The sequence below is a fragment of the Hetaerina americana genome, unplaced genomic scaffold (assembly GCF_022747635.1).
Source record: "Hetaerina americana unplaced genomic scaffold, ioHetAmer1.1.p SCAF_3, whole genome shotgun sequence".
NCBI classification, from domain to species: domain Eukaryota; kingdom Metazoa; phylum Arthropoda; class Insecta; order Odonata; family Calopterygidae; genus Hetaerina; species Hetaerina americana.
In genome coordinates this window covers 28,055,333-28,199,511 of record NW_027286874.1, presented here as the reverse complement: position 1 = coordinate 28,199,511, position 144,179 = coordinate 28,055,333, and the positions used below count along the sequence as shown (strand labels likewise).

The 144,179-nt window shown below is 36.8% G+C and overlaps 3 protein-coding genes across 3 annotated transcripts; 2 read left to right on the top strand and 1 right to left on the bottom strand.

Moving 5' to 3' along the window:
* Positions 1-48,365: 48,365 nt before the first annotated feature.
* Positions 48,366-72,222, bottom strand: Afg3l2 (AFG3 like matrix AAA peptidase subunit 2). Its single transcript, XM_071587472.1, has 14 exons — positions 72,077-72,222; positions 71,621-71,904; positions 71,395-71,547; positions 71,226-71,319; positions 70,973-71,138; positions 70,758-70,896; positions 68,884-69,002; positions 64,589-64,710; positions 62,882-63,035; positions 61,366-61,593; positions 58,931-59,157; positions 56,073-56,273; positions 52,812-53,006; positions 48,366-49,026 (listed from the first exon to the last, which is right to left on the bottom strand). Exons 1-14 carry the CDS (start codon positions 72,161-72,163, stop codon positions 48,769-48,771), a joined length of 2,427 nt encoding a protein of 808 aa, XP_071443573.1. The 5' UTR covers positions 72,164-72,222; the 3' UTR covers positions 48,366-48,768.
* A 52-nt stretch (positions 72,223-72,274) lies between these two features.
* Nulp1 (Nuclear localized protein 1) lies at positions 72,275-92,845 on the top strand. Its single transcript, XM_071587768.1, has 11 exons — positions 72,275-72,473; positions 72,614-72,772; positions 72,887-73,063; positions 73,441-73,643; positions 73,722-73,807; positions 73,885-74,015; positions 80,696-80,889; positions 81,762-82,232; positions 82,597-82,846; positions 86,243-86,421; positions 91,609-92,845. The coding sequence occupies exons 2-11, from the start codon at positions 72,629-72,631 to the stop codon at positions 91,817-91,819; spliced, it is 2,046 nt and encodes a 681-aa protein (XP_071443869.1). The 5' UTR covers positions 72,275-72,473; positions 72,614-72,628; the 3' UTR covers positions 91,820-92,845.
* A 6,276-nt stretch (positions 92,846-99,121) lies between these two features.
* On the top strand, positions 99,122-133,805 carry Jarid2 (Jumonji, AT rich interactive domain 2). The gene is made up of 22 exons (XM_071587638.1): positions 99,122-99,204; positions 99,284-99,459; positions 100,151-100,386; positions 100,479-100,653; positions 102,332-102,539; positions 103,181-103,473; positions 105,389-105,599; positions 106,753-106,907; positions 106,986-111,519; positions 111,600-112,004; positions 115,908-116,187; positions 119,301-119,453; positions 119,607-119,805; positions 120,067-120,206; positions 123,759-124,044; positions 126,151-126,265; positions 126,517-126,625; positions 126,765-126,947; positions 127,210-127,308; positions 127,395-127,589; positions 128,500-128,610; positions 132,924-133,805. Exons 1-22 carry the CDS (start codon positions 99,122-99,124, stop codon positions 133,017-133,019), a joined length of 8,442 nt encoding a protein of 2,813 aa, XP_071443739.1. The 3' UTR covers positions 133,020-133,805.
* Positions 133,806-144,179: the final 10,374 nt, after the last annotated feature.

Genomic DNA, 144,179 nt, shown 5'->3' with positions numbered 1-144,179 from the left:
GTTTGAGGGGTTGACGGGAAGGAGGCAAAAGAAGAGTGCCCCGTGACGTAAATGGTGTCCTTAAAATGAGTCCCATGTACATCAGTTTGTTGCCATACTTAAGGGACCGCATCTTGCGCGTGATCGTGGTAGGAATAATTTACGACCTTCCCCGTGTTCTTTTGTTTTAATTTGAGGTCTTCCGGAAAGGTTAAAAGGATTCTCGAACCAAATATTTTAATCCATATACGCTCCGGCGCGCCGCTCCTTTCTACACCTTTTGCATCTCATACTTCTCTGCGAACTCCCTCTTGCTTTTCCACTTTAACGGAGCGAATGGGAACCAAGTGGTGTCCAAATGTTAATTGTATTTAAACGGAGTATGATCACTTTGAAATGAGCCAAAACAATGAACATATAGTGTGACATACACAGTGTAGTGCAGCCTGTAATAAGATAATGACGATAAAGGATATCGCACTTATTTAGAATAGGTTACATACGAGCTCGTTTCTTTTTTACCAGTGCTATTTTTCTGTAATCAGGGTATGATTTCATCTGATATTAATTTAGAGTTTCATTAATCATTCATCAAATTAATTTTGAACCCTTCGAAATTTGCAAGAAAATTAGCTCATCGGAAATAAAAGCTCCAGGTACATTCGTTCCTCCAAGTTTATATTTAATTGTACTTGTGTACTTACATGCCATGATTGCAGATCGTACGCCAAATGACTACGGTAAGAATGATTTTACAGATGCAACTAATAGCTTCAATACATATTTGATTGTGATTATGTACAGAAAGTACTATAATTTTTTATTCTACACATTGTAGAGCATGAGTTTACTAATTGCTAACTTTCTTCAGTTTCAAATTATCATATTTCATATGGAGGCAGAGATACGGACAGAATGAACAATGTTTCTTGTGCACTTGGCACTGTATTATGTTCGTATAAAGATGGTTTCTCACTCTATCGTTAATGAGTTTCTTAAATGTATAAATATATAAAATATATAAATATATATTACACATATATTATGTATAAATATATATTTATAATATATATAGTTATATATTATATATATGTATATAAAAATCAGATGGAAAACTATGAATTTAAACGTTTGCTCTTTAAAAAAAGCGTGTAATTGAACAAAAGATTGCAGTTTTAGAACTCGGAGATATTCACTTACAGCACGAAGTTACGCAGGTTGAGCGGTTTTTGTGATGCAAAAACTCTTACCCCATTTCCCCAATAGTATGAAGTTTTTCGACCATATGTATGAACACAATGCATATTCTTCTTTGATTCATCTTATGCAGAACATTTAAATATTGTACGTTATTAACCCGATCTGCAGAGTATTATTTCCTATCAACAATTTTACTAAGAGCATTAAATTAATATATATTAAATAGAAAGAATAGTATAGCATAGTATACGTAGATAGTATATGCATTGCAATGCAACAGTTTCAAAGTTTAAAAATCATGCGCCTTTGATATTTATCATTTGGTTTAGAGAAAATCTTTAAATCTATCACCGTTGCCATTGAATGGTCTTTACCATATTTTACTACAATTTTTGCATTGATCAAAATAACTGAAATGGTCGTTTATTGCTTCCGTGTTCTTACTACTCTCTGAGGGAAAAAATCGAATGAAAATTTATGAAACAAATGTATTTGACAAAGAGCAGGAGCCAAAAATGTGTAATTCAATTTTGAAGAAAAACCTGAAATCGTACCATTTGGTTCGTACCCTTCCCACAGGCGTTCTTACTTCGGCTTCGTCCTTCAAAATAAAGCATAAAAGCTCCCGCCGAGGAACGGGGAAACTTTCAGAAACTTTAGCAGCCTTGATTGCGAACTGGATGACCGCCGCCGTTTCTACTACTTATAGAGGACGGAATAGGGCGTAATGGGCAGGAGGGGAAGGGAAACTCGACTGTGGAACTAACGTAGGAAGCTTCAGCTAAGGGAGAGAGAGGATATTGACCATCGTTCCTTCCCTCTTAGCCCCAACCTTTTCCTCTCTTTTCCCGCCCTAAACCTCCTCCGTTCCCCCGGCCACATCTATGAGACTCAAACACATACTGTCGCTGGCGATCTCAATGAAACTCAAGACTTTCACCTCAGCAAGGAGCCATCCACTGCCTCATAGCCTCTCAAGTGCTCTCGGCAGGTCTTTCCCTTATTGTCTTTCCCTCCCCTCCATCTTTCTCTCTTCACCTCTCATTGCCTTTCCCATGCTCCATAAGGGTTGGAGATGCACCTCCTCCTTGCCACTGGAACCCTTTTACTCTCTCCTCTCCCCCTCGTTATCCCCGCAGTAGATCTCCCCTTTACATCCCTTCACTTTATTGCGCCCTTACCTTTTAATATCGTTCCTTACAACAGATGATGGACACGCAGAGATGGACCTCTCTCCGCTTCCTTTTCATGGAATTGGTCATCTCACAAATAAATCGTGGCGCGTTCTTTTGTTTTATGATTTCTCTTTCCCCTCAGTCTAAACTAGATTGCTTGGTCATGAATTTTTTTACACCTTTCCAATAAGTAACTTGGCTAATAGCCGTCAACAAGGCTATACATCTCCTGGACGAGTATAAATGTGTGTGTGTGTGTATATATATATATATATATATATATATATATATATATATATATATATACACACACATACATATATACATGTATTTGTGTGTATATATGTAATTGTATATGCACGTTTGATACATTTGGTTTTCTGAGAAATGTCCTACCATACTCGATATAATTTTAAGCAAAAGGGACGTCACATGAAAAATCTCCAATGGTATGTTTCTTGTTGTTTTCACGGATCTTCGTACTCTCTGGAATGGAGTTGAATTCTTCAATGGGTAGTATGACTAATTCATTTTTTAGAACATAACCACCTGTATTTAATTTCTTCGGAAATTGAGAATGGACAATTAAAATTTACAATCCAAGTTCATAATTTATAATTCTCTTATTTGTTTTTTCTTTAACAATCAAACTTATTTTTTGTAAATTTTATATTACTGTTAATTTATTTATTATTTTTGTATTTTAATGTCGTTGTTTACTTTTTTCAATATGTTTATTTAGAGATGTATCGATTTATTCTTTGTGAATAAAATCAATACCATTACCTAAGTTACTAAGTTCATCTTAGTATACGTGGGATATCACAGACAGAGCCTTGCTATAAATGTAAACCATGTTGAAAATTAATTCATTCTCATTTAAATCAAAGTCGCTGTGATTCTGAAGTGGAGTAATTGAATTTGGAATATTTAAACCTAGTAAATAACTGCTAGGGGTGTTCCAGACGTTAAAATCTTCATTGAAACGCTCAAGCAGCAACAAACCACCTCTGCTGAAATTAAAATTAAATGCGTGAATCACGTACTCCAGAATTTCCTCATACAGGGAGCGGACGGATTCAAAAAAAATATATAAAAACGTTTGGTCACAGCGTGATTTGAGCGTTTTAAAGAGCACGCGATGCGTTTACTCTCTCGAAATTAAATTCTGCTGGCTACAAGTTGGAATACGTTATTAAGGAGCGGGGTAGAGCGATCAATTCCCGGATTTTTTTTCTCTCAAATGCACATTGGCCTTACGTCCTTCCAGGACCAGGATTCAAACAGCTGACTTTTGAATTTCTTAGCAGTGGAGAAACTTCCTCGTTTAAACTTCCCATCGTGGTGCAAGAACTTATCAAACGCAATTTTCTCTCTCGACTTCGGGGGAGAGTGCAGGGGTCGGGGAAAAGAGAGAGAGAGAGCGAGAGAGCAGCACTGCTTCGAACACCTCTCCCGGTCCGTGTCAACAAAGCAGCTCGGCAGCAGCATAGCAGCTCACCAAACCCAGCCCGACCGACGACTCCCTCGCCTTCCCCCTCCCAATCCCTCCCCTCCCGTGACTCCTGCATTCCCTACCCTCGTCCTTCCACTTCTCCTCCTTTTTCCTTCCCATCCTCCTCATTCCTCTCTCTCTCTCTCTTTCTTTCTCCTTGGGGCGCTCCGTACTGCAATTTACGTCGAAGCGTTCCAACGATGCGTCATCTATCTCTCCGGTTTTAATTGTATGACTTCTAATTGTGCGCGCACGAGGAGAGGAAAAATATAAGGTCACGAGAGTATGTTCTGCCATAGGTTACACGGTAAAGAACAATATGGCACACTTGCCTTGCCACTGCGTTCGCAAATCACGATGCTGGATGCGAGTATTTTCATTTTTTTTCCTTTAAATTCCGTAGATATGACTCGTTGTGATCCACGCGTTGATGAGATGCCGTAATCCCTTACTGCACAAAGGTTCTCCTCTGCTTGATCCACAATAGAGCATCCTACTAAAGCTTTGCAAGTATTAAACAAAGTCAGCACCCATCCTGGGTAGTGATACATAATTGGAAATAGTGTTAGAGCAAGTTTGAGTTTCATGTGACATTGCGTATGTTCGGTACGTAAAACTGAGGAAAATGTATACAATAATAATTTATTTGAAATACGTAGGATAGGATATTACACCCTGAGCATTTGTTATGTTATTTGTAGCAAGTTGTTTCTTTCCTTTTGCTCCACTTATGCGCATTTTTTTTCCAACTCTGTTCGTGCTTCTTTACATTAGCTTTATTTTGAGCATAGTCAGCCTTAAAATTATTTTCAATCCGAGGTGAGAGGAAAGCATTGAAGGGCACTTTCAAATATTTAACATTATATATTTTACACATATATTTCGTTTCTTTTGTCTCACATATGTTTGGGGTTTTTGAATCGGAGAGTACTTTATCATAAATTTTGAAAGGAACGGCCGTTGTTCAAACGGTAATTCAGATGGCTTCAATTTCCACGGCTCCTCCAAGGCTTCTGTGTGAACACAGTTAGTAAGTATACTTTTTTTTAAGTTTTATTTTAGAAAATATCCATTTAGTTAAAATTTTCACGTGTCAGTTTAATGGGCTTACTTTTTATTCCTTTTACGTTACTAAGTAATAATGAAATTACATAACTGCATAATTTAGGAAGCATATTCAGTATATACGTTCCAAGATTAGCAAACTTGGAGTTGGCTGAACTTGTGATTTAATTTTTGTCTTTTACGTACTCTTCATAAATGAATCTCCTTAAATATATCTCAAATTGACTTAGACATTTAGAAAGCATTGCCTAAATAATTGAGAATGCTTATCGTATGCGATGCCATGGCAAAATATCTATCACAATAATTTTATTGAGAATTTAAAATATTATCTTGGGCAGAAGGGTAAATTAGTGTTTATTGATCCTTTCTCGAGAACATTTACCTACGCTATTTTATATTTCTAGTATTGATAGAAAGGGTTGAATATCGCAAGGTCGAAATTCCTATGAGGTAATTATCCGACTTCTCACATTGATCAGTGAAAGAAAGGTTGGGCAGAAAAATAAATGTGAACATTAAAATCTTATAAGCTTCGGGAAAACAAATGGGAAATACACCATTGAAGCGAGGAAGGAAACGGTAGAAAAGATCTTTTGCGAGAGTTTTAGAGGGAGTCAGGTGATGTTGAAGTACGGGGGAGATGCTGCGTGGTTGAGAATTGTTCCCTGGGGCCAAACCGCCTCCAGGGGTAGCAAAGCGAAAAGAGTGTCAAGAGGAGTGGGGAGAGGGGTGCGAAAGGGAGGGGCTTACAGGGAGGGATGCGCCCTGAAGGGAATAGACGGAGGAAGGGGTTTTGAGATGCGGAGGGTGGCACGGGATGAGGGGCCTGGGTGAAGCGAGGGGAATCGGGCGAGGGAGCGGGGAAGTGCTCGTGTAGGAGTGTGGCTCCCTTTTCAAAAACGGGTCTTCCGCCGTCCTTCCGAGGCGAGCCAGGTGGCCGGGAGGAAGAGGGTGGTCTCAAGGTGGTGGCGGCGAGAAGAGGGAGGTTGGGGGAAAAGAGAGTCGGGGCTGGGCAGAGAAGGGTAGGGCCAGTCCCCCGCCGGCCGCCTGCCGTCTTTTGTCTTCCCAGCCCCCCCCCCAGGAGGCTCCTTTCCTTGGCGAATGCCACCCCACTCTTCGCCGCCACCGGAGAGTGAGCGGGGGTATCCGCATCCTTCTCCAGAGTGACGGCCTCGAAGATATGAGTTTTTTCCACGCGAAAATGGAAATACAAGCAAGGGATATGTTTTTCGATGCCTTTAGCCCTTTTGTGTGCTTACCACGTCCAGTTTCTAGAGAGGGCTCTCCTTAGACTTTATGCAGGAAAAAATTACGAAAACGTTCTAATAGAGTCTAGAGGAGAAAGGTGGGACTGTTGATTGTCTTATTCTGAATTAGTCATGATACGGAAAAAGAATTGCAGATTTTGGTGCTTTTAAATTATTTTTTTGGGGATGATATCAGGAAGATGTGAACGTTAAAGCGCATGTTAACGTTCGCCAACTTAACCACATAAAGAGATGAACTTATGGGTACTTCCACGCTAACATGCTACTCTTTGCTCTTTTTCAAGAGAATCATTAAAATTTGCCCAAGAATGTCTACTAGTCAAACTCTTTTCTCACAAATGCTATAAATTCGTGCAAGAAACCCTTGCCTCCATTTTTTTCTAAAACTCTTCAGTTAAATTCTATGGGGATGTTGCCTGCTCCAATTATCTTGCTAGAATTCATTTTTCTTTGCGTTTACTTACCGCGTATGTAATACTATTGCGCCGAAACCAACCTCAGCACCGCAACTGATTTAATCCTTTTTCTATAAACTTCTTCAATATATTCTTGCTTAAATACCATTTTGTGCCATTAAAAATTTTCTGATCCCTCTTCTAATTTGTTTTTTTGCCTTTTCTCTTTGAAACTCAATAGAGAGCGTTGATTTTTTTGTTGGAAATGAGATTCATTCACGTCTTAAAACTGCTTGCTTCGATGTTTTATTTACCTTATTAATTTCTCATTCGAATTTATCACTGAATACTCTGTATATTTAAGTTTTTTAATTTGGTATGCGTCACACTGTTCAAAAAATATATATAATTCTACTTGATTTTTTTGCCTCCCTTGGATTATTTTTCCCTCTTATAGGATGGTTAGTCAGTAAATAAGTCGCAAACGCCATCAAAGTTAACGCAGGAACTGTTTCGAACGTTTCAACGGGAACGCGAGGAACGTCCACCGTACAGTCCCGACTTAGCCCCCAGAGATTTTGATCTGTTCGAGTTACAAATAATCCCTTGGGTTGCCTACATTTTGTAAATGATGCCGTATTCCAAGAGGTTACTCATTGGCTTCGATAGTAAAAGACTTCTTTGCTACCGGCTCTCATAGACTTATAAACAGATGGAATGAGTGACTGAATGTACAGGGTGAATATGTAGAAAAGTGAAATAAATTTCAGGAAGTTACTTTGATTATTATTACCTCTATCCAGTTTTCCGAGTTATTTATTGCCTTGCCAACGTATTAATACACTGGATAAATATTTTAAGAAAACTAAAGATAAATTATGTGCTTAGGCATTACATATTTTTGCAACAAGAGCATTAAGCTGCTCGTGAATGATTGTCTGAAAATGAGAGGACGAAGTTTTATATATAAGTTATTTAAACCTGGAGGACACCTAAAAAATTGGCCTCTCCGCTTGCATAATAACTGGTTTTATTAATGCGCACTTGAAAACTATATATTATTCAAATTGCATCAAAAAGTGCGGGCACTGGGTACTAGATTTGATACTAAGCACTAGAGATAGACTTGAGCACTAGAGTAGGTACTGGACTCTTTCGAATCCAGCACTTACTCTAATATGCCGCTTCAATACGCCTCTTGCTATCTTTTAATATTGTATGGAAAGGAAACTCTGACCAAATTCTGAATTAGACGGACTTCAAAGTTAATTTCCCCTCGTCTACAGGTAGCTTAAAAATTTAATAATATCCATTTTTACTTTTTTATTTTATATCCTTCCTAAACTGATTAGAAAATTCTATGTTACTCATCTCCTTAAGGTCAACTGTCATATTAAATATTACTGGCATATTTGTGGTGCATTCTTCACGACTATTACTTCAGTTTGTCTAACTTGAACGCTAATCGACTTTTGCTGCACACGCAAGTGTCGCTGGGATATTTTGCTCTTTGAAGTGGTTTCGTTTCCAACTTTTGTCGCACGACTGAAATATGATTTAAACGTCTCAATATATTCACAAGCACCTTCCTTTTTAATCAACTCGTAAAAGAGTCATTTCACGGAGAGAAATACGAAGGTACGTTTGTCGACAAAACCGTAAAATCTTTTACGTCCCCTACCTTATGACACATTTCGAGAGAGTTAAAAAAAATCCTTGAGGGCATCATCTCCGGTATTTTTAAGCTAAAGCAAATTTCACGCTACCCCAATTTCCGCAGGAAAAAAATTCTCACAGGGAGTGAGTACGACCACCACTTCCTCCCCTCTCCTCTCCCAACACGTCCTCCCCGCAATTTAACGTCTTCAAAACGTCTCTTTCGTCACACGCGCGCGCATACAACACAGGCATTCCCTCCCACCTTATTCCCCTCGGGGGTCACAGCGCCCCTGATTTTTCTCGATTTCACCGCGCACATCGCCCATGTATTTTAGCTATGAGCTAATTTCCCCGGGATCTAGGCCACACATTTTACCTCCTCTTTAAAACGAGAGGGCATTTTCCACCTCCTCCTCCTCCTCGCTTTTCGCTCAAGTTCCACCTGTGGGAAGTCTCCTTCGAAATACTCTTGAGGGGGAGTGTGTGCTCTGTTGGCTGAGAAGAAGTGAGGGAGGGAGCCCAGAGGGACATTCGAGGAAGTGGCGATGGAGTGGGAGTTGGGTTGGACAAAACGGGGGAGGCATTGAGTGCAGGAGCGGCCTTGAACTATTCCACGTGCCTTCAAAATGGCGATTTTCTATTCCCACCGTCTCCGCTTCCTTTTTCTCTCATATTTTGGACCACTTCAAAATTTTCATATTCTTTGGCCCCATGCGTACCTCCGGTCTTATCAACCGTGTGTGTATGTATGTATGTATGTGTGTGTGTGTGTATATATATATATATATATATATATATATATATATATACATACATATATATATACACGTACATACATGCACATGTATACACACTTATATATATATATATATATATATATATATATATATATATATATATATACATACATATATATACATATATATATATATATGTGTGTGTGTGTGTGTGTGTGTGTTCACACACACTCATATAGCCGTCTCCTTCCCTTGCAATCGCTGGCAAATATTTCCGATGCTATTAAGACCAAATAGCTAGCTCACGGCCTGACCCCTCCAACTGAGTCAATTTTTCTCCACCTGAGGGAAAATTTGACTTGGATAAAGAGAGAAAGAAGGCCATGAGCCTTCCTTCTGCTTCCGTTTAGTGAAAAAAGACTACCGAATACCCGTTTTCCATCGTTTTCCCGGCTTCTTAGCCTCTTTTAAGTAACTAGATACCCCTCTTCTTCGAGATGGAACCGCTTGGCTGTCCACACCTTACCTTTATCGAAAGGGCTTTAAATCCTTCGCTCTCCTTTTCCTCCCTCGTGTGTCCCTTTTCCTTCCTTTGCCTCCGATATCGGCTCTTAACTCTTATGCCGTCCGATCTCTTAAACATCTTCCTTATAGGAAAATGAGGAAGGCTCAGTTTTTGTCTAGAACTCTAAATACCATTGACCCCCTACTCGTTTACGTTAACTGACTCCACCAACTGTAAAATTTGGCTCAAAAAATCTATTTTGATACCAGGTTCAAGGACAATCAGTCTCAAAATATCTTAAAAGAGCAAATGTTTCCTTGGATTTTACATGTATTCATATTAATTTAGATGTGATACATAAATAAGTTGCCTTAAATATAAATCTTTTGCATTTTCCACTTTTTATTTGTTATTTGCGACATATATAGATTCGTTTATTTGGAATGATAAGTAAAATATATTGATAATCCATTCTTGCCGAAAAATTGCGTTGGCTGTGATCATTAATATTTGGTTAAAATGACCTTACATTTTTGGCAGCAATAGTTAAAAACTAGCGAATACTGTAAATAATAAATTTATTTAAGAAAATAAAAGGGAAAATGTATTTCTAACGTATTATTCCAACTTGTAAAAATGTTTTTCAAGTTGAAATTTGCTATCGCATTACTTTTAAGTGATTTATAATACATTTTATATTGGATCGGAATGAATAGTTGTAACTGAATAAGTACAGTAGTTCATATTAAATGCAGGAAGTTGTAATAACCGTATTAAAGCAATAGACAATGTGAAGCCTGGATAGCCCAATTTGTGTTCGTCATCCCTGATTCTGTAAAGAAATATTTTTAATATTCCTCTTTTTTTACATTTATTGCATCAATCACATTTTTTACTCATAATATTCCTAACCGAACATTCATTAACAATAAATCCCTTGTCAATTAGAAACTAACGCATTTTTTGAAGCTTTTATAATTTTCTCCGATTAATGATCACGAAAGCCAAAGTTTTGAATTGATACTTCAACAAGTAGTTTGAAGTAACTTTTTGGAATTTAGATGAACTAAGTGTGGGTCGTTCAGTCATTATTTTCCATAGAATTTTTAATTAAATTGCGTTGCAATTAAAATCATTTATTTTTGGCCGTACATTGTCGAACCTATTCTACTGTGCCATCGTCAACTTACTCTGTTGTCAAACTCGTTGAATCTCCATGAAGAAATATTTCCTTCCTCCCTAACCTCCTATCTAACTCCTTCTTTTCCATTACTCCCTCTCTAATCTATCTCATCCAGTTCTGCTTTCCACGACTCCCACTCCACCCTCTCTCAAACACTTCTTCCCTCGGTTACTTCACGCTGGTACTTCCTCGCCTCCCCTCCTCCCACGTTTGACGTATATGGCTCGGCCAAACTGTTCACATCTCACCTCACATCCACAACCTTCACCCCGTCTCCTTCCGTCAAACGCGTCGTCATTCACTCCTGCCCAGCCCTTCTCCACCAAAGGCCTTTTCCTCCCCCTCCCGCCCATCGATTCCCCTCAACCTCGTTCCGTACTTCGCACACAACACCCTGTCGCGCTTTTCAACCCCACCGCTCACCCTTCCCCGCCACAACCAGCCCCCACCTGCCCTCCCCGACGAGACGCCCCACGCCCTCTCTCACTCTCCCACCCTCCACTCCGCCAATCCCCGCGGCCGCTTTCTCGCCACCTTCACCTTACCCCCCGAGACGACGTCTTCCTTGGCACTGACATGAGACGGTTTATGTTGGAGCCCGGTCAAGGGTCACTCTCAGCCAACGGAATGGGAGGGAGTTTCTATAAGGGGGTTCCGTGGATGAGAGGTGGGGGTACGGGAGAAACGATCAACGGGAATGAAGTTATATCTGCAGGAGGAAGGGATGGGCGGTTTGGGGCAAGACTTGAAGGCAATGGCGGAAGGAAGAAAGAGGGGAGGCAGGAGGGAAGCGAATTGGGTGAGGGAGGAGAGTTTTGTTGATAGGAACCCAGAATATGTGTGTGTATGTGTGTGTAAGCGTTTTATGTGGAAGCCTTGTGTCACGAGGGAGGGAAGGCGAGGGAGGGTGGAGTGGAATTGCCAAGTGTTGGGTGTGTCGGTGAGTGTTTGTGAGTGTTATTCGCGTCCGAGGGGACGGAGGAATGTGGAATGGAAAAAATACTATGCTCTTTGTCAAACTTCCTCTTCGTCGATTCCTGGTTAAATTGTGTTGGGACCAGCATAGAGACCTTAACTTGGCTTCTTCAAATCCTCTCCTGCATGTTGTTTAACCTTATTTTATTTTTTCTTGGCGTTTTCATATAATTTGTTTTTCTGAAGTTTCTTATTTTTGGTTATCTCTAAAATAAAAAGTTTGTCGCGATTTATGAGCAAATACGCGCATATCGTCTTTGTTTAAACAGGAATTGAAAATGTGTATAATAAGATTTTCAATAGAACATTGTAATTTTAATGCCAACAAATGGAAAAAGTACTGCTAATATAGGAAAGCAATGCATTTAATTAATTAAAATCCACCTGGTGCCCACTTGAGACTAGACGAAAGCTCCAGACCTCCAAGAGAAACCAATGAAAATGAAAATCGGGTGAAAGTTGATACTTGACTCTGATGGGCTTAAAACATATGTTTGGAAGGATTTACATAGTTTTTAGGTTTTATCTCATCCGTCAGTACCCATGTCGCTACTGACCCAAGACTGCCGAAAGAGAATTTTGAAAAACAGCTTTGGCTTTGAAAGTAGGAATAAGGAAACCCGACGAATTCGGTGCAGGAGCAGTTTTTTTATTTGGAAAGTGCCTCCGTAAAGACATGATTAAGGATTGTTAATACTTGTCCATTTAATGCATAACTAGATACCTCTGCAAACGTTGTTTTTTAATAAATAACAATAAATAATTTTTAACAATTAAAAATATTAAAATTTTTAGTTAAAAATAAATATCAATTAATTCTAAATTATCCTTTTCTTATAGAGAAATAACGGCCTAATCAGTATTTATGAGATTGTTTATTTTACTTTAGCATCATAAGAGACAATTCAATTTGGTTATCCCTACGTACAGGTATTTAGGGAGTTTTCTTCCTTGAGAAAAAACAATGTACTTGCATTTAAATTATACCATTTTTTAAATACATTATTTTTGGCAAGAGTCTATATTAATGTGATTGTTATTTTTCCTAATTAGTCCGTATTACGTATATAATTAAGGATTTATCATTTGAATGTAAAAATTTCTGGTATTGGTTAAACTTAGGACATATGTTGGCACAGAGGTTCTTTATTTTACGCAAACTAATTTATAAAAATACCTTTTTGCGGTATATACCTGTATGATAACCAAATACCAAAAATGTCCACCGAGTGATTGAAACGTGAATGAAATTTATTAGATTCATCCCATAATTGTAGCCTGATACAAATATTAACTATGATATCAACATTGACATAAATTTTAACCAATATCTCTAGTGCTAAAATATGGAAGTAAGACACTATAATAGCCATTTTATAGAGTTCTGGTATATTTTAGAAGTATATTTTGATTTTGGTTATTCCAAATTAGACTGGTACCGATAGTGCATAAAAACCAATGCAAGACAAAACAGATTATTTCAACCCTTATTACTTTTGGTTGAATCAAACAAATACGCAAGTTTTCCTCTTTTTTCTTACGTGAGAGAGTTCTCTTGGAGGGAGAATATGGATTCATACTTTCACAAGAAGTCTCATCTTTACCAAGATGTGATTCTGTGTGACGTCCATGGTGATATCACCATTTACGTACGTTCTTTATAATAAAGTTTGACCAGCAGAAGAATTTTCAAGAGCGTCTCATTCGCTAAAAATTAGTTATTATCCATTTTTAAAATTATCCATGTTCCTAATTCCATAAGACCAATCTGATCGATTTGGCTCAGCTCTGATATTTTTTTTAAAAAGATCTACATTTTTGGTGAATAATGTCTGGCTTCACCACAATAGCATGTTTAGGAAATCTATGAATAGAATATTTCTTACCACATTTTGGCACGAAATTTTCAATAAAATATGTTTATATATTTTTTATTCGCAGAATTAGTTGTGCAAATTTTTGTTTTTTGTTATACATTTAGCTTTATATGCAAGAGGTAACATTTTCATTGATTTAACTCCAATATTGCGTCAACTATCAGCCGTTTCAAATTATTCAATCAAGTCAGCCGCATTTACAAGTATGGCTATTAACTCCATCCGTCATAAATCGTCCGTTGAATTTCAGTCGATATTTCAGTCAGCAGAATACAAATATATGGTCTTACCTGATGTTCATTTTGGAAGTGACATAACAACCGACTGCTCTGAAATAATATGAGCGAATGATAATTAATTCTTTCTCTCCTCCATCGCACTGCTTTTAAAAAAACACTTCCTTAAGATTTATTACTTATGCACTTGGCACCCGCATGCGTGCTTGGAGTTGTGTTATACATCAAAAGCTGAACTGAAACTTTCACCGAAAATCGCTAGCGTTAGCATCATTGTCCCTGTACGAGAAGCCAACATCCTGCCCCATCATAAAGTAAATAAACTTTGTCTCCGTGTCCACGAACAACTATTTATTCGACTATCCAGTTTCAGCATAGCAAATCTATTAGGTGTCACAATATACTTTCTGTCCCAGTTTAATACATCCTGGTGTGTATGCAATATTGTGTACAGTTCTTTGTTGCGGGTCACTTATGTTAGGGATGAGCCGTGATATTTGCAAAAGCAAAAGCTATTTGTACATAGGTGAAACTTACTCGTAAAAACTAGATTAAGAGAAATAATCCTAATAACGGTATCAATTACTTCTCTACCCGCACCAGAAATCAAACCAATGACCTTTAAACAATTTGGAATGCTCTCTACCCACTGCCGGCGAATTCGTCCCGGTGCACGAAAATTCCTTGATTGAAGCTTTATATTGTGTTTATTCATCCACTACGAAACAACAATCCGACATTTTTTTACCAAAATACGGAAATGAAATTTCTTGGTGGCGCATTGCTAAATATGTAGGGAGTATTACATTATTCTAGAAAACATAATTCACACATCTTTTTTTCTGAAAAAAAAAGAAAATTGAAGAATCAAATCATCAGAAAATGATGATTATGTCTTTTTCTTCAAACCGTTATTCAGATCAAGTTATTCAGATAAGGTTAATATTGTTACGCTTCAACCGAATTTTCCCAATAAAATGTTTGAAGAAAAAGGTGTAACTCTTAAGCCAATAAATTATGAATGCAAGTGAATATGTGAAAAGGTAAAATAATTATCTATTTATTTTTATTGTGGTAAATTTTAAATGGATTTTCTAATTATAATCCTTTTGGAAACCTTCGGCCACCTTAAAATTATGTATTTTACTTGTAATCAAGTTTTCTAATTGTTACACAGCACCCAACCCAAATACAAGGAACGCACACCCATGGCATTGTTTCAGCAGGCTGGCGAGTTGCCCAGTCTCTTGTTACACGGGCAAACAGTTTTTGAAACCGAATAAATGTTCGTCTCTTTTGTCAATATCACTATTGGTCCTTCATTCATTCCTTCCATTCGACTTTAATGGTCCCACTGCAACAAAGGCCACTTTGTCAAATGATTGTACGTAACCCTCAAAGGATACTGCATTAGAAATGCATTTTAAACACGGAATCGTAAAAAAATGCAAAGTGCATGTCTCACAATATATAATTACCAAAATCGGAAACGTTTATTTGCATTAAGTACTAATATGCATGAAAATGAATAATTTTGAAAATAATTGTTTATATTAAATTCACGGCAAATATTAATTATTTCCACAAAAATACCTCAGAACTTATTTTATTTTGTGTATTTAGTCATTAGTTGCAATGTTGAGCTGTAAACAGTCGTAGATCCACAACACAGCATAGTGTCGGATCTTCTAACATGTGAATTCCAGAAGAGTACATAAAAATTCAGAAGGTTATGAGGAATGGATCGTAGTGATCGCTTATTTACTCTATTCAACATTTTCAATTGACCACATTGATAAAATAGAACTATGGTTTTCAGTTAAATGCAAAAAAAAATTACAGATGGCCGCTGCGTTCAGAACTGTTACATACAAGCAGATAAAAATCAAGTCTTTTTTTTAATAAAGTATTATGATCAAAATTTGCCAGTGTGTTAAATAGAGAGACACCACATATTAATAACGCTTTCCTATATATTTCGTTTAATTCAAATAACGAAGCATTACTGTTACAAAAATATTTTCTAATTTGCCGACATAAAACACTGAAACTACAGTTTTTAAAGCACCTCAGTCTGGATACTTCCCTTCGAGGATCACTCTTCCACTAAAAATAAATTGTACAGTTTTCCATCGCATTTTGTCCTCGTTATTTTCAACCATTTCTCCCAATTTTTCTTTATATTCGCTCGCCAACCGATTCGGAAAAGTCACGCACATCGTTCTTCGTGTCATTCATTTTCGGCAAATTTTACGGAACAAGAAAGAAAAAATAATAAAAGTAATTCAGAGAAAAATAATACCAAAAGGAGAATTCCTCGGGGTTCTATTCGGTATCATTTACCAGGAAGCCACGCCCTGGACAGAAGGAAAAACAACTAATATCAACTTCCTTCCCCCTCACAGCCCCTTCGCCTAAATTTCCCAGTCCTGCCTCCCCAAGGCACTCCACGAGAATCTAAATCTCCCTCCCCGCTGTCACTTTTGCTCCTCCTCCTCCTATTCCATATCAAATAACCCCCATGCCACTCCCCATCAACCCCCACTCTCCTTTCGCTCATCTCCCTCGCCGTCCACCACCATCTTTCCGGAAACGCACACCGCCTTGTCGAAAAAAAGTGTTCCCCATTCCTCCTCCCCATTTCCCACCCCTTCCTCGACCCGCTCACTCCAGTCCAAAGAAAATGATGGTTTAAACAACGCATTAATCTACGTTATCCCGCTCCACTCATCTTTCAAGCGAAACGGCAATGTTCAGCGGCATCAAGCCCGTGTTCAATCTCATTACGAAGCCTCGAGGGTTCAGAGGGCAAAAGGAGGAAAAGAGGGAAGAAAGGTGGGGGAGGATAGGGAAAAAGGAAATGCGAGGGTTAGTGCTGGGCGGGGGGGTGGTTTGAAGAAGGTCGAAGGGCGGGCGGTGGTTGTTTGGAGGAAGGAGATTTGGGTAGCGGGACGGACGAAGGGGAACGGCGAAGGTGGGATGGACCGAGAGAAGGAGGTTCGAAGGGAGAACGAAGATGTGGAGGTATGGGGGGAGGGGAAAGGGAAAGTGCAGAAGGTAAAGGAGGGAGATTAGGATAGACGCCGACGATGAGGAAGAGTTATTGCGCCGAGGAAGGGGTGGAGGTGGTTTCCAGGCCGTAGAGTGTAGGGAGCGTAGAGAGAGGGAGAAGAAAGTCGAGGTTCCTCCTCCACGAGTGGGAAGGGAAAGGTGGGAAGACGGGGGTGGGCAGGATTCGGTGCGAGGAAGTAAAAGAAGAGGTAGAAGAACCTCTGGAAGGGGAAGAAGGGTTCGGTTGGACGGAAGGCGGGAGGAACGAGGAGAGAGAGTAGGTGGGTGGCCGACGGGGAGGAAGGGAGGAGGCTAACCCAAGCGACTGAAGGATGCTGGTAAAGATCTCTTAGTTCTCGCTGGCGGAGACAAGGGGTGTAGTATGCTGAGGAGACAGTGCTGCTACCCGTTTGGTGTACGAGGCCATATACTCGCCCAGACAACCTCATTCTCCAAGACGACGGGCCCTAATGGCGTACACTCCGGATCCCTCCTTCTGCGTCCCGAAACCACGCGTCTCGTCCCGCCTCGGCCGCCCCCCTCAATTCCACTCCTTCATCCCCCGGTATCCCTTCTGCAAGGCCGCCTTTGTCTCTTCCCCCCCTCCCTCTGATTCTTTCTTCCTTCACCCTTCGCGAGATTACTCCCCGTCCTTCCTCCCTCCTCTTCTATCTTCACCTTCTCAACGTTTCACTCCCTTCTTTATTCCCTCATCTCGTTTCTCTTCTTACATCCCTTTGGTCTGCACCTCTAGTACCCATAATATGTTGTTTCTCCTTATTTTTTAATGCTCTTTTTATATTGTCCTTTTAGTTCACCTTTATCTTTCCATACCCTCTTCATCGGAACCAGACTACTCCTTTTCATTCCAGATTAACTTCTTTGTTCCCCGATTTCTTCTTCCGTGTTTTTCGTTACGATTTTAACTTGCTCTTAATCACTACTATTTCTATGCACGCACGAAAGGGAAAAGACCAAGCTCCTTCCCTGGTATATGCCAACATTTTTATTGATATTGACGTAAGCATATCATAATACAATGACTTGTTCTCTTCATCTGAATAGGCAAGCCCCTATAGCAATATTTCAGTTAGATTATTCATTCCAACCATAATTCATTTCATATCACAATCGTATTTCTTGAGAGGAAAATAACTTTGCATTTGGTGTCATACGAAATGAGTTGAACATATTTTGAATCATGGTAATTTTTCCGTAATCAATATTCTTTGTATGCCTTCTTTTAACCTTCCATTATATTTACCCTAGTCATCAACATCATTCAGTCAAAATCCTTTCAGGTTCTTGTCTTTCATTCTCTAATGTTTTCTTTCTATCTGATTGAATAGATACTAGCCATTACATATATTATATATATATATATATATATACACACTTGCATATATATTTAAATTATGATATAGATATATATATATATATATATATATATATATATATATATCTGTTTGTGTGAGTGTGTATATGTATGTATATATATGCGTATGTGTGTATATATATAGAAATATATATATATATACACACACGAGGGTCATCCGGAAAGTAGTACCCGTTCGTGCCGCATGAAGTGCTGACGACGCGAGTAGCCGCTGGACGAGGTCAGATAGCTTCAGTGGCTTGTCTGCCTTCTCTGAGCCAAGTTGCGTGACGCTAGCATTGCCTGTGTTGTTTCTGTGATTGTTTACAATGTTTAAAAAAATTGAGAACGCCGCCAGTTGTGAAGTGAGGGCAGTGATTAAATTCCTCAATGCAAGAAACGTTCGCCCATGTGATATTCATCGCCAATTAAAGGAGGTGTATGGAGACAATGTAATGGACGAGTCGTCTGTTCGGCGGTGGTGTCGCAACTTCAACATGGGGAGGGGGAACACACACGACGATGAGCGTTCGGAGAGACCGTCTGTCATTACAGACCAACTGGTGAGCTCAGTTGACGAATTCGTGAGGAACGATCGGCGCGTCACAATTGATGACATCTGTGAGCATTTTCCCAATGTTTCTCGAACAATTGTTCATGAAATTGTTAAACACCATCTGCATTATGCAAAAATTTGTGCAAGATGGGTCCCTCGCGTATCTCAATGAGCTGGCGGCGAAGGACTATGCAGCAGGAATACAGAAACTTGTCACACGTTATGACAAATGCCTTAATTTGCTTGGAGATTATGTTGAGAAGTAGTTTAAAGTATCCTCTTTCAAATAAAATTTTTTATGTTTGTTAATATTTACTTTTGTGTCTTTATTTCACGAACGGGTACTACTTTCCGGATGACCCTCGTATCTTCTTCGCCATTTTAGTGCTCGAGATAACTGCAATAGATGAGTTCTTTTCGCGGTATTAAGCTTCGCATGTGGGTACTGAAGATTCAAAAAAAATAACTTGGGAAAGGAATTCCCTGAGTTTTTGTGCGCGAAGACCGAGTTTTTTAAATTATTTTGTGCTACCTATCTGCCTCGCCGTTTTTGTACAAACTTTGGATAAACTTCTTGTGTTCGGGAGGATTTTGGATGGATTGCCTCTCGGCTAGAGAGATTACAAAAAGGGCATTTAATCCCGATACAGTCTTTCCAGATAACCCTATCGCTGCCAACATCCTTCCTATACCTCTCCCCTCGAGTGTGATGATGGAGCTTCAAACGGAAGTGGCGGGGTTGAGTTCAGAGTTTTTAGCCCAGTTAAGTTTCATCTCACTTTTAACTTGCTCGGAGCTCTAACTTCTACTTGCCCCCGTCCTATATTTTGTGGCTTAGTGGAATGGGGATTCTGGTGGAGGAATTAATTTTACTCTCCCAATTAGCAATTTGTACCGTTCCTAACTACCCACTCTCCTTTTATTTCTGCGTGTTAGCCTTAAGGATCATCTTGTAAGCGGCTGCACTACGTACAGGAAAGATAGTAGCGTTGGGTTTTATCCACATAGTAATTCTGTGCTTTAGAGACTAATAATTGGAATACCCGTATGATAAAATCACCGTTTATCTCTATCCATTGCGGACGGCTTGATTCTACTAGAAACTTTGACCAGGAATCTGATTAAAGACCCTAATCCATTTCGATTAATTCATGTTAACCGTGAAGTCAGTAACATGGAAGATGATTGAGATTTTATGTATACAAATCTCCAATTTTGTGCTGTGTCTTCTTTGGGAATGTCCTAAGACTGACAGTTACACTCACCAATGCTCTTCCTTACTTCTAGAATACTTCTAAATACACATTCTACTTCCGAAAATACCATCTACTTCTAAAATACACCTTCAATTTACTACAATGAAAAACAAATTTAAATAATTCGTTTGAATGACTTTTAGTGACTTTCTAATTTGAATTGTTTATTAATCTCCACAGAGATTGTAAATTCAATATTTTCTTAACGAATGAAGCATACTAGCTCTTGTTAATTATATAGACTGTCCAAAAAACAGAAAAACTTGCCATATTTTACACTAAATTATGAAATAAATTAATTAAATTTTCGTTTTGTAAAAAAATCAGGTAAAAATAGTATTTTCAGTAATTTCCTTTTAGTTTCTCAGCCATAATGCATTATTTAACACTTGTATCAAATTCTTGAAAATAGAAGTTATATCAGATCGCAACTCTCACGCCAGAGGCTTTTTAAACCTTTAATTTTTGCATTAGCCGACCGACACATTGTACTCCTCTCATACAAAGTGATCATAATTGAATTCATTAATATAAAATATATGCGGCGTAGCTTTGATGAGATTGGCCAGATTTTTTTATAGTTAGCTGTGTTCGCCAGATAAATCACACCCAATTGGTTCATCTGGATGTGACTATAGGCATAGGTAGGATCTGCCGCTGGAATCTTTTAAGGAGAAGATGGAAATTCCACCCAATAGGTAATCAAGCCACTTTCATTGTAATTTCAATTATCCTATTATATTTCCAAGTGCGTAGCGTTCTCTTTCGAGGTGAATCTATAATGCTGTACATTACCGTGAGGTAAGATTCGAGACAGCTCGATATGCCCATAAATATTATTTCTATCACACATACATGCCTCAAGAGTCAGTGAATAGGTGTAATTACGAGACTACATTCGCATCTTTGTAGAACACCAAGATGGAGAGTCATTTTGCCTTCATGCACTCCTATCTACTCTACGGTGCAAGATCCCACTATTAAGAGCTGCTGTTGGATCCCTCTTGATTTCCGACAAGTGTTGTTGCAAGGTCTACAATGAAAGAAAAACAGACAATTATGGGTGTCACATTATACTCTTGAAAACGTAGCAACGGTGTTAAAATGTGATGCAAATTTATAGTAATGCTCCTTCGTTTGCCAGAACTTGTTAATTTTTACTTTAGTTCCCCACATTGAGAGCCCCTTTCCCACCTAATAACTTTACCAGAGACTTTGGAAAATAGTGAAGGAGGAATTTTATCTCGATGGCGCACCTTTCTTTTATGGCTCACTCGACCATTACGCAGGGAACCGTAGGATCCCCGGGACTCAGCCAAAGGCGTCAACCGACCAAACCCCACGGCCTTAGATCACGGAGAAAGTGCGGGAGCGTGGAGGGAGTGGGGATGGATATGGGGGAAGAGAGAGAGAGGCAGATTAACGGTAGGAAGTAAAGAAAAACCGAACGACCCCTCCTCCATGCCGCTCAACTTCCTCCTTTCCCCCCCGGCCCCTCTCAAGCCGCCACTCGTCCACCCCCGCAGAGTCCTTTGAGGCGACGAAAGCGCTGCTGGAGCCATTCTCGCGAGCCGAGGCCGACCGAACCGGCCGTCCGGGGGATGAAGAGACAAGAGTGCGCCCAGAGGACCATACTTTTCCACTCACGTCATTCCACCAATTACCGCCAATTACGTAAGCGCCGGCGGTAAAATGACCGTTGCGGTAGATCCCTGCCTGCCGTGCCCTCTCCTGCCACCCACCCGCTCCAAAATCGTCCTCTTCCCCTGACCCTTCCCTTCTCGCCATTCCCACTGTCCACATCCCCACCGGACAGTAGAGCCGGCAGGGCCACTCGACGGCCGCCTCACTATCGGGCGGATCCCCATCGAGGTGGATAGGGGTGAAAGGATGAGAGCTGGCAAACTGTGGTCAAGAGGGGAGCCCAGAAGGGGATGTGCAGGTGACCGAATGAGGCGGAGGAACGGAAGTAACTTCCGGGGGAATGATAAAAGTGGACATTATTGGGATAAACTAAGATTTAATGCAAACGAAAGTTAATGGTGAACATCCACTCATGTTTAGATGCGAGAAAAGCTAAAACGCAGTCAATCAGCCCTCTAAATCGACTGAATTTAATGCTAAGCATCGTAAATCACCTACTTATATCGCGAAAAGAAAACATATGATTTGCAACAGTTATAATGTGATTTTAGTGCAAGAAAATTATGTACCATACCATGAGGGAACTACAGCCATACGTTTTTTGAATTCTGAAATCGAGGAACGGGTCCCATTCACATTATTATAAACATTTAAATATAAACCAAACAACTTTCTTATATTTTATATTCCAAGATCTCAAAACAAAACAGTGATTTCCTGACGGAATCTAAAAAATGAGACAATACGAATAAAAATTGACTACTTGAATTACCCTTCAACCGGATTAGGCGAAAGAAATTCGGGAAAGAGAGGACGTCAGAATCACAAGCATTGCTTTCATCTATGCTAGCATCTGGAGTGTTTGACTCGTAGATAAAGTGTGCCAGTACATAAGTTCTGTAGTCAAAGGATCTCATAGCATTAGAATAAGTGTCGTAAAGATAGTTTTGCGATATCATATAACCCATTCTTTCACGTCCCAAATCATATAATGCTGACAATATTCTTTTAATAAAACGACAAAAGGTGACAAAATAATGTTTATTGATGCCTAATCCGTTTTTTGTCAAATTTATTGGACTAGGATTAAATGAAAAAACCTTTCTATAGAGGTTTTCTATATTCTCAATATCTTCACCATTTGGAATTATTTGGATATTTTTGGAATGCCTACTAAAATTCCACTGAGATATTTTTCGAGTGCTGCAGCATTGAAATGGAATTGATGTATGTAAAACCTTCAAACCCGTGCCAAAAGCCGAGAGGAGCACATCAAGATGAATTTCCAATTTGCAGTGAATGTGGGGCAACGCGGAAAAAATATGAGAACATAAAAGACCAGGAAAAAATTAAAATAGCATTATATTAAGCATTGGCTGTCAATTTGATTTTTTCTTTTTCTAGCTTTTTTAACATCAGGGAAGGAAATCAAGTCGTCAACGAAAACAAAATTCAATTTACTTCAAATAAATCTTAAGTTCAAGCATGAATAGTACTGAATAATTCAAGCGCGACAAGAGAAGACATTTAAAGACTTTAGTGTGACTTAATTAGGACGTTATGGGAAAATTACGAAAGAGAAAAAATCGAAAACCCGCCATAAAGGAATGAGTTTCAAGAATGAAGAGCTAATTGGATGGCGCTCACCTTTTGTTCTTTTGGGTCAACGTTGAACGAGGCATTCATTCCTAAATTACTATTAACTTCTTCTCCATTATATTCGTTATTCATGGTGCAGTTAGAAGCAGAATATATACCAGTTTCAATTAATGAAGCAAGAGGCTGTTTCGGGACTCAAACTCAGTGTTTACCCGGGAGAGTTTACACTTCGGGATTTTTTCTGGGTCTTGATATTTAACACTCTTTTATTGTGTGTTCATGTTTTTGTTAACAGGGAAAGGAACCCTGACGAGCAACTACTCATCAGCGCCATTCCATGCAGCCTTGACAATAATTAACATATAATTACGATCCACACATTAACCGTGGAGTAAATTGCCTTCCAGGCATGTCTGAGAGCCTCAAAGAGTCACGCTGTAAAAAAAATGAGTACAGGCGTTGAGAAATAGTTGGCAAAGTACAGAAGATCAGAAAAAGTGGAGGCGAGGTTTAAAGTGTGTTTTGCAAGCGACGCACGAGAACAAGAGAAGATGGAGAGATTGGGCGGGAGTAGGAGTATGTTATTTTTGGGCGGATCGGTGTGGTAAGGGGAGAGAAAAGGCCAGGGTGCAGCCGGGTTGAGGGATTTGATGGGTGATGCTCCCCGTCAAATTGGCGTCAAGTGAGGGACGATAATGCGAGAGGGACTGTGAGGTGAAGGGCGCTGTTCGATGGGCGAAACGACGGCTCCTAAGGCCATTCTACGATGCATGGCCCCACCGAAGCAATTACTTAAGGTTCACGCCGGAGTAAAGTGAAAATTTGATAGCTGTTAGAAATTTCGAGCAAATCTAGCAAATCTCATTTTTACGCATAATATCCTTTACTCCTGGGTTTTGTTTTATCTGTATTCATTCACAATGCACCTAGGATAAATATCAGCTTCATATCGATCAGACTCAAATATGATAGTATTTAAGTAATCTCAAGTACATATAGCAGGGTTCATCCAGCCAGACAACTAGAGTTCATATTCATCTTCTTAGGGTGTATGTATATATATATATATATATATATATATATATATATATATGTGTGTGGTTGTGTGTGTGTGTGTATATGTGTGTGTATATATATATATATATATATATATATATATATATATATATATATATATATATATATATATATATTTATTTATTTATTTATTTATATATATATACCCTAATTTATCGAAAGCATATGAAATACTGCTGGCTTTGTAGAGTCGAGATCAATTAATTTATGATTAAAAATAAATATTTGTTAAAATATTTAGATTTATCGATTTTTCCATGATTCTTTACGTTAAAAACAGAATGTATAGCCATTTTATTAAAAAGAGTATTCAATAATTCGAAACATCTGCACAGGATGAGGCTATCATGCCAGCAAAACTGTTGCGTGGACCTAAATCTCTTGCTCTACCATGCCACATAGAAAAGCATATCCACCAATTATATCAATTGTTTATTTTCATGTCTTATCTCAATTCGGCAGATATTAGATACTTGATACATTAATATGGACTATAAAAGTTCACATTGGTTTTTACTTCGACGTCGTTGCTCTCCTAAGGCCCGTCATTCTCAATTATTATAATTTATTAAATTGGATATTAAATTAGATATTATCCGTCCCTTCAGAAGACATCCGAATATACATATTTGCGCAGGTGTATATTCAACGGGCTTAGTCCCTGAAGTTTCCTTCTTATCTATTCAGTGTGTTGGTAAAATCATTCCCCGGAATTTTATCTCCTTCTCTGTGTTCGAGTGATCGCTAAAAACACATGGAGACGAGGATTATTATCTCTTCGCCAAATTTAATTTTCCCTCCACTGCAATTTCATTACCGCACGACGTACCTTACACAATGTAACGCCACTGTTGAAACCAAATTTTCGAGAAGGAACTCCTTCCATCTCCACCTACCTCCAAACTTTTGATGGTACTTCACTAGGTGTCTTGTTTATATTTCTGACATTATATTTTCCGGAATCATCGAAAGAGTAAAAAAAAACAAATGAGAGCTATTTCCCTGTCCTAATGAAACTCGCGACTTATATGTATAACCTTTTCCATTAATTAAATTTGGTTCAATTTTATTTCGATGTGCCAATTAATGTTAGAATGGATTTTATAATATGTTGAGCAAATGTATTCTCTTCAAGAGCTCGGAGTGAGGACTTCGAGAGCCTTCTCCGATGAACTAAGGCTCTAAAATCTCAAACTTGAAAATCTTCCAGAAGTTTCGAGATTCACGAGAATTGGAAAAAAAGGAAGAAATTTGCTCGTGCATTGTTGAACTTTTAATTGATTCTCCTCCTAATGAATGATTTCATTAAGCAACGGTTCCTTTCGATAGACACTTGCACAAGTTTTCTGCCGATTGTAAAAATTATCAGAAATGCTTCGGTGATTGATACTGAAAAGTATCTTCAAAGATTTCGAGCCAAATTAAAGATCAATAGTGTTCAAGCAAAGTATTTAATATTAAATTAGGGAGTAACATGATTCTAAATCCGTAAGGAGTTCATTAGAAATGATTACTCCAACCTTAATATTCATATGGTTTAGTCAATACCAACATATTTTTTTAAACTCGGTATTGGTATCATGAAGTATATTGCTATTAGAAATTAATTAGAAAGACGGAAACTATTGGATAATTTCTTTGCAGGATAGGATTTTTAAAATATTATATGTAATTTGGAAGGTATCGTATTGTTACTTTCTTGCCTTTTACGCCTTATACACGAAATTAAATTCCAGTAATCTCTGTTCTTTAAGTGAAAATTATTATTTTATAATATCTAGCCTCACCGGAGAAAAAAATACACAACGTAAGGCGAATGAATACAGAAGTTTGCGTAATGGTCCCGCAGAGTTTTTTAGTCAATAAAATTAACTCGATATCTGCGAAAAATCTCTCGTTAATGTGTAACATTAGTCCCCCCCCCACCACCAGATTTTCATTCTCCCAAAATCCTCCACCTTAGCCAGTACCTGATTTCCATGGCTGCTTCTGAATTAGAAGAACATTCGAAAATTTAAATGGCTGTAGAACGATGGCGCTCCCTACGTGGATAAAATTCAAATCTTCCGTTCTCAATCTCAAATGGTGTCTTTTCCTTTTTTTCGACCCTCATAGTTCAAAGGAAAACGGATTAGCACTCGTAAGGGGAAAAAAATTGGCGAGCACACTCGTGGAAATTGCGACGCAATGTTTTTCTTCGTCGCATTCAAAGAGCACTGGCGCGAGCGAGAAATGAAGGCAATTGAAGGAAAATAAAACGGTGCGCGCGACCTCTCGCCATGAATAGAAGTTTGAACTGCCACTGCGATCTAATGCAGTTGAACAGCCGAGGAAATACTGAACGGTGGATGTGAGCATAATGTCCAAATACGAATGAAAGGAATAACATAACGTGAATGGCAGCGTGAAAATGGAGTCAGTTATGGCATTAGAATTCGTTGAATCCGAAGGAGCAGGGAGCTTAAGCTAAAGTTTGTGACGTACTAATGACCATGATGAGTATGGAACTCAAATTTTACTAACTGCTCCCCTAGGTTAGCTTAGCAGATGTGTTGGACCCGATTTTCAAGTTACGCTTCACGGTGCTTCGCGTGTATGATCTTGCTTGTCGAATGTTGATAAGGAACGGCGATCAATAGCAACCACAAACAACTGTTAGAAAGAAAACGAGTATTAAGATACCTAATGGCATGATTCTGGCTAAGCAACTAAATGAATATAAAGATAATGGGTTCTCTGCACATTTTCGGTTTGGATTTCAACTCAGTGTAATTCATGATACGGATAATAGATCTCTCGAGTGTACAAAATCATGAATGTACTTGCCTTACTGATGTAATCCGACATACTTCAGTCAAAGGGCTAACCGACCAAATTGGGCATGTATATTGGACGAAACCTGTATGATTACATTAAAGTATCAATACTTATAGTGAATTCAATTCGGCTATTGATGAACCTCAAATAAACTTTTTAAATCGAGGCTAAAAGAGAGTTAGTGTAACTTTTTCAGTCATATGGAGAGTATAAAAATCAACAAATCAGCTGAAAAATATTGTTAAATGATCTTTGTTTTCATATAAAAGATAAACGCTGTGAAAAATGTTCACATTTCTCTAAAATAATGACTTTTTAGGATGTTGCTGCTCTTTTCGCAAAATTTTCTTTTTTGATCGTTTCTGATTCGTTTCTGCATCTAAAATTACTGTATCACCGATTACCCCTTTCAATACAACCCATACTAATGCATATGATTGATGATGAGCGATGATATATCTGATATATGCAGTATCCTCGCTGAGCGAAGTATATTTTAGCTTATCTGATGGACGTCAAACATTTGAAACAATTTGAAAACTTTCACACAACTACCACTATCAATATGAATAACGTAATTATGTTAAGACTGGAGCTTTTTAAGCACTTAAATGATTGACCTATTTTTAATCCACTAAATTCGCGATGATAAAATAAAATGGCGTATTTCTAAACACTGGTGTCACCCTTCATAAGATTGTGTCACTGATTAAAATATTGTCCGTAGAAGTTTCCTGGAAATTAGTTCAGTTTTGAAAGATTAAAATACCAACTCATAGAATAAGGCTTCCATTGAAAAATAATTTCAAAAAGTGATAGAAATTAAATGAGCGATGCAGCAAGGCCATCCACGTGATTGAATTACGCATTACGAAAGAGGTGAAACGATTGAAACAGTGAGCTTGTAGAAGCAGCAAGCGAGAGAAGGTTGCCTATCTCTCGAGGAGTGCGGGAAATTCTAATCCCTCGGAAGGAGAAGATAGTTATTGAAGGAAAAGAGCAGAATGAGTTACGGCTTGAAAGGAGGAAGGAGATAGAGGGAAATGGTGCATTACACACACACGTCGAGGGTAGTATGTAGGTCTGCGGTGGGTGTGTGGAAAGGAGGTCAGTAGGAGGTGGCGGAGAGGATTTCGGGCGGTGGGAAGAGTTGGAGGTTGGGCCGGAGAGTTGAGGAGAGGGGAACATCGAGATGTGTTTCCGAAAGAGAACGTGAGTGTACATTGACGGGCTGGGGGTGCAGAGTGCGTGTGGTATGCGTGCAGCAACCCCCGTTCCTCTTGTACGGCCTTACCCTGCGCTCCCCTTTCCCGCTCTCTCGCTCTCTCACACACACACACGCACACACCTCCCCACTCACAAAACCGCTCTCCTTCTTATTCATCCTGTACCCTACAAGTCCCTCTACCACCTCTCAAAAAACTTCTCCCATCTCACGTAAATCTCCTGCCCCCTGCATTCCGCCCGTCTCCATTTTGGATTCGGCTGCACATAAAAAAAAATGCGTTCGACGTTTTCACTCTGACGTGCCAGATGGAATAAGAAGTGCTTCCCGAGTTCTCTTCCGACCCCATATTTGAAGGCTCTCTGAAATTTCTGCATCCGGATGAATGTGCAAGATTTCTTACATTTGATATTGACATATGGATTGCCTGGTGAGCGGTAATCCTTGCACCTGTTCGAACGATGTGGCTGGGGGGAGGAAAAAGGCGTTGGCACGCAGGAATTTTCGGCGCGGGTTCCTGAAAAGTTTATACTTCCGCTCGTTATTTACATATGCATGTGAATCCGCGGTATCACAATCGTCTCTTAAGAACTTGAATTCTGTAGGTTGAGTAAAATAATTCCGACTGGAAAATCGAAATAGTGTTGGAGTATTTCGCGATGTATTTGAACTTTTTTTGTGTGAAAAAATGCCAAGTTTATTTATTCATTGATCTGAACTTTTATTTACAAATGTATGAATTTTAACAGGCAAACTTATTGAAATGGTCTAATCAATTTAGATTTATACTCAGTGGGTTTTTTAATAAAAATTGATATTTAAGATTGGCTGTAATATATCTTCTTCATATGATTAAAATTCATCTCCATCATTCTTGAAAATGATTTCCCCAAAAAACCGTCCACGAAAAATGACTGATGTCAATATTTTTCATAAATCCACAAAAATAGGCAATCCCGTGGGAAAAATCATTCTGGTAAGTGCGTCATATAATTTGAAATCAGTAATATTTTTTTCTTAATCAAACAGATCTCCACGATAATATCGCTTCTATTCTTTGGAATTATTTACTCTTAGGCAAATCAAGTCAAAAAGTAAACTTCCTACTTTTGTAAGGACGCTGAGTTGTGCTCAAAGCTAAGTACGCCATGCAATCATGATAATTGAAATTCAGATCACATTATCAAACTTTCGAGAGCAGACATGGTTCAATTTCTTCACTTAAATTAAATTAAAGGCTTTATCCATTCATGAAGTTCAGCTCTACTCATTTCTTGACTCATCGGTTTTACAGCGTAATGGTCTCTTACGGGACTTTTAATTTGCTATCTCCGCGCAATTAAACCTCAAAGACACTTGTAAAAGTCCAACTCTGCCTGCTGTGATGAACAGTGAACATTCCAAAAAAAAAAACTAAAGAAAAATCTTATAGATGGCTCCAGATGTTATACAATGGCCTATATTCTTATTGAAAAAATATCCTTCTTTTATCATTTAGGAGAGTAAAATAGTGTTCAGAAACTAGCAATATTTCCTTCATTATTCAAAATCGTTTAAAAGGAGATGAATAATTATTTTCTCTCAAAAGTGGGAAGTCTAAAATCTACAGTAGTCTTATTTTTTATGATAGCGATATATTTTTCCTAATAAGGATTTTGCTAAGATTTTATTAACTACCAATGGCAAACTAACTAGTAATCGAAAAAAATAGTTCTCCATTCTAAAGTTGGTTAGTTGCTGATTATTGTTTAATATGATGTCCCAGTTCTTTTCTTCTAACAGACGTCTGATATTTGAAGTAATTCTATATTGCTTTTCAGTATAAAAATATGGGTATTTTTACTCCACGCACAAATAGGTATTAAAATAAAATGATACCAGTAAACCCATTTTCGCACCCACTCCAGCCGTTGAAAACTGAGCCTTATTTTAAGGAACAAAGTATGGTTCAACCATGCTATGCAATCTACAAATGAATGTAGGACGGCATAATTTTGTAATGACATCAGTCTCCCGTTATGACTTCAATGTCAATTACTATTTTACAATCTTCTCAATTTTGACGAGCGATTGGTGATCTAAGAAATAATTGCAAATCCTTTATTTGAATTTTATTCGATCATTAAGTTACCAGGCACAAAATAAGTGTGGATAGATATGCGAATGAAGTATCCGAATTTAAGTTATAAAAAACGTATTTCTCGAAAACTATGCAGCTGAAGGACAATTACAGAAAAGTACTCCGAAAATAGGGAAAATATAAGTAGAAGAGAACTCACTGGAATGGTTGATCGTGAAAACAGTGGGTTTCGAAGGAAGAAATAACGCGGTTTAGGATGCGAAGTGAATTTAGTGCGGCAAAGACTATCACTTTTTCAGAAGGCATCCTTTGGGTTTGTACGCGAGTACTATCTCGAAGTCCCAGAGGGGGTGCAGGTGGAAAAAACTGGATGGAACGTGAGATTAGTCGGAGAGGCTTCTTTCTTGAAAGTCAGCGGAAGGTGAATCTCGGTTGAAATGAGTACCGGTGCTGGAAGAGGAAAATAAAGATATGGATAGCGATGAACAACAAGGAGGAAGTTGAAAAATTGGTGCAGATTTAGGGGATATGGCGAATTTCTTTCATGCTGTAAACAAGGAAATTGTATATCTTCAAGAATGCCACCAAAGTACAATTTAGTAGTTTTAAACAAATGTTATTATGCTTGTAATGCTCCTCTTATCCAATATCACACATATTTTTAATAACCCTCGACAAAGCTTTAGTATGTGACCCCAAATAGACTGCTAGAATAATTATGAGGAAATGATGATATAAATTTCTAACTGGAATACAAGAGTTATTATAAATATATGGTGGTGGTGAATTCTCTAAAAATTGTTTATAACTAGTTTTGTGAGGATTCGGTATGGTTCGAAATAACATTTTCAAAATTTACTACAATATCTTGAAATTACTATGGAATTGACGAATATTAGTTCACGTAAAGGTTTTTACTTTTTGTATGATGTCGCAAATTTAACTGCAACTATTTGAAAAGAACAATTGGCTGTTAGATTTGATTGATTCGTTGAAAAGCATGACTGTAGACTATTTGGAAATTTAACTTAAAATGAATAAATATTATCGAGCAAGGTAAACATTTAGACCTAAATGCGTGGATCTATGAAGTTCATTTATGTTGCACATTTCCCCGATAATATATGTATTAGCTACCCCATTTGTTGTCAACTCATGTCAAATATATGTTCAAAAGCCCTATATGTCATATTTCCTTGTAATATCACAAAGCTCAATTCAAATATCTTATGAGACAAATTATTTCCGCGAGGTACTGGGCCCTACGGCTAGTAGATAACAATGTGAAAATAAAAAGCATATTATTTCAGCGTTATTCCCACTACACCAGGTGTTATCGCCACTGAACTTCGACGTGAACGTTATAGCATTATAATGTATCTGTTTCAAGTAAATAGAAAATAGAATCAATTTTGCTCACGCAAAGCACCACACGGGGTCGCTGCAAGCAAACCAAATAGCCTTGGTCACGACTGAACATTTATCATGTGGGGCCATTCCAAGACAGAAGTCTTTTTGAAACTGGTGAATTCACATTCAAAACGGCTTGAGGTAATCCGATGAGTTAGACCGCATCTGCAGAAGGCATTTGGTCGAGAATAATAAACAAAGCCCTTGATCTTTTACAGTCTAGATACAGTCTCTGATAATTAAACAGGATTTGGGCCAGAATGGTTATTAGAACGATGAAATGCACTATATTAAGAGTTCTCAGGCGCCCGATATCAAATGAGAAAGTAGAGCGTTTGGTTAAAACCACAAAATACAAGTAAAAGAGGATCAAGTCCGGGAAATGGGGTATTTATCTCGAAGGACACTTTCTAGCTCTGCGTAGCTGGACCAGAGTACTAACTTAATTTTCCTTCTGAAACTATTCAGTAGAGTTGCTCAATAGTTGGTGCATACAGATGTACCTAGGTAAACTTCACTCAAAACTTACTCAGCATTAGGAATACAGCTAAGAGGATACTCATAGGGACTCAGCAACTTCTAAATCTTTCGATCAGATGCGTGCTATGCGTTTTGGGCATCAACAAAAGTGATTTCCAACCACAGTGATTAAATGCTTGGCACAACTAAATATATATATAGATAACTTTGAGTCAATCATATAAGTTCAGGGTGCACTAAACAGGAGATTCACACTATCAGAGCGTAATTAGGATGTGTACGTAGAGGTCTTCATGGCCTGGGGTAGTGTGAAACGGAGCAGTGTGGAGGATAGTGCAGAGGCCTCTGGCACTGAAGGCAAAAGACTTTGCCTGGTATGTAAGAGAACTCATGAAATTTATGGAGAGTTGTCTCATTTGGCGACGCAGGGTAAGACCGTTCTGATTGAATAACTTAAGAAATTAAGTAAGTTTAGATAGAAAGCTTTTATGTTGATATCATATTCCGACTCGAGGGAGATAGGTTTGAAGTCGTTTACATTGTGTAATGAGCTGAGAAAATTGCATTTTCATTCCGCCATTAGAGCTGTTAATTTAGAGATTAATATTTCGAAATAGATATATAATAAATATTACTAGTATAAATTGGATCATCAACAGAATCCTTCCATTGTCAATATTCTGTAATTAATTTTATTTTCTCATCATAATAATAAAAGGAATTAGTAAGATAAGTCACATTTACGGGTTAAAATGTTTGATTTATTAAAATGAAATTGTTCTTATATTGTTTAGGAGAGACATAATATCCCACTCAATTGAAACAGCATTTATATTATATGAATCCAGACTTCATCGACTCCAACATTACTGCTCATACCTACGTACAACTGTTGTGACATCTCTATTAGTATCATATGTGAATATGCTAAATTTTATAATTAAATGAGAACAATGTTCCCGTTGGTCTCGTATATCCTGATATAACATTTTATATCCCTACCTAATAAATCTCTCAATTTAAAATGTTAATGAGGGACAGCTACTGCGAATGGTGCACTAAACAGGAGGTTCAGACTAGCGGAGCTTAATATGGGTGATAATTAGGAAGCATAGCATTCCCTTTCAAAATGAAAATTACATTCTTGTAAAACGAAACTTATTTGCATAAAACATTCAATAATGATATCACAGTTTTCTTTGATGTGACAAGAATTGTTACCATCCGTCGACAAATTTCAATATACGAATACACTGACTAACTAAATGTATACTGTTGATAAACGCCCAGAAAATGGTGTGAAGCCTCGATGCACTACTAAGTGTTGGCAATTAGTGACTTCTCGAAGAGTAATAAGACCGGCGTCGGTAAAAGGTGCACAGAGAATCGCTCCCCCCGGAAAACGACGCCCGGGTGAACTATCGACACCGAGGGAAGTCGGAAGGTACGCAATAAACCCCGCTGCCGGTAACGGGATTGAGCTGAATAATTAGCAATGGTACATTCAGATATCGCATGCACGAAATCTCAACTACGACCTCATTATATGCTGCGAGGTCATTCGGAAGGTTAAATTTTCCAACCTACAAGTAATAATAAATATATATACATACATATATATATATATATATATATATATATATATATGCTTTCATAGACGTAACACGGAAGTGCCGAATAGTACAATACACACTAACACACAATATAGAAACACAAAAAAAGAGAACACTCACACGTATTTTCTTGATATTTCGACGGAAACAATCCGTCTTCCTCTGAAGACATAGAAGTAATGACCAGTATATATATATATATATATATATATATATATATATATATATATATATATATATATATATAAACACATATATCGACCGGCAGCAAAAAGTATTCATAGAAATCTTTTAGAGGCATATCTTTAAATAACAATCAATACTTCTTCTCCGTAACGTTTTTTTTATCATTAACCATAAAGCCGGTTTGCCTTTGCTCTTCAACTCTTACTCTTTCTACTAATGTGGGCATTAGAGTAAGTACGAACTTAATTAGCTTCTCTGATGCTTAAAACCTATAAATATTAATGACATAATTAATTTTAAAGAGTAAAAGGCATCTGTTGATGAATATTTTGATGATGATGTCGTGGAAATACTTCTATTCTGATTGATAATAATGCACTGGAATCACCGAGATTTCATATCATTCCTCATGTACATTCCAACGTTATAGGCATGCAGAACACTACACCGAACGTTTTTTTTTCAATCTTCATTTGTTGAGGTGCCTTATATCTCTGTGTAAGAACTATGAGCAGGAAATTATTGTTAGTACCAGTTTAAAGAATAATTTCCAGAGACTTTCTCCTTAAATCCTCCCGTTCGCACTGCCTTCCATAATTGCCCTAAGCATGCTATCGTGCCACATAACGCCACTAAGTTAGTGGATAAGGCTGAAATTTTCTCGAGTGGGAGTCCAATTTCTCGAAACAGTTGTCGACTTAATTATAGTTCATAGTGAGTGACTTCAAGCTATCCACCATGAACGGGGCCAAACTTTAACCAACTATTGGTCCCGTCATTCAAGGACGTGCATTACAAATGAGATGAGAAGTGAGAGTAGATTATATCTTCCAATTGATCGTTCGACATGAATGGAATTTTCTCGCCAGATGTCGAGTGGTTTTGCCGAAACTTTTTCTCTCTAACAGAGGTGCTTCCTTCATCCAATGAGATCTACTTCGCGGTCAAAATATTGTCCTGGAAACGGAAACTCGTTTGTTGATAGGGAGAATAACTCATAGGGGACATGCCTGGCTGGCAGGGGGAAGCGATGGATCCCGTGGGTCCCGCACCCTGTAGCTGTGGTGAGTTCATCCGTGCAGGTTTTCAGTGTTTTCCGCATTTTCTCCCTTTTCGTGAAGCTTCTTCAGTCATTCGCCGCATTAATTTTATCTCATTGATTCTCTTTTATCACCAATTCCAGTTCCATCTCTTCCAACTCTTTTTACTTTGCAGCTGAACGCGTTCCGCATTTCTAGAGACACATGTTCCATTTCTTGATGAGTGAATTATTATTTTCAGATTTCAGTTTCGTCCCTCGAGGAGATTTTCCATCATACCTGTATTTTAGCTTTTCTTCAGCTTTCTAAATATATGCATTTTCGGGTAAGTTTTCTCATTTTTTCCATCGCTGATAATCCTGGTTTGCATGTCACAAAACTCTTTCACATTCCTAACCTTTAATCGATCAGTTTTATATCTCCTGTTCTTTTTCCTTTCTCCACAGACTGATTTTTCATATTCGAATTTTAATTATTCATTCTCTTCTAAATATATAAAAGAGTTACTTTTTTTCTCTAGGCTAACTTTCCTGGATGGTCTACAAAATGTACATAAATTGTGGCTCTTTCGACGAGAACACAAACTCTTGCAAAGTTATCATTTGTTTATTTAACAAACTTCTCAAGTAGACGTTGAAAATTATAAGCAAAACTGAAAATAGGCGCTTACCTTGCTCCTTTGTTTATTATTGCTTTTTCAATACTGAGTGCATGTTTACTTACCCACATGAATATTATATATGATGTGCGTCACAAAATTCTTTCATCACAATAAAATGAGCAGTATACCGTTCCGGTTGACATTATCAAGCGCCCTATCGAAATCCAGGGATGCGATAAGCATTTTTCAGTTTTTTCCATTATATCTTCTGTAAGAAGCTTTGGGAATAGTTCCTATTTGTCCTCACACCTCCTGATTCCGAATTCATCTAAATCAAAGAATTCTGCTTATTTGTTTTCTTCTGTAGAGTCGTATCAATATCATCCACGTCTCTGATAGTAAGGAAATATTTACATGTGTCTCCCCTTCATTTAAGGAACAAGTATTATAACCTTCTAAAAATCCATCTGTATTTTAGTCCTAGAGTATAAGACTGTGGGGCTTCATTTATACTTTTTCTTCAGTATTTCAATTCTTTTAATTATTTAATTCATGAGAGACTTGTGCACTTTCAAGCAGTGTCATGAATATAATTTCGCTTTTAATGTATGCATCGATGGTTTATTCCTCTTCAAATATATGTGTAGGAAGTTCTTTTTCTCTGTGGAGCTGAGCCGAATGCCCATTCCTCTTTGCGTTGTCTTTACCTTCCGTCACTATCACTCTTCTCATCCCATTAAGCAATCAATCTTTATTATATTCCTCGAAGTACTTTCTCACTATCCTATAATGTACTCCAACTCCGCCATTTTTCATAAATTCTTCGTCAATTCCTCTCTCATTTCTTGCTTTCAAGTTAATCCTATTATCCGTCACCGTAATTTTCCTTCAAAAATACGATGGAATTAATAGTGATATAAAGGTGATTGAATTGATAATGATAGAAAAGGTGTTACAATTGTCTGCTAAATTAACAATGGAGGGGGTGTTGCAGTCGTAATGGAATGTCAACATAATGTTGAAGGTTGTGATTGAGGGAAGAGGGAAGAGAAGAGAAAATTTTGCATGTTGAACAGAATGAAGGGTGGCAGTATTCGGGGGTGAAGAATGGTTTTACTGTAGCTTACTGTATCATAGTTTTTCGGTCTTTTTAGGCAAAGGCATAGTATTCAAGTAGTGATTTGTACCTGCATCTATCAAAGACCGCTCTTGACCGGAAAACTACTATTAATAATATTAAACTAACAATGGATAACGCAAAGTTCACTTGAAATTTGTTGTCTAGGGCGTAACTCTACGCAACATATTGAAATGAAAGAAGAAACTTTGTAATTCCACGCAAACTCGAGCTCAAACTTCCCCTGAAAGACGACCGAGTTCGTGTGGAATTACAAGGCTACTTCTTTCATTCTGAAGGCCATCAATTACAAACACCTATCATTCAATTTATATTTCCGGGGGAGAACTTGAGTGGCCCCTATGGACGATTTTAATTTCCATCTTTAGTATCTCGATAATAATAAGCAATCAAAAAGAATTGATATTGTTTAAGTAATTCCACGAAGCAGTGCGCGTGCGGTTGAGTGTCGTAAATCTCCGGAAATACATCAACTTTCTAAATTTCGGGCAATTAGGCACACGGGATCCGCATTTTTAACTTGGGCCAGCACAGACTGGAAATGAAGTAATTTAATTCACTCTTCTTTCCAGTTCACATTCACACCACCTCCCCTTCTCCCCTTCCCCGCCGTCCCTATCCACCCAACTCACCCCCACACTTCATTCCTCCCCACCCCCGCATCCAAGCAAATTTGCATATTCAGATGAAAAAGGTGCTTTTTGTTACTCGCATTCATCATTTCGAGAGGAGGAAGAGAACTTTCACCCGCTCCCATAAACAGCAGTGTGATCCGACCATGCTCCTCCATGAACACGGGTTTCAGCGTACGACTGATAAGTTCATCCCGCGAGAGGTCCAATTTAACCTGCCCTTGTTCCACGTAAATTAAAACCCCAGGAGAGTGAGGCTGTGTGTGAGAGAGGGAGAGAGAGAGGTGGAATTAGGGGAGTAGGAGGGTAGGACAAGAGGAAGGGATAGGGAGGGAGAAGAGTGAGGGAATGTGGGAGGGAGTAACAGGACTGTTGGGCTGACTTTTTCATTCGAATGCTGTGGAAGGAGGAGGAATAAGAGTGTTGTCGAAGTCAGGAAACAGTCCTCGAAACGAATACTGTTCCTATGAGACCAAGAATGGGTCGGGATGTGGAACAGCCCCTTTCGCCTCCTCCATACCTTTCTCTCAGACTACCAGGGATACCTCCGGTTCCCATCAAATACTCCAAACGTATTTACGGGCCGTGTTCCCACTTGTTCCCCTTGGTCGAGATGTAACATAGCCTTCGCTTAAAATTGGTGTATGTTTTCCACGTGAATTGTTACGTATGCTGGAATCGGAGGGCATATGAACTAAGGTGGAATAAATTTATGTGAATTAACCCCAAGTTTAACAAATTAGATAACTTCTCGTGCCGGTGGTATTTTGAAATAAAATGAAACTCTTCAAAACGTTGAGTATTCTCACCAAATTAATCTAAGCACAGAACTATTAACTTATTATTCATATGCGACGTTATGTAGGATTTTCAAAGTACTATAAGATCCAAGTGGTTCTGGTCACCTTTTGTTCAAATCTAAATTAATGATATCTTTAATTGACTGTCAACCACTTGAGATAACCTGTGAAAAACCAGCAGATGTTGCAATGAACGGCATAGTCAACCGGTAGAGTGAGAATATTAGTTCCGCTATGTTTTATTTTGAATGTAAACAAGTCGTTCCAGGTATAAATAACTGCTCAAGGTTGAAAAAAGACCTTGTCTTTAGGATGAGTAGAGTGTGCTTGTTAAGTTAGGGGCAGAGAAACTAAGGTTGGGACCTTAGGCTCTGACTGAATTACATTTTATCCATGCACTCCGACTCGTGAACATTTGTTAGCGCATAGTGCATTAATAGCACAACCAACGCTTGTAACCAATCCACAAAGGTCATCAATCACAGCATTTCTGATTATTATACTTGCGTCTCTTGAATTCCTAATGCCAGTGATTTATAACGCAAGCTATAATGTCGTCTTACGCAAGCTATAATGCAGACGTCCGAACCCGGAAAAGTATGGCTATCATGTCATATGATAGATTCGCAGATAAAATATCGCCATTGTACTATTACAGTATCTTCTTTTTGCCACATCACCGGCCGTTTTAATCTAAGGATTACGTGATAGTCTGCTAGCTCAAAGAGGGTTCTAACCCCGTTACATTCCAGCGTTTCGCGTAAGATCTGATGGTATGACTCCATAGAATGGTAAATGTGGCTTATCACAATGCCAGCGGGTATGTAAAGCGGGCACACGGGCGTCTGAAGGAAAAATCAAAGTCAAAGCAAAAATCATTCAGATAAAAAGATCTCGAGCAGTAAGGAAAGGAGTCTCCACTTATGCTCCTCAAGAATTCAAAACACTCAAACGCATACCATACAGTGCTGCTACAAGGGGCAAAGTAAAAATTTCAATGATACAAGTGGCCGCATAGATACATATCTTACGTTTGTGTACTCGTAAATCACACTTTTTAACGTCTTCCTCTTCCGAAGAATTTCAATGGGTTTTTACTAACCAAGCATATCCGATAGGAAAATCTAATGTAAACGCTATATTGCCCACTAAGTTGACCTTTCTCTTTCTAATCATTTGCAAGTCAAGTCTGATTCTCAGGGCTATCTCAGCAATATTACGGTGAAGGACAGCTATTCGGGTGAAAAATAATGTCATAAGCAGCTCTTGTCAAACTCTTTTACGTTGACGAATATGATGACGATTTAGCGACCACAACCGCACATGAATTCCAAATACCTTTTAAGATCGACTTAATATGCAAATAAAATCAAGGAGGAAAGATTGAAAAAATGGAAAATATATCATTAGGAATTAATTGCAGAAGATATTCAGAAACTTATCTTAGCAGCGACGTCAAGGATTAGTGAATAGGGAGGATTCAAAGAATGCCGATGGCCATGATTTCAGCTCTCACCTAGAATTATTGAAAGGCACAAAAAGAAACGACGTTCAACGTCCTATTCTAGTGACGGAGTATTTTATTTGAAGTTTCCCCTCCATTGATCAAATTTAGACACCAAAATTCAGTTGTAGGACTTTGAGAAAACTAGACCTAATGATCAATGTAACTCTGCCCCAAAGAATTCTTCGCGCTGAAGGTAAAGGCTGGAAACCCAGTTATAGCCTGTAACAAGAAATGCCAAAGGAAAATATTTCAAGGACTGCGATCAGGATCATGAGCGAATGTCCGTATTTTTTGGCGTGGGTTTTAAAAATTGTATCAAATGTGAATAAAAAAATAGATACTGACCACCTGAGTGCTGTTTGAATTAAATTAAAACGCATTTTCTGTGGAGTACGAGAACCAAATACCCAACCAAATCTTATTTAACAGATACTAGAATCTGTAGACGTGTGAACAAATAGTGATGGACTGGAATTTTGGCAGGGACGGTTGATAGTGTGAGGGAAAAGTGAGAGGAAGGAATATAAATGAAGAGATGAAATAGTAAAGAGTGAAAGACAATAATTATAGGGAGTTTTTCTGTAGAAATAAATAGCAAATAATGCAAAAAAGTGTTCATTTGACCGTGTTACGTTCTGTACTAAAGAACAATGAATGACTTTCCAATTTCCCAAAAAAGACATTATAAGCCTATGGAGCACCAAATGGCTTTAAAATGGATTTGTTGGACAATTGTATTGCCATCCGTTAAATGAAATATCTCTTCAGGCCTTGTTTGCAATGCATTAATGGGCACATTTATTTCTGGTACTTCAAGGACAGATTGCTCACATATAATGTTAGGTAAGACATTAAATGTCAGAGATTTTGGATCATAAAAAATTTCCGGCTACAATAATATATTTTATGCCATTACATGAAAAAATATCAAATTCAAAACACACTTAAAAAATTATGGCACTTATTATGAATTACAGCTGAAATATTGAGAATTCCCCAATGTCCAGGATGGACCCCACAATTTGAGAGTAGATGAGAATATAAAAGATTATCATTGCCCTTTCAAGAAATTTCCTAAATATAGGCGCAGTAACAATGGATAAAAGTTTTGTTTTAAATTTTATTTTGAACAGACTTTGCATCAATAATTTTTTCAATCATATAAATTATTATGACTTCGAATTAGCATTTGAATTAGAAGAATTGAAGTCTATATGCATTGAATGATTCTTCTGGAAAATTTTGCCGGACTGTCACCTTTCTCCCTTCCATTTTTGGATTTACAAGGATAGTCTATCTTAATAATAATTGTTTCCCCTATGCGGTAATTCTTTGTTTGATAAACGTTTTTCATAGGCCATTTAAGAAAACGTTTTTCATGTAAATGTCAAACTTAATATAATGTCAACCGGTGAAAAATCATTTCATTCACAAAAATAGTAAAGCATTAAAAATCTCTTTGCACAGCACATGTTTGCTGGCATTTCACTTTCCAACAATTTAGTTTAACTCAATTCTATATGACAAAATTTTCTAAGGTTCCCCTGTGCGCACAAGAGTAGTCTACCATATTTTAATTTGATATTTTGTAAGAGTCAACTTGGAATCCCAGAGAGTTATGTGGTCCACTCCAAACCAGAAGGCCGTAGGTCAAAGTTTATCCATGACTCATAAAACCTTGAGTGAAACTAAAGCATATTAGCACCCCCATTTTCCAAAAAACAGTAACTAGTACGATAAGAAATTGACTTACCTACCCTGAGAGTGACTTTCACTCGGTATATTGCTTGATACTTGGTGAGTGCTGATATCAGCTATCCAATCAACATGCATACTAAAGAATGTGCTTAGTATTATATTCAGAAAAAGTATATATAACCTGGTATAATTACTTGCATAGAAAATTATTATAATTAGTAGTAGTCGACTGACTTGGGAGAGGTTTTTGATGAACCCTGGGACTACATTCCACGGTATTCCTAAGCCCTAACTAAAAGTACATGAAATATCCTTAATCCCCATATTACATGCAACAACAATTACTCATTCTTTAGCCTTGCATACTCCCTACCTCCCTTAATCCCATCTAAAAGGCCCATTCTTTTTCTCCCTCAACTCCAATTTCCCAGCATTCTCCCCTCTACAGGTACTAGTGCATTCCATTACCTGTCAGTATCTCTTGCATCCACTCCTTTCATCCCTGGATTTCTCCCAATAACCTTCTCTCTTCCCGTAGTATGCCTAGAATTTCATCATTCTTTTTTCTTTCTATTCATTTCATTTTTTCCACTCTTCTCGACATCCACATTTCAAAGGCCTCCAATCTACACAGCCTTTTGTCCCAATGGTCAAGTTTTTGAATCATATAAAACTATGCTCCACATTAAAGTTTTATGGTCACTTTTCTTACATTTCTTAAGGTGGCTGACATCAGCTCGTCTCCTTGCAAATTGTTCTTACTAATGCATTTCATATTTCTATGTCCTTACTACAAGGCCCACCTTTCTCTAAAAATTTCCTAAATACATGAAATTGTCTACCTGCTCTAGCTTATGCAATACAACTTTTTCATAGCATAGCCTCCCTATTTCTTGAGAAACTCGTTAAATTTATTTTATTATCATTCATACCCATTCCATACCTTCAAACTGATTTTGCGATGCGGTAAGTAATGATTGTAGCTTTTAGGTGGCTGACTAATGCTTGATATTTCACAAATCTGATTTGAAGAGTTCCCCACCTACTTTCACTTCGGCCTTCCCAAACACCTCTTGGATATTTCTTTTGCAAGTACATTGAAAATAACAGGAGATAATAGGCATCCATATCTTGCTTGCCTGCCTAGCACTGCTCATCCTGACTCTCCATTCCGTATCCTCTCCTGTGCAGTCTGACAAGACTGTTTCTGGTGAAACATTCACAGGATTTGGATATGTCATCCATCTCTCCAGTATATTACTATATTTTGCAAAATATTAAACAATTTTGCCCACCTTACTCTGTTGAATGTCTTCTGAAAACCCACTATTCATACTAATAAACTGTTGTTATAAAATATGTTCCTGTGTACTAGTGACCTTATTATCCCAATTGAATCATTACATGTACCCTAACTCTTTTTTTAAATTCAATCATCTTCTTGTAAGTACTCATTGGCTCTCTTATCCATCCTTTTGTTGGTGTACTTACCTTTTCCTCAAAAACTTATGCTTTTCCCATTATTGGGATATTATCAATACTGGTCGAATGTCTTTTGGCCAAATCTCTCTCTCATAATTGCTTTGAGTCCATAAAAACCCTTCCAAAATTTCCTAAATTTTTGAGTAGTGTTAAAGGATATCATCTATTTCCACAGCCTTCTTTGATTTCATTTCCTTTCACATCTCACAGAGATAATATATTTTTTAAATATGTATATTAACCATAATTTCATCCTTTTTCAAAAAGATTCCTCAACAATATTAAATTGCAGTACTTAATAAACAAAACTTTACACATGATGATGGTTAAAGTCTCATATTGAAAAAAATACAAAAATCAGAGAACAAATATCAAGGTACATCGTGACATATAAAAATAATTGCAATAAAATGGTAAAACCAAGCCACCTCATATAATGATGGCCAATGTCAAAAAATCACTGAACATTTGCTCATAAAAGAACTCTATTTATGTAATTTACAAATAGAAGCCATAAGATGCTAATTCAAAGGATGTAGGAATTCAAGCGTTGAACTGCCAAACATTTGGCACAATTTTTTTTTTAAGGTAATCTACCGGTTAAGGTAGGTTTTTGGATGGACACAACTACCAAACAAATATTTTATTACTCCTAACAAAACACAAAATCCATCATCCTACTCTATATCAGGTCCCTCTTCATCTCTGAGTACTTTCTTCCTCCCTTCATCCCGTCCAACATCCCTATCCTGTTCCTTCCCTTTCCTCTTTTGCCCAACATTCTACCCTCTATCTCAGTCTTCAACATCCCACTGTCGGTCAACACCCCCTTCATCCACTTTTCCTGCCTCCATAGGATTGCTCCCAACAAACCCCTCTCTTCGCCCACCATACCAAGTACCTCCTCATTTGTTTTCTTCTCTGTCCATTTCACCTTCTCCATTCTTCTCCACACCCACATTTCAAAAGCCTCCAATCTACGTCTATTCTCCTGCTTCAATGATCACGTTTCCGCACCGTACATAGCTACGCTCCATATCAAAGTTTTTACGAGTCTTTTCTTAACATCCTTACTCAAAGTCCCCGTCATCAACTCCCTCCTCCTTGTGAAAGCCTCTTTGTCTAGGGCAATTCTTCGCCTTACGTCCCTACTACTTTGACCATGTTGGTCCAAAACACTACCGAGATACGTAAACTGTTCAACCTGCTCTAGTTTTTGCCCTCCTATTTTAATGTTAAGCTTGGCCTTTTTCTTCCTAGAAAATCGCATAACCTTTGTTTTATTAATATTGATTCTCATCCCATACCTGTCGCACTGAATTTACAATTCACTCAGCAATGCTTGCAGCCCCTTGGCTGACTGACAAACTAAAGCTTGGTCATCAGCAAACCTAACTGATTTTACAAATTCCCCGCCCACTTTCATTCCTACCTCCAGTTCTTCCATGCCTCTTTAATCATTTCCTATGTATACAGGTTGAACATCAACGGTGATAATGGGCAACCCTGCCTTACACCCCTTCCTAACACTGCCCATCCTGACTCCCCATTTCCCACCCGCACCTGAGCAGTCTGAGACATGTACAGATTGCGGATTAGCCTCCTTTCTCTCCAATCTATTCCTATTTTCTGCAGAATACTCATTAGTTTTTCCCAATTCACTCTATCAAATGCTTTTTCGAAATCTACGAAACAGGCAAATACCTCCTGGTTGTGTTCTATATTCCTCTCGATTAATAATCTCATTACTGCAATGGCATCACGCGTACCTCTCCCCTTCCTAAACCCAAACTGATCATCCCCTAAGTAATCATTTGCCCTACTCTCTATCCTTTTGTTTATGATCCTGAGAACAACTTTAGCTGCGTGGGATATCAAACTAATTGTCCTATAGTCCTCACATGACATGGCCTTTACCTTTTTCGGAATAGGAACTAAAACTGATCTCACAAAGTCTTCCGGCCAGATTCCCTCCTCATAAATACTACGGATCAGCCCATATAGCCTCTTCCTCCCACATTTTCCTAAGCATTTTAAAAGTTCCACGGGAATGTTATCTACCCCCACGGCCTTATTTAGTTTCATCTCCCTTAATGCCCTTTCTATCTCATTGTCAAGTATGCCTGGGCCTAAGCTGTCTTCCTCTACGTCATTTTCTTTTTCAATGTCTAACTTTGTTGGTCTCAGTTCTTTACTATACAGTTCTTCTATATACTCCTTCCACCTCTCTTGGATCTTTCCTGCGTCAACTATTACCTTACCCGCCTTATCTCTAACTGTTAGCATATCTCTTCCTTTCTTACTTCCCTATAAAGATTTAACTTTGCTGTACAGCGCACCGATTTCACCCTTCTTCTGCAGACTTTCCATATCCTCGCACTGCGTCTTCCACCATGCTTCTTTTGCTTTATTTGTTGCCCGCCTCAATTTATTGTTTAATTCTTTGTACTTCATTTTGCCTAATTCTGTATTTATATTCTTCCATTTTCGCGGCTCATCCATCTTTGTAATCATCTCATCCGTGATCCAAGGTGTCCTAGTCCTTTTAGCATTAACGGTTCCAATAGTGTCTTTTGCGGCTTTCGATAACCCTTTCTTGATCATTTCCCATTTTTCTTCGATAGTACTAAGCCCTTTACCATCCTCCATGATTTTCTCTACCGCCTGTTTGTATTCCTTCCTTTTCAACCCATTTAATGCTTCTACATTCCATTTTCTAACTCGCCGCCCCTGCCTTATCTTTTTGAAACGTATGCTACATTTCATAACAACTAAATTGTGGTCTGAGTCCGCATCCGCTCCCGGGAAGCTGTGGTAATTTATCACACTGTTCCTAAACCTGTGTCTAACCAGGATATAATCTAGCTGATATCTTCCTGAGTCACCTGGCATTTTCCATGTATACCTGCGTCTTTTGTGGTGTCTAAACCAAGTGTTGGTGATGATTAACCCGTCTCCTGCAGAACTCAACTGCTTTCTCCCTGCAGTCATTCCTCGTGCCTAAACTGTAGTCCCCAACCTCATCACCATCTCTTCCTTCACCTACCGTTGCATTCCAATCCCCCATCACTATCAAATGTTTCCCTACGGGAACACACGCGATTATGTCCTCTAACTGATCGTATACCTTATCGACCTCTTCTTCTTTATGGTTGCTCAGTGGCATGTATAGTATACCTGAATAATAACCAAGTTCGTCGGTTCTGCTTTTATCTCTACTAGTAATAACCTATCCGTTACCTGCTCTATGTTGACTACGCTTCTTCCTACCCCTTCATTTTATACCATGGTAACCCCTCGTTGGCTCTCATCCCCGCCGCTGTATATTATTCTGTACTTATCACTCCAGTAATCCCCGCTATCCTTCCATCCCACCTCGCATAGACCTAAAATATCTATTTTTCCTCTTTCCATCTCTCGCTTGATATTCTCCAGTTTACCTGTCCTCGTCCTTGTCCTAACATTCCACGTTCCTATTCTAACTAATTTGGTCTTCTTCTCATGCGTCTTCTGTCCTGCTGCTGCTGGTTTCCCTCCGCAAGGGTTTCATGGGATGACGACCGCGGAAGCCTTGCCTCCCCCGCTGCCGGGCACGACACACGGCCGATTGGGCCGAGCCCCGTGGTTGCCAGGACTCAAAATATCTCTATTGTCCATCATATTTTTCTTGGGAATGATAATTGAGGTGGTTTCCCATTGCCTTCCTCAATAGTGTTTTTAATGTGACACCATCACTTACTGGCCGCCCCACTGGGGTCAGACGCCATTGCAGCCGCCTCACTGAGGAACAGACGCTGCGTGGACTACCTTTCGTCAGGCTCCTAACCTTCGACCTATCTGGCATGGGTGACCCTACCAGGAGCAATTTTTATTACTCCCGCCAGCACAGCTCTAGGGGTCATCGGAACGCACAAGCCCTTCCACCACGTCAAGGTTGTAGTCCGGGGAGGGATTAGGCACAATATTGATTAAAAATTCAGACAGAACCTGGAGTATAGGAATTGTTGTAAATAAAAGTGATATCTTAATAAAGGAAGTTTATTACTTGATTTCAAAATTGTTTATGAATGCTTATAATTTAATAATCAAATGAAAAAAAAAGAAATTTATTATTAATTACCTGAATTGAAAATGGAATAATTAAGTCGATTTAGATTTTCAGAATGAAATATTTATTTTAAATATTTTTGGGCTGTCTTTTCTTAGTCTTTTTCTTAGACTGTTTAAGTACTACATTTTTTTAATACCTTTTTTTAACTCTTTGATGGGCTCAGTAAATTTTTTACAAATTGGGATAAATGCTTAAGCCTGACCTGCAATTTCTCATTCATAAATGATTCCAACATTTTAATATTACACTTCCGATATACCACAGAAATAAGCCCAAATGTTGTTTTGGTAGGTAAAAATAGAAATCAACTAATACCATGCCAAATGGCTTGTGGAATTTGAATTTAGGGTAGGGATATCATTTCATTATTATGAGGTGTCCCAGCAAGATCTAGTATTCCAAATATTGCACAGCCTGAGTAATGCTAAGGGTGACCAGATTCAATTGAGTTTGAATTCAGGTCCTCTAGACAGTCTCTGAACACTGTCACTATGCTACCATGCCCATTTTTATTCATCCTTTGCTTCTATCCCTTGTTCACAGAAATTATATTGGAGGCCTAAGCAGTTATAAATTAAAATCCAAGAAGCACATATTTATTGTGTCCATTAAAAGAATATAATTTCCAAACCATTTACAGGTAATTCTAGGAAAATACTAATTCACTCAACTCAAACAAAACATTTTCTTAATGTCTCACAGATACCTGACAAGGGGCATTTCCAAGGATAGGTGCTTCTTGATGGTATGTTTTTGCTTTAATACAATTGAAACTTAATATTATTCATGAACACAACATTACTTTTAATATGTTGTCCCCAAGCGTAAAATTAAGTATTAAAGGGAGGGTATGTCGCTGTTTCTACACTCAGTTTCAAAGTTTATATGATTTTTAACATTCATTATAGAAAAAAGTTTATAAAATTATATTTCTTGAAATATTAACATGGCAATTCCCTTACAGGTTTTCTGGACATGCTATTTTTCCAAGGAATATTCCTCAATGAATACTAGTAGTGCAAAATAGCAGGATAAAACAAGTGAGCATTTAAAATATTGATTTATAACAAAACTTTTGCAACTTAATTCTGATGTACAAATTAAAATTATTCAAATGTATAAAAAATACATCTACCAACCCATTGATAGCCTATCAATTTAATCAAAGGCAGAAATAAGTACGATCCACTTTCAGTTAAAATTTCATAACACACTATACAATAATTTGTCTCAAATACAACCACAACGTTTTTTATTGACTTATTATCTGAAGTCAGGCACTACTTCACAGTAAATTTAGTAATTCCATCACTTCCTTTCCTGTAAACATTAGGAAAAATTCAGTCTCTTTCCATTTTTGTAAATGCTTTAAATAAGTTTTCAGGATAATTTCCATCTTTACATCTAAAAAAGCTTGCAAACACAGTCATTTCAGCTTCAAATATATCAAAATAAGATGCTAAAACTTTGCAATGATTTCAGAAACAATGAAAAAATTTTCAACTGTAAAAAGTGTATAGCCAACATTTCAGAATAAAGTAAATTCATGCCTGAGTCAATAAAATTGATGTCTTGTGATAAATAAATCTAGCTTCAACAAACGCAGCACTGTACACTTTTAACAGTCTCATATTTCTCTCAAACAGGTGATTTTGGTGTATCACTCTTATCTGCAGTTTCTGGCTTCTTCTCTTCACCACCGAGTTCTTCATTGGCTTTTTTACGATCAACATTCCAGTCTTTTAGGCCTTCAGGTAAGGTAGTATCCTCCTCAAAAGAGCCAGTTCCTTCCACAAATTCTTCATAGGTTGCCTTCTCTGGAAATGGCCTCTTTCCCAAGAGTTCAATCATATCATCCCGGCTCAAAATTTCTTGTTTAAGAAGACGTTCAGCCACCTATTTAATTCAGTTCAGCATGTTCATAAAATTTATAAAATCAATAAGTTATACAATCAATTTCATAACTTGAATTTATAAATTGCCCTTAAGAATCAATCAAATGCTTCTGCAGCATTAGGCAAGAAATTCATCATGCATTCACTTGCAGTAACTGTGAAGTACCATCACATATTTTAAAGTTTAAGACAGTGCAAGCATGAAGTGTAAATATATCTGAGCCTAATTCAATGGCTCAAATATATACAAAAAATAAGAGAATGAGTGAAAGCCCATCCTATAGTTCAAAATGAAAATGAATCATTAATTATTAAAGGAAAAAGAAATAACATAATGAAATCTCTTTAAAAAATCTTACAGTCGAACAATATATTAAAGCAGCCCATGAAAAATTATAAAACCTTAAAATCTTTTAAGTAACCAGTTAGACATTCAGAATTGGAGTCTGCATACACTACATTGTACTTATTATGAATGAACACAAAAAGGAAGTGGAAGGATTTTATTCAGATTTCATAAGCCACATTTACTTCCAATCAATTCAATATTTCATGAGTAAAAAGAATATCACAACATTTTTGTATAAAATGGAGTATTACTCAAAGAAATATCACTAAAAGCAGTTTATTAACTACTGATCCCCAATTACTGACTGGGATAAAGAACATAGAACCTCCGAAAAATATTGGTCAGAACATGCGATGCAGCAAAGTCTTCTATGTTGATATAATTAAATCTTACTATTTGACATTGAAACTCTTCGCTGGGTCACTGAAGTCTATGTCTAAGCATTTATTTGTCATAAACTTAAGTTTGTTTGCTATATTGATTTTATAATTCCTAGAATGCCCTTAAATTTACTTTCATTCCCACTGTTATATGCGAATATGCTTTTACACAGCATTGTTCAATGCATACAGGTATGCACACACATTCACACAAATACAAACAAACTTTGCAGCAAGTGTTCTCTATTCGCAACACATAACATTAATTTTTCATAGAATATGCTAAATTGTATGATTTCAATAGTTTTCATCATTAAGTTCCTGAAATTTGAATTAATTCAAAAGCTTTGTGTGCAATTTAACTTCTTTGGTAATTTAAATTTGAAATTTGTTTTAACAACAAGGGTGAGTTCAAACTATCAATGATGACATTATTTTTTTGCATATAGATGATATATGTAAATAGCAAAAATAATATATCTATGAAAAAATCCTGTTGGCACACTCCTAATCCAGATGAGCAGACACCCTTACGCTAAAAATTCAGCATAAGTAATCCTTTTTCCACGTACTTAGACAAGTGTTTACTTGAGGTCATGGGGTTGTAAAATGGCCCTAAAAGTTCTCAGCTGGCCCACTTCTAAACACTTAACTAATCATTCTTATCTCCTAATACTTTCAGGCATTTGAAACTTCTCTCCATTTTCCTCCAATCTCATCTTTCATGCTCTTGCTTGTTAATCCATTAGTGAATAACAGGCTGCAATCACAACTCAGCAAAAAAAACTTTTACCTGAACCCAGAGCAATCTAGAGGAAACTCAAGAAACTTTAACATCTTAGTCCTCTCATTCATAATTAAACCTGAGCCATGATTGCAGCCCATACTGTCATCAGCTTCTGATCATGACGCCAAACAATCCCCATCAAATTCAGTAGAATCACCCCCCAGTTTCTCATAGATGGTTACTTTGTTTACCATAAATTCATTTGTCTTGCATGCATTTCATTAATTTACTAACTCTTAAATACAAAGTACAAGGGTAGTTTGAAAGGTTCTCGGAATCACCACCTGATGTGAGTGCTAGCCCAATGAGTTTCCGCATAGGCAATCCTTTATGAGTAAATACATAATGCATCAGGGCTCTGGTAATAAATGTGGTACGTTTGCCTCTGTTTTTGTTCCTGGGTATTGATTTGTGAAGATAGAAAAAATTGAGATTCAAGCAGTGTTTAAATACTTCATAAAGAAAAGTATGAAAGCAAAGGAAATACATAATGACTTTCAGAACATTCTGGGGAACTCAGCTCCTTCATATTCAAATGCTGTCAAGTGGACAAACGAGTTTAAGTTTGGTCAGGACAGCTTAGATGATCCGCATAGTGGTCGGCCAAAATGTGCCACTACCTAAGAAATCATTTCAGAAGTGCATAAAATGGTCATGGAGGATCACTGAATCACAAATGCATTAGAATTGAAATTTAAAACAATATTTGACCCATTTTAGTAGCAACCAACGAGCTTTTCTGTGCCGGTTTGTGGTCACAGATGGAACTTGGGTTCAGAATTATACCCCAGAGACAAAACAGCAGTCAAAGCAGTGGAAACATGTTGGTTCACCACGACCCAAGAAAGCAAAGGCAATATGGTCAGCTGGAAAGGTGATGGCTTCAGTTTTCTAGGATGAATAAGGGATTCTGCCGAGAGATTTATCTTCCCACAGCTCAAACAATGACTGGATAATACTACGCTAACCTCCTGGATCAATTACAGCAAAAGATAAACAAAAAAGGCCAGGTTTGGCAAGGAAGAAAGTTATCTTTAATCAAGACAATGCATGTCCACACAAGTGTCATTGCAATGGCAAAAATAAGTGAACTAAGATACAAATTGTCGCCAAAATCACCTTAAATTCTTGGATTGGCTTCATCATATTTCCATCTCTTCCCCAAGCTCAAAATTTTCCTTGATGGACGGAGATTCTCTTCAAACAAAGAACTAACAGCAGAAGCAGACAAGTATTTTGCAGGCCCGAAGGAATCTAATTTTTGAGATGTGATCAAAATATTGGAACATCGCTGGACCAAGTGCATTAGTGTACAGGGGGACTACATTGAAAATTAAAAAGTTTTACTGAGGTAAGTTTATTTCTATTCCATTCTGAGAACTTTACAAATTACCCTTGTACCAATTTTACAGCAATCACCTTACCCTTGTCCTACAGGATTAATTTTAAACAACCTATGCTGCTCGTGGTGGTTTCAGCTATCCTGTTTGACAGAGTAATAAAAGTAGGATCTTCAAGGTTACAAACCTATGAAGTACCTGTGTTACATGGAGAAATCCCTATTGATGGGTATGGCACTCTACTATTCAGATTTGGGACATTTTCACCAACAGTCCACTTGCAAAACCAATGGCTACTAACACTCCAGACATGCTTTTAAACCAAACCAAACTCCAGCTACCATCCCTTCAGAAGGAACTACCTTGATAGCAAGTACATCAATGCCCATGATCCACCATTAGGAGGTATGTGTAGTGTGCTGACATACCTATATGCAACATTTAATCCATAAGAATAAATGAATAAAGATTATTGTTTTCATTATTTAATAGAATTCAAGAATGCATATACAAAAATGGCATTAAAGAAGAGTTAATATTATATATCCAGAAAGGAATTAGTTTTTCATTAATTTCTTATTAAAATATTTGGGGAAAGATTTTAGTAATTAGTATTGCCAGAGTAGGTTGATATTTTACATTTTGGATTGATCACGTTGGTATACCACTTAGCTACCTTAAATTCAACCAGTTTCTCTTGAGATATTTTTGAGAATGCAAAAGGTATTTTTGGCATGCTTTTAAATAAAAGTAGTCCACCTAGGAGCTACTATAACATAATATGCCACCCTAGGAGCTATAAATGTAAATGAAGAGGATTAACAAAATCAAGACCATGCGAATAACTAAAAAATCTTGAAATAACTCACAAATCTACTACATAACAAGGAAACCAAAAGTTTGAGATAATATAAAAAGGGGTCATGTCACCTTTTCAACATCTGACTTGTGCTTGGTTAAGAGGTCCTTGGTATGGACATGGGCTCTTTGGATGAGATTTCGAACTTCTGTATCAATTAATTGTGCAGTCTCTTCAGAATAAGGTTTTTCCAAAACCATTTCACCAGGTTGAGGCATGTCAAAACTAACATTACCAACTTTTGGATTCATGCCATAGTGAACCACCTGAAATATCAAAAAGTTAAGCATAGCATATGTGAAATAATTGTTTGTGGTCACAGCATCAACAAACATGAATTTTTAAAAACACAAACATATGTAAACAGGGGTTTCACTAAATAACTTTGCAGTTTCCACATAAAATTATTGCAAATGCAAAGTTATTTAGTGAAACCCCTGTTCGCAATGGATTTCCACAAAGTCTCGGCCTCAACCATCAATCACAAACATATGTAACATCTATGCCATTATCATCTTAGCTATTGCTATGGCTTCTCTTGCCAGATAGGTCTTGATTGAACTGCCAGACAAAGTCTACCTCACAACAATGGGGCTCTTATGTGTAGACACACCATCTATCTAGGGGAGTGAAGCTTAAGTACAAATCCTGGCCCACCAGATTAGGGGGAGGAAATGGGGCTAGCAACTTTATCCTGTAAAAATATTCTCTCCACAAAACCTATACATGTGCCTTGAGGGATGAGGATGGATTCTCAATATATAGACCAGGAAAACTAACAAGGACTATAAGTTAATAAAAATCAGTATTGGAATGTGAGAACAATAGCAAGACCAGGCAAAATGATGCCAACCAAAATGAAATGTTGAAATGTGGTCTCAATATTATAGCCATCCAAGAAGCAAGATGGATATGATATGGTAAAATCAATAACGAGGATTTCACAGCAATGTATGGTGGCCCTAGCCATAGAACTGGGTTACAAGGAACCACATTCATGATCAATTCAAAGATAAGGAATAGTTAAAATTTTGAGCCTCTAGGTGTTTGACTATGTAAAATAACTTTGAAAGGAAAATTCCATAACAATAGCATTTAATCATCTTTTCTTTCTATGCTACACTATATTAAGTTTTTAAGAAGATACCCAAATACCATTCCATTATAATCCATGGAGATTTCAACACAAAATTTACTTTTCAAAATGACTTCAAGCATACTTGAAGTAAATGTTAAATAAAGTAGCTCATAAAAGTAATGAGCATAATAAACAACCACGTAATTTAGATATTACCAAATATTAAAGAATAGACCAAAATTTTAAAGTCTAAATTGATCATCATCATTGGTCGTTCAATCCTTCGATTGGTTGACTGCAGCCCTCCATCCTACCCAATCTAATGCACACCAATCCATCTGGTTCTTCTTTTCTCTATAGCGTTCCACAAGGTCTGTTCTTTGTCTATTCTTCTGTAATCTTCTTCATTTCTTATTCTTCCATCCATTTGATCTTAAGCATCCTCCTCCAGCACCAGATTTCAAAGGCTTCCAGTCTTTTCTGGTCAAATTTTCCGATGGTTCATGCTTTTCATCCATTGAGTGCCATGCTCCACACGAATGTTTTCATGTATTCTTTCCTCATCTGTAGTTCTATCTTCTTTAAACACAGCAGTTGCCTTTTCATTGTGAATGCTCTCATCCTGATTCCGTTTAATCCGATGTCTTGTACTTTTCTAATTGCTTCCTCAAGGTACATGTTGAACAATGGAGGTGAGAGGTTGCATCCTTGTCTAACTCTGTCAATTTTAGCCTCTACATGGCTTCCATCTCTCATTTGCATTGTGGCTACTTGCTTCTTATATAGCTGATAGATTATTATTCTGTCCCTATAATCTATTCCAAGTTTTTCCAGCAGCCCAAACATCTTGTTTCATTCCACATTGTCGGAGGCTTTCTCCAAGTCCATGAATGCCTCATACAATTGCTTGTTCAGGTGTATTGTTTTCACTATCATGATTTTCAGACACAGTATGACTTCCCTAGTTCCCCTGTTCTTCCTAAAGCCATGATGGTTTTCTGATAGGTTATCTTCAATTTTGCTTTCCATCCTTTGACTTATTATTCGTGTAAGTATTTTTGATGCATGTGATACAAGACTCAAGTTTCGGTGTTCCTCACATTTCTCTGTCCACATCTTCTTTGGTATTGAGGTCATCACACTCCTTTAAAGTCTTCAGGAAGTCTTCCATCTTGGTAGCTATCTTTGATTATTCCACATAGATTGTCCTTGGCTATGTTTCCGAGTGCCTTGATGATGTCTCCGTCGATTTTATCTTCTCCAGGAGCTTTAGTTTTCTTAAGATCTTTAACTGCTCTATTAAATTCGCTCCTCAGTATGTATGGGCCCTAGTTTTCATCATCTGCTTCACTCTCGTCCTTCATCAGGTTTTCCTCTAGCAGGACCTTGGTAGAGTTCTTCTATGTATTGCTTCCATCTATTGCCAATATCCTCACTTTCTCCCTTTACATCCCTGATCCTGTTGCTTTTTATTTCCTTTTCTCCAAAATGTTTCGTAGATTTCCTCGCAGTGGCCTTCCATCCAATTCTCCCTAGCCTTTTTGCATTCTCGGTCGACTTGGTTATTAAGATTCTTGTAGAGCCTTTCCTCATTATCTTTCCTGGCATTCTTGTATTTTCTTCTTTCTTCTGTTAATTCCCTTATCTCTGTCAGAATCCATGGTTTCTTCATGTCAGCTCCCTTTCTCACCAGTTGTTCTTCTGCAACTTCTGCGATTGCCCTCTTCAGTTCATCCTATCTCTCTTCAGTGCTCCTTTCTCCTTCATCACCTAGTTTGCTGTCAATGGCCATGGCAAATCTTTCTCTATTGTCTTTTTATACCAGCAATTTTGACTCCCACCTTGGCTCTTGATTGGTCTTCTTAATTTTCCTGTAGTGAAGTTGGCTCTGAATGATTACTAGGTTGTGATCACTATTTATGTCTGCACCAGGGTAGCTCTTGCACTGCTTCACTTGGTTCTTGTACCTCCTTCTTATTAGTATGTAGTCTATTATTCAAAGAGGGTGTGAGCTACTACCATATTCTTTTCATAGCAGAACTGAACAAGTCAATCTCCTTTGGCATTCCATTTTCCCAGCTGGAAATTTCTGACGCTTCATCCTTCTTTCCCTCTATTTTGACTGCATTCCAGTCTGACGTTATGACATGATTTTCTTTCTCCAGCTTTCAGCTCACCCCTAAGAGATCGGTCTGGCCATAGCCACAACTCCTAAATTGATCGCTTCTCTAAAATTTCACACAAAAAGACTTACCTGAGCGTATGCACTCTGAGTGACTTTCTTCAGATCATCCTGGGCACCAGTTGTGATTCGGCCAAAGAATATCTCTTCTGATACTCTTCCACCCAAAGTCATACACATGCGATCAAACAGCTGCTCTGTAGTATACAAATACTGTTCCTTCGGCAAATACTGAGCATATCCCAACCCCTTTCCTCTCGGAATGATTGATACCTGAAATGATAGATAAAAGATCTTTATGCACTATCTAAAAGATCTAAATGTGGAATAATTTGGACATTAGACTAGAATCTTCATGTCAATCAGTAACACCGAACTAGTCAACCCTTCAGTCATGAAGAAAAAAGGTGACTTTTGAAGAGAAAAGTAGACTTTTGGAAAAGTACAGAATGCACCACATACACCTGACAAGAATATTTGGAAGGAATCCAAGTGATATTGACAGACTAGACCACAACAATAAAATCAAAAAATAGGCTAAATATATTGTTATATACTTCTCCACCTTCTTGGCACAACTTGCAATCACACCAAAAAAGCAGGTAAACTCAAAAATATTGATAGGATAAGATAATTGCATTCTACCATCTTTGATCAAAATTATAGTGAAAAAAAGGTGTTGAAACACTCCTAGCTATGTGCCCTAGTGGTGCCTAACATGATATGATGCACTTCTGCACAATCCCACCATACTTATGACAATTTGAAAATATCCAGGTAATAAAAGAAATGATATGGCAAAAAACTGTCAATCCATATCACATGATGAGGTATTCTCATAGCATGAAAAGAATGAGAATAGTTTCCAAAATAATTATCATCCAAACAAGAATAATCAGAGAAGTTTACTCTAAATTATACTCCAAGGAAAGTTAACCTTTACTGGACAAAAGTGAACCTGGTAAAGAATCAGTCCCACTGGCCGCATGGGAACTTTAGTTCCTACTTCAATCGAGTTACCTCGCACTCCTCCTATGATGATGTTTGGAATGCATAATGAGGTCAGGACTATTTGTCTCTAAACATATGCCCCTTTTGACATGCTGGGCCAAACATTCCTTATCCGAAGAGTATCTAACAACAAACCTTGATCTAGGATTCCCCAAGCTCTGAACACCTTCTCTGCAGAGTTAAGATTTTTTTTAGTTTCCCTCCTACCTTGCTGGTGAGCTGTTCACTCAGACTGTTCCGAAGGTTATAAGCATTTCTTAGACCGTCCTGATTCTTTGGCTGGTTTATGATTCACTGTTTAATTTATTTCGGTACATTTACTTCTGTTTTGTAGTTTGAAATTCTTCTTCAAATACCAATCGTCACCTAGATAAAATTTCTTTCTGTATATATTTTTGTATTTATTTGATGCTTTTTATTCAGTGGAAAACCACTCTCACAATAAAATTACTAGCGAGTGAAATTACTGAGGAACTTTATGCTGACAGCGATTCCGATGCACATATTACAGACAACAATAATAGCTTTGAGGCAGAGACAGAGGCATTGAATAATACAGTAGATATGGCTGTTTAACTAGAGAAAGACAGGCAAAATGCAACAAAAGACAAAACAGCTATGCCACTGTGAAAATTTTAACGAGGAGAGTAGAATGAAGAGGGCACAAGCTTATCATGGATAATTATTTTTCCCTCCCAAAACTCATTGATGATCTCAGGAAAATATAAATAAATTGCTGTGGGACAGTTAAAGCGAACCTAAAGGAACGCCGAGAGAATTCAAGGATAAGAAACTGAAAATGAAATGCAGAAGTGAAAGTGAGATGCAGAAGAGATGAAACAGCAATTATTTGGAGAGATAAAAGAAATGCCATGTGTTGACAAATATTCAAGTGCCACCTGAAGAGGGAAGCTTTTCTGACAGCCAAGGAAAAGCTTTGAAACCTGCAGTTATAAAAGACTTTAACAAACATATGGGTTATGTAGATAAATCAGAGAGAATGGATAATAGTTACTCCATTAGCAGAAGAACCTGGAACTGGACGAAAAAGTTATTCTTCCGCCTCCTTGATCTAACTATTCTGAATTCATGGATTGCCTTTGTTTCTGTTGGGAGCAAGAAGAATCATTCAGATTTTCGTTTGACTCTAGTAAGATGGAGCCGCTAGGGAAGAGAATCACCCAACTTCTTCCCCATGAGGTTGGCCTGCTGCTGTGTCAGCAAACATCATTTGCCTTGATGCAAGAGATAATGAGCATTGAATTGAGAAAGGGAAGAAAGCCAGATGCCACTTATGTTTGCTTCAAGGCAAGAAAAGCTGCATGGTTTTTTTATGCTCAAAGTGTAACATCAGCCTCTATGATGACAAATGTTTCATGAAATATCATACTAAAACTCATTTAAAATAAAAAAAGAAGTTAGAGACCATTTTGAAGAGTGTAAAAAAAATATTATATTCAAAACATGAAATGTTTATTTTTTGCAACTTAGCATAATTTTCATGTTTTATAACATCAGTAAAAATCTATTTTCTTTATAATAGTTTTATGTTTTCATTAACAGCTCAAAAAATAGACAAGATACAGGTATGTAGGTTACCTGTAGATGTAAAAAAGTAAATGCCTGTAAAGCTAAATTTAAATACTCAAAAATGCTACGGCCACGAGATCCCACAAAGGTAATTTAATTGCCATCTTTTAAAGGTTAATCATTAATTGCCAAAAAAGGGCACTTTTCCACTAGCTAACAAATGTGCTATCGACCAGGTTTTGATGTGCAGCATCATCTTCTGGTAATGGACTTCAGTAGCATCAACCAGCAGAAAAGTACTATTATTTGGTCACTAATGTGTTACAATTCACAAAATTATGCCTGAAACTACACAAAAGGTAATTATTATGGCAACATTCAAAATTCACCTTAAGCAGAGGGTCAGCAAACCTAAGAAACCATCCAGCCACTGCATGACCAGCTTCATGATATGCAACTGTCCTCTTTTCTTCAGGTCCTAATACATTGGTTTTCTTTTCCATGCCAGCTACAACTCGTTCTATGGCTTGCTCAAAATTTTTCATATTTATAGAGTCATTGAGATCTCGAGCTGCTATTAATGCAGCTTCATTGCACACATTTGCAATATCAGCCCCTTCCAAGAAATATAAACAGATTAGGGAAATAAACTGAAAAAAGCCAAATGGTATGAAATTAAGTTACTGTCCAGATAAATAGCATATTTTAAGCTACAAATTAAAATGCTGCATAGCTGACTAATTGCTTTTTTAGCCCTTTGTTGTAATGCTATACTAAAAATATTTCTAGAATGCCACTTATCTCAATCATTTCTTGTAAGTAAGTTTTAAAATAAAAGCATGAAATCACAGAAAACATAATCAATTAATGGTCCATAATCAATTCAGACACATGGACGAAAAAATAGATTTCCCCCTCCATTATTTAAGAGGTAATTAATAAATCTAGGTAGTTTCGAGACTCAAGGAATATTTCTTGAAAAGTATGAGTTAACAATTAGCACTATTTTTGCACAGATGCAAACATTTTAAAATAAGGTTAAATGTAAAATAATGTTATTTTAAGAAATGTCACTAAACAAAGATCATTTTACTATCTAAGACTAAAATGATTCATGAAAACTATTCAACTGATATACTTTTTTCATACATGCATTTATATCACAATCTCTCCTCGCATAAAGTGATATATGAACCCCAATGCATACAGAAGAAGGTGAATATTAAGATGATAATCATTCAGATGATACCCTGGTAACACTGAGCATTTAGCGAACTCTTATGGTAGCAGGTGAAGATAATAGGGTACAAATTTAATCATGAAAATGTATCAGAGAGAAAATTATTCTACAACTGAGAAATTCAAAACATCAATATGATGGGAAGATGATTATCAACTGTCTGTTCAAACAATATTGCATGTAGAAGCAAGAAAACAGAAAAGAGGAACCAGAAAAATGAAGTGATTGGGAGTAAAGGTGATAAGAGATAATGACTATTAGAAGTATGAAAACAATACCCATCATGTTAATGGGTGTTCGTTTCTTCAAGGTAAAATGCTTTCATTTTGCCTTCCTAATTTCTGGGGTGTAGTAGTCCAAAAGGCTATGAACCAGAGGATCAATTCAAGGTCAGCGTTCGATTCCGAGTAATGCCCTTGAGAATCCTTAGTCTTAGGCTAGTTCTGTGATTTTTGAGGAAACAGATCTTCTTGGGAAACTATAGTCATCACAGTTAAAAGTATTTACCTGCCTACCCTACATGCATGTATTCCACATCATATTCTGCTTAGTAGTAGGTGATCCATCCCTCACCTATCAAATCAATTTTGAGGTTGACTGTGGTTTTTCCTGATTTCAAAGAAAATTTAATATTTTCACAAAATGGGACCCCAGAAAAAATGGCCAAAGTGAAAGAAAAACTCTAAGAGAGTAGGCTCATAAATATTAGACTTGAGGGTGAATTTAAAGGGTTCACCAGCTAAAGTGATGTTTTTGGCTCTTCTAGTGTTGAAATTGTCAAAGAATTTCTCAAAACAGGGTAATCCTAAATTAAAATTGGAGGACATAAACTACAGCAGGTAGACGAAAGAGGAGGGAGTTGATGACAGTGCTTTGAGTAAGATTGTAAAGAAAAGATTAGTGAAAATTTTGATAGGGAGTTAAGTTTGGTATGTCTCAGAAACTTGACCATTGAGAATAAGTGAAGATTGGATGCTTTTGAGATGTGAGTGCACTGAAGGATGGAAAAAATAAAATGGACAGAAAGTAAAATTTAAAAATTCTATGCATGGCCCAAGAAGAGAGAGGGTTGTTGAAAGGATCTCAATGGACACAAGAATGAATACAGAGAATTCTGACTGGCAATAGAATATTGCAGACTGTGAGGGGAGGGGATAATGTTAGGCAAGTGAGGTAGGACAGAGGTAGAATAGGTATGTTGTACAGAACAAAAGGAGGCAGAAAGTACGTGGCATTGACAGGTTAATTGTAATGTAGAGTATCATGCTGTGTTATGTTAGATGAGATGTAAAAGTATAGCAATAGTTAGTCTGCGCATTCATCCAAAACCTATCTTAGCCAGTGAACTAATTAATAATATCAATAGTGTTGAAATATGAATAGAATAATACAACAACACAATTCTTATTGAAATTAAAAACCATATTATAATTTTTTTAGGAAGAATTTTTTCAACATACTAGTTATCTTTGCTCAACTTTATTCTAATAATGTACACATTATTATGTGCTGCACTTGTCTTGCTTTATTCACAAAACTTAAAAGTTCATAAATACAACATATATCAAATAAAAGAAAACATACCAGTAAAACCAGGTGTTAATGCAGCCATTTTTCTAGACAAAGTGTTTTTGTCTAAAGCTGTTTTCAATGGTTGTAGATGCACTTTAAAAATTGATGCTCTCCCTTTAATATCAGGAGCAGGAACATATATTTGCCTATCAAACCTTCCAGGTCTTAGTAAAGCATGGTCCAAAATGTCTACTCTGTTGGTAGCAGCCAGAACAACTACATTAGTTGTGGTGTTAAAGCCTATAATTGGATGATATATATGAAAATAAAATTATTTCTTATAGTGATTGTAGCAAAAAACTAAAATGTCCAAATAAACCAGTGTGGAAGATAAAATTAAAAATACAAATATAGAATTTTTTATTCAAAAAACTTAAAAATTACACTATTTTCATTTATTAGAATAGTGCTCACATGGCATATGATTTTATGAATTTAAGCCTGGATATGTCTTATATGGATATGACATTATGAATTAATTGAAACATTAGTTACATTAACCCTTCAGTAGACAAAGGCCAAAGTTGTGATCCAGGGTGTTTCTTTTATATGCAATTTTACATGCAAAGACTTAAGATGAGCATCCTTTTCAGGAGTCATGCATTACATCATTCTTGACCACATTCCTCAACAGTGGGTGAAATGTTGTGACCAAATCAGAATTAAATACAGCAAAAAGAGGTATGGGGCTTGCTTACCAGACCATAGCTCTGGACTAAGCACTTAATGAAGGGTTAAATTTTAAAATAGAATAAATTATTCCAATAACATTAGATATTCTCTGGGATTATATGACTATTAAGTTAATACCAGATTGCAAGAAATGCTTCACTTCATCACAATTTCTCAAAACAATGCAAATTTTTACACATATTGATCAGCTTGCTAAAAATTCAAATGTTAGATTTTTGGTACAAGATTATGTATCAAACTGAATTCACCATGAATATCCAACATATATGAACCAAAAATTGCTTTTATAAAAATTGCCAATTATGAAAATTAACAAATTATCTTTATGAGAGTTTTTAATTGTAGGAATAATTGTTTTCTATAATGGAAATTAGTTGATTCTTCATGCCAATCACTTGCACTGACAACAGAAATGATGAGCAATGCTTTAGCTACCAAAACACAGAAAAATAACTATACCTAAGTTCCTGAAAACCTTTGCATATCATTTTTCAAAAATAATACATATTTACAGAGCAATCGCAAGCAGAAGTCAGGGTATAATTGAGGCTCACTACTGGAACAACAGATCACCCATCAACATAAAGTTAAAACACAAGAGTTTTTTGAACCTTTGAAAATTTAGACCAGGGTATCCCCGAACATTACTTGAGTTTTCCATGCAAGAGTTCTGAAGTTATTAATGTCTCCATTATTCATTTATTACCATAAAAGACCCGATAAAAGGATGAATACATTGTTATTCTTTTATGATTTATGCTATGAGAAGTTCCTACTATGATTTAGTGAGCTGGCTTACATTGTTTTACAGAAGATATGCCCATGCATCACTTACCATCCATTTCAACTAAGAGTTGATTCAATGTATTCTCTTGCTCCGAATGCCCACCAAAGCTGCGGCCCCCTCTTTTTCTACCAACAGCATCAATTTCATCAATGAACAATATACAAGGAGCATGCTTTCTTGCCATTGCAAACATGTCTCGAACCTAAAATATATTAATAAATTTGTTTCACAAATTTTTAATTCAGTCAACTGAAATGCAGATCAATATCAAGGGCAATTAGCACAGACATATTTTTCCAGAGAATCATTTCAAGATAATACACAATCAATGGAATCACTTATAATCACTCTACCAATATACGTGAGTAAAACTACACAAATTACTGAACCAACAGTGATCCAATCGAAATTAAAGAAATGATGAAAAAGCTGCCAATAGCATACTCTGGTCTTCTGCAGTCACTAATAAAAATGTAAACATTCTGGTTTATGATCAATTCATAAAATATTTAGTAGGTGCTGCTTCAAATTATTGACTTGTTAGCTAATCAAAATTAACCATGGATTGCTCATTACAGCAACAGTTTATTTAATCACATGTTTCTCTACGCATGAACATTCTCTGCATAAGTTCAATGTGCACACAACTGTTACCATTATGGAGAATTTAATACTTTTTATTTTGCTTCAAACAATATTTTCTAATAATTCCCTTACTAACAAACTGATCCGGTACCCCCCAACATATATTTAGCATAAAACAACAGGGTGTCCACAGTTTATCTTCAACCTGATTGACCAACATGATAAAATGTGACATAAATGAACTCTTGTGGCAATATGGAGGGATATGTTTCAAATTTGGTTTTATTAACTGCTGGTCATGAAAAACCTTTATCCTGAAAATCAGACAACCATTTCTTATTGAGACAATTGAAGTTTTTCCCCTATGCTTGCATTTTGACCAGAGCTGGTATTTTGTATTAATGATATTTGAGTAAGTAAGATGGTATTTGGTAATAATGGCTTCCCAGGAGGTTATGAAGAATGTTGTAGTTTTCAGGATGCAGCTTAACGGTCAACCTGCTTAACTGTATCACGGAGATCTTTGGTTAAGTTTTTCATGACCAGTGGTGACTAAACATAACAGTTAAAATTTTACAGTTGTAGTAGAGTTTAGAGTAAAATATCAACCAATAAACTATTGGCCATAGCCTAAGGAAGGAACTGTAAGGTGCTCTGACAACTGGAGTGATACCACAACATAATCTCAATGAAGAAAAAGCTATCATAGAGCAAAAAAATAATATACTAGACACAATTCAGTACCACATTCTGAACAGTATCTAGAAAGTGATTCCCACCAGATCAGCATATATGTGAGTTAGGTGGTTCATTTTAGGGTATGTGTGTTATTATATTGTACCCAAGAAAGAATAAATATCACCCAAGATAGGACAAATACCACTGAAAAATACATTCATTTATCACAGCGAGAATTGAAGCCTGCACCTTCAGTCCCAGGAAGTAGTATAATAACTACTACAGAAATCCATGGCCAATGTCCAAAAACAAAAATTAACCCTTTAAAATAACAAATCCATGGACAGGAAGCAGTTAAATTAACATATATAATGAAAGTATGCACATGGAGTTATTTTATTTTAAGACTAATACATTTCTAAGGCAACATTCATAATGGCAGCTAAATTTGTAGCAAATGCAGAAGTTTCAAAATGGACCTTTTTCACTTACCCTGGAAGGACCAACACCCACAAACATTTCAAGAAACTCAGACCCTGAGACTGTGATGAAAGGCACATTTGCTTCGCCGGCAGTTGCTTTAGCAAGAAGGGTTTTACCAGTGCCAGGTGGCCCTGTAATATTAATGCAGTCATATTTAATTTTATTTGATAGTTTCTCCCCCTTCAATAGTATGTGAAAACCCAGCCACTGAGTAGTTAAGAATACTTTTGATTTCCAAATAACTAGTGGAAAATTAATTTTAGACTACAAGGAAACAAAATTTCTACACTGGTGTGACGTTCCTTAATGTACTTTTTTGTTTACAGCCAAGTCTTTCCCATCCTGATTTAAATTTATGTTACAGTTACTATATCACCACATCTGGGGCATTTCTAGAGCTTAGTATTGTGACATTCTGGAAAAACTTCACAAAAACTGAATGGTTGGGGACCAAAATCATCAGCAGGGAATGCTATATGGCACTCCTATGGTAGGTGGAACACTGCAAAGGTTTTTAATATTCCACGCCTCAAATTTCTCACTCAAAAATGTAGAGTTAATGCTTCAAATAACCAATGATGGGTGGCATAGGTCATACAAGATTGGCCCCTTAAGAGATGGGCATGGCTTAGCTACATGGACTATTGGTACTTGGAATGTACGAGGTGCTCATAGAAAGGATCAGGAGTTGGTGAATGAAATGGTTGTGGGACAAATGGTTGCTGTACGTACATGTGTTAAACAAATTTCTAGGGGTGCTGTTGAAGTTGATAGGAAAGGTTTGGCATTTTGATCAGGAATTTATAATGCCCCTGGTGTTTAGGGAGTAGACTTTTTTCTGAATGATATTGCTAAAATTTGGCTTATCATACATTATAATGAACTGTAGCATCCATCACCAGGGCCAGAAGTATCGGCCTCAACTAGCTCTCAAATTTGTATGTATTAGTGAATGGGGAGAGTGTAAGCATGCAGGGCAAGTTCAGGAGAAAATTAAAGCCAATTTTGAATGAGTGTGACTGTGAAGAAAAAATTGAAGAATGTGAGACATGAATGGTTGGGTTTTTCAAAGAGGGAATACTTCTGAAGAACTAATCAAACCATTTGATGACCCCCCAAATGAAGAATAATTGTTAAAATTCATTGAAAGTGCACATGGAAAAAAATCATTACTTATTTCATATACCTGGTTTGAGTATAAATCTAATCATTTTTATACATGGTAGAGAGATGACCTCAGAAATATTATTGATTTTGTTTGATATGACGGCAGACTGAAATCATTAGTTTAAAAGATGAGAGTAAAGAGGGGTTCTGTAAGTGGAAGAGGCATCATGTCTTCGGTAGTTTGAAAAGCAGATCTGGGAGGAATGTGGGTAACAAAAAAGCTAAAAATTCAAAAACAACTGAAAGCAAAAGACTAAAAGCTGCAGACCAAAAACATATGAACTCATTCTTGAGGTTAGGCTGGATGCCAATCAGGAAGATTGGAAAATATACATCAAGAACAGAAGTGGGGCTAGTGTTTGAGATAGTATCTATCTGACTATCTGTTGCAAAATCTTAGAGCACATAATTGTCAGTTCAATAATGAGACACCTTGACAATATTAACTTTTTAAGTGACAATCAACATGGATTCAGGTAAACCCGCTCCTGCGAAACCCAATTAGGATTATTTACACATGATTTACTTTTATCTGGTGAGAGAGGTAGGCATGTGGATGCCATCTTCTTAGATTTTCAAAAGGCATTTGATAAGGTCCCACATGGTAAACTCATTCATAAATTAAAGGTCGCCGGTATAAACAAGGGCGCCATAAGTTGGGTTAAAGATTTTCTTTCAGAGCGGGAACAGAGGGTAGTCCTTGATGGCGCTAGTTCCGACAGCGTTCGAGTCACGTCGGGGTACCTCAGGGAAGTGTGATCGGGCCGTTGCTTTTCTTGATTTTTGTTAACGATTTGAACCGCGAAGTGAAAAGTAAAATTAGGATGTTCGCGGATGACACGGTGATCTATCGGGAGATATCTGGGGATGAGGATCGTTTTATTCTAGCGCAGGATTTAGATTGCATTACTAAATGGTGTTCTAACTGGGGATTGACTCTAAATTATAATAAATGTTCAGTGGTTAATTTCTTTAAAAGATCAACGGGATTTCCTTACAAATTAGCTGGAGGTGACCTAGCAGTAGTTGATACGGTAAAATACCTAGGTGTCACATTCACAAAAGACAACTTGGGGGACTCACATACGTAAAGTCTGCGGTCAAGCATATAAAAAGGTCTCATCCCGGAGATTGAGAAGGTTCAATGCCGGGCAGCCCGTTTTGTAAAAAATTCCTACGATAAAACGCAAAGCGTCACCGAAATGCTCATGGATTTGGGGTGGGAATCATTGGCTGAGAGACGATTCAATGCAAGATTGAAATTATTAAATAAATTTAGATCCGCATGTTTCACCACCGAGGTCTCGCAAATTATTCGTACTACTACATACATTGGTCGCTTGGATATAAAATTCGGGAAATAAGATGCCAGAACTAGCCGACTCAAGGACTCCTTCTTCCCACGGACAATACGGGATAGCAACTGCAGGGTTATAGATAGCAAAAATTCCACTTGCCACCCTCAGCGTCTAAAAAATAATTAGTTCTACTTAAATGCATGCTCTTCCACTAACCGTATGTGTTTTGTTATAATAACCCATTCTTTCCAAATGACCTCATTCGTGTTCTGTTCATCTCTTTTTAAGTTTCCCTTTCAATCCCTCGTCCCTCTCCGCGGGGGGAAATTCCTGCTACCTGCAACGTTGGGTCGCATTCCCTGCCTTTTACAGACTCTTTGGGGGTAGAGTGTTTCGTGGTGCATTTTCATGTGGTAGTGATGTTTCAATTTCTTGGTTGTTGTGTCCTAGCTTCCGTGTTGTAGGATGGCTTTCGTTCTGCATCATGGGGTGCAGTTTTTTAGTTGTTTTGCGGTATATGTGTTTGCATGAGTATTGGATGAAGGGATTTTTGCATGAGTGTGTGCGCTGCTGTGGGTGTAATTTTCGGTGTTGTTTTTTGCATGTGGTATTTTTCCTTTTTACGGTTGGTGACCTAACACCCCCCACCACACGCCCTTGCGGCGGTTTGCGGGGTATTATGTAGATGTAGATGTAGTATAAATGAATTTTGAATGTTTTGAAAGTTTATTTGGAAACTTTGTGAGTGCAAAGGTGAAAGGTGATGAATGGCAGAAGGAAAAAGTGAAGTACTCTTTCCGAAAGGCACCAAGGGGTCCGCAGCTTAACGTCCCATCCGACGGATGGCGTACTCACTCAAAGTGCCCTCCACAAAGCACCTCAAGCAGGGATCGAGATACCTCTGAAAAATATTCAACACCGCCCGGATTTGAACCCGGGCCCTCTGGGTGGAGGAAAAAGTTAAATATTCTACGAGTGCAAAATATGAACCATAAGAGGATTATAGCAGCGACACATAGAAGCCAGGAAGATAGCCGATGATGCTGACAGAGTAAAAATGAATTTATTTCATATAAAAATAAAGAAAAGCAAAAGAATAGCAGATGCAGAAAAAATACATAACAATTTGAAAGATAATTACAAGGGAAATGAGTAAATCCAGGAGAGGATTAATGAATGAATGTAATAAAAAATAAAAGTGTTGATATTAATGGGATGAGTGCAGAGTTAGAACTCATGGAGGATTTGGCACATTTTTTCAACAGCAATGTAGAGCATTAACATCAGTTAAATGCCTTAGATGGTGAAAATTACTGCAGGGAAGATGACTTGTGCAAAAATGAGGTTGCAACAGATGTGAGAATTTTGAAGAAAGGAAAAGCTGTTGGCATAAATGGTATATTTAGTGAAATAATTAAGTATGGGGAAAATGCACTTATTACTTGTCTGTTTAAATTGTTTGCAAAGTTTAATTGCACCAAAAGACTGACAAAATGAAAAAGTTGTACCATTACACAAGGGGAAGAGAGGTAAGATGGAATGTAAGAATTATAGAGCTACTAAGAATCATATAATTCTCGATAGCTTCATGGATGTTGATGATAATAGGAAAAGTTTCCATACAGTGTTAAATGAAAGAGTAAAGAATTGAGATAATATTTGATAAAAAACCTGGAGAGCATTATGCTATTCAATACCTAGTAGACCATGCACTGATCTACTATTTATACTTTAGCAATTGTTTCATGGACACAAAAACAATTTTCTATGATTTGGTAACTAGGAGAAAATATACAACAGGTAAAACAACGAACTACAATATAGACAGTATAAACTCACCAGTTAACATGGCTCCTTTAGGTATTTTTGCACCTAAGTCAATGTACTGCTGAGGGTTTTTCAGAAAATTCACAAATTCCATAATTTCTACCTTGGCTTCTTCACAACCAGCAACATCCCTGAAAATTATTTTCTTTTAATTTAACAAAATGTTTTATGCGTAATGTCAAGCAGAAAAGAGAAGTTGGTTAAAGGAATACAACTCTTCAATTTTCTACGTTCAGGTAGTGGTTGACAGCAAAGTTCTGAAGAAAGGTGGTAACTGAAGTTCAGAAGTTTTGCCATTTAACACATAGGCAAGATGATGGACTACAATTTATCATTAGAAAAGGAAGCATAGAGACAGAAGAAAAAACAAACACAAGGAAATTCACCAATAATAAAAAGAAATATAAAAATTTAGAGAGAAAAAAGTACAGCAGACGGATATGTTATCCTGAAAGGAAGTATTATCTGAAGATGTAAAGAAATTTAATCAGGAAAAACGTACTGGAAGATATCATCATGAAAAAGACAGTTTTAATACAAAAATTGAAAGATGAAGAAATTTGGCAGGAATTCAGATTTTACATAACAGGCATCAGTTCTGTATAGTATCATGGCATAGGATTTTTTAGTCAACAGATTCATTAATTTTGGCTGTTGAAAATGAAAAATTCAGCCAACATTTTTGCAAGTAAGGAATAATTTTATTGAGTCAGGAAAATAATTTACAAAACTTTCCCATCTATTTTCCCAATTAATAATGCCAAATAAATGTGATTTCACCAGTCTACAATAAATAGTCAATTCTAAATACATGCATATGATATCAAACCCATGAAATAATCAAAAACATAATCACAATTGTTTTGGAATCACACATGTCCACATTCTAAACTTCATGTCTTTGCAATTCTCAAGAGACCACAATATAGCTGTAAAATAATACCAATGGCAACTGATCTACTTTGAATCTACAACCCATTTCCTATGCTGGAAAATTTCAGATATGGAATATCTTTGGGGATTTGGGAGGTAAAAAAAAGCATACAATCACAGTAATCAACAAAGAGGTTAGTTTAATCGGGGAGAGCTGAGCTCACCTCGTACTAAGCCCTATTGCAAGGGAAATTCACACATCAGGGTAGGAGGTCTAGTTCCTTTCTGTATTCTGCCTAAGGTTTACTAGGAAGACCTGGTACCTACCCAAAAGAGCAGTTTGGGTGAATCTGAGGGTGCCCAGAGGTATCACCTGGAATCCTACCAGGTTCCTCCAGTCAGTAGCCCAGTATTCTAACCACTGAACTACCTGTGTATATTCCTGACCAGGCATAAAGCAACAGTGAAATGTTTTTTTATTTTTTTTAAATATGTACTTGTCCATGGAGGCCCTTCCAAGGAGTAAATAAGCATTTTCCATTTAACTCCAACAGCATCATTCCTTAAACCTCCACTTTCACTCAATCCAAAAAATCCCCATTTTTACCTTTCTGAAACTCCATTTTAACAGCTGCCCACACTTTCACAACAAGTGCCAATATTTAAATTCCATTATTTGTCCAACATAGGCGCTAGAGTACACACAAATTCTGAACTTAAAAATAATGTTCATGAGAACTGGGAAAAATTTACACTCATTGGAATAGCAAAAAAATGGAGACTGTGGAAAGCGCGGCACCAATTTTTTTTCAGAAAATATATCTCAAATATCACCACATAAGGTTATGGTTTGTCTTGAATCAAATTTGAATTTGAGGATATGAAAGATCCTACAGAATAATTTGTTTGGATCTACTGTCATCAATATTTAATCCATAAAGTTTTGTGTGAGCAATTAAAACTCAGCCTAGGTGGATGTACCTGATAAGAAAAAAGAATTTTGATGTACTTACTTGAACCTTACACCAATTTCATTTGAATTAATAAGCTTGGCAGTCGATTCCATTACTCCACCAAAAATTCCTCCCCCTTTCCTTCCCCCACGTGCTCCCATCATTTCTGCTGACCTTCTCATCATATAGATTAAAAAACCTAAAAGATAAAACCATTACAAATTAAAATGACGTTCAGTACTGCGCATATATTCAAGTGACCATTCAACAGATACCTATAATCAGCAAAGTTGGGAGAATGCCAGTGATATTTGAGGCTTCAATTTCATTTTTATAAATAACTGGAATGAAATTAGCTGGTTCTAAGTTCATTTCGATTTGTGCATTTTCCAAGTTCCTTTCAAAGGAATCCACACTACCAATGTTAAACCACAGCACACTCTGAAATAAAATAAAATTTAAAATACTGACATTGCGCTGCCAATTCTCATTTACCAAGATATTGCATTTGCGATCACAAATACTTACTGATCCATTGACACTGTTTCCAGGGAGTAATCGAACTTTCACCCATTTTTTATTTATGACCTCTAGCTTTTCGACAATTTGTTTGGAGAGGTAGCTAAATAACGAAAATTACATTAAACAAATTCGGGGGAAAATCAAGCCTCATTCAGAATTAGTAACAATTACTCACTTGGTAACAAATTCCTTCCATGCGATTTCTTTATATCCTTTTTCGTAATATGCTATGGTACCCAAGAGTGCCACAGTGCCGACCACTCCAATTATAAGCCATTTGTCGCGTTCACTGTCGCCAAAACCTTTGGCCCCACCAGCACCTGGCCCTCTTCAACAAATATAAAAGTTACATTAATTCTAGATTGTTTTCCCCAGTAAAATGTATGCTTAGCAATACTTACCTTGGTCCACCAAACATTCCAAAGGACCACTGCTCGGGAGGTTTCTGCTGCATCCTTGGAGGTGGAGCAGCTGTCTCTCCCTTTGATGGACTAGGTTCCTCTTTTGGTGCTTTCTTCCCATTTTTACTGGCTTCAGAGTTTTGCCCTGTCTTTTTGCCGCCGGGTTTAAAGAACTTTTCAAAGCCTTTGGGAGGTTTCTCGCAAAACAGCCTCCAATTTTGTATTACTAATTCTAAGCATGGAGCACCTGCAGAATGTTTCAGGAGTGCGAGCTTTCTACTTAGCTACAAAAAATGAAATTAAATACATAAGAAGCTAAATCAGTACCGAAATATACCCATATTTACCGACTAATGCAACTTATTTCTCTGTTGCGTTATGGTACCACAAAGGAAAATTCCCCTCGTTTATATAATCATCTTCGTATTTAAAGAAAATAGCCTAGAGCATAATTACAATGTTATTGTCAATGTTTCCTCTCTTCACGCCATTCCATAAGAGTCTCTCTAACGTCCGTGCAGTGGATAATAAACGATGGGCCATTCCGACTAAATAATGAACATACAATTTTCTTCTGCGAACCAACCAAAACACTGATTCGGCTTTCGATGCTCTTCTGTCAGCAAACTATAGAGGTCACTAGCATTGCTATCACTTCTCGTGTGTCACCTGGGGACCCGTGGTTCATGTGAAAACATTACAATTTGATTGCATTTTTCTATCTTGTTGCATAGAAATGTGAACGAGAATTAATTGTAATTAATAAGGGCCAAAATAAGAATTCCTCTTTCCCAAGGGATTTCTTTGTTTTTAAAATGTGCCACATTCATAAGTGACAACACTGCAGTCAGAGGTAGCCGACACCAACCTTCTATGATTTGTATCATTCACTCAGTTATTATTTGGTGGCAGTTGTCGAAATGAAAGGAGAAAACTTATTTTGTACTTTATAATATAATTGTGAATACTCACTGAAATTTCACGTCTTTATAGTCGATTTACAAAACAATGTCATCGCGAGTGCTTCGTAAACTTCAGGGTGACCAAGACCTTGGGAGAGTGCTCGGGGTTGATGGAAACAGTGATGTTGAAACTGATGTGACTGGTTCCTCGGAGAGGAAAAAGTCCCTGAATGTCAATCGGTATGACTTGGTAAGTTAGTTATGATTATTCATTCTTAAATCAAATGTGACCTCTCAAGTTTTTCAGCATGCAGCATTTTGTTATTCCTTTTATGTGCATTTACGTAAAATCAAACGTATACAGCTGAATCAACAGTCTCTGTCGGAATCAGAAGTTAAAGAGGACGATGACCACGAAACGGAATCGAAAGATACTAAAGATGGAATAGGTGATAGAGACTCTTCGAGAAGAAAAAAGAAGAAGAAGAAAAAAAAATCTGCCAAGTCTTTAAGTTGTCGCAGAAGTAGTGAAGATATCGAGGTAATTACTTTCAAATTTCTTGTAAATACAGCAACCAAAACTATGCCAAAAATTATAAGCTTCGGCCAAACATCCATCCTTCCGATCCCAGAAGTATGTTTATTATTAATTTGAACATTACCTTTATTAGCATTACCATATGTGAACAATTAATGCCCGTGTCTGCTCTCTGGATGTCCTAGTAATAAGTATTTTTAATTGGACTATTGAACTACTTGCAAATTCGTTGTTGTTGTAGCCATGTAGACTGCTCGAAACGTAAAATTATCATAGCCGATCAATTTTTTATTTACATGCAATATTGATTTGCTGTGATCATTTTACGTTTAGAGCTCGACATGGCTGAAAGTAAGATATTAAAAGCGATTTCTTTTCAGTGCGATGAAGTTGAACGTTCAGTTAGGGAAGTCAATAAAATTCTGGGAGAAACACCTTCATCGAACAACTACTCAAGTACCGATGGAAAACCTGCCAGCAGCAAAAAGTTTTCTGGCATATTGAGTGTTGAACATAGAAATTTAAACCCAAATATTGAGATGAAAAGAATATTTGGATCTAAAGTAATTCAGACTGAGCAGAGGTGAGCCAAGAACCATCTTGTGTTTTATTTTGATTGACCTTTTGTTGTATAATGTAATCACTTTCATATAATTTTCAGCAAAAGGAGGGGTCGTGGGCGAGGAACTCTAAAATCAACATGGCTTGTCACTCCAAAAGAGAATTGGCCTCAAATTGGAAAGTCAGGTTAGACCTCACATGGTCTTTGGTTAAGTTTCACTTTAACAAAAAGCTGTTTCAATATAAAATATTACTGCCCACAGGTTTGTCCATGAGTCTTGTTGAGACGAAAAATGGCATTCAATACTTCAAATATGAGCACAACTTCTCCTACCAACAAATTCAAATGAAATTCCTTGAAGCTGTGGAGAGTCTCAACCCAGACAACATTGTGGTTAGTATTAAAATCTTAGCTGTAAACAATTTTTTGAAGTTATTTTATAGATTTACATAATTATCAACTAAGTTATATGTCACAGCAATTGGTTTAAGGCAGTCAAAATACATAGTGATACTGGTACAAGCAAACATCTCTTAATTTTTTTAGGTTTCCAAATTATCAAATATTCCCTTTTCAGCATTTAACTTCCTTGTCCAAATTCAGTTTTATGTTTTACCAAGAACTCCTACCAATAAACTCAATGTGGGATAAGGGCTTATGTGTTCTAATCGCCCCCCAAACTTTTACATGCAAGAGCATATAGCTGGTTCTATGTAAATAATAGGGATTGATTTATAGCAGTGGGAAGAAGAATTCACATGGAATAAATTTAGTACTAAAGAGGAAGGAGGATGGTGGCATAGTGCAGATGTGTAGAAATATATACCTGATAAGAGGGCATCTATCTAAATTACTTGTGGGTAATCCAAATGTACATCAATACAGTACATTTTTTTCAGTGAGTGATAATGGTACCTTGCATTGTGCATTAGGTATGTAATCCATCACACACTGATTTCTCAATAAATGTTATCTATCATGTGTGATCTTTACCTCATGATATACTAAGCCTCTTTGCTGTCCCGTCCATGCAAGAGATGATGAATATACGCCCATGTGTTGGCTATGGCAGCATGGGCTATACATTTGACTACTGGCCAGAGGTTGGAATCTACTTTCGTTCCTTAAAAATTATGAAGCCATTCATTAAGGAGAGCTGTCTTTCCCCTGTGGAACTCTTCAGGTTTATGCTTCTATTGTTAATTATTATTATATAAATAAATAAAGCTTCCAATACTTCATTTGGCTTTATCTCTTAATTAATGAGCATTAATTACATTAATGAGCTGTGTCAGCTGAAAAACTTACCAGTGCTAATTCAGATGCTGCTGAAAACTATATAGATGAATTTATCATTCTAATTTCAAATGACAATCATACTGTAAAAGAGATATACAATGCAGAGGCAATTGGATTATTTTTGTGTTGTCTTCCACTTGCTACTGCTGATGTTTTTCTGTATATATTTGTTTCTGATTTCAAATTTTAGGTAAGTTTTAATATGGAATAAACACCATTTCCGTTAGTTATGTTAGCATCAAGTGCAACATCTTATTGATATTAAAATGTTTACAATGTGTTCCAATCTGTGATTAAAGCATTTGCTCCTGCTGTGTGGTCATTAGCAATTTTATATACTGGATTACTTTCCCTCATCCTCTTCTTGAATCTTCCCCTCTCCTTCTTCGATCTCTTGTTCGGTCCCAAGGTTGTCAGATTTATGAGGTCCTATCTACTATAGTTAGACATATATTTATGAATAACCTCATCAGTTCTCACAGCTTTCCTTGGGTGGTTGTCATTGTAGATCATACTTTTTTAACTGTTGAATGTTATTTTAAAGGGCTATGGAAGGAGGGTATAGAAGTGGAATTTATGAGTATTATTGGGAATGAAAGAACGTTCTTTCTAAGTCTGAATTTTAAACTGTTAAAGTTAACTGATGAAGTTAACTTGTTCTGTGGCAAAACAACATCCTGGAAAATATAATGTTGGGAAAATACTGGGGAAAAAGGAAGATGAAGGCCAAGAAAGAAGTTTCTGGATGACATACGAGAAAAAAAAGTAATATGAGAGTCACAGCATGTAAAAATTTGAAAATAACAGCAATGGAAAGAACTATATGGCTGCAATGACAAGGTTCTACCTTTAGAAGATGATGATCATATCAGAAGAAGAGTGCCTAGGTGGTTAGTCGACCATTTGGCTAGCTTTATCCAATATTTCATGTGAACTGAGCTATGTATTAAAAAAATAATAAGAGGCGCTTCAGGCATGATATGCTGGAATATCATGATTAATTAAAAATTGGCAATATTATTTACACAAAACATTGTGGAAATAATATTTTGTGGAAAATTGCCAATTTTTAATTATTCATGAGCTATGTGTTCTTGCAAACTGAGGGGGGTCTTTGATATTTTAATATGCCATATAAGTTTTATATGACCCCGGGAACCTCATTTAGTAATTCTGGATTTCTGAAGTGTGGATATCAGAAAATAAGAAGTAAATGGGATATGAATCAATTGCACATTTTGTCAGAAATTGGAGCAAGAGAGAGATACATGTGGAATGTCGTGAAATTACAAATAGTTCTGAATTTTGTCATAAAGATGAGAACTTTATCAATCTTGTATTCTAGAGAAATAATATGTTCTCGATACAATTTAGCCTTACTGCCATCATTTTTTTATTTTATTTTTAAATTATGAAATAATTTTCTGCATCAGGCCCATTCTCTTTCCTCAAGTTTAATTCATTTGGCCCGTATACCATAACCAGCTCCATATTTTGTCATTGCAGAACTTGCACTCTGAGTAATAGTCCTGTCATTGCCACCATAATTCCTAGGTTACCATGAGAGTATGTCTCATAATTTTAATAGTAATTTCTCATTTTCTTAACCTTATATTTTACCCAAAAATTTGTATGAATTGTCTTGAGATCATTTTCATTACTTTGTATGTAAAGAGTGAAATATTGATTTATTCATTGATTTTTTTCTTTTTCTGAAAGCATGTTCACATTAAATGGTTATCAGTTATTTGCCATGTATCAATTTTATTGCTATTGATAATATGGAGGATTTGTATCAAAGTTTTGGGTTCAATGAAAAGGCAGTTTGTATCAAATCTGATCAACCTGCATGTTGCCAAATGGTACCTTGACATATGACATCATAGCCAATTGCATCATGCACAGAGCATTGCTGCCAACTCTGAAGTACCAATTCATAGTTTTCTTCTGTGATTTCCCATCTTCTACTAGTCTTGGGAAGTATTCATCACAACCACAAATCAATGCATTCAACTTTGGAGGGACTGCAATCATTGTGATTTAAATAATTATGGTATAATGTTCTTAATTACACTCATTATTTATTTACAGGTCTGAATGCCCAATTAGGAGTTTAAATAGTGATAATGCTGGGAGTTAAATAGTGAAATATAAAAAAGATTTTGGTTATCTTAGGCATAATATGTCACAATAAGGCAAATGGTAATAACAAACTAAATAACAGATCAAGAAGTACATTGTAGTAGGAAACAGAAAATTCAAAAGGAATAGAATGTATTTCAATAATTAAAACAATCCGCTATACTAATAGAAGATACAGAATGTTTTTCATTTGTACCTCATAAGCAAGTTTGAGAAATTCAATTGTTATGATAATGTTTGAAAAAAATTATGTGAACTTCCTCAATAGAATTGGCATGCTCTTTATACGAGGGTCATCCGGAAAGTAGTACCCGTTCGTGAAATAAAGACACAAAAGTAAATATTAACAAACATAAAAAATTTTATTTGAAAGAGGATACTTTAAACTACTTCTCAACATAATCTCCAAGCAAATTAAGGCGTTTGTCATAACGTGTGACAAGTTTCTGTATTCCTGCTGCATAGTCCTTCACCGCCAGCTCATTGAGATACGCGAGGGACCCATCTTGCACAAATTTTTGCATAATGCAGATGGTGTTTAACAATTTCATGAACAATTGTTCGAGAAACATTGGGAAAATGCTCACAGATGTCATCAATTGTGACGCGCCGATCGTTCCTCACGAATTCGTCAACTGAGCTCACCAGTTGGTCTGTAATGACAGACGGTCTCCCCGAACGCTCATCGTCGTGTGTGTTCCCCCTCCCCATGTTGAAGTTGCGACACCACCGCCGAACAGACGACTCGTCCATTACATTGTCTCCATACACCTCCTTTAATTGGCGATGAATATCACATGGGCGAACGTTTCTTGCATTGAGGAATTTAATCACTGCCCTCACTTCACAACTGGCGGCGTTCTCAATTTTTTTAAACATTGTAAACAATCACAGAAACAACACAGGCAATGCTAGCGTCACGCAACTTGGCTCAGAGAAGGCAGACAAGCCACTGAAGCTATCTGACCTCGTCCAGCGGCTACTCGCGTCGTCAGCACTTCATGCGGCACGAACGGGTACTACTTTCCGGATGACCCTCTTAAATATGTGAACAAAAACAGCAATCATATTCCATTATTGGTGTAAGTAAGACTCGGTAATTTAGTTTTAGGCATTCCATGTTCTTTAAGTCCCTACTAACCCCCAAATGAATCCTAATGTTTTCTATGTCTTGGAAAGCATCATGCCTACACCATGAGAACACCTCTACAGCAATTCCTATGAAAATATAACTTATTGTCATAAAGTATGCTAAGGTCCATTTTTAGTTCACTCTTGCTTTGGTAGATCTTTTAGGAGATAGTTAAAATGTAATCGGATTTTTGAGGGCTCAATAAAAGGTAACTCAAAAGTATTTCTCAGTATTCAAAGTGAATAATTTAGTGTGATTTCAGATTAGCTATGTATTTATAGGGGATTGCAAGCTATGACAATCAACAGTGGACTTCAATAGATACAAACAGTGTAAGATCATCGGCATAAAATAAATATCTCAGAGGAGATATCACTTGGCTGATGTCGTTAAAATAAACATTAAACAATAAAGGACCTGAATGAAAGCCCTTCCCTGGTATTCCTGAGTGAATGTGGAATAACATGGAATTGGCATAGTGAACCTTAAAATAAATTTTGTGATTTATTAAGTAACTCTCTAAACCATAATGAGATTCCCATGTAGAGGAAAGGAGACGGGATTCTCTTTGAGGAAATGAGATAATTTGTAAAGCAGCAAACCTTAAATAATTTAGCTAGTCAAAATTGTAAGACCACCAAACATAAAATGATAATGGCTTTCAAGCATTCCTTTACGTCAGAGTGTCTCTTGGCGACAAAAGTTTCTCTGGCTGTGATTTTGGTGTCTTCAGATCAGATGGGCAATGTGTTGATTTTTGCCATTTACGTAGGATAATAGAAGCTCTAGGTTAGCTCTGATTGGGAGTATATCACATCTAGTGTTCGTGTGGAAGATTGTAGAGCGCATTGGAAGATCAACCAAATGTAGGATATGAAAACATGCACACACCATGGAGAAGTAACAGTACTGTCTTTATGCGAGGAGACACCCTGACGTGGAAGAATATCCAAAAGTTGTTACCATTATGGATAAACAACACAGAAACCTCAGATTTGATAAATGATCATTTTTATTATCATCATTATCACCATGTTTATAGATTGGGGTAGTAGTAGTTTTTAGGGGAGGCGACTGACCGCTGAGGTCATTTGCGCCATAGGGGATGGACAGGAAAGAATGAAGGGTGGAGAGAAACCCGGCATCGGCATTAGCCTACTCTTTACAAAAGGCGCCAGGGGGTCCGTAGTTAAACGTCCCATCCAACGGACGGCGTACTCCCTCAAAGTGCCCTCCACAAAGCACCTTAAGTAGGAATCGAGATACCTCTGAAAAATATTCAACACCGCCGGGATTTGAACCCGCGCCGTCTGGGTGGGAAGCCAGTACGTTAGCCCCCACACTATCTCGATCCCCTTATAGATTGGGGTAGCAAGTAATAGTTCAAAATAATGTAGAAGCACACCAGTCATGCAAAGGATTCACCATCAAACTTAACTAGCTCAATTGCCAATTCATCATGACCACAGTATTTATTTACCTCAACATGCTTTAGTTAAATGATATCATCAACTCTTGGTGAAATAGTTGAAATTGAAAGAAAATTGTCATTTTTATATAGAGATTTAACTAACCCATTCTGGGTAGAAACAGGAAAAATGTGATGCAAAAAAAATATTCAGAATATTGGTATCAATATCACTAGTGATGCTATCAAGACACATGCAGACAAGTAGACTGCTTTGCTAAGTTCACAGTAAACTAAAAGGTTTTAAGAGTATCTCATTGATGATATGAATTAAGCTCTATTTGGTCTTTTTCTCACTTCATCATTTAGAAGATATTGCTTGTGGTGAAATTGCCTCGAGACACTATTTGAGTGTACATACTAAAAGGAAAGACTTGTACTTTTCCTCAGATTTTATTATATGGTACTACGCGTTTCACCGACTTGCAGCATCATCAGGTACCTGATGATGCCACAAGTCGGTGAAACGCGTTGTATCATAAAATAAAATCTGTGGAAAAGTACAAGTCTTTCTTTTTAGCATGGATATTATCTACTTCCACAAAGTAAAGCCTGAAACAATAGAATACTATTTTAGTGCCTGAAAAATTTCAATTCTGTTCTGTTGAGGTGAAATGAGGGAATATCAAGTAATTTTTTTCAAGTATAGCCAATATTTTAATGATTGATCCAGTATAGAATCTTCAAAACTATGTAGATCTATGAAGTTAAATAATCACAGTTGAGCCGTAAATCTTTATAGCATTTAAGCATCCGAAGAGGATATTGCTGAGTAAATGTTGCAATTCACATTTAAGGAAGTTAACCTACAGTGGCATATTCATGTTGCAATGGTGTTACAAACCCAACAGTTAATGTTTCCGATTGTTTAAAATGAGTACCTGTTATGTGCACCCAATCCTATGAAGTGTATGTGGTGTTATAAGTTGCTTTATCAATAAATTTCATGAGTTCCTTTTGATGAATTTAGTCTTTTGCATCTCTTATAATTGATTTACTTATGTTAATCATAATACCTCTTCATTATTTTAGGCAATTATCAATATGCATCCATATCATGTTGATGCCCTCATCCAGTTATCTGATCTGAGCAGAATGAGTGAAGATTTACAGATGGCTGTAGACCTGATAGCCCGAGCATTGTATTGCCTTGAATGTGCATTTCATCCTCTTTTCAACATCGCCCAAGGGAACTGTCAGCTAGATTATAGGAGGCAGGAAAATAGGTAATGAAATATCAATTCTTGTTGTTACATGTAAATGTAGCCATCTTGTGTTAGTCGTGTAACTACCCAACTCAAATTGTTCTAAGTAACATTGGGAATTTACCTTTTTTTTTATCCCAAAAATAGATGAATGCCAATGTGTTTTATTCTCTTGTAATTCAATTGTTCAACTTGCAATTAATTTAGTTTTCCTAAATTACAGTTTTATGGCTTTTTGTTCCTATTCGATTGCATCAAAATAATTCAAGTAAGAATTTCAGATGGTGTGTTGTCTTATGAAGAATCCTCAATGCACACCAATTTGATTTGGTTAATTGTAATATTTTTTCTTAAATCACATTTAATCAACTATATATATTTTGGCCAGGGTGTGGTGGTCCATGGGAAGAATACTAGGCTACTGACCTTAAGGGCCAGAGTTTGATTCCAGGTGATGTTTCTGGGCGACCCCAACTTCAAATTCATTTAAGCTGTATGGTTTATTGGGTGCTCTATCACTCTCCATCCTGATTCTCCCACCAACCCACTTCTGTATTCCAGAATATACACCTCCATCAGATTATCCACTATCCTTTTTCCCCAGGTATCTTTTGTTTTTTAAGGTTTCAATATCAATTCAATTGATCGTTTTTTATGCTAATCATATTGTTGCAAACTGAGGTTCAGATATCCATTATCATATTCCAGAAGTATTTTTCATTATCTTGAATTTTTAATCATTAAGGCTGCAGGCATCACATATTTAATTTTCTGTGGTGCATATCTGGGAGCTTCTATAGTGCGAGTTTCTGTGTTTGGGTTTTCTGGATGTGGATGTAAATTCATGCATCTGCCATATTAAAATGTAATAATCTCAATTTTTTCTTTAATAGGGCTCTCTTCATAGCTTTATTCAAGCATATGACATTCGTTGGCCAAAGAGCTTGTTATCGTACATCATTAGAATTCTGCAAACTTCTATTATCTCTTGATCCTGTTGGTGATCCTGTTGCTGCTGTGTTAATAGTGGATTTTTATGCATTGAGGTGTCATGAATACGAGTGGTTTATACGTTTGTTTGAGGAATGGGAAAATCAAGGCCGCAACTTGTTGCAGTTACCCAACTTTGCATTTTCCGTGGCTGTAGCTCATTTTTATCTAGCAACCCATGAAGCTGAATCAAAGTCAAATACTGATGGAAGCAAAGCATCTCCAAAGTGGGATATTCTAGTAGCAGATCAGTTCCTTCAAAATGCTTTGATTATGTTCCCGGGGGTATTGCTTCCTCTTCTTGACAAGTGCTCAATACAGCCCGAAGAACGTGTGACTAATTTCCCATTTTTTGGTGTGAAAGCGCAAATGAGGTAAATATTATTTTGTGTTATTTTTCATGAGATAACTGATAATTGCTTAATTAAAAACAATGAATGAATGTCAGTTGATTGTACAAAGAATATATTTTACTTACTTGTACCAAGAGGCAATACTGCAACTTAATTTAGAAATATACTTCATGATAATTTATTTAAAAATTCAACCTGGGAAGGTGTATTTGATTTGTATGCATTTATTTGCTGGGTATTTTCAGGTGAAATTACCCAAAAGCTAAAACCAATGCATGAAATAATTTTTTTTTCTCTGCTAAGTATATAAATTATAGTATATTCATTCATGCTTTGGGGAATATCATTTTACTTGTTTTATAACAATGAACTGTATTTTTTTCAGCCAACCGCCTGCATTGCTCCAACTAATACAACTCTACATTGCCAGAAATTATCATATATGGAAAGAGCCTGCTCTTTTGCCATGGTTAGAAAAAAATGTGAACAAAGTTATTGACAGAGTAATTTCTGGAGACCCATTAGTAAAGGAATCTGAGATTAAGAGAATGAAAAGATATGTGGTTTCTCCGAATAATATTTTGAGGCACATAATACTATCTGACTTAAAGGATGTGTCGGCAACCATTAATGGGGTAAAAATGTTTCCTTCTTTATTAACATCATGCATGTTTAAGCTAATTTTCATTATAGTATATAAACTTTTTGGCTTTTCGCCTTCCCTAAAAAATATGGGGTTTTAAATTGTTGTTATCACCATTGTACTGGCTTCTCATTAAAAATGTGTTTTTCATAATGGTGCTGTTTAAATTAGGTAATCAGTGGAAAGGAGCTTCCTACGACCTCTATTTAGACTGATTATATGAAATGTAATTTCCTTAAGCTGAAAAAGTTTTTTGACATCACTGTAAAAGTGAAAAAATTTTTAAGGAAATATTATTTAATATAGTCGTCTAGGTAATCAGTGATCAGCTGCCACATAATACTTGCTGTTATCATTAATATAGATGGTGAATAGTGAACTAAACTCCATAGCTTGCTGGCAGGTGGCTCCAGTTTTAGTGGGAACAGTTGATCATAATTCTTCAATTTAGTTAGGTATCTGAGCTCAAGTTATACTTTGCTACTTAAAAATTTTTCTCAATATATTTTCCTTTGACTTCAAATCTGTCTGATGCATATTGTTATATTATTATTGTTAGAATATATATTGCCGGCCCTGGTGGCAGCGAAGTATCATACTCACCTGCCAGCCTAGAGGTCACGGGTCCGATTCCCACCTGGGTACATTTTCCTTCACCTAGGGCTTTGTTATATGTTATTGTCTTCGATGTAATATCGAATGGTTGGGTGGAAGAGGGGACCATAAGTCTCAATCTCGCCCAATTAAGTTGATAAATAAAAAAATTTAAGGTAGGTTGGATGGACACATGCTATACAGCAGTACAATGAAACATTTCTTTACTTCTCCCAGCAAAACACAATCTAACATCCAAAGCAACGACAAACATTTCTTCAATTCTTATACTTCCTTCCTCCTGTCATAACATTCACCATGTCTTTCCAATTCCTGCCCCTGCCTTTTTGCCTAACATGCTACCCTCTACCATAGTCTTTAACATCCTATCTCCATTTAAAATTATCTGCATCCATCTTTCCTACCTACTTTGGATTTCTCTCAATCCACTTTTCTCCCCCACAATACATAGCACTTCCACATTTGTTTCCCTTTCAGTCGATTTCATCTTTTCCATCCTTCTCCCCACCCATTCCTCCCAAAAAATCCTCCCAATATATGCATACCTTCTTGCTTCAACGACTCTTGTTTCCCCACCGTACAAAACAGTGCTCTAGATCAAAGTTTTGATGAGCCTTATTTTAACATCCTTACTCAATAACCCTGTCAGCATTTCCCTACTAGTGAAAGCTTCTTTACTTTATGCAATTCTTCGTCTTATGCCCCTGCTACTTTAACCATTTTGGACTAAAACACTTCTAGATAAGCAAAGTCATAAATTGCCCTAGTTTATTAACTATTTTAATATCTAACTTAGCAGTCCTTTCTCTTGAAAAACTGCATAACCTTTGTTTGTTTACAGATTATTTAATATGAAAGTTATTTCATTGACATATTTCTAAGAGCTATCATATCTAATGAAGGTTTGATGTACTAAATGAATAAAATATATGAAAGGTAAAGAAAATAGGCAAGCAACAAACCAAGTAAGAGTAAGTAAGTGGAAGGAAACACAAAAGGTGGCATTAAAAATTAGCAAAGGGGCTTTAATCAATTGTTCTTTGGCATACTGAAGTGGGTCTCCACAGTGTGGAGAAATTTCTTAAATAAGAACCTCTTATTTTAAAGTATTCATAACTTCTACAATTGTTAAGTTCAACATGAAGTTTGTTGTCCAATTTTACAAGAATTTTCTTGGGGTCCAGCTCATAATGAGTAGCTCTTAAATTTAGTATAGTGTATATCCTGTTTACTTTAATGTGATGATCATAATTGTTTTACCCTGGTTTACCATTGGACTTGGTATTGAGGGAGCTCTACTGTCACCTATCAAACCAGCCTGTGGGTTGATTATTGTTATCTGGTATCCCCTCTGCCTCCAACCCTGTCTCTTGTTGAGTAGATTGACGATAGGGCTCTCAGTTTATCAAAATATACATGCTATTTCACCATGCCTCAGTACAGTATTATTCAGTTTACTGGTGTCTAAGTTGAAAAGTTTCCACTTTCAAATTAAATGAATTTATTGAAAAGTCAGTGTCATATGGTGTAGGTAACCTGAAAGCATATGTTTTCCTAACTTAATATGAGTTCAATCTTTGATAAATGCTCTTCTCTTTGAAAGTATGCCATATGCATAGAATGCTCACAAAATGTATAGCACAAGCATTATGTTGGCAAATGGTGCCTTGCTTTGAATTTTATTCTCTTTGTTTGTTTAGCCATCAATAAAATAACCATAATGGAGTATGAAATGCCAACATTTTTCATTTGAATTGTGGATTTACAGGGATTTTAATTATCCAGGATTATTATTTCCTATCATTCAGGATGGTCAAGAGTGTGCATTGTATGAGTATCTCATTGTGCTACAAATTTAAATGTAAGTTATTCATGGCTAGTCATTGCTTTAAAGAGTTCAGGTTTTATTAAATTTATTGGAGACAAGTCGTACAAAATATTTCTCCCACTTATGTTGTAGGTTTATCGGTGGCTTTTGATGTAAAAAAATTTAATGTTAAAGGTAGTGGAGGCATATTATAATGCCTATCAGTACAATTTTGGACTTTGGTGGGATGCATCATCTGTAAAACTTGTTAATTTATTTATTGAAGTAGAAAAAACTGAAATAAATGTTTTTTTGTATATTTAGTATTATAAAACAGCTAGCTATACACCTCAAGAAAATATGAAACTACTATTCATCTATTTAGTTGACTTCGCATGGCAACATTACGATAAAAATGTAGAAAATTAATTGTTTTTTATAAAATATATTATGAGAAAGTTATCATACATTAAAAATGTATCTATACATTTTGTACAATAATATTTTAGTTTTGAAACTTAAATGCATCTTAAAGGTTGTATTTAAAACATTGGGATATTTAACTTCTCATTGGCTGTATATTCATCATCTACTAAGCAGATATGAAAGGTGATCAATTTTTTAATATCCATTACAACTGTCAATGGGTCAATAAATATCCATTCACCAAAACTCAGAAATGGGGACCAAAGCTGTGAACCAAACTGGCACTGGAAATGAAAAATGTGGAGCACCCATCAGTATTCTGTTCTGAATTCTTTGACTTTCATACAATTATTTAAATTTGGATTACCAGCCAATGTCAACCCCCACTAGAAGATATAACTTTAGATTATCTTTTATCATAGTCCATAGCCTCACCCACTTGTTTAATGTGGTCCAGAAAATAGAAATGTTTATAATTTAATGAAATATGGGAATAATCTCAACATCAACCCTTAAATATATCGCCTTTTATAATTCCAGGATATTCAGGGACCGCTGCTTAGTTTTGACCCTCTTCCTCCTCATGATTCAATTAATTTGTATACAAGACCTCAGAGGACTAGAGCACATGAAAATTCTAACGCATTCTCAATGTTTTTTAGATCTATATTACCCAATTTCAACATAAATGAACCTGTAAGAGAAAATGCTCACCAAGAGTAAGTACTCCTTTGAATATATTTTTAGAAATAACTATTTATAAGTCTTAATTCAAGTTAATGTAGTATTTATGAACTAGTTACTAGGGGAGGTGTTAATGCTGTATTGCTCTCAAATATTAGGTCAGATAATTTTTGAGTAATTAATATGATCTTCAGCTTGTTCAACTCGACCACATCATCCCAGAATCTTCTCAATTTATTTTATACTGCATAAAGCATTCTTCGGAGTAAATGAAAATAATGAAATGTCTAATTCCTATGTACATATAAACTTCCGAGTGAAAAAGCTTCAAAGTTAAAATATAATTGAACCGTTTGTATGTGTGTCATGTTTCACATGACATAGTGCTCCATACTGACCACTAGCCAAATTATACCTTAGAGTGTGCGAGGGTAGTCTGAACAGTTTCCAACCTAACAGATAAACATGACATTTGTTCTTCAAATTGATTTTTCAATGTAGTCTCCTGTTAAGTAGATACACTTCTTCCAGCAATTCTGTAACTTTTTAGCCCAAATAGTTGTTGACGTCAGTCTCTGCAAAATAGGCATTTATGTATGTGATAAACTCCTTGCCTGATGACAATCTCTGTCCTCACAGTAAAATTTTAAGGCTAGGAAGCAATTGCTGGAGGTGAGTGAATACATTGATTGATCAACCATTTCAAAGTGCAATTCATGAATTTTAGTCATGGCAGCTGTCGAAGTGTAAACAGGTGCATTGTCTTGATAGAAAACTTCAAATGAAGTCAGTTTTTGCTATTTCTGCCTTCGGCTTATAAAGTAATGATACATAATACTCGCCTCTTAAAGTTTTACCTTTTTGAAGATAATTGATGAACACAAATCTGTGACTATCCCAAAAAAATAAGTCACCATCACCTTCCTGGCTGAGGGAACTATCTTTGCCTTTCTCGGATGAGGTTCACCCTTTGCAACCTACCGTTTTGACTGTTCTTTCATCTTAGGAGTGTAGTGGTGGATCCCAGTTTCATTTGCAGTTATGAACCGATGCAGAAAGTCTGACTCTTCTCTTAAACTGCTCCAACTGGGCCTTGGAAATGGTCATTCAACTGTGGTTTTGATCCAAAGTGAGCAAACGTAGCACACAACGCATGGATAGTTTACGCTTGTCCAATTCTTCAGTCTGTACATACAAGGTCTGTTCAAAAAGTATTAAGACTTTTGTATTTTTTCAAAAATTATTTATTTATTCATGAATATCTGTTTTGTCCCCATCAAAGTTATCCCCATTAGATATTATACACTTGTGCCAACATATTCTATTGTTTCAGGCTTCACTTCGTGGAAGTAATTAATATCCATTATTAAAATAGAAAGAAAGACTCATACGTTTCCACAGATTTTATTATACGGTACAACGCGTTTCACCGACTTGCGGCATCATCAGGTACAAATTTGCAAAACAGACAGAGCAAGCATATATACCCTCAGGACAGAGTGGGGGCGGGGAGGGTTGGAAGGATTTGAGGGGGGTGGGGGCTTGCAGGTGCGTTGATGGATTGTTTTGACCATTTCCAGGCTAATTTCTCGGAGAGGAGTGGGGAGGGGTATGGGAATAATTGCTCATTACAAAGTGTCGTGTTGGGGTTCACCAAGTGCCTTCTAATCTCTAATTGCTCGAGAGCGTCCATTTTTAATCCTTTTGGGAGTGTGTGTAATATCTCTGGGACAAAGTCACTGCTGTGGTTGAATTCTAGTAAATGCTTGGCGAAGAGAGAGTTGTTATTCTGATTTTTGTGACACCTAGCGTGTTCCTTGACTCGTAACTTGATATTCCTGCCGGTCTGACCGACATAAACGCTGTTGCAATCCTCACATTTCAGTTTATAAATGCCTGATTTGAGAAGGCTATCCTGGGTGTCTTTTCGATTGGCTAGAAGTTTGGAGAGGGTTATGGGTGGGTAGAAGGCTGCTTTGAGTGAGGTGGGTAGGCAATTGGAAATCCTATATGAAAGATCTCCCAGAAACGGGATCGAGCACCACTTAAAATCTTTAGATACTGCGGGCTGAGATACGAAAATGCTTTTTATGGCCATTGCTTTTTGTTTTTTCCGTAGTAATGTGTCAACTAGTTTGGGGTTGAAACCATTGTTGGTAGCTATATTAGTGATATTCAAGAGTTCAATGTTGAAGTTTTTGGGGGAAAGGGGGATGTGTAGGAGGCGGTGGATCATGGAGTGGAGGGCTGCGTGTTTGTGAGAAAAGTGGTGTGCGGAATCATTAGAAATTATATGGTCTGTATATGTGGGTTTCCTATAAATTGCAAATTCGTGTCTATTATCCCTAATTGTGATTGTCAAGTCGGGGAAGTTGATGGTGCCGTTGACGTCTTTTTCCATGGAGAAGGAGATATTCCAACTTGTGCCAACGTTTTTTTCAAATCCTCGAAGCACTTCAAAAAATCATTTTTGTGATCTTGTTCAGCTCCTCCTTCAATGCAGTCTTTATCTCGTCAATCATAGCGTAGCGTTTTCCTTTCATGGGCCTCTTCATTTTCAGGAGCAAGAAAAAGTCACTGGGGGGCAGATCTGGGGAATACGGTGGCTGCGGCATCATTAGTGTGTTGTTTTTGGCCAAAAATTTGCGCACATGTAACGATGTGTGAGCAGGGGCGTTGTCATGGTGCAGAAGTCAATTTATGTTCTTCAACAAATCCGGGAGTTTGTGGCAGATCGATTCGTGCAAATTGTGCATAAATTGCATGTAATATTCCTTATTTACCGTTCTACCCTGTGGCAAGAACTCATGATGCTCCACACCCCTCCAATATAAGAAAACTGCAAGCAAAACTTACATGTTTGATTGAACTTGGCGTGCATTTTTTGATCTTGGTCCATGCTCCAGCTTCCATTGGGATGATTGAGCTTTAGTTTCCATGTCATAACCATAAACCCATGATTTGTCCCCAGTTATGACCCTCTGGAGCCAATTTGGATCGTCGTGGACAGAGTCATTAGCAATGTTAATGCGCTGCTGTTATTGGTCGAAATTGAGCAATTTTCGTATGAAATTTGCAGTGACCCGGGTCATGCCCAAATCATTGTTAAAAATCAAATGGCACGAGCCAATCTATATGTTTAGGTCCTCAGCAACTTCTCTAATAGTTATTTATCCAATACTATTTTTTTCACTTCATCAATTTTTTCCTCTGCTGTTGACGTGCTCGGGCATCCGGCATACTCTTCGATGTTCACATCTTCTAGGCCCTATGAGAACATTTTGTACCACTGATAAATGTTGCTTCAGTCCAAGATATCTTCTCCATATGCCACAGTCAGCATTCGGAATGCGTCCGCGCTCTTAATTTCGTTTTTCACACAAAATTTGATATAGATTCTTTGATCCATTTTTGGAACAGGCAAAATTTGAAGACATGTCCAAGCAAAACAGCTGTCAACAATTAACTGAAGATTCAAAATCGCCAAACTTTTTGGCATAAGTGAGAGGCATAAGTACCAACATAACATCACTAATAAATCAAATAAACGTAACCCGCAAAAATTAAAAATTTGCGATACTTGTTGAACAGACCTCATATATGACAAATACATTCTTTCAAAATGCCCATAGCTTCTGCTATCTGTCTAACCTTAATTAAACGGTCATCCAGTGCTATTTGATGAACTTTTTCAATGTGATCATTGTTTGTCACAGTTTTTAGCTTTCCCAAGTGCTCATCATCAGCCCAGCTGGTACGGCCACATTTACATTCAGCTGCCCAAAATTTCACAGTCGTAAATGTTGCTGCAGAGTTCCCGTACATGGTGTCCAACTCATCTTTGATTCACATAGGCATATTACCTTTCAAAGACAAATATTTAATGCTGGACATTCATTTTTTGATATTTTCATAAAAGCCCTCATGACTTACCCAAATGATTTTCAAACAAAAACTGAGTGTCCTAAATGACAGAACTGTTGGTATCTTTTAATGCATTTCCAAACATTCCACATGTTGTTGAAGGGTGCTGCAATCTTCATGTTAAGCTCAGAAACGTTTAGCCATTAATACATTGAAGAAATTGTTACATATGTACCCTTCATACCTTTTTAGGGTAGGTAAAGTCATAAGAAACCCTCATTTAAGTTATTTTGGGTAATTCAGGGAACTTATTTCCTTCTACTAATTTATTCTATGCCGCCCTGTTCTAGTGTGCTTCTTTTGCCTTGTCATAATCATACATGCTCTTTTGTTCTTAGGACTTTCAATATTTATTTTGATAATCTCTTCAACCACATGTAATTATGATTTTCGTGGTGTGCCCTTCTTTGTGTGTCAGTATACTGTAGTAACCTCCTATTGATCAAGAATGAGCAATTATATATTCAATTTCCAAATAATCCCTTCAGAAGAAGAGATACTCGTTTGTTTATATTGGTAAAGTGGGCAGGGTATTCCTGGTTTTTACCTGTGGCATGCAGGAGAAAATGTGCTGCAACTTACCAGTAGTGTGTTCAGACCACTGACTAAGAATTTTGCATCTAGCACAAGTATTACAAATGCTGCTACCCTTACATACCCTATGTATATACATAATGTAATCAAGTCAGAACTCTCATAAAGAAACGGCATATCATAATGATTATGAATAATAAGTTTATCAGTTAGCAAATTCCACTTAGTTGTTGTATTAAAGATTTTCCATTAAGGTAACATTAAATTGGAGTTAAATTGTACTTGCCTATATGACTGTATTCTTACATAACTAAATACTACATATATTAAGTATGGATGGTATGTATTTGGCAGTGGCCTGAGGAAAGTGTTTTAACCTGATAATTTTTGTACCGTTTTTAGTTACCGCATTTGCCTGTGTATACTATTCTCAGGCATGTAAGACTTAATATTTTTTAGGCTAAGAGCATATTTATACATATTTCTTGTTATTTAATTCACATGTGCTTCCATTAAATTAAACCTCTGGCTTTTCCCCTGTCATACAGCCTAGCTGTATCTTGCAGGGTAGAAAAACTATGCAGAAAAAAATCTGAGAAAAAGCCACCCGTTGGGACAACTAGAATAAAAATTGCATTTTTGTAGGCTTCTTCCCCGTGTGCATATAATTGGAATTGATTAGATTATCTTCAAAATATATTATAGAATATGTGCTTAACAACAATCCTTGCATATTCCAATTTTCTTCCATTTCCAACAATCAGTGAGGGACCTGATGCTGCTGAAGGTGGAGGTAATGCTGAGAACAGCTTGACATCCTCTGTAGACCTCCATCGCAGTGTAACATCATTGTTGGATGCTATGCGTGATCTTCTCAGTAATATTCACTTCCCAGATGTCCCTCATGATGGAGATGTTGATGATGATGACAATGATGACAGTGAAGAAGATAACAATCCATATCACTTGCCATAGACTGAGCTCATCTTTTTGAAGTGACCAAAATAATTCTTATTGCAGAATTTTGTGTGAAGAGATCTCAGGTTTACAGTGAAATTTACTGCATGGAAAACATTATTGTTTTACAAGGACTTGCAAGAATTGAGTTCTCATATAGGCACTTGGAGTGCCAAATGTTTATATGTAGTGATGTAATAATTAATTGATGTAACTGAAGCTCAAAGAGACCTTTTTACTTAAAAGATCAATGGTAGTCCTATAGGGTTTCTGTGTTTCTTAAAGTTTCTTTTACTTTATCTAATTAAAAATTAACATCTAGAAAGATTTGCTTCTGGCTATCTTTTTTTAGATTTGCCAGCATTTTCCTTTAATCTCATGAACTCATGTATGTGATTGCCTTTATATTTACATCAAATCAGATTCTCATCTCTAAGTATTGGCTGTGTCATTTAAGGTAGGCTTTTCTTGTCTCTTGTATGTTTCCTGATGATCATAAATAGGGAGTTGGTTCTTCATTCACTACTGGAACTCAAAGAATGTACACAGCATATATTTATTGATTTGAGGATTTATGTATAGATTTAAGAGATGAAAGGTGGTATTGTGTATTGCTGGTATTTCAGCCATGATGTGATAAAACAAAAGGCAGGGTAACCAAAAAGCCATATGTTGCGTAAAACATCAGTTCCCCAAATATCCTTTGCACAAAAGCAAGGATGTGCATTCCTTGTGCACAAAACTTTAAAAGCTATGCTTCATGGTTTCATGAAAGAAACATTGATTGTGTATGTGTTTCATGAATATTTGAAAAAAACAGCGTACTTAAAACGTCAATAAGAAATCTTATAATACCTCTCAGTAGTTGTTTTAAGTTGTTGCTACTGATTGTATTATTAATTAATTAAAAGTGTATTGACTGAAAGGTTAGATTTAAATTTTGGAATGGGTAGGGAAAAGTCAGAATTACTTGTAGCATCATTTTTTTCTGATAATTAATAATTAAATTTGACTTTGTCATGTATATAAAGCAAATGAAATAAATTGGTGTGAAATGCTTAAGCTTTCATTTTCAAATAAAACACAAACATTAATAATAACATGATGTACAATATTGAACAAACCAGGTTAGTTTTGTAAAGGATAATGAATATAGAATTCAGTATCCTTCAAATGTCATGTATTGAAAATATTGGCTTCTAATGAAGCTAACTTGTAAATGGATTCAGTTTAGAAAGTTATAAATTCAATACGTATTGGAGGGACTTCATAATTTTTACATAAAATACTTTTTGAATAATTTTCTAGAAGAAAAAATGTACTACATAATTTTTATTTGATATTCAAGTCTTCATAAGATAAAATGCATGTATGGATGCATAATTTCATTTCATGTGGTGTGTGGGTGGGCAAAAGGTTTATGCACAGTCTCTCATACAAAATTATGCTCAAGGAAAGTTAATATGGCCTAAGAGGGAATGACACTGTTACTAATTACATATAAAGTCAAGTGAGTAATAATGGCATCGTTAATATGCATTGAATTGAATTCTTTTCCATGCTCTCTCAAAAGTTGCCTGGCTACACTTGTGCTTTTGCCTTAACAACTACATTTCTTAGGCATACAATAGTATATTCCATATTGGAAATAAATTTTCACAACCTCATCAATTCAATGTATAGTCATGAATAGCTGCAGTTATGTTACGTTAAGCTTGCCAATGGTAATTTTGACATTACAAAGTTAAAGTGAAATTTAAAGGCACTTCAGTCTTGAAAGTTGTAACTGGAAAGTAGTGAATGGTAAATCAGAGTTAGTGAAGGAAAAAGAATGGCGAATTACCCAACCTTGGAAAGCGTACATGGCTTGGTATTGATCATGTGGTATCTTTGAACTAACCTCTTCAATCTGAACAACCTACCCCAATTTCCAAGTATTTTGAATGTGCAGAAGCCTAATTCACAAAGTTTTTTATTGCACATTACCATTAGTTTGTGCAGCAGTTATTTAAGTAGTAGGTTTGAGTATGTACAGTACCAGTTTAGCAGTAACGATTCAAAAAATGGATTTTTTCTTATCAAAACAAAACCCATCTCATCATACTAAGTGCTATGCTGTAATTTACTATCAATATTCACTCAAGAGGACAAGCGAGCATGCTGCTCACCATTACAATGCACCTGATCCAAGTCATTTGTTGAATCAACTTAAATGAAAAAATGCTAAAAGAACCTTGAATGTTGACCAAATGGAAATATTATTACTTTGAAGGCTTTTCAATGATAGTGTAATGGGTGGAGGAGAGGATTAACTGGAAATTATGATTCATGGGGCTCAATAGCTAGGTGGAGATTTGTTCTATGGTCGGCACTTGCAGGACCAGCTGCATGCTGGTGGCACTTTCACTGTTTCCAAGTGGCAGGGTCACCAGAGTGGGGATGTGGTGTGGTGGAATGTAATGGTAGGTATTAAAGGACAGGCAAGAGAAAAAGAGACTATCTTCACTGGGCAAAGTGTGATTACTGAATGACTGCATAACATCATGGGGAAGTAAGGTAAAAGGTAGAAGTCTGTGAGGGGATTAAGGGAGGAAGAGGGTTAACTTCATAATCATATGTTTCTTAATTATTAAAACATTATTTTGAATCAGATGAATTAATTTCCATCTGCAAATCAAATATCTCTCTTCCCCTGCATAGCCCTTCTCATTTTTTATCTTTTCTCTCTGTTTTACTTTTCATTCTTTTCTATACCCATTTTTACTCAGTCCTTGGCACCAACATATGGGCCTGTTTGTAATAGCTTCTTCATATATTGAAGTTCTTCTTTTATTGCATTTAATACTTTGTCCATTTTTGTCTAAAACCCTTTACAAGTAAATGAAATATTCTACCTGCCCCAATATATGCTCTCCAACTTTAATGTTAATTTATTGAAATGTAATGAAATAATTGACTTTGTAATTCCACACACTTTATTTAAAAACACACGACCCAGGTTTCGACGTTGAACGTCATCATCAGGTGGTCCTCATAGAAGCACGCTGGCTATATATACCTTCTGATCATAGGAGGGGGGGGTTGGTCAGAGAGGGAGGTCGGAGGGGTAAAAAGGTTACAATGTAGCTGGGAAGAAAAGAGAATTACATTTTTGATTTAGAAGAGTGGTAGGTCTAGGAGTGGGGAGTGGGAGGGATACAAAATTTCGTTGGCAAGATCATCTTTCCAACGGACACATTTCAAAATTTCTAACTGCTCCAAAGCATCGAGCCTTTGACCTTTTTCTTCAAAATGAATAATTTTTGTCACAAAGTCACTTTTGTGATCACTTTCGATGAGGTGTTTTGCAAAGAGGGATGTTATGTTCTTATTTTTTACACATGTTTGGTGTTCTTTAATCCTTTCTTTAAATTTCCGTCCTGTTTGTCCAATATACTTTGTGCTACAATCCGAGCACTTTAACTCATACACTCCACTCCTCTCGTTTTCGGGGACTTTGTCTTTAGTGTGAGAGATCACACTAAAGACAAAGATCACCTTTTTACCCCTCCGACCTCCCTCTCTGACCAACCCCCCCCTCCTATGATCAGAAGGTATATATAGCCAGCGTGCTTCTATGAGGACCACCTGATGATGACGTTCAACGTCGAAACCTGGGTCGTGTGTTTTTAAATAAAGTGTGTGGAATTACAAAGTCAATTATTTCATTACATTTCAATATGTTATGCAAATTCCACAAAGTTACGCCTGAGACAACAAATTTTAATGTTAATATTTGACTTCTTATCATAGTGTATGTACCAAATATCCCGGTATATGCTATGGTATCATATACATATATTATGTTGATTGATATTTCTAAAATAGTAATATAACGGAAAATATCAGTATAAATTAAGTGTATGTATCCATTAATTTTTTCATTACCTTCAATGGTACACCAGTTTACAATTAAACAACCCTAAGAAACTGTGGGAGATGCCACAGCAGTAACTTTAAGTGGAATCTGCTAAGATGTATTTCAATGCAACAATTTCAGAGAGTAAAAATCATTTGCCTTGACTGGGATCCTGTAAGGCCAATTCAAGATGTGAAAATACTTTCTCCAAGTTTGCTGATTTGAGTTACGTCTTGAGTATGGAAACTATACTCTTTGGTAGTTCTGTTCTTGGAAAACCAAGATATTCATTACCACCTCAATATTTTCAAAATTCCCTTTTATTGGAGTTCATATGCTCAAGGTTTATATTAGATTTTCAGCCTAAAATTATTGGAATCCATTTATCGAGGAGATCTATGTTGGGTGGTGTGAGTTATTTATGATAGTCTTAACCATTGGCCTGAGGTCCCAAAAATAGAATTGTTGTAGGCTCAGACCATGAATGCCAAGAAGTATTTTGCAGTTATCAAGCAAATACGTAGTCTCATTCAGTCCACGAAATAATGAGGAAAATATTTTTTTAGTTTCCTTGCATTAATGTTGATGGTAATAGGTTTCTCTGGTAAATCATGCTTTTTTCAGTATTCCTTGTCCTACGTTTCCATGATTTTTTCACTGCCAATGTTTTCGAACTTATATTTCATATTCATTTACTATAATAGTTATAGTTTTTGATAAAAATGTTGAAGTTTTTCAAAATAGAAAACCCATAGTTTTCCAAAAAAAAGTACAGAATGTAGGACTGAGATGGATAGAAATATTGCTCCATGTTAGGAGAGAATTTCTGACAGAACATTCTTTGAAAAATGTACAGTAATTTTCACAGGTGCATGGAGTTGATTGATTCTATTTGATCAGACTCTTATGTAATACCCAAGTTACGTGGCTGATGGTCAATATGTTGCATGTGGTTTCTCTAATACTCAAGGTGCAATTGCCAGATTCACATAAAATGTGTGCAGAACCTATTCTTCTGATCATTCTGACACCCGCAGCTTTGCCCAAACCATGTGATTTTTAGGATACCAGATCTTAGGAAACCATAGGTGACATCCCCACCAATGTGTGTATTTCAAATGGCATTCAGCTTAATTATGTCAACCCTAAAGAAAATACCTGCACAATATTACAACATTCTTTACCCTTTTTTGTGTTTTCAAACTCCCCCTTCCATCCCTTGTTCCTCTTCATAGGTTTGATGCCTCACATGATCTGCTGCCAACAGTGGGGTGCCAATTCTCTACCTATGACATTAGGGGTGGGGCTATTAGTTGCATGGCCATGGATTAATATGATTTTCTCATTCTTGCTTTCCAGTTTTGCATGACCTGTCTTGGTGATGGTGGTCTATCACATAAGTGGTCTTGGTTCATTTTTATTGCCTCCTTTTTAGTATACCGAAGAACTTTTTTGGTGGTTGAAAATAACACTTGTTCGGAACTAAGTTTTCCATGAGTGTGTTTTTGGGTTTCCACATCTTTTTCTTCCATCACAAGTTTTTTAGTGAATGTTTATCCCTTTTCCTAACCCTTTAAACACCCATCTTAACCCCTGCCCCTCCCACTTGATGCTTGTACTCCCTGCCAGACACCTTTCTGGTGTATTTCAAGGGATTTTTGTAGATGAAGATTGACTACACGACTTGTGTAGTCCCACCATAAAAAAACAGCAGCAGCTGGAGTATGACTACACAGGCTGTGTTGACACTTCTTCTTGGGAGCTCAAATTTCATCTATCAATTCAACTTTTGGGTTGATTAATGTGGTTTTACACTTAAACTATTTTTTAAATATTAATAGTGTTTCTAAGTACTGTTTTATTGTTGCTTGAACCTAAGAGTTCCCTTTTCGTCGGTTTACCTATCATTTGCCGAGCCAGTGTGTGGAGCATATAATGCTAAATAGTTTGGAAGAAATTCCCATTAATACTTTGAAATAAGAAATTCTACCACTCAAGAATTTAATGGACATGGCTTTTTTTTCCCTTCCGCAGTCCACTCTCCAGTCCCTTAAACATTCTGACATTACTCTTTTCTAATGCTACTGTTAATTTAAAGCTTAACCAGTTTCTATTTCCCTATTTTCCTCCTTACATTTTTACTCTCCTGCCTTATATGTTTCATAATTTAGGTTTCTCATTCTATTGCCACCTTGAAGTTGCTGGCGTAGTCCGAGTTAGTAATAAAAAGTATAAGCTCCGGACAAATATAAAAAATGTGCTTATATTTATCATGTATATTTTTGGCCAAAAACATACAAGGCCGTAATTTGTATGAACAGCAATGATAAGTGAAAGTGTTATATTGTGATATAGTTATTTATTGAAAAGTTTTTTGCATGTCTGAAGGAAAATATATGTTATTAAAGTATCTCTGAAATATCATTGAAATGAGATTAACACAACAAATTTAATCATTTAGACTTTTCCAATGCAGATTGTATACGAAAATCCAGCATCAGAAAGGTAAGTTCGAAAGGCCGCGTTGGTTGGTTCATAACCACAACGCTACCTGTTGGATATTGGCACAACTTAATTACAAAACAATAACAAAGTCGGGCTGCAAAATGGGTATTTAATTGTGATGGTAATCTTGGTCGGTAAGTTATCGTATGCATTTATTTTAAATGTACGAACACCTTCATCTCACATTGTTTTTTAACCCATAAATGTGCTCGAGATGTGTGAGACATTAATATCATTTTAGTCGAATTTCATGGCGTGTCTTAAGTCATAAACGCTACCCGGACGCGAGAATGGCATGAAACTTGCTAGAAAAGTGAAAATTATTTCTATATTAGCTTTCTACAGGTTTTTACACCTTATTTAACCGAAAATGGAACCTAAATCCTCTATTTTTTATTCTAATAGCTTTAATTGTTCCTTTGAGTAAATGATGCCCGTGTGTTTCTCATCTTGGGACATTACGTGATGTTGCAGTGGTATGGCGTTATTTTCATTTTTTCTACGTCTCTTTTCTTTATATTAATAACCATTAAATGACGGTCTATGAACTTTATTTTATAGTTTATGTCTGATTGTATAAGCTTCGTGCTCTTTGGAAGAAAATAATGAAAAACAAATTCGCTCAACTATTTAAGTTTTTTAATTGAATGAAGTTATTGATATAATTTTGTGCGTTTAGCGAGAATAATTTAGTTTTGGTGGTCAATGGGTCAGTAATTGATGTATGAATGATCTAAATGTTTAAAATGGAACTAGCGCGTTCTTGTTGAAAACAAATTGAATTAACTAGTAATAAAAAGCATAAAAGAAGGAAAATTATTGAAAGGATAACTCAAGAAAAACTGTGCGATTGCAAGCAATGTTTTCAATTATTCCAGATGCTGTGATGCTCTCAGTATCGGTGCATGTGAGGAAACATGGTCATTAACCGAAGTGATGCGAAGAAAAGAAAGAAGGAAGGAGAAATGCTCCAAAACTCTCTGCCAGAGAGCCCTAAAAGGTTTTTAATTGGAAGTGCTATAATTTCTGCTTGCTAAGCGTTAAGTGCGAATTTCTTATTCATTCTGATTGTATTACAGAACTAAAGTTCATGCTCAGAGAAAATTTGCTCAGGGGTCTAGTCTCAGCAGCCCAACTATGACACCGGTAAAGGATAAAGATAAGTCAAAGAGCAATGGATCAGTCTCTTCATCTGAACTCATTCCATCCAAGAGACCAAAAACGGAAGATTTCTTGACCTTTCTGTGTCTGAGAGGTATTACAAATGTATCATGTGATTACACGAGTAAAAATCATGAGTCAAGTGAGGTTACCATCAATTAATCTTTTGTTTTTATATTAATATTACTATTTATTGGTACCAAATTCTTGTTGAGAACTTGATGTATTTTTATTTTCGTTTTTGATTATTTTTTCGATCATAATTTATTCATTGTTTTGTCACTTTCTAAACTATCGAATAACTGTTGGAAATTTTTAGGTGTATTTCCATGTGTGAGTGAGTGTGTGTGTATATATATTTATTCACACACAACAATCACTCTTCAGAAATTACTTATTGGCTAGATAACATGCCATATTTATTTCAATTGAAAGGACTTTGAATCAAATAATTTGGTAAAAAGTAGTGCCAACCTTTTTACTTTGGCCATTACTTTGTTGTGTATTGCTTTCTGTCTTGACAAAGGAAAGCCTAATATGTAATTGTATTATCTATTTGGCCTTTGACAGGCATTTATGTGGTTTTCTTTCTCCACAAACTAAAATAGTTTGAAAATAATTTACTCCAATTTCTCAAACCTCACTGTCTTTCTTCATCACTGCCTTTGGTAGTGATGAAAAGGGTGGCATGCATCTATTTTTTTATTTAGATTTAAAGAATGTATGCTTTTATTGTGTCTTTTTTTTAAAAAACCGTGAATAACAATCTACATTTATCTCTTTAGGAACACCCATTCTACCTCCAAGGCTAGATTTCTTTAACCTTGCCTCTGTTCCTGATGGCCAAGATGATGAGCAGATGCAGCAGGTGCCAGAAGTTAGTAAAGAATCAGTACGAAATAAGACTGCCCCCATACACTCAAATAGTAGACCCTCAAGCAATCCAATGCCCCCTCCCAAAAGTAGTCCGAAGTTAAGTGTGAAGGCTACGGAGAAAAAGACTGATTCCTGTGATTTATCTGTTAGTATACTTACAATTTCAAAGGCTGCAGTGATGTGTTGGTGTAGTTTTCATCATTGTCTTATTATGGCCTTTTTTCTCTAATCCATCAGACTAGTGGAGTAAACAGGAGAAATGAGAGAAATGAATCTAAAGATTCCACCTTGAGGAGTGGAAATAGCATCAACAAGAGGTCAACAACTGCCGTCCAAGCTCTGAAGAGGAAGTATCAAGAGCAACGTCTGGCAAAACAGCGTGGGAATACATTAAGTAAACTCGTTCAAATAGGTTTGTTTATTCAGATCCTCTGATTAGTAGTTCTAGTTAATCAAGAATTGTTTTAATTGTCCTTAGTTTTCATTGGCACTATTTATTTGTTGTTCTTGTTAGGTAACGTACGAGGGGGGACCTAAAAATAACAGGAATGTTGTTATAGATTCTTAAGTTCTCGATATATTTACATCAAATTGTGTTCACCTTCAAAGTATTCCCCATTGACCACAATGCACTTCTCCAAATGATGCTTTCATTGTTCAAAACATTTCTTAAATTCATTTATTGGGATGTCCTTTAGGCCTTTTAGCAATTTTTGTTTTACCTCCTCCACAGTGTCAAAACGCTTTCCTTTCATGTCCCTTTTGAGTCTGGGGAACGAAAAGAAGTCACAGGGAGCTAAATCCGGTGGGTAGGGGGGGTGGAAAATCGATGTGATGTTGTTTTCTGTCAAAAACTGCATCATGGAGAGGGCGGTATGAGCCAGTACGTTGTCATGATGGAAGAACCAGTTGCCTGTGTGCCAAAGATCTGCTCTTTTCTTACGGATACTCTCCCTCAATCTCTTCAAAACCTCCAGGTAAAATTTCTGGTTGACAGTTTGACGCGGGGGAATGAACTCCGAGTGCACAATTCCTCTACAATGAAAGAAACAAATGAGCATTGTCTTGATTTTTTATATCACTTAGCGAGCTTTTTTTGGACAAGGAGAGCCAGCTGTCTTCCATTGGCTTGATTGCTGTTTCGTTTCAGGATCGTATCCATAGCACCATGATTCATCTCCGGTAATCACCTTGGGAATATCAGGGTCCTCTTCGAGCTGATTTTGAAGCTCAAAACATGCCTGAACTCGATGCTCCCTTTACTTGTAAGTGAGGAGGGGAGGGACAAATATGGCTGCAACCCTTTTCATTTGCAAATCATCAGATAGAATCCTCTGAATTGAACTCCATGACACTCCAGACATCTCACAGAGTTGATCAATGGTTCTGCAACGGTCTTCACAGATGAGGGCATTGATTTTGTCAACGTTTTCATCAGTTCTTGATGTTGAAGGGTGGCCTGAACGGGGTTGGTCTTCAATTGACATTTCACCATTTTTAAAACATGTAAACCACTCGAAGACTCTGGTTTTGCTTAGGGCAGCTTCCCTGTAAGCAGTCTTGAGCATTACAATAGTTTCCACCGTAGATATCATTGGATTCCACAGAGTAACATAGCATGCATTTTCAAAGCTAAATTGTTTGTATTGAAATTATCAGTTGTAGATAGTATCTGTCTGCACATGATACTCTTAAGCAAAAGGTAAGCGTGGTGGAAGGCTGTATGGCATCAGTGGCAGCCAGCTTAACATGCCACATGGCAGTAGACCTCCAGAATGCTTTTAAAAATCATTTGTCAGCAAAACTAATTTTTCACATATAAGATTTAAAGAAACTGGAAAATAGTTTTGGGTTCAAATTGGGAACTATTAAATTTTCTTTAAAAAACTCCTAAATAGTGCCTGTGGAAGATTTTGTTGGGGAAAAAGCTAAGCATAAAATAATTCTCTAATGATGTTATCATAGTCTTTCCAATAAATTGTTTGTCTTGTTTGTTATGCTTTGTTTTTTGTTTATGGAAGCTGTTACCAAAAGTCCTTTAAGAGTTACTTAAATAATTTCAATTGTTACACCATATTAATTTTTTGCAGTTAAGGAGAAAAGTATGATGCGTACGAGATCATCAACAGTATCAGAATCCATCCACGTAACGACTCAACGAAGTCAACCAATTGTCAAACTGGAGAAGCTGTCAAAGAGTAAAATATTAAAAAAGGTTTCAGAAAAGCGTGTTATTTCACCAAAGAAAGAGCAGGCCCCTAAGAAAGTGATATCCAGGAATCCAAACTCGCATAAGAGGTACTTAAATACATTTGGCTATGGTTCCATCAACCCTTCCAAGTATCAGTATACTGACCAACTTATCTCCCAGTCACTGCTGTGTGAAAAATGCTTGATCTGGTTGCTTAATGTATTTATGTTTACTATGTACTATTTTATAATGAAATGATAAGTAATCACTTCAGAATCCTGAATTTATGAATATACATAAGAAAATTTTAAGGCTTCAATAATTATTCTAGGCATTATTAAGTAAGTATTATAAGCCTGCAATCCAGGTGATGGTTCATATCTCTTTTATTTTATTTATTTTTATTTTAAAACATTATTCGCATACAGCAGGAGGGCCAATTTATGGTGGAAAATATAAGAAACATGAAAGAGGACAAAATACAATAACAGCATAACAATAAACAACGACTTTTGTTATTGAATAGTTTGAAACAGTTGCATTTTATTAAGCAATAGATATTGAATAAATATAAGCAATTTGTGAGCATTTTGAAGTATCCAATGATCACTAATTTTATGTGCCAATAAAAGATTTCAGATGAGAATGAAGATATTTATGAATAAGAATTTTTTACATTTGGAACCTTCTGAAAGGGTTAAAAGAGTTTTGCATTACAATTAATTAATTAGAATGGTTAATTTTTCAGGATAACCAGGAGCATTGTGCTTCCAAAAGAGAACCTGCCAAAATCTTCCAATTCCACAAATTTGGCTTTGAAAAGTTCACCTAAAGTAGATCCTAACACTCCAAAAAGAGGTAGCCTAAGGAGCCATGGAAGTTTGCCCTTGCTTGAAGAGGAAAGTCTCAGTAGCAGGCGAAGGAGTTTATCACGGACAGTTCAGGTTGAAAAACAGCCAATTAAACCTCTGAAGGAATCAAATAAATCTGTCACAGTGAACATTCACGATAAAAAGACTCATACCTCAAAATCTTCAAAAGGTATGTATATTAGTATGAGTATTGAAAACTTTTTGACGTTTATTTCAGCCAAAACGTTGTGATGGGAATGAAATAATACAAGCATTTTATGCTTATTGGCAAAGAGTTATATAGTGAGTATAGTGCCTGGCTACTGTTTTGAGGGGCCAGGTTCAATTCCTGGGAAACCACAGACAGCCCATGGACATTGGCAGGAAATTTCCTATCTACCTTGATGCGTTAATTTCTTATGATATTGGCCATAGAATGAGATGAGCTCTATCTCTCTAATCAAACCTACCTTCAGGTTGATTACTAGTTTTTTTCATGCATATTCATTTGAGCTTTGTTATTGTAACACTCAAAAAAACCAAAAAAGTTTGGACTTTGAAATGGCAGGTTTAAAATATATGAGTGAGTTTCTTGTGATTCTGATTTTGGTTATTGAAATATGTTAGTGTTTTATCTTCTCATTAACACTTCCAATGTTGAACCGCAACTTTGATTATTCTATGATGGCTTACTGCTATTTCTTGGGATTTTATATACTTTGTGGATCAAGAAACATGTTTTGGGCCATCACTATTCAAAATTCAAAATATTTCTTTTTTATAATTAATTAAATTAATTATTTATATGGCTTTATATTTGTCAATTGGCATCTTTATTCAGTCATTTTCCAAACTTGTTGTATGTGTTATCCATCCACCCCCCGTAATTATTCATTTAATAGTTTTTATGTATTTTTTATCTATTTTCAATTAATTTTTGCTTTTTTAAAAGTGAAAATGATTTTTTCTATTTCCGTTTTAAAATATTTCTGTAAAATGGTGTTCCACTTAAATGGCAAAATACACCTTCTTGCTTCAATTATAGCCTTCATCCCAAGTTTGAGTTTTTGTTTTTCAGATTACTTTCTGTAATCACAGTAGCAATTTTCCATATTTCTGGTGGTGGTTGAGTTGATTTTTTTCAAATAACTGAGTTCTTCCGCGAATGTAGTTTTTTAATTTGCCCAAATTTCAATTGTTTTATTCTGCAATTTTTTTACCATTAATATAAATTATACATTCCAAATTTCTTGCTTGTCTCATGAAATATCATTATGGACAATCAGAAAGCAGCACATATTATTGTTATTTCTCAAAAGGTTAATGACACTGCTTTCTCGGGAGGTTAATAATTGAGAGTTATTCCCTTAATGAGGATGGCTGAACAACTCTTCTAATCTTCTGTAGTTTTAAGGATTCTAAAAATAAAAACATTTTTTAGCAAACAAAATTACTAACAACTTTATGATTTAATTTTATGCCCCTTAAAAATATAGATACATATGTGCTGTTTTAATAAGTTCTGAACTTCCCATTAATAGTCTTATAGTCCTGGGACTAGAAAATTGTAAATTAATTTTATGCTATAAATGCTTATTTGAATTCCTAACTTAATATTTGAATGTTTTTCAGTAGGTACATTGCTTATTAAATAAGAACTTACTTCATCATTGATCCTAGCTCAGCACTGCCCTCAGTTATTAGATGGAGAAGTCTTATGAAAACTAGCATCAATCGTCCCACGACCCACTTTTCTCAGGCCATATTACATAATCTGGTGTCTCTCAGGATGTTTGCCTTAATAAATTCCTCTAGGGTCTTCCATTTTCCTGGTAGCTTATGACATAATATTTGATATTGTACATAATATCTGCGTTAATTACAGTTGTGTAGAGATTAATTTTAGTACCATAAATAGTGTTGCTTTTTTATATCTAAGATAAAATAAGTGTTAAAGCATAATGGAAAAGATGAAAGCCTTGGTGTGGTTACTAAGCTAAACTGGGATGTCCTAACCATAGGGTGACAATGTTATAGTTTTGAAGATTGTGCATCACAGTAAGGCAACATGTAATTCAATTATATATTTTTTCTTTTCGATTTAGATCCTGGGAAAGAGTTTGTAAGCTCTTTGTCTGACTTTTCCTCTGATGATGACCAACCTCTGGTTAGGAAGACAACTAAAATTTCCATTCAAAATGTGAGGAGGACAAAACTAGTGAAAAAAGCTCTAAAAAGAATGGTAATGAAGAATAAAAAGCCCACTCGAATGATAACTCGTTCTCAGCAGCATCGATCTGTAATCATTACTAGTCGGTAAGTTAAAAAAAACATCTCTTAAGTAGTATAGATTTGCAAAAAGTATGGTATTTAATTACTTTGCTCCCATCACCACAATTAAATGATATATTTTACATGATCTTCACTGAAGTTTATCTAATGGTAAGTGGTGAAAGCATCATGCAACGAAATGGCAAATAGTTTTACGTAATTAAAATCTTATAGTTGTTGTTTCCACATACTGTGTGTGAGAAAAGCCTACCTTAATGAATTAGCTCCAGATTTTTTCATAATTATGCATTAGTCATCAACTCAGCAAACATTTTGATTACTGAATAACTAATTGCACTATAGGAGTTATCATATGAACTTCAAATGTTTACAATAATTTTTATGTACTGGAATTTTCTTCACATTGCCCAGATGCTTCACATTGGACACATTTTCTATGTGTGATTTGGCAGTGAAGTAAAATAATATTGTTCCGAAACTTTTAAATCGCATCTACCAAAAATGCATTCAATAAAAACTTATATCCATGTGTATAATGGAAGTATATTGGGATATGATAAGAAGTTTTAAATGATGATTATCCCAAGATGCTGAACTGAATCAAGCTCTTCAAAGTCATTCCCAGTCATGGGTTACGGTCATAATGTACCTTTTAAGAATGCTTAGATGGATAATTCATGTTCCCCGTTCAAACCGGCAACTATGTATTTTATGTTAGTAAATGCAGCAGATTTCAATAGTGCAGAATCAGGATTGAACCTTCATCCATCTGTTACATAGTAGATATTTTACATATCATTGTATTACATTGTATAATACATGTGCCTATTAAATATCAGATGTCCATAATAAATGTCCCATCTGATGACTCCTTGGCACCATTCATTAAAAGTAGGCTAATGCAAACACATTTCTTGATCATCCTAGCCTATGTAATTACTTACCTAATGGTGCAAATGACCTCAGCTGTCCATTGCCCCCCCTAATAACTTCTCTTGATTAAAGCACGAGGCAGATGACTAAATATTTGATTATTTAGATCTATACTATTGCAGATTTTGACACTAAGGAAATGGAAACCATCAATTTTAATCAACTTTCATTGCCATTGTCCTTAATTTTAACTGTTAAAAAACTGGATATAATATTTCTCAGAATCATGATATTCTGTCAACAGAATATCTCACAGACCTACCCGAAAGACAAAGGAAGCTGCTGCAGTATTTATGGAGCTTATTGGGAAAAAGTGGACTTCTCCCGAAGAAGATAATGGAGAAGATGACTTAGTAGCTCTTGTAAATTTCCCTGATGTTCGGAAGTCAAATAAGTTTGGTATGTATTCTTCATGTGGTAACAAATAAGTATATTTCTATTTCCTGTTATATCTTATTTGAAAAATTTTTTATCCAGGTAAAAATGAAAATGAGAATAAGATAAAAAATCCAGGTGAATCTTCAAAAAAAGAAATTTCTTCACCTAAAGAAAAAAATAAGCCTCTGCCAAAGAATGAAGTTTCCGCTAGAAGAATTGCAGATAATGTGAAAGAAGGTATTAAAGAAGAGAAAGGAAAAAGAAATGTTAAAGATAAAGCTGAATCTGGTAAATCAAATGCAGGAAAGGAAAAGAAATCAATAATGTCTCACAAAGAAAGAATTATTCGAGAAAAAATGCGAAGGAATGCTGGCAAAGTTATATGCAACAAGACTGCACATTCAAAATATATTACTAGTGGAATTACTGGAAAGAGGATGCTTTTAAAAGCAAAGGCACAAATTAGTCAAGTTCAAACAAGAAATAGGTCTTTAAGGCACGACTCCTCAGATGATATCCCCAAGAAGCACTCTACTTTGGGAAAAGTGGTAATAGCAGATGACTCTGAAAATAAATTAAAATCCAATCGTATGACTCGTCAAAGCATTAAGGGATCAGAAGAAGCTAAAGTTAGCACTTCACCCAAGGTTAGTGTTGAGGGTAAAGATGAATTGAAAATCAAATCATCTGATGGTGTCAACCCCTCTGTACATTCATTCAGGCCCTTACGAAAGTCAGTTTCTAGAACTGATGCTGTTCAACAATCGCTGAGCTCAAGTCAATCTGAAGATAAGTTCAGTGATTCTGATGAGGAGCCACTGGGTCGTAAGGTAATAAAGCATTTAAGGCAGTCTGGAGGAGTAGGTAAATCCTTGACAGAGAGCAGAGAAGTGGTGGAAAAGGCGAAGGTGGTTGAGGGAAAGGCAGATGAAAAATCAAAAGAGTTCGTTAAAAAGGTTGATGAAAAATTGAAAGATCCACTTAAAAAGAAAGATGAAAAGTTTAAAGACATGAACAGGAAGGTTACTGAGAAACCTAAAGATAGCAAAAAAGTTATTGATAAACCCAAAGACATTGTGAAAAAGAGTGATGAGAAAATTGTTGATAGCAGCAGAGTGGGTGATGACAGAAACAAGGAAGCTAATGGGAAGGGTGAAGGCAAAGGTAAAGACCTTGTTAAAAAGGCAAATGAAAAGAGTATAGAAATGCTGAAGAAGAATACTGAAAAGAAAAAGAGCTTAGGTAAAAAATTGGAGGAATCCCCCAAAGAGGTGGGTGTGAGAAAAGGTGATGATAAAGCAAAAGAGACTCCTAAAAGAGCTAACCTCATATCAAAGAAAGTTGAATCTGTTGAAAATGAAATACATGAGATTTCAACCCGGGCTCGCAGTTTAAAAATCTGTACCACTGAAAATGAGAGCATAAAGATTTCCAAGACTGTGGCTGTAGATGCTGAAAAAACATTTAAACCAGAAGTATTAAAGGTTGATGATGTGGAGAAGGATACTGAAATTCCTCTCAGTGCAGCACAGAAAAAGTCTGAACCCCCATCAGGAAGTGATGATGGACTGAAAAGAGCCCCACAAAATGAAAAGCCTTCCAAGAGTAACGACCAGTCATCAAAAACAGAAGAAAAGCCACTCAAGAAAAAGACTGTTGCTGAAAGTGGGATTGTAACCACTCCAAAATGTAGCAGTGTAGTAGTCAAAAGTAAAACCAAAGAAATAACAATGAGTGAAATATCTAATGACAACCAGTGTAGTATAGTTAAAACAGATGGAAAACGGTCACTTGAGTCATCTGAGAAAGTTCAAGGCCAGAGTGATTCTAAAAAATTTAAGGGGAATATTACAGTTGATACACCTAAAGCATCTTCCCCTCTAATAGCCGAGCCAAATGAACAGGAACAGCCTCTAGAAAAAATACCAGCTAAATCCCCTGAAGCAGAAAAATTGTCTGCAGTAGGTACTAAAGTGGATGAGGCCCTGCAGTCAATGAAGAAAGATGCTGCTTGTACGTTGATTTCTGATACTGAGGTGCCTGTTGAATTAGCCAAGGTTGAAGCAGGCATCAGAAAAAAACAAAGCAGTACTACCCAGCAACTTAAGAAAGACCCAACCAAGCATCCACTTCCCAAAAAAGCCAATGTATCACTTGACTTAGGTGTCAAATATCGTGAACCAGTAGAAATACGATGCGATAAGTTGTGTGAGAAAAGTAAGATTTTTAGCATTGAAAAGCAGGCTCATGGGGGCTTAGTATTAGTGAAAAAAGTCCCATCCATTTTATGCTTGGAAGACGTTTCTCCATCGAGTAATGTTCAAGAGCCTAAGAGCCAAGAATCTTGTTCAAAGGAGGTTGTATTAAAGAAAGGTGATACAACTCCTTCAGGATCATTTACTGCAATTACTGTACCAAAAGTGCCCGTTATTTCTCTACCAGGAATGTTTACTTGTAGCTGTAAATCATGGGTGTCAGTTCCAGTTAAAATTGGTGCTGAAAGCTGTGCTTCTTGTCCTATTCATGGTGAAGGAATAAGCTCAAATCAGGCTGCCATTTGTCAAGAGCAGAAAGCAAAAGCTGTTGACTCACCATCCAAGAATGTAATTAAGAGTGCAGTTGAAGCCACAAATGCTGAAAGTGTCCACAACGCATCAGTTTTTGGAACTGATGTAGATTCTTTCAATGACATTGAGTGTGGTGATAACGAAGTAAGGCGGAAAGTCAGTAAGACAGTGGAAGAAATAGAAAAGTGGTTGTTAGTAAATGACATCAACTCTGGAAAAATTTCAGAGGATAAGGATAAAATTGGGGAAAATGAATTGCAGGCAAATAAAATTGAGTTTGATAATATACGCGAATCAATGTTAAATGATGTTAATACTCCTAGGGTGGAGACTGAGGATAATGCTAAAGATAAAAAGCCAGTTGTCAATTCTCAAGTCAGTACGACATTGGACAGTGTTGAAAAGGGAATAGGAATACCACTACAAACATTTTATAATCGTGGTATGCATAAGGGTTTACCTAAAATTCCTGATCCTTATGGCTGCAGAATCCTTAAAGTCAAAGAGGAAAAAATTGTAGGATTGAGTAATTCAGTGCATGTAGGATCAAAGGTGGTGCAAAAGAGTGATAAAATGGTTATAGTTGGTGGTAAGGCTTCTCCTAAGAATAAGGTGAATTCATCCTGTGATTCATCTGAAAAAACTGTAAAAATTGAAGAAATATCTTCAAATACGGAAGATGTCAAGATTCGTGAATCTGCACCAGGGGATCCTTCTCAAAGCAGTAAAATAAGCTCTCCTCCTGCTAAGATCAAGCTAGAGACCAAGAAAAGCCCTATTAAAAGTAAAATGGGAGGCATTGTAGCTGGGACAAAAAAAACAAGTAGCTTGAGAAATTTCAGAATGAAACATGACATGAGGTTGAAGGCCATGAAAGATGAACCGCCTATTTCAAGTCCATGCTCTTCAAAAAGTCTTTCTCCAAGTTCTGTATCACCTAGTAAATCAACACAACCATCAATGAAAAGTCCTGTTGCTGAAACATCTCAAACTTCCATCCTAAATAGTTCATCCAGCTCAGATGATGTTGCACTATCTGTAATTAAAAGTGAAGCCATTAAATCCCAACGATCTCCAAGTGAGCATGGAATAATAACATCTACACCTGAAAAGAAACCAATTATTCTAAAAGGAGGGAACAATTTCACCGTTAGAAAGTCAAAGGAATGTTTAATTCGTCGAACACCCAGTGTTGGTGCTTTTTCCCCTGAAAATGAAAGTAGTGTTTATGCATTTGAAACAGAAGACAGAGAAGCAACTCCAATTTCCACCCCTTTCCGTAGAAAAACCAAAGATGGAGGCACTAACACCTCCCCTGACAAACTCCACCATCGTCATTCATCTTCCTCATCAGAGAGTTCATTCATGTGCAGTGAAGTTGGATCCCCAGCTGCCAAATCTTTCTCTTCAGGGATTGCTCACATATCAAAGTCAAATACTCCAGATAGTTCACTTAGTGGGGGTGGCATCAATAATATTGTAAAAAATACTACATGTACAACTTCGATTGCTGTTCAAGTAAATCTTGATGAATCTCTTTCACGAAACACTAAGTCACCCCCTATATCTGTTCCTATTTACATTCCTAGCTCATCAAAAGAGGCAGGTTTGTCAGCTTCATCCCCCACTCCTTTAGTAATTCTTCCAGAAGCAAGAAGCACGGAATGTTCCACGCAGACAGAAAATAGTGATGGGAATGAAAAGGGAAATGCTGATTCACGTGAGTCATCAGCCAGTCAAAAGCAAACCCATGCAACATCGGAAGGACATCTGTTTTACATTCCTCTTCGTCCCACTCCAATGGTAAATCAGACTGCTATGATAGGATCACCAACTACATCTATATCATCCAACCAGCTCATTCGTGGAGTGACTGTTAAATTAGGAACAGAAGGACCCACTGGTCCCAATCAACGTGTGATTATGCATGCAGAATTGGTAACTGATCCTCCTCAGTTCGCTCCTACAATACATTGTCAAGCTGGAACTCTTACTGCTGGTGCTACAACCTTTTCATCAGAACTGCCAGAAGTTAAAGGCTCCACATTTGTTGCTGCTGCCAATAGGTGAGTTTTTGTTCGAGTGTTGAATGTTACCTGGTTTATTTCAGATATAGTTTTAATTCCTGGTTACTGTGATATTTCAGGCCTACTGTGCAGCATCTTCATCCTGCTGTAGTTAGTCTTCCATCTGACCAAAAACATATTTGCCATTCTTCTATATTACCTATGTCTGTAGTTAATCCTGCTTCGCAGTCAATATTGACCCAGCAACAATCTACACTACCTCGCCCATCTATCCCCCCTCCTGTGGGCACTGTACAACCAACCACTAGACCACGCCCAGTTACAGCTGATGCCTCAACAGGCAAAGGACCCACTTTGTGTGTCACATCAACTCAAACGGAAACTGAGAAGCTGGATCCAGTTTGGCCCAGTGCTAATGCTGCACCAGAGCAACCAAAGCAGACTAAGGTTGCTTCAAAATCCAAGGAGAGTGCTGATCTAGCATCACCTGGGCCATCAGGCTCAAAGCCCTGTACAAGCAAAAGGTAAAACATTTGTTTAGTGCTTCTAAGAGCCTTGTAGAAATACATTTTACTTTAATGGGAGGCCAAAAATAATATGAAGATATTATCCTTGAATCACAGAGAATACAGAGTGCCCCAACAATAGAGTTTTAACTTATGTGGAGTAAGACATTCTTTGAGTGTAGAGTGGTACCCAAATTTTCCTCTCACTGCTGTGGCAGTGGGCATAGTGCTGTCTCTCACTGCTCAGCCATCTTTTCTAACATTTACATGCAGTCGTGAACAATGCAAAGTAATTGGGAGATTTCAAGCTCTCATATATACCTGACTTTGCATTTACCTAAGGTGTATGTTATTATATATCTTCCCTACTTTGTTTAAAATTTTATATTTGAAGCTTTTGAGTGCAGTCAAATTCCAGAGTCCCAGTTGGTAGACTCACGCCACAATGCCACTGAAAACAAATGCAACTTCTTTCAGGAGCCCAGGATTCAATGAAAACATTCTTGAAATTTCTTTTTTCATCTGTTGATGATTAATAATATGCTGATAGTTTGGAAAAATCTTTCATCAAACTATACACTAAGTATTGAATGAAACCTTTGCAGAACTTTAGCTTACTTCCTCATGATTTCATTTGAACTTTTTCATCTTGTATAAAATGCAATTTGAAATATGATTTCTAATTAAATGTATATTTTCTGCAGAAGATTTTATTTTCTTCAATGTTTTCCATTTAGGGAAAACAAAGCAAATTAATGAAACAAAATGAAAATAGAAAAATTTTATTCTTGAGGATAACAGAATTTCTGTGACAAAATGTAAGCTGCAATAATGATGACAAATATTAGACCTCCGTAATTGTAAACCAAAATTACCATAACAGCTTCTGCATCTTTTTAATGTTTCAGCTTCTAATAAATGTACTAAAAGATGTGGTTTTAGTAGATAAATGAAGAGATATTTTTTAGAGTATATTTTTACATGAAATAGTTTTTGAAATACACATTTATAATTTTACAGGCAAAGGGAAATTAACTGCACATTGAACACCATGAGTTATTTAGAATGCAACCCATTGTTTCAAAGTATTTCATACCCCAGTGTGTTTATTGATGGTGCATACCAAAGTTCATACAGATTGCTGAAATGCTCCTAATACTCATCGACAGAAAAGTTAGGTCGCGTAATTGTCATTGAAATTTTCAGGAAAATAAGGACCTTTCAGTACATTAAGTTGCCTATGAGCTCAAGGAATATTATCTTGACTTCAACTTAGTTTCCATCTCCAGACATACAATTGTTCAATTGCCTTAAATATATGATTATGAGTATTCAAGTTTTGGATAGGTGCATATTAAATGCTAAACAATACAGTTCATTAGTTGAGCATCTCTGAACTTGGGAAATATCTTCCAGTGAAGAAAAATCTTAAAAGTTTAACATAAGGTCAGGATAGTATGATGTGAAAGGAAATTCATTAGTAAACTTACTAGCCACTTGGTATATGTAATTGTTTTGAATTTTAACATCTCAAGGCGAATGATTTTTAAACTCTGAAATTGTTGCATTACCAAAACTTTATCACAGGAATTTAAAAACTTTGGCATGCAATGTAAACTATCCTGCAGCTTTCTGCCTATATACTAAAGACTCTGATTATCATTGTGTATCTACACTCTATCATCCTATTAGATTAATATATTTATTATTCACTCAAATCTTATTTTATTGCATTCTCATTCATGTTATTATCATTAGATAAGATGTCAGGCATTCTGTAATTGTGTTTCCTTTCTTATTATTCTAAAAACCTATAATACCCATATAATCACCTAATGCTACTACAGTAATAAAATACACTTCAAATATATAAGGGGCAGTCAAATGAAAACCAAGCACCTGAAACAGCGTGACCGTGGAATGTTTTTTTTTCAAAAGTAATAACCTGAAGCATTGATACATTTATCCTACTGGGAGATGAGACGATCCATTCCAGTTTTGTAGAATATGGTAGGTTGCTGACAGATTCACAACTGCACCCACTTTTGTACTTCCTCGTCTAATTGAAACTGTTGTCCATGATTGTCTTTTATTAGGTCGCCAAAGATGTGAAAATCACATATCAGGGCTCAATGGAGGCTGTTGAAGTGTTTCCAAACCAAATCACTGAAATATAGCTTTCGTCAGTTTTTTAGTATTGGGGCGAGCGTTATCATGCAGTAGGATGATTCCATCTGACAAAATTCAGGGGTGTTTTGACTTCATTGCAGTTTCTGCAAAGTGCATAGCACTGTGGATTGATTGTGGTACCACACTCAAGGAAGTCAACTAGCAGAGGGCCTTCATATTTAAGAAGATGGTCATCTTGACTTAAACAATTGTGTGAACAGCTTGGATTTCTTCGGCAGGGGAGGATTTGCATGTTCCATTGTTGGCTTTGCAGTTTGCTCTTGGATTCAAAATGGTGGCACCATGTTCCATCCCCTGTGATGATATGGGACAGAAGTCCTTACTCTTCATTTTGGTACCGCTGCAGAAGATGACTCAGATAAAATGCCATTCTATCAATCTTTTGTCCCTCCACCAGTTGATGCGGAACACCCTGCACCTACAACTGGTCAAACACACTAGACCAGTCTGTGCACCAACAAGGACATAACCCAATAACTATGTTCACCTGTGAGTTGTCACTATGCAGTTCTCCCATCACAGTGGTGGCAGTATCGATACATGACAACAGTTTTGCCACCTCACACTATAAGCAATGTATAAAAACTTCAATATGACCTCAATTGAAATAAAACTTAAACGAACTTGAATTTAAAATGAGATTACTCAAGAATCTTTCAGATAAGTTCTCTTGGATTTATCCAAGTAATTCACTTATTCACTTTTGGAGTCAAGCTGTAAAATGTGTAAATTCAATTCCAGTATCAAGGATGATCTAGCTCCACATCTCCATATTCAGAGGAAACTATTGTAGAAAGATGAGAGAAAATAATGCCGACCAGTCGAATGCTATAATTCATTTTTACGTTGTACAGTTGCTACTGGAGTATGGGAAGAAAACTATTTTAATATTGGTCTCTTAATATTGTTTCCATTACTATTTAAAACTTGTTCCCTAGCACCAGTTGTTATATACCCGTGGGGTAACTTTCAGATGAACAAGTGTTAAAGTTTGCAGAAAAACATCAATATATTCACTCGGAGAAAGTGCATTTTAGGATACTAAATTCACACAGTCATCAGTCTGCATAATATTAGTCAGTAAAAAATGAGCAGCATTTGATGAACCATCCAAAGTTGTCATTGTGTGCATACTGTAATATTCTTATCTATGACAGTTCAACCAAAGACTCAAAAGGGTTTGAAAAATCTCCTTGTAAGTCATCACATAGAAAGGGAAGGAAAAACAAGGTATTTCAAAGAGGTGCAACTGAAAGGAAGGTGTGTGCTAGGAGAAATATGAGGATATCTTGGCTTCATCACACTGGCAAACATCCTTTCACTGTAAATGCCATCCTGTGCATCCTGCTAGGCCAAGCAGTGAGGCTACCTAATTCCATTAATGCCCTGTAGACGCACCGCACCCTCTTCATGCCTCTAAATTTTACTTAGTCTTATTGAAGGATTTCTCATTAGTAAATGGTTGTTCCGATATTTTCCTGTTTTATTTTATTTCCTGCTCAATTTTCAATATAGCCTTAATTTTTTTAATTCTAGCTAATTATAGACAAAAATTTTCAGAAATACCACTGCACATACCTAAAAATGTGGTGTTCCAGGATCCTTGAATGAAATTTGGATTCCTGTTTTGTGGGCTTTAAGCAGAGTTCATTTGTGCCTCTATGTTTGTTAGGTTTTAAGTTAATATATTTTTGTGATTCTTGCCTAGTATTAATGCACACTTTTTTACAGATCTCAATCAAAAGGTAAAGGAAGGGCATCTTTAGCTGCTGCTAATGAAGCTGAGGGGTCATCAGGTATGGGTGGTTCTACATCATCTGTACCTCTCACCAATCATCCAAATCCCATAGCCACGTTCCCTAATGCAGGCAGTGCCACCCGTATGGTTGAGGCCCCAACATTTTATCCCACAGAAAAGGAATTTCAAGATCCTATGGAATTCATCGAGCGTATAAGGCCATTAGCTGAAAAATTTGGACTGTGCAGAGTTGTTCCTCCAACAAACTTCAAGGTGAGTAACCTTGGTCTTTGGAAACCATAGGTACCAAATCTTTAATTTTAACCTTGATTTTTGTTGGTCTGTGGGTATAGATATAGAGGTAGACTATAGGTAAAAATGAAGTTCAGCATGAACGATGAGAGACACCAATACTTTTTCAATTATTATTGGTAGTAGTCTACTGATTAATGTAGGTTTTTGATGGGCCCAAGGACTGAGAACTGGCTCACTTCTAAGCTCTGTCTAGCATGATACTTAATGCCCTTAAGCCCCATGTTAAAATAATCCATTTTGTAGCTTCCGATAATTACCACCTCACATCATTTTGTCCAACATGCCTTATCTTTTCCGTACTTCACATACCCATTATTATTCCGCATACCACTATCTTCAGCATTCTAATGCATCTCAATATTCCTTGCCCCTACTTCTGCTTTGCCTCCTGCCATGGGTGACCCTTCTTGGAGTACATAGTTATCATTGCAGCTACGAGCACTATTTTCAAGGTCATCAAAATGCGCTATTCCTTAAACCATGTCAGCATATAGTATGTACTCTTAGTTAGAAATGGAAGTGAATTCCTAGTGCCTGCAGAATAAAAAGAACATGCATTTAATAATAGCAGCAATAATTAATCCTAAACTGACTTATTGCTTGTGATTAAACTAGACTTTATTAATTTTTATTATTAGTTTAATGCAGAGATTTTTAGATGATTCAATCCAAAATTTAATGAAATTAGATTCCCAGGTCCCTTTCTTTCAATGAAGTGTGAATCCAAATCTTCAATCAAATCGCAATTTTCAATTTCTTTTTTGGTGAATTCATAGTTTAATAGAATTTTATTACAGTTTTGCTTTCTCTATTAATTTATGTAGCCTTTAATAGTTGGTTCCTGTTGATATATCATAGTTGGTACTTTTTTCACTTTTGCTTGAGATAATCTGTTGTATCTTCTATCAGTTTTACTTCGAGTCCTGAAAGTTTGATTGATTCATTTATTGCTGAACATTGAAGTTCTGTTTAGTGGGTGTGTAGTTTTCTGAGGCAGTGAAAATGTACAGTAGAGTGTATTTTTTGTTAATATCACTGTGCATCTGACCCTAATGACAGATGGCAGGGGGGATTCCAGATTCACCAATTTCATGTAACCATTTAATCAAATCTCAAATCCAAGGATGTATTCGGATTCAACGAAACCCTCTCTCTAGTAATAATTCAGATTCATTATAGATAGCGGAATCTTAGATGTTACATTCCAAGGAAGACTAATTTTGGGATTTTTGAGAATGAGCCGCATTACAAGGGTAAGGTGAAAAGTTCTCAGCCTGACAATGTGAGACTGCAATTTTCAGTTTTAAAATTATTTTATTTTTCTACAATATCTCCCTTAACCTCAACACACTTGGTCCCATGTTTCGCCAATATCAGTATTCCTTCCCGGAAGTGAGAGTCTGGAAGGCTGTGAAAATATCCATCTATGGCCCATCTCAACTTCTTCATTTGAGGGGAAACGCTTCCCAGAAACAAATTTCTTTAACTTTGGAATGGATGAGTGTCTGAGGGTGCTAAATCAGGAGAATGGGGGGGTGGCTAAACAAATCATACCCGAAATCCCGTAGTTTACCCATTGCCAACACACCTTTGTGATCAAGTGCATTGTCCTGGTGAAAAATTATTTGTTTCTTCTTCAAGACAGGCCTCCTATAGCAAATTTTGGCATCCTGCTGGTCAAGAAGGTTGGAGTAATAGTCGCCTGTAATTGTTCTGCCTTTTTCAAGGTAATCAATTAACAGGATCCCTTTGGCATCCCAAAGCACACTGGCCATGACCTTTCCGGCAGATGCAATGGACTTCCCTTTCTTTGGCATTGAACCACCAGCTTTCACCCTCTGCTTCTACTGGTATTTCTTTCTAGGGTGTATTGGTGGACCTTTGTCTCATCTATGGTGACAAATCACCGCGTAAAATTGGTCAGTTTCCTCTTGAATCGGTCCAAACATTGCTGCAGTAATGGTTTGCGAATTTGCTTTTGATCAGCATTCAGCAAATGTGGTACCCACCTTGCGCATAGCTTTTACATCCCTAATTCTTTGTGCAAGATGTTTCGCACCCTTTCTTCTGATATCCCCACGGCCTTAGCTATCTCACTCACCTTCTTTCGCCTATCATCCAACACGATATTGTGCACCTTTTCGATGGTTTACAGTGTGGTTGTGGTTTTTGACCGTCCTCCACGTGGGTCATCTTTGAGGGATGTGCGACCACATTTAAATTTATCTGCCAACTTTTTAACAGTTTTCATTGAAGGATCAAAGTCCCAGTACACTTTTTTCAACTTTGGATGAATTTCCTTAGGGATTAATCCATCCAAAACGAAGAATTTTATGACCACACAAACTCGGAAGTTTTTCCATTTTAACGGAGAAAGACGTCTACTGCAACAATACATATAAACAAACTTCTAGAGAAATCAAGTTGAAACTTGTCTTACAAACTAATGACACGGGCTTCCGGGCAGGAATAATAAATTTTCACTGATTGGAACGGCATCTCTTTGTCAGGCCGAGAAATTTGACCATACCCTCTTACTTGTTTTAACAATAGGGGAAGTGTTCTGATTTGTGGAGGCATCTATTTTTTAGCTTGTTTCCTTCCATAAAAAGGTTACTGCCTCAGTTTCCAGAGATAGCAATAATTAGAGTCTGAAGCTAAATGATGGCCCAAGGAAGGAAACAGCATTTAAGAAGTGAACATTGAATATGAATCAGTGAATTTTGAAAACTGTGATGTAGTGTTGTATTCCATGGTCAAACCTGTAATTTGACCACTTGTTGACCCCTCAGTTATTAGACCTAATGTTTGTGGGCTGCAGAAGTCAGTTTTATTTAATTCTATGAACACATTATAGATCTTCTATAGATGGAGTACTTTAGATTTAGAATTTGGATTGGTATGTAATTGAAACTTCTTATTAAATCTTTCTGGAAATGGATCAACTGAATTCTTTTTTATTTGCATTGTATTTTGGATTTCATCGTTTAGTCCCTTCTTTCAGACACTTCGCAAATTCACCTCTTGTGTATATTTATTCTTAATTCTGAATATCATTCTTGTTTTTTTAGCCTGATTGCCAAGTCAGTGATGACATGAGATTTACTGCCTATAACCAGTATGTGCATAAAATGTTGCATCGATGGGGACCAAATGTAAAGGAGATGATGGTGATTAAGAAGTATTTAAGGACACAGAGTATATCTTTTACTCATCCTCCATGGGTAAGTTATCCGTTCAGTTTTTTCAAATGAACTCAGTGCCCTTCATGTTAATTTCAAAACTTCATTTCCATTGTAAAGCATGTATGACAAGTAAAATAAGTCTTTTGAAGATTTAACTATATGGCTTCATAAAATTTATCTACTTCTCTTTAGATTGGTGGCATGGAAGTGGACCTTCCTCGACTTTATCAAACTGTTCAAAGCTTTGGTGGGCTTAAAGAGGTTATTGAAAAGAAAAAATGGCAGAGAGTGGCTGATGGTATGAGAATCCCAAAGTTAGCACAAGATAGAGTGACAAAACTGGATGACATATATTGTAAATATCTACTTCCCTATGATACACTTTCTCCAGGTAACTATCCTCATTTTGTATTCTTAACTTTATTAATGTATTCCTGTGCATGCAGTATAAATGATACAACTTCATATGTCCTACCTTTAAAAATACTCCGCCTGTTCACTCTCTCTGCAGTATTTCATGGGTAAATGTAAAAAACAGTTTTGCTGTGATCACCTTGTTTTCCTGATCCCTAGACTTGAGTTAGTTAAAGTAATTTGATGCGAAACCATTGCCATGAGCTTTTAATTATTTTTGATACTTTTAACTTTCCAGATGAAAGACAAAAACTTTTTGATGACATTGAAAAGGAATGGGGTGACAGAGAGAATCAGCCACTAAATCTCGAGGGACAAGGCAATGATGACGATTCTGAAGGGGATGGGTCTGATGAATTTGATGAGTGCATTGTAAAGGTAAGAATCATATAACCATGAATGTCTTATGTATGCGTAATATGGATGCGTGTCTCATAATTTTATTTCCTCAGCTCTTGGCATGCACCACAGGAAGGGTTTCATGGGCATTGCTTCTCTGTTTGATCATGACTGTTCCTCTCCTGATCATGCAGGAGAACAAGTTCTCTTAGATTCTCTCATTCAGTGTATATTTTGACAACAGATTAAACCTTACAAAGTTGTTGCAGTTGGTTAGCTATCTAATGATAAACTTTATCGAGTTGTGGCTTTAAAAATATAGTATACCTTGTTATTTGCAGTTTCAGTTCAGTAAATAACATTTTATAGAGGCAAATTTTTTATGTTGTTAGTGGTGAATGAATAATTGTCAATAGAATGTAAAATTTTCATTAGATAATGGATTAGAAGGTATTTTGTGCTATTATATTTCCTGTTGTCCATAGACATGTTGTGTTTTATGGTGCTCTTGGGAATGAAATCGTTCCTCCAACTTAGAATAGGTCAAAAAAATGGTTCCAGGTTTCAGTGAATATAGGGATGTGTGAAGCAGAATTTTTTCCAGATCAATTTACCGGCCTCGGTGGCGGCAGGGTAATGTCCTCGTCTGCCAATCCATGGGTTGCCGGTTCGATTCCCACCTGGGTGGGTTTTCCTCCACTTAGGGCTTGGGTGTTTGTAATCATCTCCATTGTTATTACTGTTAATATTCCAATGCAAAGGCCAAAGAGTGCTGTTTTCGGACTAAGGCTAAATAAATAAATAAAGTAATTTATTTTCAAGTGAGGAATATTCTTAAAAACCTCTTGATTGTCTAACTGTGATTAGTTATAAAATGCTTACCTTCCATATTAAATGTAATACCTAATCTATAGCATACTGCTTAATTTTTATTATTAATAATTATAACAAACCAGATAATTTTCTGGATATTAGATTTGTATTCAGCATTTTGAGATTTTTTCAAGCTTTTTTTAAGTTAGATGGTTTTCCAAAACAAAATTCTTTAAAGGACTGACATAAAAATCTTTGCTTTTGGGTTGCTTCAGTTTTCTTGAGACCATAGGAAGTTTTTTGCTTTTTGCTCTCCGCTCTCCCTTTTGCTCTCCCCTTTTGAATATCCCTGGACGGCAGGAGGGTATACTGTGGGCTTATGCATTATGATGGTAATATCTTTCAATGACACCCCTAGCTACCCTGGGCCCAGGGTGGACTGCCCTTTCAACCTCCCCTTTCATGATCCATTGGCTGAGAAAAATTAGTATCCCATATCTACATAATAAAATACCCTGCACCACTATAAAAATGTAAATTACGACTTAAATGTGAGGATTGGGAATTAATCCATCTTTCACTTGCTTTAAGATACTTCAAGAATGGCCATTAGATGGCAGTTACATAACTTCTGAAATAAATACCACTGCACTAAGAATAAATTTCATTCAAACACTCTATAATAAATTTAGATAAAATTAGTATTGAAATAAAAAAATTAATTAAATTTTGAGAAAACAGTGGTATGTGATTAATGAGACCCTTGGTGCAGTGCAGACCAGTTGCACACAATGAGAAACTTATATTTTGGCACCATAGAATGGGACATTGTCGGATAGAAATAATTATTTAGCTTCTAAAATGATCTCTGTTCCTGGTCAAGTTGTGTCTTGTTGGTCTGGAATAACACTTATGTATTTTGCTGAGTAAGCATCTGGGAGACATTCATTCTGTTGGAGCGTGAAAGGATAAATTTCAGTTCAATCCAGGCCAATGTAGGATTGACTAAAATATTGATACATTTCATCTAGAGTGTGAGTGTGGTCAATTCAACCATGTCTCTGCAATTTTATTATTGGTAGTTTACCCTATAAGGTAGGTTTTTGATGGTCAGAACACACCTACATTTCTGAAGCCTTCCTTAACAAGACAAAACATGATGCCCTACATTATAATCAGCCTTTATTCATTCCTTTGTTCTTCTGTGTGGTTATTTCCATTTATGTAAATATGTAATTTTGATCTGGCAGACTTGGGCTGAACCTTTGGACTCTTTTATTTGATAAAAAAAACAAACCAGAAAACTAAGATATTGGTGATGTACGAAGGTAGTTAGAAAGGTTCTCAGACTTGCCAACAGATGTCAGTGCTATCGCAACAAGTTTCATGCGTAGTAATTGGTAATCCTTTATCAGTAAACACGTAATGCATTAGTGCGAATGCCTCTCTATTGTTGTTCTTGTGTAGTGATTTGTGTAGGTAGAAAAAATTGAGATTCAAGTAATGATTAAATACTTCGTAAAGAAAGGTATGAAAGCAAAGGAAATCCATGCCGTCTTTCAGAACACTCTGGGGAACTCTTCTCCTTCATATTCAACTGTTGCCAAGTGGACAAACGAGTTAAAGTTTGGTCGGGACAGGTAGTAGTCAGCCAAAATATGCCACTAACTCAGAAATTATTGCAAAAGTGCATAAAATAGCCATGGAGGATCGCCGACTGAAAGTGCCAGAAATGGATGAAACTGGAGGATGTTATCTGAATGGGTACATCACATTTTAACAGTGGATTTGGATATGAAAGGATTATCTGCTTGATGGGTGAACTGATGGATGGGTGACTATTGACACAGGATCACAAAGGCATCAGAATGGAGATTTCCTAATAATATTTGACCCATTTTAAGAGCAACCAACAAGGTTTTCTGCACCGATTTGTGACCATGGTTGAAACTTGGGTCCACGACTATTCCCCAGAGACAAAACAGTAGTCAAGGCAGTGGGAAAATGTTGATTAAGCACCACCAAAGGAACCGTCGCAGCATGGTTGGCCGGAAAGGTGATGGCTTCAGTTTTCTGGGATTCGAAAGGGATTCTGCTGATAGATTATCTTCCCACTGAGCAATAGTACACTAACCTTCTAAACTAACAATGGCAAAAGATACCAAAAAAACGCCAGGTTCGGCAAGGAAGAATCTTTCTGTGACAATGTACGTCCACACATAAGTGTCATTGCCATGGCAAACATGAACTAAGGTAGGAATTGTTGCCATACCCACTTTATTCACCTGATTTGGCTTCATATGATTTCCATCTCGTCCCCAAGTTTAAAATTTTCCGCGGTGGATGGAGAATCTCGTCAAACAAAGAACTAACGGTCGAAGTAAACTGGTATTTTGCAGGCCTTAAGGAATCTAATTTTTGAGATGGGATGTAAACATTGGACCAAGTGCATTAGTGTACAGAAAGACTACATTGAAAAATAAAAAGGTTTCACCATGGTAAGTCATTTATTTCAATCCCATTCTGAGAACTTTTCTAATTACCCTCGTATTTGTAAGTGCTATCTGATTTGAAGGTATTGAATTTTGGAGCTATGAGAAATGAATTAGTGATTAAATAAGCATGTTTTCAAAATTGCCATAATCTGTATGATAATATGTCTGTGGTTAAGGGTTAATGATGAGTGTACACTTATATGTACTATTAATGTTTAATATATTTTTCATGTAGTCTGAGAATCGCTCTTCCACTCATTGCTTTATTCAACTATATCCTTAGGGACGCAGTATGGCTCTGAATGCATTTTATCGTATTGCAAGGAATACCATGGCAACTTGGTTTAAGCAGCCTGAACCCAGTGCGACTGAAGTGGAAACTGAATATTGGCGTCATGTAACTGGTCGCACCAATCATGTTTGCGTCCACTCGGGTAGCATTGACTCTAGTGTTTGGGGGTATGGTTTTCCCTGTACCAAAGGAAGTCCTTTAGCTCGCCATCCATGGAATCTAAAAGTATTTACAAATAACAGTGGATCTATTCTTCGAAGTATGGGACCTGTAATGGGTAGGTATAACTGAATAAAACTGCCACTTGAGATGTATATTTTAAGTAAATTATATGTTTCTGAAAATATGGTACACCATAAAGCTTCAAAATACCGCTTTTTCTACTTTTCAATTTTGCCTACCAATTTACCTATTATCTCTTTTACATGAAGTATTTATTGTAATATGGATTCTGGGAGATAATATTGTTTGAAGCTTTTCATGCCTTTCATTGGTTAATCACTTATAACCTGCTTTGTTTTCATATTCATGACCTTAAATTTATCCTTAATATTATATTTAATTTTAGGCTATATTTTATTAAGACCACATAAACTCCAAAGTGTACACATTCATTGTTTTCTAATTATGATTTGCACCATTGTTTTCATGAATGAAACAGGAAGACATTCTTGTCACCATTAATTTCATCCCTTTTACTTTCTTGGTGTGATGTCCCTAGTTGAACAGATATCCCTTTTCCTCACTCAATAATTTCCAGTGAATATTTTGATCTTCTCAGTTTATATTCAAAGATATTCTAGTATCTTTGAATAAATAAATTAAATATTAATATAACTCCCCCCTTGAAACTTTTTTGATATTCCATTAAAATTTATTGCTGTAAAAAATTAACAGATAACTTTAAAATGTCCCCTGGGTTTTGATGCAATGAGTGTAGAATTCTGAAGCTGATGCTAAGGTAGGCATCAAAACCCAGGTTGTGAGTGACTTTTTAATATGCTGGTTTGTAAAAGTGTTCCAGCAATACACTACAAAATACACCTAGGCCACCTTTCAACATTTATTATATGTATTCTCTTCTTCACGATCTGTTCTTTCTTTGCTTTATCTGAACAAGCACTTTTTTCAAATGACATTTTAATTTTTTTAATAAAAAATAGCCTTGACATAAATGGATATAATATCATTGTAGTCATTAGAGAATGGGTCAAGTAACAAGAAAAAGGAAGCATGCCATCCTTCTTCCCTCCTCGTCATTGGAAAGAGGGAAACCCAGGTTGTCAACCTTAATAAAAAAGTCCTGGCACATAATTTTCTAACAGTTCAATCAAGATGAATGTTGCTTGGGTATGTGACTTAAAAATAAATATGGGAATGTGAATTAATAAAAAAAATGTATTATGTTTGATGGACAAATACAACCTCTGGATTCTTCCTTCCCTAGCTCTGGAGGACATCCTTTCTGCCTCCTCTTCCTTTTAGCAGTCACTTGTTGTAATTCTTCTCTCTTATACAAATCCTGCTATAATTAAAGTTAGTTTGAATTGTTAAATTTTAACAATATGCACATTGAAGTGTAATTAAGAAAAGCAGTGAAAACTATAAACAAGAAGTAATTTTTTTTACTATGATGGACCATTCTACTTACTTTGTTTTGATAATAGAGGAGACTATTTAGAATGAATATGAAATAAGAATAGCGTTCACCAACCTTAATAACTTTTTTATAAAATAATTAAGCGTTCCCTCAGCCTCCATTGTTGAATTATCCTTAAATTACATTTATATCAAATGATCCTGCATCCCTAGTGAGCACATTTTTGTCCAGTCATAGCGGTAATGTTGGCCCACTGGAACATAAGATCTCAAAATGTTGAAGCCAAAATGCAAATAGATTCAAGCATTTAACTTTTGGGCATTTTGGGAAGTGTCAGACCATGTCATCTTGGTTACTGTAGCTTTTTCTTTAACTCTGAACCAGACACCATCTCTGCACGTTGGTATGCTACCACCATATATCGTAGAACAATGAAGCATATTTGCTGCCAGAATCAACAGTGCACCCCTGTTAAACGTTTATAAAACTTACTCCATATAGAAATTCCTAATTTTCCTATGACAGTGAGCTCCCTCTAGATTTCTTTACTCTGTGTTATGATAAAACCCTACCTTTTTCAATATTTTTCATTAAAAAACTCAGTTACATTTGTAAAATTATGTTGTATCCTTAAAATTCTAATGTAAAAGTTTAATTTTTTACTCTCAGTTGGCTTTTTAGAAATATAGTGGTCTATTGTAGGATTATTGTGGAAAATATTATTTTCTTATTGAACTCTTGTAGATGGGGAATGTCTATATCATTGTTTTTTCCTCTTAACAGGGGTTACTGTTCCAACTCTTCATGTGGGAATGTTATTCACTACTTGCTGCTGGTATAGAGATCCTCATGGCCTTCCTTGGGTAGAATATCTTCACACAGGTGCAAGTAAAATTTGGTAAGAGACTAAAAATATGTAATAATTTTTTATTTTAAGGGTTTTTATTTCATGCAGTAATTGTTATTAGGTTAACTACTTAAAAGACCTGTTAAGTTTGTTTTTCAGCTCATTGTCCTCTTAGTTTGTTAAATGTTACTCTCTCCTGGGTTAGCATTGTATCCATAAAGAGAATTGTGAATTTTATTTAAGTGATTTAATAATTTTTATAATTTTTCCAAAAATTTACATTTATGATATATTTTATTCAGGTATGGAATACCTCACAGTCAGAGTGATGCCTTTAGAACTGCATTGACTAAATTGGTTCCAAGATATTGTAAGAATAAAACCATTTGGCTGCCATCAGATACTGCAATGGTATGTATGTTCTGTGTTGAGATTTATTTATTTCATATTTTTATTTTACATTGGTAAAATATAGATGTGAACAAATCACAGGAAAATATTGCATACTGCCAGTGAATGACCTACATTAAAACCTATTTATTTCCCCTAGATACCTCCAAACATGCTGGTGAAAAATGGTGTTTCCCTATGCCGGACTGTTCAGGAGCCAGGCCAGTTTATCCTAGTCTTTCCACGTGCATTTACTTCTAGCATTTGTACTGGTTATCTTGTGTCGGAAAGTGTGTATTTCTCTCAACCAGGGTGGCTGTCTACTGCTGAAGAAGTTTTCAAGGTAATTTATTTCATATATTCTAGTATTCACTGTGAAAATCAGTAATGTAACCCCAGTGTAGATTTTATGTATCCTTTTATGTCATTAAATAAATGGCAACTTTTTCCAAACCACTGAGCTATTCTTGTTCCACGTGCTCCATATGTGGCATAGATGTAGTTGATGCATTGAGTTCTAGTATTCACTCTCTGAATTCAGGATATTCGATATTATGTTGTTGAAGTAATAAAGTGTCTAACCTATTTCATTTGCATTCTTTTAGGACATAAAAGATAGCTGTGAGCCCTCAATGTTTTCATTAGAGAGGTTTTTATTTCGTATAGCCACTGACCCTAAGTCTCATGTGGATGTCCTTAAGCAGGTAATGAATTTGAACCAAACTGTAAATTTATTTGCATCAATAACATTATTAATTGAAATTAATATATTTTGGGCTTTAATTTTTAGGTGCTTCCTATGATATTTCGTATTCGGGAAAATGAGTTGGAGAGGCGTAAGCAACTGTCATCAATAGGGTTGAAGTTATGTGAACGATTACCACAGCAGCCTGTGAAGAGGAGCCGTAAAGGCCCGCGTTCGGCACAAGATGACGATGGAGACTATGAGTGTGAAATTTGCCGAGCAAATCTATATGTCTCCTTGGTATGTTCAAATGAATAGCAAGATCATTTTAACTTTTGGAAGCATTGCAGATTGGTTAAATAAGTCATTGGGTACCATTAAATGATATTCTTTAAGCTTCAAATGGTCTCCTTAAAATGATCAACTTGCTACTTAATCAGATAAAGTGTAATTACTTTTGTTTACCAAAACCTTATTGTCTTCTGCCATATCTCTTAGTTCCATAAATCTGGTATGTAAAATTTGAGCCAGCCTAGGAAAAAAGAAAATTATAATAAAATCAATTCTTGCCACTTATCATCATTAATCCCTGGGGATTGGGATGGTGTGGTGGCTAACGTACTGGCTTCTCACCATGAGGGCCCAGGTTTGAATCCCGGAGGCAACAGATATTTTTCAATGGTATCCCGATCCCTACTTCAGGTGCTTTGTGTAGAGCGCTTTGAGTGAGTACGCCTTCCATTGTATGGGGCGTTAAGCCACGGACCCCTTGGCCCCTTTCAATTAGAGTAGGCTAATGCCGATGCCAAGTTTCTCTCCACCCTTCCTCCTTTCCCATCCATCCATAATGGCGCAAATGACCTTAGCTGTCGGTTGCCTGCTCTAAAAACTACTACTATCACTAATCCCTGATGGAAGGCTTCAAAGGATATCTTTTTTTTTTGTTCACCTTAGTACCTTTCAGAATGTATGGGACATTTTATCCTATGCTTTGAGCCCATATTACAAGGTATTGGTAAAACTCAATGCAAGTGACCATTTGTTTATCTGATTCTTGAAATTAGCATGAAATTATATTTAAGAAGAATGATTAATTGATATCAGGGCACCACAGTGAACTGTTTTTACATATAGGCTTGTAGGAAGTTATTCAAAAGAAATCATGGCAATGTTGAGTTTTAAACTCTTTTTCACTTGATTTTTCCCATAGGTGACTGACTCCAATGAGGAATGCGTGTACTGTTTGCACCATGCCATTGAACTTCTGACCAAGAAAAAGAATCATGTTAAGTACTGCAAGCTGATGTATACTTATGACCAAGTAAGTAATATATCTGCATATGGGGATCGGGATGGTGTGGTGGCTAACATACAGGCTTCCCACTGACAGGGCCAGGGTTCAAATCCTGGAGACAACAAATAGTTTTCAGTGGTATCCCAATCCGTACTTGAGGTGCTTTATGGAGAGCACTTTGAGTGAGTACAATATCCATCGGATGGGACATTAAATTGGCACCTTTCAACAAGAGTAGGCTAATGCTGACGCCGAGTTTCTCTCCACCCTCCTTTCCCATTCATTCCTAATGGCACAAATGACCTTAGCTGTCAGCCGCCTCCCATAAAAACTACTACTACTATGTTTGCATTTAGTGCAACATTATATGTCTGAACATTCATCATGCTACGTACTGAAATTTCTTTGACTTCCTAGGGTCTTTCTTTGAGTAAAAAATTTACATGAACTCAGGAGAGCATGCCCATATTATTAGAAGCATCCACAAGTAATTTTTCCTCAAAATATTTTGTTAACCTTGCAAAACTGTTGTGAGGACAGCTACTTACGTATTGTATTTTTATGTCGCTGTGTAATATATTTTTTCCAATTATTCCTTTGAAATAAAAAAATATTATAGACCTTATGTCTTAACAGAAATATATAGGAATAATCGGTGCACTGTACAGCAAAGTTAAATCGTTATCGGGAAGTAAGAAAGGAAGAGCTATGCTAACAGTTAGAGATAAGGCGGGTAAGGTAATAGTTGACGCAGGAAAGATCCAAGAGAGATGGAAGGAGTATATAGAAGAACTGTATAGTAAGGAGCTTAGACCAACAAAGTTAGACATTGAAAAAGGAAATGACGTAGAGGAAGACAGCTTAGGTCCAGGCATACTAGACAATGAGATAGAAAGGGCATTAACGGAGATGAAACTAAATAAGGCTGTGGGGGTGGATAACATTCCCGTGGAACTTTTAAAATGCTTAGGAAAATGTGGGAGGAAGAGGCTATATGGGATGATCCGTAGTATTTATGAGGACGGAATCTGGTCGGAAGACTTTGTGAGATCAGTTTTAGTTCCTATTCCGAAAAAGGTAAAGGCTACATCATGTGAGGACTACAGGACGATAAGTTTGATATCCCACGCTGCTAAAGTTGTTCTTAGGATCATAAACAAAAGGATAGAGAGTAGGGCAAATGATTGCTTAGGGGATGATCAGTTTGGGTTTAGGAAGGGGAGAGGTACGCGTGATGACATTGCAGTAATGAGAGTATTAATCGAGAGGAATATAGAACACAACCAGGAGGTATTTGCCTGTTTCGTAGATTTTGAAAAAGCGTTTGATAGAGTGGATTGGGAGAAACTAATGAGTGTTCTGCAGAAAATAGGAATAGATTGGAGGGAAAGGAGGCTAATCCGCAATCTGTACATGTCTCAGACTGCTCAGGTGCGGGTAGGAAACGGGGAGTCAGGATGGGCAGTGTTAGGAAGAGGTGTAAGGCAGGGTTGCCCATTATCACCGTTGATGTTCAACCTGTATGCAGAGGAAATGATCAAAGAGGCATGGGAAGAACTCGAGGTAGGAATGAAAGTGGGCGGGGAACTCGTAAAATCAGTTAGGTTTGCTGATGACCAAGCTTTAGTTTGTCAGTCAGCCAAGGGGCTGCAAGCATTGCTGAATGAATTGGAAATTCAGTGCAACAGGTATGGGATGAGAATCAATATTAATAAAACAAAGGTTATGCGATTTTCTAGAAAGAAAAAGGCCAAGCTTAACATTAAAATTGGAGGGCAAAAACTAGAGCAGGTAGAACAGTTTACGTATCTCGGTAGTGTCTTGGACCAACACGGTCAAAGTAGTAGGGACGTCAGAAGAAGAATTGCGCTAGGCAAAGAGGCTTTCACAAGGAGGAGGGAGTTGATGACGGGGACTTTGAGTAAGGATGTTAAGAAAAGACTCGTAAAAACTTTGATATGGAGCGTAGCTATGTACGGTGCGGAAACGTGGTCATTGAAGCAGAAGGATAGACGTAGATTGGAGGCTTTTGAAATGTGGGTGTGGAGAAGAATGGAGAAGGTGAAATGGACAGAGAAGAAAACAAACGAGGAAGTACTTGGTATGGTGGGCGAAGAGAGGGGTTTGTTGGGAGCAATCCTATGGAGGCAGGAAAAGTGGCTGAAGGGGGTATTGACTGGCAGCGGGATGTTGAAGACTGTGATAGAGGGGAAAATGTTAGGCAAACGAGGAAAGGGAAGGAACAGGATAGGGATGTTGGACGGGATGAAGGGAGGAAGAAAGTACTCAGAGATGAAGAGGGACCTGATACAGAGTAGGATGATGGATTTTTTGTTTTGTTAGTAGTAATAAAATGTTTATGGCTGCGTAGGTTTTCGCGGCGGTGGTTTGAAGTACTCTGCATTGTCGGGTTTCACCGCATCGTTGTTTGATTCAGACAACAGTTTCGCCGAAGTTGCATTCGGCGTCTTCAGGTCGAAGATGAGGGACTCGGAATTTTGCCACCCTTATATAGGTGGTCCCGTCTAGTGGCTGCTCCCTGATTGGTCCGTTCCCGGAGAACTCTCTTCCACGCGTTGTGGAGATGGTAGCCTTCATCCCTGTTAATGTTCTCCGGGTTTTTTTGTGATCTCAATTGCTTCCCTAATTAAACGCGGGTAGTATCTACTCTCCTTGGCTATGATGTTTGCTTTTTGGAATGGAATCTCGTGACCGGGTTCACTCCATTGGTGTTCTGAAATGGCCGACAAGTGAAACTGCTTTTTTTTTTGTTGAGATTGAGAACAATTGAGATCACAAAAAACCCGGAGAACATTAACAGGGATGAAGGCTACCATCTCCACAATGCGTGGAAGAGAGTTCTCCGGGAACGGACCAATCAGGGAGCAGCCACTAGACGGGACCACCTATATAAGGGTGGCAAAATTCCGAGTCCCTCATCTTCGACCTGAAGACGCCGAATGCAACTTCGGCGAAACTGTTGTCTGAATCAAACAACGATGCGGTGAAACCCGACAATGCAGAGTACTAGTAATAAAATGTTTGTTTGGTAGTTGTGTCCACCCAAAAACCTACCTTAACCGGTAGATTACCTTAAAAAAAAAAATTTTAGTTCTGGTTTTTGCACATAATTTAGAGTATTAAATTTTTTTCTTCTCAGCTATCAATTACTGAAGGGAAAATTAATGGATGTCATTGTTTTTTATTGATGAAACGAAATTCTTTGGTGAAAAGGCTATACTTTTAATTTTGACTTATGTTATATTTTTATATGTCTATTTTATGTTATTTTCCAATTATTTCAGTGTTAAAGGTACATATATTTACTGATTGATTTTCAAGTATAGGAAAAATATAGGAGAAAATCAAATGCAATAGCCCATGAAACATATATTTTATTGCATAACTTATATGAAAGTAAGAGAGGTTGATGTCTATAATGAAAAGATATCAGTGAATGTGAGGATCATTAAATATTTCAACTTGATGGTAATTGCTTGATTTTAGGTTATTGGTTGCCTACTGTTTTAAAATGTGTATTCTTAGGTTAGCATACACACCCATGTTTTCATAAATGAAATGTAAAATGTTCTTGTCACCATGCATAATATGCAACCCACTTTCAAACTTTCCTTGCACGGAATATCGATTATTTTCCTTTCTTGATATGCCGTTCCTTTTAGAAGAAACCTACCATTTTCCCTACCCAAAGATTATTCCCAATTCATTCTTTCCGGAATTCATTCTTATATTAGATCTTTACAAATTTGGGAATACGATTCCTCTCCAATGTCTCCGAAAACAGATACCATTGTTTACGATACAGAATTTTTCTTAATGGTCCCTATTTCAGCCTCTTTCTGTTTTTCAATGTGTTATTTTTTTATCGTCTTGTCTGCAAGCTATACAAAATAGTCGCTAATTAAAATTGCATGGAGTCACAAAATTGGAAGTGTAATCCTGATACCTTTAAAACTCTGATTATGTAGTCATCAAGTATAATATCAGTGATGTAGATAACTGCATCAGTATTTTTAAGAAACTAAACATAAATTGTAGGATCAGTTTCAATCTATAATTGTGCAATCAAAATAATTTCCATCCCAAGTTTAGAAAAAATAATTTGTTTATTAGATAGTTATGAGTCGTTCTAATTCTCATTATGTTTATCTCTTTCTAATGCCTATCATTTAAGGATGGTATTCTCTTAAATAAAATGAACTCCAATGGTAGTTTGGATTGCATCAATTAAATATTTGGCATTTATCTTATGAGACTTCTCATCCATTAGTGCTACTTAATGACATGCTATCATCTGTATAAATGTCCCTGCATTACAGGCTGAACTCAATGATATGATCCAAAAGCTACTAGAAAAAATTGAAACAAAGACACAGAAGAAATCTCAATCTAAACATGGTGCTGTATCAAGATAATCACAATGAAACCTAAGAAGAACAAGAGGAAATGGAATTTTAATTCACTGCCAATAGAATTGTACTCAAAAGACAAATTATTATTATTATTACTTTGAATAGTTTACTTGTGTTCAGATATATTTTAAAAGTGATGTGTTTCTATGGTAGTACACAAATGTGTAAGAAAATGCTTATTTGACATTTTTGGATGTGTGTAAACATTTTTGTGATCCATTTTTCTGCTTTCAGAGAGAATGGCATTTACAGTTTACTAGAAAAATATAGTTTATTCAAAACCATTTTAACAATGTGTCTGTGTTGTTTATAGATTCATAATAAAAGATAGAGTTGAAATAAAACTACATACATGCCAACTATAGAGATTTGGAGTTTGATATGATTACATGGCAGTATTATTGTACACTTTTTCAACTTTTAAATAAATGTTTGTGTAACGTAAATGTAGTTTAGGTTATATTCAGCTGAGGACTGTGGCTTCATTCAGTTGGTTTGCCAAGCAACATATTTTGTGATTTCATAATATTGAATGATGTTTTTACAATTTTAATGATAATTTTTGTCAGTATTAAATGTTCAATACAATGTTATTGGAAAATATCATTTTGTATGTGGCAACAATCTTTTATAATGTTGGCCATTTATGGAGCAACTTTTTTAAATCTGTGATGTTTAAATTTGTGTATATAATATACAAACATTTTTTTCTTTGTTTTATTTTAAGTTGCATTTAACAGAAATTCCATGCTGCATGATTGGTGTTAATGTATTTTTTTCTTTATGAAACATGCCACTCAGTGACATTTTACTTGAAATTATTTATATTTTCTACATACTTTTCACTTCATTAGAAATAGAGTATTTTTTGATTAAAAAGAAATATTTTGTATGTGAAGAGATGGAAGTGTGTGCATTTTTTACTTTATTAAAAATAAAACATTTTTCCTCAATTCTTTAGTTTACTTAAGTATAATAATGTGATAATGATTCCATAAGTGTTAACATATAAATGCTCTCTCTACTCAATTGTTTACAATCTTTTTCTAAATGCAGAGTAAACATTTGTAAAAAGTATACATATTACTTTCCATTGTTTTGTGAAAAATATACTTTGTTTGCCCTTATTTAATAAATGCTCCCTTTTAACACAGAGGTCATGTGTAGATTTCATCAAACCTGTCTTTTGTTTAATTGAAGGGCTCCCATTGATGAGTTATGATTATTAGTACTGCTAAGATGTGGCCTGGATGTCCATCCATGCAACTGTACACAGGCATTAACATTTTTAAGAATTATAGTATGTAGTGTATAGGTTCATGTGGTATTCTGTGGGATGTGTTCAGCAAAATCTATTGCTAATTACTTAGTATCCTATTGAAACCTATTATTTCCCCTCATTCTTTATTATTTTCCATTGTAAAGTTTATAAAGCCTGGAATATATATTTCAAGGATTTATCAAGTTAGCCTACTAATGGTTATTTTAGTGTCCACACTGCTTACGCTCCATAAATTTTAAAACTCACTTTAAAACTGGTGTATATCCTATTAACTCACAGGGGTAGAGCATTGGGCTACTGACTGGAGAGCCCAGGTTTGATTCCCAGGCAAGTCTCTATGGGCAACTGCAGCTTCACCCAAGCTATTTGATTTTTAGGGTACCAGATCTTCCTGGGAAACCATAACCAGCACAGGGAAAGGCACTGTCCCCCCTACCCTGATGTGTTAATTCCACATGCCATAAGGCTTAGTATTGAGTGATCTCTATCATCACCTACCGGGCCGATCTTCACATTGATTACTGTGTTTATGGTTTATCCTATATACATACACTGATGATTATTATAGGTAATCTACCAGTTAAGGTAGGTTTTAAATTGACACAATCTTCCCAACGGTATTGCCAATAAGTCCATCGTTAACTCTGGATACTTCCTCCATTCTGTCCAACGTACCTAAGCTATTCCTACCCCTTCCTCATTTGCTTAACATTCTCACAGTTTTCAACATCCAATTGCCAATCAATATTTTTTTCATCCATTTTTCTTGCCTCCTAAAGATTTCTCCCAACAATCTCCTCTCCACCATACCAAGCACTTTCTCATATGTTTTCCTTTCTGTCCACTTAACCTTCTCTATCGATCTTCACACCCACATTTCAAAAGCCTCCAATCTATGTCTATTCTCCTGCTTCAATGATCATGTTTCCTCACCGTACATAATAATGTAAGGAAACATGATCATCAAATTTTTGACAAGTCTTTTCTTAACATCTTTACTCAATGTCCCCCTCATCAACTCCCTCGTGAAAGCATCTTTGCCTAGTGCAATGCTTCTTCGCACATACTTAGGGGTTAGGTGGTAGAAGAGACTCATTAATCTCAATCTTGCTCCGAAATAAAGACGACTATCTATCTATTAATCTACTACCTCGATCATTTTGGTCCAAAACACTTCCAAGATACATAAACTGTCCTCTCTGGTTGGCTCTCTTTTCAACAATTAGACATGATTAAATTTAGGTAGTGTAAATATCTGCTTGGAAATGTTAATTTCATTTCCTTTTCAAATGTTAATAATATTTGCTGTATCTGTTGATTATTAATTTTCAAAGCTTCTTGCATCTCTCGGCACTCTAGTATTGTGCTTTGTTTACTGCCAGTCTGAAATGTCTTTTTAAGCTTGGAAAGGAGTTGGCAATGCCTGGTAGTAAAGATTTCATGATGATTGTACTTATGAACAAATAAATGAGGTTAGTATTTTCGAATTGAAAGAAGAACATACTTTGATGAAGGTTAACTTATATTTTAGTCATATTGCAGTGTTCATATAATCTGTAATCATTACTTATGTCTATTGACGTAAACGATTCAGATTATAATTCAATCTACATATGCCTCTCCCTTTCATTCCCTTAATTTTTGCAACAAAAAACCAGTCCAAAAGACGAAAAACATAGCAACTATTATTCAGAAGGGTGATATTAGTTGGAAAATTCATTAAATCAGTAGGGTTTGTGAATAATCAAGTTTAAATTTTCTGAAAATAGGAGTAGATTGGAGGAATAGGAGACATCCTGAACCTGTACATATCACAGACTGCTCAGGTGCAAATGATGGATCGAAGAGCCTGAGTGTGTAGTGTAAGGAATGGGGCAGGAGCAGGGGTGTACATTATCTGAGGTTGAGGTTTCCAACGTACACGTGGACGAAATGATTAAAGAGGCATGGGAAGAATTGGAGTTACAACTGAAACTCTTGGTGAATTAATAAAATCAATTAGGTTTGCTAATGATCAAGCTTTAGTTGGCCAGCCAGCCAAGAGGTGGCAAACACTGCGAAGTGCATTGAAAAATAAGTGTAACAAAACAAAAGTTGAGTGGTTTTCGAAAAAGAGGAAGACTAAAATGAATGTAAAAATAGAATAGCAAAACTAGAGCATATGGAACGGAACCTATCTTGGAAGTTTTTTATGCTAATGTGGTCAAAGTAGTTGGGACAAGAAGACACATTATGCAGAGGTGTTCACAAAAAGGAGATAATTATTGGCAAGGATGTTAAGAAAAGACTCATTCATACTTGAGCATGGTTTTTTAAGTTGTGGAAATTTAGTCAAGAAAGCAAAATGATAGGCGTATAGTGGAGGCTTTGGAAATAAGGATATTAAGAAGGATGGAAAAGGTGAAATGGCGAGAAAGGAAAATAAACAAATACAAGTAAGTATTACATGGTAGGGCAGGAAGAAAATTGTTGGGATCGCGTGGGAATTGCGTGGTTACGGCGATCAATGGGCCAGGGGCGGTCTTTACTTTTGCAGTTGGTCAAGAGGGTGGGAGAAGGCGTCCCTGAGGTCGCCTTATTCCCATCCCATAATCATCAACTTGGTAATACTTTGAGTTCATCCGCGTTCTTCCAGGTTCCAGAACAGAGAAGATCGTGGATGAGTTACGCCAAGTTGGGCGAGTGCGTCCGCGACACTTATTAATGCGCGCGGATTGTCGAAACATCTTTGTCCAAACTTCCTGTTTTCCCTGAAAAAATTACCTTTTGCGTCAGTCGCAACCCAATACCGTACACGCACGGGTGCTTAATGTTACTTTTACTATCGCGAATCAAATGTGCGAAGACATTTTTTGCGCACATTCACCCGAGTTTCTCCTCGCCGAATATTGATCGAAAAACGCTCATTAGTTAATTAACTCTCGTAAGGATGGAAAGAAGGTGTACGACAAGACTAAAACCGAGGCTCGATCTGTTCTAACCCAGCATTATTTTTCCTAGTGCCACCCTGTCCGGAGAGAATCAAACGAGTTTGTTTTTTGCAGTGCAATTTGGTTGATTGTGGGACGAAAATCAGTTGTTCGGATTTTCAGTATTTTATCTCATTCGAATGATCTTCTAATGCTCACCGGTTGTAAATATATCTATGTTACAAGGAACGATCTAAAATTAATCAAGCCACACAAAAAAGCTCATTAGTCTCGTCAAAAGTAGCTCCAGCCGAGGGTTGTAGGCAGAGGAGGAAGGCGGGGATACGAATGCGCGATGATCGCCGACCCTGGACTGCGTGAGGGGTCGGGGACTCCGCACTCTGGCCTTTAGGGCTGAGCGCCTTAGAGGAGCGCTTTCCTCTTTCGCAGCGCCAATTCGCCTTTCCCTCACCATTAACAACATCGGGAAGGAACATAAGATAAGGCTGTAATGAACAAAGTTCTAGACAATTAAAAATCCCATCATTTAGCTGACCCAAAGAAGAACTTATCTCATTCTAGAGCCTATGGTTACTATTTTGTCATCCTGTAGGAGAATTTTGGTGGGTTTTTGGTTAGTATCTAGGTCCATGATGGATCCAGACTGGGTCTAGGCCGGGGTACAAAGGGCCCTGGTATCCTCCGATAGACCTGCCAAGATATGATCAACCTTTAATTTGTGCAAGAATTCTTTAAAGTTACCAGCACACAAAGACGGAACGAAATTGGGTTTTAAAACCAATTCATTTGAAATTACTGGTATAAGATTTCTCTTCACCCTCAGGTCAATGCTGTGATCAGGATGAAGGTCCCCCCCAATGCTCCTGTGTAAATGCATGAACGAAGTTACTTCCGCAAAAGTATTTTTTTACAGTAAATATGTGTCTTTAGATACCGAAATTTGGTCTTCGACGCGAGATAAGATTTTTCATAAAGTTTTGTATAAGTTTAAAAATGTATTCAATCATAAAATTAATTTATAACATTGGATTAAGGGTATCTAATCCTTCCTATTGTCACAAAAATTCCTGAAAATCGTGTTTTTATCCGACGTAAAATGCCAAGAAACACTTCCGAGGGTATCCAGGCGAGACGGGTGTCGGAATGTTACATCCTAATAGGAAATCCCCTACATCCATCTCATGCGCGATTGAACGTCCGATTTACCGAGAACGAATAGATAACGCGTCCTGGCCCCTATCGTGCCTTTTTCGTCCTTGAATTTCGACCTTCCGGTCCACCCTGTCACATATGCTGCAATTTCGCCTCAAAAGAAGATCGAAAAAAATCATATGCTTACGTCAAAAATCAGTTTTACAATGTCAGATGTATTATATTTAAGAGGTCAGTCAAGTAATAACAGTTGCTTTCTCGATTTGAAGGCTAAACGAGGTTATGATCATGAAATCGTCGATCAGCGTACCTGAAACCAAGGTGGGAGCGAGATTGACGGGAGAAATGCTGGTTCAAGCGCTGAAATGTGCAGTGCTAGAACCGCTTGAACAAATGGTGAGATTCGCGTATAATTCCATTGAGCGAGGGCATTACCAGGCATGGTGTGAAATGCGAATCCTAGGTGAACCATTCTCCGCACGCCCTAGAAAATTGTCCAAGCAGCGTATTCTTGAGACTCTTCTGGCCGAATGCGCCTCATTCATTTGAATTTCAAATCTGAGAACAAACCTAGGACACGAAGTAAAGAGCAAAAAGTAGCAAAGAAGATAACAATTATTCGTCTTATGAAAACAGTTGCAGTGTAAATTTAAGTTTTGAAGGAACATAATGCAATCATCACAATGCAAAACAAACAAATCTATACTTTTCAGCGCTGTCAAATAAGTCATTAAAAAAATTAAACGAAGGCATTATATCATATGAGGATCTGTGTATGAGTCCTTAGCTCATTATTAGTTATGTATTTACGAAATGTGCATCAACAATGGTCAAAGGGCCATTCCTGTTTGTCGTATCCGACAACAATGTTGTTATGGAGACATGTTTACATTGATTTCATCACTTAAAATGGGTGCATGTTTTTGTGAGTAGTTCTTCATATCCTCTATATTTATATTTCATAATGTTTACCATGGATGTCTTATTTTATTTAATTAATGTTATCATTCACAAATAACTTTATGGAATCAGTAGGAAATGACTTTGGGAATTTTAAACCTTTTAAACATAAAATAACCATTTCACTGCAGTGAAGCATCAAGAAAGATTTTTTTCGTGCCATTGGAGAGTGCCAAAAATGAATCGAAACCTTTGAAAAATGGAAATCGCATTTGGTCGAGCAATTTTTAACGTGAGAAGTACAATGAATTGCTGACAAACAGTAGAAATTACAACGCAGTAGTATTTCATTAATGGAATCGTGCTTCTTCTTATTTGCAGGCTTCTGCAAATCAAAAAAGGAGGAGGAGAGTATTGATGCTGATATCGGCAGAGGTGGTGAAGTGTAATAGGAGGGTGGAGATACCCTTGTGTAGGAAAATGCCAATGTTGGAGAAGAAGGAAGCAATGGTGACGGGGACTGAGGATGTAAGATGGTACCTTGGATCTTGGACCAAACTTTGCCGGGGGATTTCAGGAAGAGTTGAAAGAAGAATTGAGTGATGAGTTTATTGGGTCCATGACCTCAGTTTCTGGTGACGGGGACGCTTTGAGGACACCAATGATTTCTTTCGTGAATTCTGGGAGGGTGTTTTCCAGAGGTCAAGAGACCGCATAAGGTCCCCACAGAGAATGCGCTACACAATGTAATAAATGTGAGCCCTCTCAAATAATCTTTGTCCTTTCTTAAATGTATATGTGACGTCAATGAGATTATAGATTTATAAAATCAACAATTTCAAAACAGAAAAAAATGCGGGTCATTTTATGGTATCCGTTTGAGCCATCATTGAGCAATCATAGAATATCCTCATGTAATCATTGAACCTCTCCTCTTATTATCTTATTAGGGAATTCAACAATAAAAATTATTTTAACAGAATAAGCTATGGCAAATTACTTAACTGGCTGCTAATTGCACTGGTAATTTAATTTGAGGGACACCCAAAAACAAACATTTGAGCATTTCAGTTCTCATGGAATGTCAGCCATGGCGTTGATAGCATCGGCACCACCAATGCTAATGCACAAGCAGCCCAAGTCCACCACCATTTTGTGTGTTAGAGTCTGTTCCAATCATGAGAAGACCAGGGAAGGTATAATTATATAGAGTAATCTAGAAATAAAATAAACAGAATTCAACAGAAGTATCTCAGAAAGGCCTGTGTTTACCTTCGATGTGTGCTCATTCAAATTGTGTCCTCATACACATTGTTGTCTTCCCTTTCATGTAGCTCATTCCCATTTTACATTCTTAAAACAGACGTAAGTCTCACTTTGAACTCCATGCCAGAAGAACTATTTCAGCTATTGAAAAATACTAGGAATTGACTGCAATTTCATTCCTTTTGTCTGCATGTCGTCATGAATTGGCGCCATATCTTTCTTTCGTATTAAGTGGAAATTTTTTGCTAATGCAAATCTGATACGTATGCACAGACAATCTCTCTTCATTAATCTCTTGAACCATGGTGTTGTCCCAAAAAATCTGGCAATAGACATACCAATCGCTTATTTTCTCCCTTCAAACAAAATCTATTTTGCTAAAATTAGCAATCCCTTGCACTATCCTGTCATTAACATGTTCCTCAAGCTTTGTCTATTTAGGAGCACATGAGCATAAAGTTTTTTACTTATATCTGCATTTACCAAATCCACTTCTGCTTCCCCTATTCTCATATCGTCTTCTCAGTCTGAAGTGGGCCAAAATGCCTTTCAGCTGTCTTGTGCTCAGTCAGTGCTCTGACGCATTATTCAAGTCTTCAAGTTTAAATGAAATACTGCAAGACAATCTTTTCTCTCAAGATTCCAAGAGGTTCAACTTTTTGTGCAACGCTTAGTCTCTGTTAATGTTTTTATATTATCAAAATTGTATGAAAAGTAACCAATTTCCATGTTTTTACGACACACGAGTGCCTGTGGACTCTTGAGTTTATCGGGAGGTGTGTAATGTTTGTTCAGAATGATGTCATGACCATATTAGCAGAGGGACAACATACCCATCAGCTCAATGCATTAGATTAGCTGAAGCACGTTGAAAGAGATGTAATTAAATGTAATACATTGCATACATTAAAGATAAATGTGAAATTTTTTAGGGGGTACTTCCAAAGAAATATTAAAACTCTACTACTTACTACTGGCTCAAAACAGTGATATTGTCAACATTTGTAATAAAACTATCCATTTTCATTACCTGATGCGGGGAAAAAACTTAATAGCAAGAATCTTTTCGGTAAATCGGCTTGCGTCTTTTAAGAAGTTTTGTATAAAAAGTATCGGGAAAAAGTTTTTTCTGACGTGACTGTACGTCGCTGAACGCTCGCGCCGCGCAGTTTTTGTGTTTGGGGGTCTGACCTTTAGCAAGCGCCAATTACCTGCGAGCATTCGTTCAGGCTAAATCGAGTTTTTAGTGTCACCTGTCGAGTGACTGTTCAAGCGCAAAATGCAGCGATCGATTTAACAGTGGTACGCCATCAAATTTTGTGGTGGACGGTGGAATTCGGTCATGGATACTATGGACAAGATTCGCCGAGGGTTCAAGGATGTAAGCATATAACAAACTAGTTTTTAAGTGACATAAGCTCTTCAAAGGTGGCCCCGCGCTGGGCGGCCGTCGGCGTCTAGAACCGACGACAAAGTGTGCGTGAAGTGCTGAGTTCAGACCGTAGGTTAAGTGTGCACGTGATCGCAGATGCGATTGGCATTGATGCGATGACAGTGGACACCTTTATCACTGAAAATTTGGTGACGAAAGATCTGCGTGAAACTAGTCACGAAGGTCTTGACGGACGACCAAAAGCAGAGTCGAGTGTATGATTGCGAAGACCTCATGCAACGCGTTGAATAAGACCCCGTCTTTTTGGACAACGCAATCACGGGAGACGAAAGTTTAACTCGAATACGACCCAGAAACAAAGCGGCAAGGCTCAGAATAGCACACTGCGGCATCACCTCTTCCAAAAAAGGCTCGAATGAGCAAATCCAGAGTGAAAGCCAAGTTCATCGTTTTCTTCGACGCTAAAGGGGTGGTCCACTACGAATTTGTATCTGAGAAGCAGACAGTGATTGGTCCTCTTTACCAAGAAATGCTAAGAATACTGCAGATAAGGGTCAACCAGGTTATACCAACCATTGCCGGAAATTAAAAATTGCATCGCGACAATCACCCAGCCACACCTGCGCCAAGGCAACCGACTACCTGACGAAAAACTGCATCGCGACGATTCCTCAACCCCCTTCCAGTCCCGACGTGACACCAGTAGATTATTCCCTATTCCCAAAAGTGAAATCCTCCCTCAAAGTACACCATAATGGTACCCTAAGAGCCATCAAAGAAGCTTGCACGCGTACCCTGAAGGACCTTCCGGAATTCGTCCATCGGGGAGCTTTTAAGTCGCGGAAAAGTCCATGGCAAAAGTGTATAGATGCTCAAGGGATGTGCTTGGAAGTATCTTGAGCCATTTTAGCATTATCTGAAATAAATCAATTTTTTCCGATACTTTTTATACAAATCTTGTATGTCAACTTCATAACAAACACGCTTGGCAAATAATACTCAGGCTGATTTCAGAGCACGTTTTGAACCAAAAAAAGTGTAATGGGTCAGGAAATATGGTACTTGATATATTTGTTTTACAATAAAGGGCATCATTATCAAAAAGGAATGAATATTGCTAAATGTAAAAATCAGCATTTCATATCTCTTTTAAAATCAAATACCTTATAATAAGCAAAAACAGAGTGAGGGAACACCACCTGCATGGACTTGTTAGGTATATGCAGTTTCAAAATACAATCTGAACTCTCCCTGCCTATCAAGCAATGACAAGATTTATTCTGAGAGAAGAAAAAAGCCCTAGTATCATGAAGCTTACATCAGAAGTTTATATTTTTCAAAAGAATCGCATTTTTTAAGCCAGTTAAAAATATACTCCATAAATGCACTGTACTGGCACAAGTAAAAGGATACACAATATTAATCCTTTTCTTTGTGAAAATCAGTCAATTACTTAAAAAATACCTTTAATTCTTTTCATTATCTTATATAGGTATTTTAGGTCTATGCGAGGTGAGATGGAAAGATAGCGGGGATTACTGGAGTGATAAGTATAGAGTAATATACAGCGGTGGGGAGGAGAGCCAACGAGGGGTTGCCATAGTATTAAATGAAGAGGTAGGAAGAAGCGTAGTCAACATAGAGCAGGTAACGGATAGAATACTACTAGTGGAGATAAGAGCAGAACCGACGAACTTGGTCATTATTCAGGTATACATGCCACCGAGCAACCATAAGGAAGAAGAGGTCGATAGGATATACGATCAGTTAGAGGACATGATCGCGTGTGTTCCTGCAGGGAAACATTTGATAGTGATGGGGAATTAGAATGCGACGGTAGGCGAAGGAAGAGATCGTGATGAGGTAAGGGACTACGGTTTAGGCACGAGGAATGACCGCGGGGAGAAAGCAGTTGAGTTCTGCAGGAGACAGGGGTTAGTCATCACCAACACTTGGTTCAGACACCACAAAAGACGCAGGTATACATGGAAAATGCCAGGTGACTCAGGAAGATATCAGCTAGATTATATCCTGGTTAGACACAGGTTTAGGAACAGTGTGATAAATTCCCACAGCTTCCCGAGAGCGGATGCGGACTCAGACCACAATTTAGTTGTTATGAAATGTAGCGTACGTTTCAAAAAGATAAGGCAGGGGCGGCGAGTTAGAAAATGGAATGTAGAAGCATTAAATGGTTTGAAAAGGAATGAGTACAAACAAGCGGTTGAGGAAATCATGGA

Coding starts and splice junctions, on each gene's coding strand:
- Afg3l2 (XM_071587472.1), bottom strand. CDS start 72,163: ATGGCCCATCGTTTATTATCCACTGCACGGACGTTAGAGAGACTCTTA. Junction 63,036..64,588: donor TGGGTGTTGGTCCTTCCAGG/GTAAGTGAAAAA, acceptor AATATATTTTAG/GTTCGAGACATGTTTGCAAT. Junction 53,007..56,072: donor CTCAGAGTGCATACGCTCAG/GTAAGTCTTTTT, acceptor TTGATATTTCAG/GTGGTTCACTATGGCATGAA.
- Nulp1 (XM_071587768.1), top strand. CDS start 72,629: ATGTCATCGCGAGTGCTTCGTAAACTTCAGGGTGACCAAGACCTTGGG. Junction 73,064..73,440: donor GAAGTAGTGAAGATATCGAG/GTAATTACTTTC, acceptor ATTTCTTTTCAG/TGCGATGAAGTTGAACGTTC. Junction 80,890..81,761: donor TATAGGAGGCAGGAAAATAG/GTAATGAAATAT, acceptor TTTCTTTAATAG/GGCTCTCTTCATAGCTTTAT.
- Jarid2 (XM_071587638.1), top strand. CDS start 99,122: ATGGTCATTAACCGAAGTGATGCGAAGAAAAGAAAGAAGGAAGGAGAA. Junction 102,540..103,180: donor AATCCAAACTCGCATAAGAG/GTACTTAAATAC, acceptor TTAATTTTTCAG/GATAACCAGGAGCATTGTGC. Junction 116,188..119,300: donor TTCCTCCAACAAACTTCAAG/GTGAGTAACCTT, acceptor TTGTTTTTTTAG/CCTGATTGCCAAGTCAGTGA.